At 38.1% G+C, this 129,194-nt stretch overlaps 2 protein-coding genes across 6 annotated transcripts; one reads left to right on the top strand and one right to left on the bottom strand.

Moving 5' to 3' along the window:
- Positions 1-66,077: 66,077 nt before the first annotated feature.
- On the bottom strand, positions 66,078-100,634 carry TYW3 (tRNA-yW synthesizing protein 3 homolog). Of its 2 annotated transcripts, XM_025391741.1 has the most exons (6): positions 100,300-100,634; positions 89,266-89,346; positions 87,211-87,309; positions 76,167-76,238; positions 72,564-72,697; positions 66,081-66,392 (listed from the first exon to the last, which is right to left on the bottom strand). In XM_025391741.1, exons 1-6 carry the CDS (start codon positions 100,471-100,473, stop codon positions 66,176-66,178), a joined length of 777 nt encoding a protein of 258 aa, XP_025247526.1. In that variant the 5' UTR covers positions 100,474-100,634; the 3' UTR covers positions 66,081-66,175. The 2 variants fall into 2 exon arrangements, with proteins under 2 accessions (XP_025247536.1, XP_025247526.1); XM_025391751.1 differs by lacking the exon at positions 87,211-87,309 and having other exon boundaries at positions 66,078-66,392; positions 100,300-100,517.
- On the top strand, positions 100,310-128,467 carry CRYZ (crystallin zeta). 4 transcript variants are annotated; one of them, XM_025391705.1, is made up of 10 exons: positions 100,310-100,738; positions 103,283-103,321; positions 108,776-108,899; positions 110,341-110,493; positions 114,236-114,399; positions 119,334-119,385; positions 123,754-123,903; positions 126,758-126,859; positions 126,976-127,071; positions 127,508-128,467. In XM_025391705.1, the coding sequence occupies exons 3-10, from the start codon at positions 108,789-108,791 to the stop codon at positions 127,667-127,669; spliced, it is 990 nt and encodes a 329-aa protein (XP_025247490.1). In that variant the 5' UTR covers positions 100,310-100,738; positions 103,283-103,321; positions 108,776-108,788; the 3' UTR covers positions 127,670-128,467. The 4 variants fall into 4 exon arrangements, with proteins under 4 accessions (XP_025247490.1, XP_025247482.1, XP_025247500.1 ...); XM_025391697.1 differs by lacking the exon at positions 103,283-103,321; XM_025391715.1 differs by lacking the exons at positions 103,283-103,321; positions 126,758-126,859.
- Positions 128,468-129,194: the final 727 nt, after the last annotated feature.

Raw genomic sequence — 129,194 nt, 5'->3', positions numbered from 1 at the left:
TTTTTAGCATGAAGGGCTGTTGAATTTTGTCAAAAGCCTTTTCTGCATCTATTGAGATAATCATGTGGTTCTTGTCTATGGTTCTGTTTATATGCTGGATTATGTTTATTCATTTGTGAATGTTGAACCAGCCTTGCATCCCAGGGATGAAGCCCACTTGATCATGGTGGATAAGCTTTTTGATGTGTTGCTGAGTCCGGTTTGCCAGTATTTTATTGAGGATTTTTGCATCGATGTTCATCAGGGATATTGGTCTAAAATTCTCTTTTTTTGTTGTATCTCTGCCAGGCTTTGGTATCAGGATGATGTTGGCCTCATAAAATGAGTTAGGGAGGATTCCCTCTTTTTCTATTGATTGGAATAGTTTCAGAAGGAATGGTACCAACTCCTCCTTGTACCTCTGGTAGAATTCAGCTGTGAATCCATCTGGTCCTGGACTTTTTTTGCTTGGTAGGCTATTAATTGTTGCGTCAATTTCAGAGCCTGCTATTGGTCTATTCAGGGATTCAACTTCTTCCTGGTTTAGTCTTGGAAGAGTGTAAGTGTCCAGGAAATTATCCATTTCTTCTAGATTTTCCAGTTTATTTGCGTAGAGGTGTTTATAGTATTCTCTGATGGTAGTTTGTATTTCTGTGGGGTCGGTGGTGATATCCCCTTTATCATTTTTAATTGCGTCGATTTGATTCTTCTCTCTTTTCTTCTTTATTAGTCTTGCTAGTGGTCTGTCAATTTTGTTGATCTTTTCAAAAAACCAGCTCCTGGATTCATTGATTTTTTGGAGGGTTTTTTGTGTCTCTATCTCCTTCAGTTCTGCTCTGATCTTAGTTATTTCTTGCCTTCTGCCAGCTTTCGAATGTGTTTGCTCTTGCTTCTCTAGTTCTTTTAATTGCGATATTAGAGTGTCAATTTTAGATCTTTCCTGCTTTCTCTTGTGGGCATTTAGTGCTATAAATTTCCCTCTACACACTGCTTTAAATGTGTCCCAGAGATTCTGGTATGTTGTATCTTTGTTCTCATTGGTTTCAAAGAACATCTTTATTTCTGCCTTCATTTCGTTATGTACCCAGTAGTCATTTAGGAGCAGGTTGTACACTTTCCATGTAGTTGAGCGGTTTTGATTGAGTTTCTTAGTCCTGAGTTCTAGTTTGATTGCACTGTGGTCTGAGAGACAGTTTGTTATAATTTCTGTTCTTGTACATTTGCTGAGGAGTGCTTTACTTCCAATTACGTGGTCAATTTTGGAGTAAGTACGATGTGGTGCTGAGAAGAATGTATATTCTGTTGATTTGGGGTGGAGAGTCCTATAGATGTCTATTAGGTCTGCTTGCTGCAGAGATGAGTTCAATTCCTGGATATCCTTGTTCACTTTCTGTCTCGTTGATCTGTCTAATGTTGACAGTGGAGTGTTGAAGTCTCCCATTATTATTGTATGGGAGTCTAAGTCTCTTTGTAAGTCTCTAAGGACTTGCTTTATGAATCTGGGTGCTCCTGTATTGGGTGCATATATATTTAGGAGAGTTAGCTCTTCCTGTTGAATTGATCCCTTTACCATTATGTAATGGCCTTCTTTGTCTCTTTTGATCTTTGATGGTTTAAAGTCTGTTTTATCAGAGACTAGTATTGCAACCCCTGCTTTTTTTTGTTCTCCATTTGCTTGGTAAATCTTCCTCCATCCCTTTATTTTGAGCCTATGTATGTCTCTGCGTGTGAGATGGGTCTCCTGAATACAGCAGACTGATGGGTCTTGACTCTTTATCCAGTTTGCCAGTCTGTGTCTTTTCATTGGAGCATTTAGTCCATTTACATTTAAGGTTAAGATTGTTATGTGTGAACTTGATCCTGCCATTATGATATTAACTGGTTATTTTGCTCGTTAGTTGATGCAGTTTCTTCCTAGCCTCGATGGTCTTTACATTTTGGCATGTTTTTGAGATGGCTGGTACCGGTTGTTCCTTTCCATGTTGAGTGCTTCCTTCAGGGTCTCTTGTAAGGCAGGCCTAGTGGTGACAAAATCTCTAAGCATTTGCTTATCTGTAAAGGATTTTATTTCTCCTTCACTTATGAAACTTAGTTTGGCTGGATATGAAATTCTGGGTTTAAAATTCTTTTCTTTAAGAATGTTGAATATTGGCCCCCACTCTCTTCTGGCTTGTAGAGTTTCTGCCGAGAGATCTGCTGTGAGTCTGATGGGCTTCCCTTTGTGGGTAACCCGACCTTTCTCTCTGGCTGCCCTTAAGATTTTTTCCTTCATTTCAACTTTGGTGAATCTGGCAATTATGTGTCTTGGAGTTGCTCTTCTCGAGGAGTATCTTTGTGGCATTCTCTGGATTTCGTGGATTTGAATGTTGGCCTGCCCTACTAGGTTGGGGAAGTTCTCCTGGATGATATCCTGAAGAGTGTTTTCCAACTTGGTTCCATTTTCCCCCTCACTTTCAGGCACCCTAATCAGATGGAGATTTGGTCTTTTTACATAATCCCATACTTCTTGCAGGCTTTGTTCATTTCTTTTTCTTCTTTTTTTCTTTTGGTTTCTCTTCTCGCTTCATTTCATTCATTTGATCCTCAATCGCTGATACTCTTTCTTCCAGTTGATCGAGTCGGTTACTGAAGCTTATGCATTTGTCACGTATTTCTCGTGTCATGGTTTTCATCTCTTTCATTTCGTTTATGACCTTCTCTGCATTAATTAGTCTAGCCATCAATTCTTCCACTTTTTTTTCAAGATTTTTAGTTTCTTTGCGCTGGGTACGTAATTCCTCCTTTAGCTCTGAGAAATTTGATGGACTGAAGCCTTCTTCTCTCATCTCGTCAAAGTCTTTCTCCGTCCAGCTTTGATCCGTTGCTGGCGATGAGCTGCGCTCCTTTGCCAGGGGAGATGCGCTCTTATTTTTTGAATTTCCAGCTTTTCTGCCCTGCTTTTTCCCCATCTTTGTGGTTTTATCTGCCTCTGGTCTTTGATGATGGTGATGTACTGATGGGGTTTTGGTGTAGGTGTCCTTCCTGTTTGATAGTTTTCCTTCTAACAGTCAGGACCCTCAGCTGTAGGTCTGTTGGAGATTACTTGAGGTCCACTCCAGACCCTGTTTGCCTGGGTATCAGCAGCAGAGGCTGCAGAAGATAGAATATTTCTGAACAGCGAGTGTACCTGTCTGATTCTTGCTTTGGAAGCTTCCTCTCAGGGGTGTACTCCACCCTGTGAGGTGTGGGGTGTTCGACTGCCCCTAGTGGGGGATGTCTCCCAGTTAGGCTACTCAGGGGTCAGGGACCCGCTTGAGCAGGGTGTCTGTCCCTTCTCAGATCTCAACCTCCGTGTTGGGAGATCCACTGCTCTCTTCAAAGCTGTCAGACAGAGTCGTTTGCGTCTGCAGAGGTGTCTGCTGCTTTGCTATTGTTTACTGTGCCCTGCCCCCAGAGGTGGAGTCTACAGAGACTGGCAGGTTTCCTTGAGCTGCTGTGAGCTCCACCCAGTTCGAGCTTCCCAGCAGCTTTGTTTACCTACTTAAGCCTCAGCAATGGCGGGCGCCCCTCCCCCAGCCTCGCTGCTGCCTGGCCGGTAGATCACAGACTGCTGTGATAGCAATGAGGGAGGCTCCGTGGGTGTGGGACCCTCCCGGCCAGGTGCGGGATATGATCTCCTGGTGTGCCTGTTTGCTCAAAGCGCAGTATTGGGGTGGGAGTTACCCAATTCTCCAGGTGTTGTGTGTCTCAGTTCCCCTGGCTAGGAAAAGGGATTCCCTTCCCCCTTGCGCTTCCCAGGTGAGGCAATGCCTCGCCCTACTTCAGCTCTCGCTGGTCGGGCTGCAGCAGCTGACCAGTACCGATCGTCCGGCACTCCCCAGTGAGATGAACCCAGTACCTCAGTTGAAAATGCCGAAATCACCGGTCTTCTGTGTCGCTGGCGCTGGGAGTTGGAGACTGGAGCTGCTCCTATTCGGCCATCTTGCTCCGCCCCAAACTCGGCAAGCCTTTTTTTGTTTTGTTTTGTTTTTTGTTTTGTTTTGAGATAGAGTCTCACTCTGTCACCCAGGCTGGAGTGCAGCGGCACAATCTCAGCTCACTGCCACCTCTGCCTCCTGAGTTTAAGCAATTCTCCTGCCTCAGCGTCCCGAGTAGCTGGGACTACAGTTGTGTACCACCATGCCCAGCTAATTTTTATATATATTTTTTAGTAGAGACAGAATTTCACCATGTTGGCCAGGCTGGTCTTGAACTCCCGACCTCAAGTGATCTGCCTGCCTTGGCCTCCCAAAGTGCTGGGATTGCAGGCATGAGCCACTGATCCCGGCCACCTTCTTTTATTGTACCTCACTTTATTGTGCTTTGCAGATAATTGTGTTTTTTACAGATTAAAGGTTTGTGGCATACCTGTGTTGATCAAGTCTGTTGGCACCATTTTTCCACTAGCACGTGCTAACTGTATCTACACCACATTTTGGTAATTCTCACAATATTTCAAACTTTTTCATTATTATTATATCTGTTATGGTGATCTGTGATGAGTGATTTATGGTGTTACTAGTTACTATTGTAACTGTTTGGGGGTACCACACACTGTGTCTATAAAAGGAAGAACTTAACTGATAAATGTGTGCATTCTGACTGCTCCACTGACCAACAATTCCCCTGCCTCTCTCCCTCTCCTTGGGTCTCCCTATTCCCTGAGAAACAACAATATTAAAATTAGGCCAGTTAATAATCCCACAATAGCCTCTAAGTGATCAAGAGAAAGAAAGAGTTGCGAGTTTCCCACTTTAAATCAAAAGCTAATTAGCTTAGTGAAGAAAGCATGTCAAAAGCTGAGAGAGGCCAAATTGTATGGCCTCTTGTGCCAAACAGTTAACCAAGTTGTGAATGTGAAGGAAAAGTTCTTGAAGGAAATTAAAAGTCCTACTCCACCAAACACAAATGATAAGAAAGTGAAACAGCCTTATTGCTGATAGGGAGAACATTTTAGTGGATGGAGATCAAATTAGCCACTACATTCCCCTAAGCCAAAACTGAATCTAGAGCAAGGTCCTAACTCTCTTCAATTTTATAAAGGCTGAGAGAGGTGAGGAAGCTGCCAAAGAAAAGTTTGAAGCAAGCAGAGGCTGCTCATGAGGTTTAAAGAGAAAACATAGAAGTTATAAAAGTGCAAGGTGAAGCAGCAAGTGCTGATGTAGAAGCTGCAGCAAGTTACCTAGAAGATCTAGCTAAGAAAACTGTTGAAGGTGGCTCCACTAAGCAATAGATTTTCATATATGAAACAGCCTTATACTGGAAAAAGATGCCCTCGATGCCTGAATCCAAAGCTTCAAAGGACAGGCCAACTCTCTTGTTAGTGGCTAATTCAACTGGTGACTTTAAGTTGATGCCAATGGTTATTTACCATTCTAAAAATGCTAGGCCCCTTAATAATTTGTGCTAAATCTATTCTGCCTTTGCTCTATACATAGAACAATTAAGTCTGGATGACAGCGCACTTATTTGCAGCATGGTTTGTTGAATATATGCAGCTCACTGCTGAGACCTACTGCTCAGAGAAAAAGATTTCTTTCAAAATATTATTGCTCATTGACACTCAGCTAGTCACCCAAAAGTTGTGATGGAGATGTACAAGGAGATGAATCTTGTTTTCCTACCTGCTAATATAACATCCATTCTGCACCCCATGGATCAAGGAGTAATTTGAAAATCTTCTGGTAAAGGATGACTTTGAGATGTTCAAGACTTCAGTGGAGGAAGTAACTGCAGTTGTGGTAGAAATAGCAAGAGAACTATAATTACAAGTGGAACTTGAAGATGTGGCTGAATTACTGCAGTCTCATGAAACTTGAACTGGTAATGAGTTGCTTCTTATAGATGAGCAAAAAAAGTGGTTTTTTGAGTCATTCATGAAGGTTGGAATCAAACTCTTCCAAACTCCTGTTAATGTTTGTATTTTGACTTCCTTTCGTGAACATGAATGTTCTTAATGGCACCTAGAATGATGAATCTTTCCAGAAGATTTTCAATTTACTTTGCCCAAACCCATGAGAGGAATCACTGTTTATGGCTGCTATGGTTTTATGAAATATAGTTTTTAAGCAACAAGATTTGAAGCTCAAAATTATTCTTTGATCTATGGGCTGCAGAATGGATGTAGTGTATGCAGGCAGTCTGTTCCTGGTGAAGATGCTATAAACATTGCTGAGATGACGACAACAACAACAAAAATTAGAACGTTTACATAAACTTGATGGAAAAAGCAGTGGCAGGGTTTGACTCCAGTTATGAAAGTTCTATTGTGTCTAAAATGCCATCAAACCGTATCTCATGCTACAGAGAAATCTTTCATGAAAAGGTCAACCAATGCAATAAACTTTGATGTTGTGTTATTTTAAGAAATTGGCACAGCCACCCTAACCTTCAGTAGCCATCACCCTGATCAGTTAGCAGCCATCAGCATTAAGACAAGACCCTCTGCCAGCAAAAGGATTGTAATTCACTGATGACTCAGATGATTGTTTGCATTTTTTATCAATAAAGTATTTTCAGATTAAGATAGGTAAATTGTTTTTATATATAATGACGTTGCACACTTAATAGACTACAGTGTAGTGTAAAGATAACTTTTATAAGTAGTATAAAACAGAAAAAGTTGTGTGACTCGCTTTATTGCAATATTTGCTTTACTTTGGTGGACTAGAATGGAACCTGCAATATATCCAAGGTATGCCTGTACATCCTTTCAGTTATCTCTCAGTTTCTGTGGATCAAGAGTCCAGACACAGGTGGAAACTTGGACCTCTGCTCAGCTTTTCAAAAGGTTGAAATCAGGTTGTCAGCCAGCCTGCATTGCTTCCTGAAGGCTCTGGGAAATAATATGCTTCCAAGGTTATTCAGTATGTCGGTGACTACAGTTTTTTGTAGTCATAGGATTTAGGATCCCTTTCTGTTGGTGACTATTGGCTTGGGTCTACACTCTCAGCTCCTAGAAGCTGCCCAGTTTCTTGCCATGTAGCCTCCTTCAACTACCCTCACACTTTGAGTCTCTCTGACTTCCCCTGTCTCTGATCCCTAAGCCCAGATCTAAAGGACTCGTATGATAATCTCCTTAAGACCAGTTGATTTGGGGACATCAATACATCAGCAAAATCCCTTCACAACAGCACCCCAATTAATGTTTGAATAACTAGTAGAAGGTATGTTTACAATAGTTACAGGTAAGCATCATGGGTGCCATTTCAGGATTCTGCCTACCACATAAAATGTTAACTTATTTTTTAAATAGAGAAACTATAAAGAGTAAACTCTCTCAGTATTTTATTGTCTTAAAATTTTTGAATGGCTACACTCTTAAATGGTTGTTAAGCTTGATTGAGGATTCTATATTGACAGTACAGTAATCCCCCCTTATTTGTGGGGGAAGCTTTCCAGTTCCTCCAGTGGATGCTTGAAACTATGGAGAATACCAAATCCTGTATATGCCATGTTTTTTCCTATACGTACATAACTGTGGTAAACTTTCATTTATGAATTAGGCACATTAAGGGATTAACAACAATAACCAATAATAAAATAGAACAATTATAACAATATGCCAGCATCACTACTCTTGTGATTTGGAGCCATAAGTGAAATAAGGGTTACTTGCACACAAGCACTGAGATGCTACAACAGTCAATCTCATAACCAATATGGCTAATAAGTGACTAACAGGTGGATTGTGCATGTAGTATGAATATGCTGAACAAAGGGATGATTCACATCTCGCCTGGGCAAGACAGAGTGGGATGGTGAGACATTTCTTCATGCTGCTCAGAAAGGTGCCCAATTTGAAATTTAACATTTTTTTTTTCTAAAATTTTCCATTTAGTCTGTTTGAACTGCAGTTGACTGCAGGTAACAAAATGTGGAAAGCAAAACCATAGATAAGGGGGGACTACAGTAAACTCTCGGCTTTAAAATATTCCATTGTCTTCTGGCTTCTCTTGTTGTTGTCCATAAACCTGCTGTATGTTGGATTCTCAAACTTCGTAGCAAATCTGTCTTTTTTACCTTGTTTTTGTTCTTTAAGTTTTCTTTATTTTTGATGTTCTGCAATTTCACTAAGGTATATCTAGTGTGGATTTAGTTTTATTTATTCTGCTTGTTGTACATCCTGAATCTAAGAATTTTTGTCTTAATAATTTTGCAAAATTCTCAGCCACTATCTATTTGAAAATTACTCCTTTTCTGTTTTGTTTTTTTTTTTTTTGAAACATCTATTAAACCTATGTTGTACCTTCTCATTAGATCTTTCATGCCTTTTGATTTTGCTTTAAAAATGTCCATTTCTTTATATTGCTAGGTTGGATTCTGAATAATTTTCCAGAGACATTTTCTAGTATATTAATTCTCTGTTCAGCTGCATTTAATGTCTTTTTAATTCATCCATTAACTTCTGAATTTCAATGACATTGTCTATCATTTCTGGATGTTCTCTTTAGTTCTTTTACAAATCTGCCTGGTTTTGTTGTTGTTGTTTTCTTTTTATGTTGTCATTTCTTTATTTATACTTTAATTTACTTAAAATCCTAATTTATCATAATTTGGCAACTAACATAGAAATAAGTGTTTCAGGTAAGAATCATCAAGAGATCCTAAAACTAATGGGTAGAAGTTTGATAGGAAATAAAATATGTACATAGTCTCAAAGTATCTCTCCACATGAAATTTATTAATTACAAAGGAGAAATAGTAAGTTTGTGCTGAAGAAACCTGACACACATTTCTTAACCAAGTGCTCAAAGTTAATCTCCCACAGTAAAAGGGCAAATAGACATCATTTGCCTTCGATATGTTGCACTGAGAAGAACACAATATTATTCTTGCCAAAAATACCTAACTTGAATCTACTCATGAGGAAATTTGAGAAAACCAAATTAGGAGATATAGTACAAAATAACTTGCCTCTATTCTTCAAAAATATCAAAGTCATAAATGACAAAGACTGAAGAAGGATTTTAGATTGAAGGAGACAAAAGAGACATAGCAACTAAAAGCAATGTATGGTCCTGAATAGGGCCTTAAACTAGACAAATATTTTTTTCTTTTACTTTAAAGTATGTTCAATGGACAATTGACAAAATTTAAATAAGTTCTGTAGATTAGATAATAGAGCTATATCAATGTTTATTTCCTGATATTATAATTATATACAGTGATTATATAAGAAAATAGCCTTATTTTATGAAATACATACTGAGGTATTTAATATTAATGTGCATTACATCTATAACTTACTCAAATGGTTCAGAAAAATATCTGTATATATATGATAGAATGCTTATGTTAAACATTGGGAAAATCCAGTTTAAAGGTATATATGACTTCATTATTTTTACAACTTTTCTGTAAGTCTGAAAAATTTTTGAAACATCAAAAATAATGAGTTTTCTAGGTTCTATCATATTATATTATCTAATCAGCGGTTTGTAGCACTCATAATGAATTGTGTACTCTTTGATTTTAACATTTGGAACTGTGAACTGATCTTTAGTGGGGCTTTAACTGTCAGACTCAGTACACCTGAATTGACAGCTTTTTGTGGCGGTTTCTTCTAGGAAATCTAGGGATAATATTGGCCTAAGAACAAATTTGGAGTCTTTTGTTTTGGCTTAGGGTTTCCCACAATACAAAGGTGGTAAAAATTTGAGACCAAAGTGCACATGATTTTCAGTTCTGTGGTTATAAAGTCTTAACGGAGACTTTTGTCCACTTATAGACAAGTTCTTTGTTATCTTCTTGCCAGCGAGCAGATTTTCCTTCTTTCTTTTTTTTTCACCCTGTCATTCACTGATGCTGTAGCTCTTTGACTTGTACTATAGTTCCCACTCCCTCCCACATGTGGGCCTAATATCTCAAATTTGTGTGTGAATGTCAAAAACACTTTCTGAAATTATCAATATGCTGTCTCCTCCCTCCTAACCTCATTCCAGTGATAGTTACCACAGATTGGGTTTATATTCTTACCATTCTATCTTTTAGTTACCATCTCACATCTGACCTTTGGGGATTTTGCTTACTTTCTTAAGAACTCAGATACACATTTATTTATTATATTTTCATCAAGCAGTTCTTGGCATTTCCAGAGTAACTTTTAGGCAATAATTTTCCTTATTTCCAGAACTGAAGCTAACACATAAAAAGATTTTAAAAATGTGTAAGCAGTTAAGATATTTGGAAGATAGAATAAGAAAGGCCAATATATGCCTACAGAACTTCCAGAAGGATATATTAAAAAGAATGGTGAGAGGTACTATTTGAAGAATTTTGTAGAGATTGAATAGCACATGCTAATCTAAGGTATTTATTCTTTTTCATTTAAGGCTTTGTTCACTATCAATTGCTATTTCCCTTTTGAGGACGAAGTGCTATCCATCGATCATAATGTAATATATATTACCTACTGCTATGGTTTGGATGTTTGTCCCCGCCAAGTCTCATACTGAAATTAAATTCCTATATGAACAGACACTTCTCAAAAGGAGACATTTATGCAGCCAACAGACACATGAAAAAGTGCTCATCATCACTGTTCATCAGAGAAATGCAGATCAAAACCACAATGAGATACCATCTCACACCAGTTAGAATGGCAGTCATTAAAAAGTCAGGAGACAACAGGTGCTGGAGAGGATGTGAAGAAATAGGAACACTTTTACACTGTTGGTGGGACTGTAAACTAGTTCAACCATTGTGGAAGACAGTGTGACGATTCCTCAAGGATCTAGAACTAGAAATACCATTTGACCCAGCCATTCCATTACTGGGGATATACCCAAAGGATTATAAATCATGCTGCTACAAAGACACATGCACACGTATGTTTATTGCAGCACTATTCACAATAGCAAAGATTTGGAATCAACCCAAATGTCCATCAGTGACAGACTGGATTAAGAAAATGTGGCACATATACACCATGGAATACTATGCAGCCATAAAAAAGGATGAGTTTGTGTCCTTTGTAGGGACATGGATGCAGCTGGAAACCATCATTCTCAGCAAACTATCACAAGAACAGAAAAACAAACACTGCATGTTCTCACTCATCGGTCAGAATTGAACAATGAGAACTCTTGGACACAGGGTGAGGAACATCATACACCAGGGCCTGTCATGGGGTGAGGCATGGGGGAGGGATAGCATTAGAAGAAATACCTAATGTAAATGATGAGTTAATGGGTGCAGCAAACCAACGTGGCACATGTATACATATGTAACAAACCTGCACGTTGTGCACATGTACCCTAGAACTTAAAGTGTAATAATAAAAACAACAACAAAAAAAGAAATTAAATTCCTGGTGTGGTGGTATTGGGAGGTGGGGCTTAGTGGGAGGTGTTTGGGTCACGGGAGCAGATCCTTTGTGAATAGATTAATGCCCTCCGTCATGTGTAAGTGAGGGCTCACTCTATTAAGTTCCCAAAAGAGCTGATTATTTTAAAAAAGAACCTGGACCTCACCCATCCCTTGCTTTCTGTCTCACCATGTGATCTCTGCACATATCAGCTCCTCTTTGCCTTTTATTGTGAGTGGAAGCAGCTTGAGGCCCCTACCAGATACAAGTATGGGTGCTATGCTTCTTGCATAGTCTGCAAAACCACATGCCAAATAAACTTGTTTTCTTTATAAATTACCCAGCCTTAGATATTTCCTTAGAGCAACACAAAACAGACCAAGACACCTACTGATTCAGAGCACAGGATTTAGAGTTATATAGACTTGATTTTGAGATCTTGAGCCATCATCCACCTTGAAGATATAAAATGTTGAAGCTGAAATAGTTGGGAGAGAGGATTACTATGGAGAAAGTGATTCCACTCCTGTGAGATAAAAGGGGTGCTTTTTCCCCCTTAAGCTAAGAAAGCAAGCTTCACAGGAATTATTTGCAGGACTTGTCGTGTAATCCTGGATCCTTGAAGCAAGGGAAGCTAAAGAAACTAGAGACAGATTGTCCCAAAACAACAGAGCAAGAGAAAGAGGGTTACCTTAGGAATGAAAATCTTATCCATCAACAGCATGCTGAGACAAGGATGCAATAGTTTTTTTCATAGGCTGGATAAGAGCCATGTGAGAGAGAGAGGTGATGGGAACTACTTTAAATTCCACCCCCCACCACCACTTCAAGAAACAGCCTGAATATAAGGTGTGACCCCAGGTAGGGAGTTGACTGCCACATGGTCAGAGGCTGAGGAAAGAATTGAAAGCAGCTAGCAAGCGAGAAGTAAGCATCAAGGGAGTTGTGATTAGAGGAATCCAGTTGGGATATCATTAAGAAACTCATCAAAGCATCTCACAAGAGGAAGAATCAGCTTTGGAACACTGCCATACTCAGGGGCTTCCAGCAGAGATTATATCCATGCCACTCAAGTAACACTCAAGTGTTGCATGCCTCTCTTCCTCACTCTCCATCTCCAAGCCTGACAGAACTCAGATATCTAAGTCCTAAAAACAGGAAGAAGAGGATGAGGAAAAATAGACAGAGAAAAGGGAGAAGTGAAATGTCCTCTTCCCTCATTCTGTATTTCCAGGCTTAAAGCAATATCAAGGTGAGAGGTGGTGGTAGTGGTAAGAATAAGGAGCAGGGATTATTACATTCTTAGCCCTGTAATGAGACTATGGGTACACACAGAAGTGAGTGGAGCACTTCTATTAACTGAGCATAATAAAAAGACTTTGAAACCGGCCAAGATTTCATTGTAGCAGTGAGGAAGAAATAGGTCAAAGAGTACATTTGAAGAGACACGGTGAAAAAGAATCGTATGTGGTTTTGATTTTTCTGCTTGTATTTGTTTCAGTTCAGATCATTCAATGTCCAGGTTTCATCTGCAACTTGTGCAAGGTCATGTGGTGGTTAATTGGCAGAACTGAAATTGAAATTCAGAGACTGTTTACACTATATGATAATGGCTTTCTTTAAAAAGGAGAATATTTGGTACTTATTTGCATAATTAGAAAGCTTAGTTTCATCTCTGGATAATTTTTGGCCCAAAAGATAAACACATGCGAAGTGCTTGATCCACAAAATGTTCTCTCCAAGGACACCCAAGTCTTGGCTGACTTGAGTATGGAGTTTCCCCGGACATGAAGCTAAGATCAAGGCGTCAGGATTTCCCTGGTGAGCCAATATTCACCAAGAGAGCAGATGGTTTTCAAAGTCAAACCTAGAGAGAGAGTTCCCAAAGGACACTGGATCTGAGGATTTTTGGCAGAGAAGAGGTTGTTTCACCAGTAGATTGGAAACAAATCACACCCCCCATCATTCCCAGTCTGATTCCCTTCATACACATGCTTGTAGGGTATATTCTCCACAATGACAACACACAGCAGTGTTCACCACTAAAGGATAATCATATCTTCCTGCTGAACGCAGTGGGCTTTTCAAACAGATTATGAGGAGCCTGCGTTTTGTCGATAAACCTCTAGTAAGACTCAGAAGAAAACCAGAACACAGAGTTGGGATTTGAAACCATAGCCTGGCTAGTGACAGGAACCAGGCCTGCAGCGTCACTGTGGAGGGCAAGGAAGAGGGAGTGGGAACCAGGTGCAGCACAGGAAGGGGATTTCATGCAGCATCTGCTTTCAGTTCTGCATCACTTGGAAACATCACTCTTACTGGAAACCATGCTAACGAATGGCAATCAAAGCACACGTGGTGTACTCCTAAAATACAGGAGTTGCTTCCCAGAGCCACTGGCCCAACTATTTGCATGACATTTGGGTTTTAATGTAGTATGGCTTCATTGTGTTATGAGGGGTATGATACCAGGCGTAAATTGGATGTGTTTCCTACAGGAAATTTGCAATCTGAGCAGTGCTCACTCTAAAGTTCTGAAAACCGGTACTTCGGCTCCCTTCAAACAACCTTTCTGAAGTAGAATAGAAAACAATATTGACAGGAGGCTCTGAAGTTGGATTTATTGTTCCTGTCTACTTTACAATAAAAGTTACCTTTCTGCCTCACTTTTACAAAAAGGACAACTTTGAGGAAATTTCAATTTACTTTAATATTTGAGAAGGAAGAATGTAAAACTGATAGTATTAGCCAGAGTTCTTTATGTTTGAAATTTTAAAATATTCTTTAAGAACACATTATAATTCTTCATTAATGGTAGCCTATATTTCTTCAACATAATTAGGGGTTCAATGGATAACTTAAAAATGGATAAAAATATAAATATAAAATATATTTAATAGTAATTATTAAATATATAATTAAATATAAAATAACATAGATTATCTATGATATAATATTAATTATCTTATGCAATATTAATTATAATATTAACTATATATTATTATATATCAATAATTAATGTAGTGTATGTTATTAATTTTACAATATTAATAACCATTACATATGCTATGTGATAGATATAACGATATAACAATGTATAATTATTATACAATATTATTAATACAATTATGTAAATATAATTATACTAAATTATATTTATTTATTTATTATTATACATTAAGTTCTAGGGTACATGTGCACAACGTGCAGGTTTGTTACATATGTATACATGTGCCATGTTGGTGTGCTGCACCCATTATCTCGTCATTTACATTAGGTATATCTCCTAATGCTATCCCTGCCCCCTCTCTCCTCCCCACAATAGGCCCCGGTGTATGATATTCCCCTTCCTGTGTCCAAGTGATCTCATTGTTCCATTCCCACCTATGAGTGAGAACATGCAGTGTTTGGTTTTCTGTTCTTGTGATAGTTTGCTGAGAATGGTGGTTTCCAGCTGCATCCATGTCCCTACAAAGGACATGAACTCATCCTTTTTTATGGCTGCATAGTATTCCATGGTGTATATGTGCCACATTTTCTTAATCCAGTCTGTCACTGATGGACATTTGGGTTGATTCCAAGTCTTTGCTATTGTGAATAGTGCTGCAATAAACATACGTGTGCATGTGTCTTTATAGCAGCATGATTTATAATCCTTTGGGTATATACCCAGTAATGGAATGGCTGGGTCAAATGGTATTTCTAGTTCTAGATCCTTGAGGAATCGTCACACTGTCTTCCACAATGGTTGAACTAGTTTACAGTCCCACCAATAGTGTAAAAGTGTTCCTATTTCTCCACATCCTCTCCATCACCTGTTGTTTCCTGACTTTTTAATGATTGCCATTCTAACTGGTGTGAGATGGTATCTCATTGTGGTTTTGATTTGCATTTCTCTGATGGCCAGTGATGATGAGCATTTTTTCATGTGTCTGTTGGCTGTATGAATGTCTTTTTTTGAGAAGTGTCTGCTCATATCCTTTGCCCACTTTTTGATGGGGTTGTTTGTTTTTTACTTGTAAATTTGTTTGAGTTCTTTGTAGGTTCTGGATATTAGCCCTTTGTCAGATGAGTAGATTGCAAAAATTTTCTCCCATTCTGTAGATTGCCTGTTCACTCTGATGGTAGTTTCTTTTGCTGTGCAGAAACTCTTTAGTTTAATTAGATCCCATTTGTCAATTTTGGCTTTTGTTGCTGTTGCTTTTGGTGTTTTAGACAGGAAGTCCTTGTCCATGCCTATGTCCTGAATGGTACTACCTAGGTTTTCCTCTAGGATTTTTATGGTATTAGGTCTAACATTTAAGTCTCTAATCCATCTTGAATTAATTTTCGTATAAGGAGTAAGGAAAGGATCCAGTTTCAGCTTTCTACTTATGGCTAGCCAATTTTCCCAGCACCATTTATTAAATAGGGAATCCTTTCCCCATATCTTGTTTTTCTCAGGTTTGTCAAAGATCAGATGGCTGTAGATGTGTGGTATTATTTCTGAGAGCTCTGTTCTGTTCCATTGGTCTATATCTCTGTTTTGGTACCAGTACCATGCTGTTTTGGTTACTGTAGCCTTGTAGTATAGTTTGAAGGCAGGTAGCCTGATGCCTCCAGCTTTGTTCTTTTGGCTTAGGATTGTCTTGGCAATATGGGGTCTTTTTTGGTTCCATATGAACTTTAAAGCAGTTTTTTTCCAATTCTGTGAACAAAGTCATTGGTAGCTTAGTGGGTATGGTATTGAATCTATAAATTACCTTGTGCAGTAGGGCCATTTTGATGATATTGATTCTTCCTATCCATGAGCATGGTATGTGGTATGTTCTTCCATTTGTTTCTGTCCTCTTACTTCACTGAGCAGTCTTTTGTAGTTCTCCTTGAAGAGGTCCTTTACATCCCTTGTAAGTTGGATTCCTAGGTATTTTATTCTCTTTGAAGCTATTGTGAATAAGAGTTCATTCATGATTTGGCTCTCTGTTTGTCTGTTACTGGTGTATAAGAATGCTTGTGATTCTTGCACATTGATATTGTATCCTGAGACTTTGCTGAAGTTGCTTATCAGCTTAAGGAGATTTTGGTCTGAGACGATGGGGTTTTCCAAATATGCAATCATGTCATCTGCAAACAGGGACAATATGACTTCTTCTTTTCCTAACTGAATACCCTTGATTTCTTTCTCTTGCTTGATTGCCCTAGCCAGAACTTCCAACACTATGTTGAATAGGAGTGGTGAGAGAGGGCATCCCTGTCTTGGGCCAGTTTTCAGAGGGAATGCTTCCAGTTTTTGCCCATTCAGTATGATATTGGCTTTGGGTTTGTCACAAACAGCTCTTATTATTTTGAGATACGTTCCATCAATACCGAATTTATTAAGAATTTTTAGCATGAAGGGCTGTTGAATTTTGTCAAAGATCTTTTCTGCATCTATTGAGATAATCATGTGGTTTTTGTCTCTGGTTCTGTTTATATGCTGGATTACATTTATTGATTTGCATATGTTGAACAAACCTTGCATCCCAGGGATGAAGCCCACTTGATCATGGTGGATAAGCTTTTTGATATGCTGCTGGATTCAGTTTGCCAGTATTTTATTGAGGATTTTTGCATTGATGTTCATCAGGGATATTGGTCCAAAATTCTCTTTTTTTGTTTTATCTCTGCCAGGCTTTGGTATCAGGATGATGTTGGCCTCATAAAATGAGTTAGGGAGGATTCCCTCTTTTTCTATTGATTGGAATAGTTTCAGAAGGAATGATACCTTCTTGTACCTCTTGTATCCTCCTTGTACCTCTGGTAGAATTCGGCTGTGAATCTGTCTGGTACTGGACTTTTTTTGGTTGGTAGACTATTAATTATTGCCTCAATTTCAGAGCCTGCTATTGGTCTATTCAGGGATTCAACTTCTTCCTGGTTTAGTCTTGGGAGAGTGCAAGTGTCCAGGAAATTATCCATTTCTTCTAGGTTTTCTAGTTTATTTGCATAGAGGTGTTTATAGTATTCTCTGATGGTAGTTTGTATTTCTGTGGGGTTGGTGGTGATACCCCCTTTATCATTTTTAATTGCGTCGATTTGATTCTTCTCTCTTTTCTTCTTTATTAGTCTTGCTAGTGGTCTATCAATTTTGTTGATCTTTTCAAAAAACCAGCTCCTGGATTCATTGATTTTTTGGAGGGTTTTTTGTGTCTCTTATCTCCTTCAGTTCTGCTCTGATCTTAGTTATTTCTTGCCTTCTGCTAGCTTTTGAATGTGTTTGCTCTTGCTTCTCTAGTTCTTTTAATTGTGATGTTAGAGTGTCAATTTTAGATCTTTCCTGCTTTCTCTTGTGGACATTTAGTGCTATAAATTTCCCTCTACACACTGCTTTAAATGTGTCCCAGAGATCCTAGTATGTTGTATCTTTGTTCTCATTGGTTTCAAAGAACATCTTTATTTCTGCCTTCATTTTGTTATGTACCTAGTATTCATTCAGGAGCAGGTTGTTCAGTTTCCATGTAGTTGAGCGGTTTTGATTGAGTTTCTTGGTCCTGAGTTCTAGTTTGATTGCACTGTGGTCTGAGAGACAGTTTGTTATAATTTCTGTTCTTTTACATTTGCTGAGGAGTGCTTTACTTCCAACTATATGGTCAGTTTTGGAATAAGTTGATGTGGTGCTGAGAAGAATGCATATTCTGTTGATTTGGGGTGGAGAGTTCTGTAGATATCTATTAGGTCCACTTGGTGCAGAGTTGAGTTCAATTCCTGTATATCCTTGTTAACTTTCTGTCTCGTTGATCTGTCTAATGTTGACAGTGGGGTGTTAAAGTCTCCTATTATTATTGCATGGGAGTCTAAGTCTCTTTGTAAGTCTCTAAGGACTTGCTTTATGAATCTGGGTGCTCCTGTATTGGGTGCATATATATGTAGGATAGTTAGCTCTTCCTGATGAATTGATCCCTTTACCATTATGTGATGACCTTGTCTCTTTTGATCTAATTAAATTATCATATAATTTATATGACATATAATTTTTATATTTAATATAATTACACATAATTATTGTATTATGATATTATATATGAAATATATAATTTATAACATAATTCTTACATAGGTATAACAAATATAACTATTATTTAATTATACTATTTTATAATTATATAAAATGTATTATATAACAATATATAACAATTATATATTTGTTATATGTGATTATATTAAATATATTATTATATAACAATATATAATTATAGTTAATATATAATTACTAATTATTCTATATAACAATATATGATTATATTAAATTATCTTTAATATAAAATTAATAAATATGTATATAATTATTAAATAATTTCATAGCATAGAAAGTATTATAGTGTAATTATAAATATTACTGTCTTTCAATAATGACCTAAAATATATAACATTCTTAAATTCTTTTTATTCTTTTATTTTCTGCATACAATATTAAGGAATCACATATAAGAAATATTGATCATATGTTCATTATTTTTTGCATCTGTGGTTCCGACTCCATTATTGTTAAAAGTAAATTATTTTTCAATTTATGTAGTTTTGATGCATTTAAAATGGGAAAGGCATTTTTCAGTTTATGTAGTTTTGATGCATTTAAAATGAGGAGGTAGATTAAGGACAATTTCACTGAAGTGTGTTTCCCCTTAGATCTGAATGTGGTGCAAATGGCACCTAAAAATGATAATTTATGTATATAGGGTCACAAACTAATAAATGTAAAATCTGTTACTTGTCTTCCTTTCTCAGTAATGCTCTGAGGGTGTCTATTAGCAGACTGGCCTCCCCTCAAATCTAAAGAAACAATTAATTGCACGCTGGTCTAAGAACATGATTGATGAAAACATAAATTATTTTACTATATTGGGAGATATAAAAATGCAGTGTTTTATGGTTGAAACAGTATTTTTCATTCATATGTTTATGTAGAATATATTTTATTATACTAGTGTTTATTTTAAAAAATACCACACTATCAAATACTTTAGGAGTAAATAATACCAGTCCCACACAAATGCTTTCAGAAAATAAAAAGTAGGGAACTGATATGAGGTCCTCACTCCCCTTATTCCAAATGCAGGAATAAAAATAAAAGTACAGTAGTTCCCCCCTTATCCGCAGTTTTACTTTCATGGTTTCAGTCACTCATAATCAAACATAGTCAACTGTGGTCTGAAAATAGGTGGGTATAGTACAATAAAATATTTCATATTTTGAGACAGAGGGAGAGTGCAAACATACACATAACTTTTATTTTAATATATTGTTATAATTGTGCTCTTTTATTATTGTTGTTGATAATCTTCCACTGTGCCTAATTTATAACAAACTTTGTAATAGGTATGTATGTGTAGGAAAAAGAACATAGTATATATAGGATTCAGTACCATCTGCAGTTTCACGCATACACTGGATGTATTGGAATATATTCCTTGTAGATAAGAGGGCACTACTGTATAAAACAATATCCCTTACCAATAGAGACTCAAAAATCTATAAGAAAATTAGCAAATTAAATATAGCAATACATGAAAATTTACTATATCATGATCAAGTGGGATATACCTCAATTAGTAAAATTTAACATTTGAAAATTTATCAATGTAATTCACCATAGTAACTGAATTTAAAAAGAACAGACATATTATTATTCTAGTAGATATAAAAAAGCATTTGAAAAAATATAATTGCTGTGACTGATTTAAAAATTGCTCTCATCAAACTAGGAACAGAAAGGAACTTCCACAACTTGATAAAGGACCTACAGGTAATATTATACTGAAGGGTGAAAGACTGAATGCTTTCCTCAAGATTCTATTTAACATAGTACTAGAGTTCTTAGTCAGTACAATAGGCAAGTAAAAGAAAAGAAAGGCATGCAGATTTGAAAGAAGGAAATAAAACTGTCTTTATTAGTGGACACTGTAATTGAATACATTGAAAATCCCAAGAAACCTAAAGGAAAGCTACTAGAAGGTGTGAGATTTACAAGGTCACAGGATTCAAAGTCAGAAATCAGTGGTATTCCCATATATTAATATAAGCAGAAACCAATCAGAAATTAAAATACTGACGCAATTCATGAAAACCTTAAGTAATGAAAAAAAATGCCATGTCTTTTATGAATTTTTAAAATATGCCATGTCTTTTATGAATATGAATTCTACATTATTGTCACTTCTCCCTACATTTATCTATATGTCAGTGCAATCCCAGTCAAAATTCTAGTAGCTTTGTTGTAAAAATTGGCTGTTATAGTTTGGATATTTGACCCCTCCAAATCTCATGTTGAGATTTTATCTTCAGTGTTGGAGATAGGGCTTAATGGGAGGTGTTTGTGTCATGGAGATGGATCCTTTATGAACAGAATAATGCCCTCCCTGGTGGTGGAGAGGGGTAGTGAGTTCTCACTCTATTAGTTTCTACACAAGCTGATTGTTTTAAAAAAAGAGCCTGGCACCTCTCTCCTTTCTCTCTTGCCTCCAGTCTCATCATGTGATCTCTATGTACATATCACCAGCTCCTCTTCTCCTTCTATCATGAGTGGAAGCAGCCTGAAGCCATCACTAGATGCTGATGCTGGTGCTATGCTTTTTGTACAGCCTGCAGAATTATGAGCCAAATAAAACTCTTTTTTGTATAACTTATCCAGTCTCAGACAATCCTTTATAGCAAACAAATGGATTAAAACATTGTCTATCTTATTCCAAAATTCATACAAAACTACAAAGCACCTAGGATAACCAAAGCAATTCTTAAAAATAAGAACAAATTTCTTTCTAATCTCAAGACTTGCTACAGCATTGTTAAAGATAATTTTATGTGATAATAAACATGTTCTATTACTGTGTGTTGACCTATAGTGTATGAGATAAAGTGGGGAATCCAGAATTATTTCTTCATTTTTCATCCAACGAACTAGGTTTTTGGTGGTACTTTTTCCCATGAAGAAGATGGGAAAAAGAACTGGTTGAGGCAGACAGCCTCTTTTTAATATGCTTGCTAGACTTCCAAGTAGAAATTTAAATATTTACGTTTCAGTAGTCAGGAAGATTATGGTAGCTTGGACTGGGATGATGTACTGATGGCAGTAGTGAACTTCTGAGACATAAACTAACTAGAGGTGTTTTTAGATGTTCTCAAACCTTGTGATATATTAGACGGGAGTGCAAGAAATATTCAGGTATCAGAGATCACACTAGTTTCTTCTGCTTGGGCTGGGATGATGTGATGGCAACGGTGAACTTGTGAGACATAAACAAGGCATTTTTAGGTGGTCTCAAACCTTGTGCTATATTAGATGGGAGTGTAAGAAATATTCAGGTGTCAGAGGTTACACCAGTTTCTTCTGGCTTGCAGAGCTGGATGGGTGGTGGCACTTTTGAATGGAAATGGACAAGATTTGGAAGAAGATTATGAATTTCATACTGGATATTTAAAGTTTAAAATGATTGTTAGACAGCCATAATGTGCTGCCAAGCTGACAGTTGTATAGGTGTCTCTGGAGATATAGATTTGGGTATCACTGGAATGTATCAGGTAATTGGACCACGGTCAAGAAAAGTAATCATCTAGGCAGTGAGTATAGAGTTATATGATAAAGAAGCATAAGACTGAGTCTGGAGAGATTCCAGTGCTAAAGAACTGGGTGAAGCATGTTGAGCTTGTAAAAGAGGATGCTGAAAGTCCCAGTAAGATAATTTATGTGGGAGGTATTTTACAATTTGTAGAAGTTCAGGCAAATGATAATTTTGATAATTAAATTAAGCCCATGCTTCTCAAATAGGGATTTGAGTGCCCCCAGATGTAAGCTGATTGAATCAAGGGGCACTTAAAGCCCTGAGATAAATAATGATACATTTTCTTTGAACATGAATTTTACTCAAGAGTAAGTAATTTTAAATATTGTTTTTATATGGAAACAAACAGATATATTATGGATAAATGGAAAAATCAAGTCAACTTAAAGGCTATTATGTAAGACTTCAAGGAAATCATCTGATTATACTCTCAGAAATTCCTCCCACAGCATACTTTTTCCCTTATCTCTTGTTGTCTTCACAGGAATGTTTAGTGGGGACGTTTGAGATGCACTGATCAGAGTCTTTAAGGTAATGAAAAACTCTTTCCTCACTTTCAACTCAACATGGTAGCAAACAAGGTGCTTTTGAAAAGACACTGCTTTCTCATTTATAATTTTTAAAAGTAACTTTATAAAAACATTCAAGGTAGAAAAGTGTGAAAAGAAAAGCAAAACTTCTTACTACTCAGAAATCACCAAAGTTAACATTATACAAATATCATTTCTCACAATTCCCTTTGTAAGTATACAAATGGTAGGATACATATTTAAAACCAATTATTTTAAGATGATGCTATGGACTGAATTGTATCTCCCCAAAATTCATATGTTGAAGTTCAATCCCCAATGTATCTGGACATACAGTCTTCAGCAGGTAATAAGGCTGGTGCCTTAATCAGACAGGATTGTGGCGTTACAAGAAAAGAAAGATCTCACTCTCTTTCTCTCTCTCTCTCTCTCTCTCTCTCTCTCTCTCTCTCTCTTTCTGTGTGTGTGTGTGTGTGTGTCTGTGTGTGTGTGTTATGTGAGGACACAAAGAGATGGTGGCCATCTGGAAACCAGAAAGAAAGAGTCCTGACCTACATAGAACTAAAGAGTCATCCACACTGACTGCTTAATATTGAACTTTCCAGACTCCAGAACTGTCAGAAAATAAATTTCTGTTGTTTAAGCACCTAGCCTGTGGTATTTGGTATGGCAGTGCAAGCTAAGGCAGATGAGATGATACTAAGAAAACTTTTAATTCAAAGTATAAATTTAATTCTATCTTTAAGAGGAAAAAGAGAAAGTAAAATGAGATGAAAAGGAATTACTGAAGGTTCCCAGAGGAGGAATTGTTTGTTTCTTGGAAAACAAAGAGTTAAATTTTTTATGCCAACTTACGCTCTCTTCACAAGGAAATAAAAATTCACATTTTTACTACATCCTTGCCAAAACTGAGCACGCTATTTTCAAAAATAGGATTTTTTTCCAGTGAAATATGTATTGTCTTAATTTATATCACTTTGATTCCTGGAGAGGTAATAATGTTTTTCATTTGAGGAGAATTTATATTTTTTTTCCAAATATTACCTGTCACTACATTTTCTCTGTTTTGTTATTTTGAGGTCTTAGAGATACATAAACTAAATAAATAAAGGAATCAGAGAATTGCTATTGAGCAGCCACAATAATAATAATTATTTAAGATAAGAATCATGTGGATGTGAAAATTGTCCTTTCATGAAGGGAGCTACCTTGCCCAATGCTATCCTCTGCTAGGTGATAGTACCCATCCACAAGCCAGGACAGTTTATATGGGACTGGATTCTGATGGTACCAAATCAAAGGGATAGAATATCAAATTGGAGAAGAGAGAGTTTATCAATATGAGAGTGTTTTCCCAGGACATAGGATTTAATGCCCAAGCAAGGACCCCAGGAGACAACACTAGTATGTTCTAGAATGGCTGTTGAAAGCTTGGAAAAACTGATCACCCACACTAAATGAAATAGAAATGCAGATTTGCTATGGGAGATGGTAGTAGAAGGGATTAAAAGACCCAAGAGGTGAGCACACTAGACTGCCAATCAGCTATGTTCAGCTGGGGAACACTGCCAAAATAATAAAGAATGTGCTGGAGAAGGCAGCATTAGCATCATCAAGATCAATGATGGCTGTTCTCTGTAATCCAGGACTGTTGCAGAACTAGGCTTTCTGGTAGCAAAGGGATAAAAAGATTCTGAAATAATAGAGACAAAGTGACAACATGTAACCACCAGAAGCAAAATAGGCAGAATTATTTTAATGAGTACCAAGTTCAGAGTGGCATCCAAAAGGTCTGACCTACATAGAACCATAGAGTTTGTCCATGGAACTCAGCATTCCTATGGGCAAGATGGATGGGCAGTCAACAAGCATATGCTTAACTTTCTTAACGAAAAGAAAGTGAGCATGGATGATCAGAAAGCTGAGGGCTCCTGCCCTAGTTAAAAAGTCTTGATTCCGATCTGAACCAGGCAATTTTCAGACCTAAACCCAGCGCCTAAAAAGAGAGGCTATGTCTCCATGAGGAAGAATCTTAGAATAGCATGGCAAGTTTTATCATAATGATTCTCCATATCTTTCTTGAAAGGAACATATGGTCTTTCACTTAGGTGACCATACATTGGAGTAAGAATACCCAGACATTTCAAGGACTACTGGAAACACTGTACAAGTTGACATTGAAGGAAGTGTCACAATGGATTCTTCTATTAGAGCAGCGGTCGGTGGGATCCAGGTAGTAAATGGAGTCCCAACCTTGATCTCCCTCAGTGGGTCAGTTGTGTTCACAAATGCAGTGGCCACTTTCCCAGGCCTCAAGTGTATAATTGAAATGTCCATGTTTAGTAATTGGCAGAACCCTCCCATGGGTTCCTTGATCTGTGGGATAAGGACTAGCACAGAGGCAAACACCACACAGAAGACTCTGAAACTGCCCCCTCCATTGGCCAAGATAGAAAATCAAAACTATTATCATATTCTGGGTTGGGTTTCTTTTATTTTTCTTTTTTTTTTTCTCTGGAGCATAGATTTATGTTGCCCTGAATATAAACACCTTGAGTTTCTTGGTGGCATGAAAAAGTATAAAGTAATGTTGGAAGAATTCTTTATAAAGTATTGACATTTTTACAGTATTTAGCCTTCGGCTCCCAGAAGAATAAATGCAACTTTCCATTTATTCAAGGTTCCTTGCATATCTCCCTCAGTGTGGTTTCCTATGTATAAATATTGCATGTTTCTTGAGAAAGTTGTTCCTAAATATTTTAGTTTTAATGGCCATTCTGGATGGGAAAGTTCACTACATTTTCTGATTGTTCCTGCCTCTGACCAGCTCTCCATTACTAGTGTAATTCCTTAATCCAACAGAGGAATCATCATCTCCATGATTCAAAAATAATATTCCTTTGAGAAACACACCTAAGGACAAAGCAACCAATTCAGTTTTGTTTTGTTTTAGGGAGAAGAATATTAATCATTTATTCAACAAATATTTATTGAAGGCTCATTGTGAATACAAATTTGAACCAGATGCTTTGTAGGTAGGTATACAAAAAGGAATATACAGACCCTGTCCTCAAGATGGTTACCAGTTCATAGGAGAAATAAATCTGTATTTCATTAATAATAAGAATGACAACAACAAGAAAGGTAAAGGATTATTGAGGTGGGGAAGGCGGGAGAGGGAAGGAGAGAAGGAGGGAGGAAGAATGATGGCAGTTAGAGGAGGGAAAGTTGTCTTCTGAATAACGGGATTGCAGATAGCCTCAAGATACAGGGCACAATGTCAGCCTTGGATAGGAAGTTCTCTTGCCTCTGTCATAAAGAGAAGAGTTGCAAGGATGGATTCAGAAAAAGAGAGAGAGACGCTCAAAGAATGGAAACTGAAGAAATGCACCTTAGTTACCTTGTTCTCTGTTAAGTAACAGGCAAGGTCGTCTGTAGATAGTGAATACTGGGGTTTAACCCATTTATACCTGAGGTTGCAATTTTTTGAATTTTTGCAATCAGACGTTGGTGATGACCTTGAGCAGTAGGATATAAATCACTCCCACATGCTTAGCATTCCAATAATGGAACACTAGTTAAGGAAAAGAACCACCCGGCACGGTGGCTCACATCTGTAATTCCAGCACTTTGGGAGGCTGAGGCAGGCAGGAGTTCAAGACCAGCCTGGTCAACATAGTGAAATACGTGGGGAGCATTCCTGTAATCCCAGCTACTTGGGAGACTGAGACAGGAGAATTGGTTAGACCCAGGAGGTGAAGGCTGCAGTGAGCCAAGATCACACCACTGCACTCCAGGCTGGCCACAGAGCAAGACTTCATATCAAAAAAAAAAAAAAAAAAAAGAAAGAAAGAAAGAAAGAAAGAAAGAAAGAAAGAAAGAAAGAAAAGAAAAGAATAATAGATTTTAAAAATTGGTAACGTGGGAGACAGTGTAGAGAACAATTAAAGATAAGAAAAAGCAAGGTTTCACTAAGTGTGATCTTACAGATCACCTATATCTGAATCACCTATGGATATTTGGTAAAAATGAGAAGTTTCCAGTTCCACTCTAAACTTACATAATCAGAAAGGAGAGGACAGACAAGTGCATTTTAGTGTCCTCTTTAGGAGATTTTTATGCTCACTTTAAAGAAAAAAAAAAGAATCAAAGGAATTCTGAAGCACACCAAGTGTTCAGATGAGGTTAGGTTACTTAAATTTGTATATGAAACATTCAATTAATTTGACTTTTATATTAAGACCGAGGAATTTTTAAAGACTGTCTTTAACACTAATGATCAATACTAAAAATATGTTTGGTATCGTGATAAAGACCAGTTAATGACTTCTGGGAAGGGGACAAAATCGTGGGGGGATAAGAAGATAAAGAAGTTAAAGATGGAGTGGAAAGAGAAAAAAAGTGGACAAAATGGAAATATTGGAGAAAGAATGAGGAAGGCACATGAAGGAAAATATTAGAAGCAGAAAGGGGAAAAGAGACACAGTTACACAGGGAGAGAAATTAAGGGATTCAATAAAATGTGAAAAGGAGCTAAGTAGATTTTAGGGGTAGTATTAGCATAGCCTGCTTTTTAATTTAGCCTTCAGAATAAATTATCACATTGTTTTCACCTTATTTGCAATTATGATTAGCTAATTTGCTACTCTCTTTCACAGTTAGGAATTTCAGCCAGCAATGTGTTGGCTAACCACAGCCATCCTGGGAAGGAAGTTGTACTTGTTCTTCTACAGCGCTTTTTGCCACAGGATGACAAAATTACACCCAGAGCTCATTCTTCTGGAGACTTCCTATTACGACTAACCCCTAGGGCTCAAAGATGAGGGAAAACTGGAAAATCTGAGATGTAGGCTGCAGACAGTTATGGTTGGTACCTGACCTTTATTCACATACACACCATCATGTCAGTACTTTTCCTTTTGGAAATCACTTGTTACGTAAGTAACCAATCAACTAACTCTCTCTAATCTGGATGCTAGATCCCTAAATACATCATCACGTGTTATTTATATTCCTTTATAGAATAAGTGGAGCTAACTCTTCCTTATTACAAGCCCAGCACTCCTGTGTTAGAAATGTAACATAACAGTGGTTGATGCCCATCACAGAGAAGTTAGTGCCTAGTTGACCAATGGTATGGAGACTTTCCTGGAAATTCCTAAGCAAGGGTTTGAAGTGCAGAAGTGAAGACAATTTGGGGAAATTGTTCTTCCAGGTAGCAAAATTTGTGTAAATTAAACTGTGTATTTACAAAATGGCCTTTGATGAAGTTGAGAGGCATTCACAAAGATTCAAAGAGCCATCGGTTGAAGGAGAAAGATAAATTTATCTCAGCAAGAAGTAGAGCAGAGCTGTGGCCTTTACATACTTCATAACCTCACCACACTCTCACTCTTACCATCTTCATGATCAGCAAGCCACCCCCACTTCCTCTCTTCCCTCCCTCATGGCTTTGGGTGTTCTTTCATGAATTTTCTTCATGTCATTCTTATTGTTAACCTGGTTTAATGAAGATAAAGATATTTCCTGTGGAATATGGTGCCTCTGTAGTTTGTTTGTTTGTTTATTTTTCCCAGAGATGACATACGTAACAGTCCCTGAACAATGTAGTCTGTTGGGAGTCAGTTTTTAGATAGAAGAAATTCTAGACTGTCACTATAACTTCATAGAGGATAGCAGCCTTAGACAGAGCTTGATCAATTTTTTAAATAAGTCTTAATTACATACCGTTACTATTGCTGAGGACAATTTGAAATTGTACCAATATTCCCATATCACATTGTATGCAAAAATAAAGTATAAAAATAACATGAAATCTTTAAAAGTGCATATGCTTTGGACCAGAAATTCTGATTCCAAATAGCTATCTAAAGAAAACTAGGATACCACCAATGACTGCCATGTGTTTACCAATCCTACTTCTCTTTCTTCCTGGGTGCCTTGCCTATATCTCTGTCTCCTTTGCAGTTTGGTAGAATCAGGTGACTCTGAGATCTAGTTAATACAATGAGGGAAAAGTGATTTACATTGCTTCAACAACTGGGCCATAAAGAAACCTTCCATACAACTCTCCAGGCTCTCTCTTTCTCTATCCATGTGACTTTATGCCGAGGAGGAGAAAGTCCTAGAAGATGGCTGAGTCACATAAAGGAAGGTGCTTAAGTCTGGGATTGATACGGTTTGAATGTGTCCTGTCCACATCTCATGCTGAAATGTTGTCTCCAGTGTTGGAGGTGGGACCTGGTGGGAGGTGCTTAAATCATGGGGTCAGATCCCTCATGAATAGCTTAACACCATCCTCTTGGTGATAAATGAGCTCTTGCTTTGAGTTCACATAAGATCTAGTTGTCAAAAAGTATATGACACTTCTCCCCTTCTCTTGTTCCTGCTTTTGCTATGTGACATGAAAGCTCCTGCTTCACCTTCTGAAAAGGTAAAAGCTCACAGAGGCTTCCCTAGAAGCCAAGCAGATGATGACACCATGTTTGTACAACCTGCAGAACCGCGAGTCAATTAAACCTCTTTTCTTTACAAATTACCCAGTCTCAGGAATTTCTTTATAGTAATTCAAGAATTGCCTAATACAGAAAATTGGTACTGAGGAGTGGAGTACTGCTATAAAGATACCTGAAAATGTGGAAGTAACTTTGGAACCAGGTAACAGGCAGAGGCTGGAAGAGTTTGGAGGGCTCAGAAGAAGACAGGACAATGAGGGAAAGTTTGGAATATCTTAGATACTTGTAAATACTTGTGACCAAAATACCGATAGCGATATTGTCAGTAAAGTCCAGGCTGCCAAGGTCTCAGATGGAAATGAGGAACTTATTGAGAACGAGAGCAACGGTCACCCATGTTATGCCTTAGCAAGGAGTTTGGCTGCATTGTGTTCATGCCCTAGGGATCTGTGGAAGTTTTACCTTCAGAGTGATGATTTAGGGCATCTGGCAGAATAAATTTCTAAGCAGCAGAGCATTCAAGAAATTGCCTGGCTGCATCTAACAGCCTATATTCAGATGCAGGAGCAAAGAAATGACTTAAAGTTGGAACTTATATTTAAAAGAGAAGCCGAGAGTGAAAGTTGGAAAAATTTGCAGCCTGGCCATGTGGCAGAGAAAGGAAAAGTTTTTCAATGAGAGAAATTCAAGCAATCTGTGAAACAACCACTTGCTGGAGAGATTTGCTTAACTAAAAAGAGCCAGGTGCAGATACTCAAGACAATAGGAAAAAGGCCTACAAAGCATTTCAGAGATCTGTAAGCAGCCCCTCCCATCACAGGACCTGAGGCCTAGGGGGAAATAATGGTTTCCTGGGCCTGGCCTAGGGCCCTGCTGCCCTGCACAGCTTCAGAACAGCCCTCCGCACACCCAGGCCCACTCTGTCTCCAGCCTCAGCTCAAAGAGGCCCAGATACAGCTCAAGCCACCACTTCAGAAAGTGCAAGCCATAAGTCTTGGTGGCTTTCATGTGGTGTTAAGCCTGCAAGTGCACAGAGTGCAAGAGTGAAAGAGGTGTGGCAGCCTCTGCCTGGATTTCAGAGGATGTATGAAAAAGCTTGAGTGTCCAGGCAGAAGCCTGCTGCAAGAGTGGAGCCCTCACACAGAACCTCTACTAGGGCAGTGCCAAGAGGAAATGTGTGGTTGGAGACCCCACACAGAGTCCCTACTGGTGCACTGCCTAGTAGAGCTCTGAGAAGGGAGCCACAGTCCTCCAGACCCCAGAATGGTAGATCCACTGGTAGCTTTCACCCCACACTTGGAAAAGCCACAGGAACTCAACAACCTGTGAGAGCAGCCCCAAGGGCTGAACACTGCAAAGCCATGGAGATGGAGCTGCCCAAGGCCTTGGGAGCCCACCCCTTACACCATTGTGCCCCCTGGATGTGGGACATGGAGTCAAAGGAGATTATTTTGGAACTTTAAGATTTAGTGATTGCCGTGATATGTTTAGAACTTGCATGGGGCCTGCAGCTTCTTTTTTTTGTCTCACTTCTCTCTTTGGTAACAGAAAAGTTTACCCAATTCCTGTACCCCCATTGTATCTTGGAAGTGAATAACTGTTTTTGGTTTTATAGGCTCATAGGTAGAAGGGACTTTCTTTGTCTCAGATGAGACTTTTGACTTTTGAGTGATGCTGAAATTACTTGAGACTTTTGAGGAGCCATTGGCATGGAATGATTGTATTTTACAATGTGTAAAGAACATGAGATTCTGGGGGCCAAGGGTGGAATGATATGGTGTGGATTTGTGTCCCCTCCACATCTCATGATGAAATGTGGTCTTCAGTGTTAGAGATGGGGCCTGGTAGGAGGTACTCAGATCATGGAGGCAGAGCCCTCATGAATAGCTTGTCACCATCCCCTTGGTGATAAGTGAACTCTCTCTGAGTTCACATGAGATCTGGTTATTTAAAAAAGTGTGTGGCACCTCCCCCTGTCTCTTGTTTCAGCTTTCTCCATGTGACATGAAGCTCCCACTTTGCTGTTGCCATGAGTAAAAACTCCCTGAGGCCTCCCCAGAGACTTCAGGGAGCTTTTGAATAGATGCTGATGCCATCCTTGTACAGCTGCAGAACCATGAGCCAATTAAACCTCTTGTCTTTATAAATTACCCACTTTCAGGCATTTCTTTATAGCTATGTAAGAACAGCCTAATACAGGGACTAACTGTATGCAGCAGACTTCTCCTGCCAATATATGTTGAACTACATAATTGATAATTCAGTTTTACTAAGCCACTGAAAGTTTTCATCTATTTTTTGTAACATTTAGCTTACTTTCACAAATACACATGTTATAACACAATATACATGTTATAACACTTTAGCAGATTGAGAAGGGAGTACATAAAGATTAGAAATTCGAAACAAAATGGTTAATATTGATTAATAGACTGTCCAAGAGAACACAGAGCATTAGAAACAATAGCAGAGTTCAGTTACATTTCTGGGAATTAAATAAATATTCAAAATTTATTTATGCAGAATCTATACTCAAGCATCAAACTATAAATTAAAATTACAAAATAGGTACCATTTATAATACCAATAAAACCTATATGGTACTCAGGAATAAATCTATTAAAATATGTGAAAAACTTACATGGAGAAAAATTAGAAAAGATGACTTGAAAATGTATATATAAAGACATTTATCATAAGGAATCAGTTCATGTGATTATTAAGGTGAGCAAGTCATAAGATCTGCAGGATGAATCAGCTGACTGAATCCGCTGACCTAGGAGAGCCAATGGTTTAGTTCCAGACTAAAGTCTAGAAGGTTTGAGATCCAGGAAGAACCAGTATTTAAGTTAGTGTCTGAAGGCAGGAAAAAAGCCAATGTCCCAGTTCAAAGGCTGTCAGTAAGGAAAGAATTCTGTCTTATTGGAGGGAGGGGTCAGCCTTTTTGTTCCATTCAATCCTTCAGCTGATTGGCTGAGGCCCACCCACGTTAGGGAGGACAATCTCTTTTATTCAGTCTATCTCCTTAAATGTTAATCTCATCCAAAAACACTCTCATAGAAACATCCAGAATAATATTTAGCTAAATATCTAAGCACTCTATGGCCCAGTCAACTTGACATGTAAAATTTGCCATCACAAGCTGCGAGCCGCCATCCTCAGCAAACTAATACAGGAACAGAAAACCAAACACTGCATGTTCTCACTCATAAGTGGGAGTTGAACAATGTGAACGCATGGACACAGGAAGGGGGACAACACACACAAGGGCCTGTGGAGGGTAGGGGCAAGGGAAGGGAGAGCATCAGGACAAATAGCTAATGCATGCAGGGCTTGAAACCTAGGTGATGGGTTGACAGTTTCAGCAAACCACCATGGCACACGTTTACCTATGTAACAAACCTGCACATTCTGCACATGTATCCCAGCACTTAAAATATAAATAAATAAATTTAAATGAATTATTAAAAAATTCACCATCACACCAACTTTATGGAAAGAGTTACTACTATAAAAACAGCCACTTCTGCCAAATTGATTGGAATTTAATACAATTTAATATAATTCTAATCAAAATTATATTTTTCATATAATTTCATGAAATTCATTCATCATTCATCTAAAGTTCAAATAAAAGAATAAAGGTCCAGAAATAACCAGGAAGATTAGAAAAGAAAAACAGTAGGAGAGAGTTCTTCTTACATTTATTTGTATTGGTTTTCTATGGGTGCTATAACAAATTGCTATAAAATTAATGGCTTACAACAATGCAAATATATTATGTTAGCATTCTGTAGATTATAATTTCAATACAATTCTTACTGGGCTAACATCAAGGTGTCAGAAGAGCTATATTCATTTCTACAGTCCCTTGGGGAGATATTTCCTTTCCTTTTCCAGCTTCTAGAAGCAGCCAGCATTCCTGGCTCATGCTTCCTTTCTCCATTTTCAAAGCCAACCACCTTGCATGGTTTTCACCATTCTGCTGTAATTATATCTCCCTCTAACTCTAATCTCAGCTTGGAAAAGGTGTATCCTTTTGTTGACTGCTGAATGAGGTTGGGCCCACCCGAATAATCCAGGATATCCCCATTTCAAGGTCCTTAATTTAATCAAATATGCAAAGTTCCTTCTGCCATGCATGGTTACATATTCACAGAGTCCAGAGATTAGGACGTGGACATCTTTGGGGAGCCAAAGTGTGATATTGGTATAAAACTATAAAAATAGAGACCTAGGAAAATCATATATATTGGAAAGTTTAGTCTATGAAAAAAGAGAGTTGCAAATAATAGGATGAGGGATAAATTATTCAATTCTTAACACAGGGACAAGATTAAAACAGACCCCTATATATTATGCAAAAGTTAATTTTAAAAATAGTGGCTCACACTTGTAATCCTAGCATTTTGGGAGGCCGAGGCAGGAAGATTGCCTGAGCTCAGGAGCTTGAGACCAGCCTGGGCAACACAGTGAAACCCCATCTCTACTAAAATACAAAAGAAATTAGCTGGGTGTGGTGGCGTGTGCCTGTAGTCCCAGCTACTCGGGAGGCTGAGGGAGGAGAATTGCTTGAACCTGGGAGGCTGAGATTGCAGTGAGCCGAGATCGCGCCACTTCACTCCAGCCTGGGTGACAGAGTGAGAATCTGTCTCTACAAAAAAATAATAATAATAGCAATATAAAAATAAAAGTTGTAAATCTTTTAAAAGAAAATATTGGAGAAAACTTTTATGGCATTATGTGAAGAAGCATTTCTTTAACAGAATACAAAACGCAAAAATCACAGAGGAAAATATCAATAAATTTAAGCCCATTAAGATGAAAGCAGTTTCATGAAAAAGACATCGTAAGATGAAAAGACTGACAGAAAGACATTTTGCAACCTATGTCTTAAAAACCAACAAGAATAAGAAGACATAAAGTCAGAAGGCAAATTAGCAAAGGATATGAACAAGCAATTCATAGGACTGTAAATAGTCAATAAAATATAAAAGAACGCTCAATAGTATTAGTAGTCAGAGAAAATTAAAACATCAATGAGATATAACTTCACAACCATTAAACTGACAAAAAGTAAACAGTTGGTTTACATCAAGTGTTAGTGATGATGTGAGGAAACAGCAATTCTTATTTATTGCTGATGGTAGTGTAAATTGTTACCATTTTAGAGAGGAATGTGGCAATGCATGAGAATGAAGATGATAATTCCATAGCTTCTAGCAATTTGATTCCTAGAAAAACTCTCTTACATGCATTCAAGAATATATACACAAAAAAGTTATTTTCAGCCTTGTTTGTAATAGTAAAAAACAAAACAAAAAATCCCGCCATCCTATTAATTGGGATCAATCTAGCAGTTACTGAGAACTATCCCCTTAGCAAGAGAATAGGTTATTCACATAAAAGGATAAAGAAACGTTATTCTGTTGTTAAATCACATACATAAATATGAATAAATTTTAATATGTTAGAAAGTTGCAAGAGGATATACAAAGCATAATACCATGTATGAAAAGTGTGAAATGAAATGATAGTGTATGGAACACATACTAATGTAGTGAAAGTACAAACATGTACAAAAATGATTTTTAAAAAACTGCAGATAAGTTTTCACCTTTGAGCAGAACTGAGGGGAAAAGGATGACGGGGTGAGGCTATAGCTATATGACATTTATGTCTATGAAAGAGGGAGATATCAAGCATATATTTAAAAAACATTAAAGTCTGTTTAATCTTGGTGGTGGAAAACAGAGGTCTCTTATATTACATCCTGTGCTTTGTGGCATGTTTTATATTTCAAATGAAATGTTTTATTCTTTTTTAAATAAAAAAAGAAAAGCAGAGATGGGCAAGAGATGAGAGAAAAGCCAAGCAGTGAAAACACTTTCCTTGAACTGAAAATCATTCAATATTTTTTTCAACAGGCATTGATTACAGATTTGCAATGTGACTTATCTTTGTGTTAAGAAATTGAACAAAGTCCTGTTTTTTTAAAGTTGTGCCAGTAGTAATTATATTAGTGTTATTTAATAGTAGAACACTATGCCTTATGACTTCAGCCAGCTGAAGTCAAACTCAGTAGGGATGCTTTATTTTGTATAATACAGACTAGTCCAAGTCTTTAGTTTCCACCAGATTGTTCCTGTGTATTTGGATGGCTGCTGAATCTTTTAAGGACATACCCCTGTTCATTAACTCAGCTGCTTCCTCTTCAGTGAAAACTAAACCATCTGTTGTAATGAATATAAGGCTTCCTGCTCTCAATTCTGTGTTCTTATTCCCCTACTAAATGCTGGTTGTCACTTTTAATTTAGAAAAACATCACTATACTCTCCAATTCCTTCTTTAGAATTTTCCTGTGAAGATCTCAAAGCTCTTCATCCACGTGAGGGAGGCATTGCAGTTTTTCTAGGGGATTCAGTTGTGGTGTTAGCCCCATTTTATAGACTGAACAAATGGAGATTTCTAAAAGTTTCAAGGCTTTCTAGTTACTGTTTTGAAAGTTAGTGCCAGTCAAGAAGCAAAGTATTAGTTGCTACTTTGAAACCTAAAATGTCAACATCAGGTAGTGCTCTGTGGAAAAATATCAGCAAAATGTTCACAGCATTAAAATCTACCCTGACGGACTCTCTGTCAGCTGTGGCTGACAGGTTCTCAGCACTTTTCCATTTGTAGGATGTGGGTGGTCTCCAGGCTGGTAGAGCTGGTGAGTGAATTGGATGGGACTTGAGGAGGAGAGAGGTACTTGGAAAAGAGAAGGCCTAGAAATGATGAGATGGAGGTAGGGGAGAATTTTATCAATGAAAGTAGACACAGCAGAATACTTGGATCTTACAAGGGAATCATTGAACCAGCTATTCATTAATCAAGGGAACTGAGATTTAGAGTTGTAATAGAAAAGGCAGAAAAATCCTCATTTGTAAATAGGAAATGGGAAATTTCACCATAGTAACCACAAAACAAAGAATTTAAAGTGAGTTAAAGGGTTTTTCTAATATACTTCTTACCCTTTCTTTGTTTTCTTCTCCTCTTCCTTTTTTTTTAAATTTTCTAGAAGTCTCTCTAATATCCATCTGTCAAAGGTGGTCCATGAGATATTGTCAAGAGACAGCTTAGCAGTTTGACCCTTTCAGATCTTGAACTATGAGATGCTCATTGATTGGATTCTGTGCCCCCAAGTAACATGATTCATTCCACTCAATTAAGAAATTTAACTTTTCACTTTCCACTCTGTTAAAAAGAAAATAAACCTCTTAGCAATGTGGGACATACCTGTATCTTGAGCATCGAAACTAGCTCAGTGTTTTCAAGGAAATATAGTCTTTATATCATGTTTAGGTATTAGCCTCACAAAAATCATCTAGGAGTCATTAAAGAAGTGACTGAACTGTGCAAGTACAAATTTCTGATTTGTTAATAAAATGAGCTTTTCATTCTAAATGACCAAATGCCACTTTCCTGTGTGAACAATATATTGATCTGGCTTATATTCTAAATACGGCCACTCAAAAGAAATCCTGCGAGGTTCTGGCTTGCCCTTTGTATTGACAGATTCAGATCTCAACTATATCAAACCTAAATCTTAAGTCTCTTTGTTAGGGACCAGCAATAAATTACTTGAGGTCAAGTTCTGTTTATACAGTGGACTGTTCTAAGAGAATTACCTTCTTGACTTAATAGCTTCCTTTTGGGTGACATTTCTCCCTGAAAGAAGACAAATTGTCTAAGGTCAGTCTGCAGATCAGTTCTGAGTGTAGGAGGAAATTGTAGTGGATCAACAAAATTGCACCAGTTCTACCAACCAGCATAAGGCAGCATGCCGCCAGTCAGAGGCCGACCCTGAGGGACTGCAGCCAGAGCTCCTTGAAAGGGCAGAGTTTTCACTTCTTTCTTTTTGGGCTGCTCTTGACTTTTATTTTCTCAGGTCCCACTAAAAAACAAAAACAAACAAACGAAAACAAAAAACAACAACAACAAAAAAACAAAACAAAAGAACCCCTGCATTAACAATGAATTAAGATCTATTAAACTCTTCGTTCAGTGCTGAGTTGCTTTAAAAGTTTATTTCCCTCCATCTACCAAGGCTAATTTGAAAGTTGAACAAAAAGAGAGGGTGAATTACAGACTCAACTTGAGCTTGAATCTGTTCTGTTTCAGCTATTGGAATGACTAAGTGAACCCCAAATTGCCATTTTAAAAAGGGAAACTTTAGAAATCAGAAGTGGATTTAAAGCAATTAATAAGTTTCAGGATACTAAAAATTGAGTAATTTATTCTTAAAGTTAAATGTATTCTACATGAAGAAATTTAAAAACACAACTTCCTCATTACATATTCACCTACAATGGAATTGGTAGATTTGCCTTTTTACCCCTCCTTTAGAGGAAAAACAGAGAAAGAGAGAAAAAATAGAAATACAAGTCTCTTTTTAATTAAGCATTTTATCCTTTGAAGTTATTCTGATTTTTTTCACATTGATGATGTAATTTATGTAAATAATCATCTATCTATGAAAGGAGTGTGTCTGTCAAAAGCTGAAATAAAAAACATCCGTCATTTTGAAGTGATTAACATTCTCCAGATGTTTAAATCATCAGATTTCAGGAGTTTCTCTTTGTTGTGATAATGATATAGTATCCAGAACAAGAATGTTTACTTTTTTCTATGGGTCAAACGCAGATTTTTCACAATCCTATTAAGGCATGCAGTTCATTGTAATTGTATGTGCAGATGAAAGCATATTCAGTTATTATTATTCCCCTTAATTGTAAACTGCTGCTGGTAATTTTACTGTAAAGCTCAAACAAAAGGAGAATACTTGAAAGGACCACCACTGCCCACTTATGTAATCAATTTATATATGTCAAGTTTGTACTGGGATGGTTATCCCCTTCTGTTACCAGACATGTGACATGCTACCACCCTGCAGCTCGGGGCCATGTATGCATGTCTCTGGCTCCTTTTGCAGGCTGCTTGGAAATACAGTACATGTCGGTGATAATGTTAAATGACAGTTTCAAACTATTTCCCTTAGGTCTGCTTGACCCTTGGGTTCAAGGTAAAACAGGAATGGTTCCGCTTACCTTCAAGACCTGAGCATCCTCACCACTGGCAAATTTAACGTGGAAGCTTGGTGAGGTTCCCTGGAGATCCAATTACCCTTGTTAGGGGACCTATTGAAACATTAATGACATGTAGCCACTTCATTCATAAAGTTGGGCTCAACTCATGCCTAGCATTACCTCCCACACACCCCCAGCTTCAGATCTGAAGTGCTTGTAGGGTTTTATTAAAACCGTTTGACTAGGGCACAAACTGACTACACGCTTATTATATGCTACCCCAACGCAGACAAGCCTGAGAGGGGGGGTCTCGATCCCCATGTGCCAGTGCAGTCTTATAGAACTGCATTAATTAAGAACAAGAGATATCAGAATAGTGTCTCCAGAACTGTTCATTATTCGTGTTTTTGGCATTTTGAGTGTGTGTGTGTCTATTGTGCTCCTGACATATATGTTCAGGAATTTAATGTGGTACTGTTCCATAAATTGCCACAAAATTTTCTCTCTCAAACATAGCAACAGAAGGAGGAAATGTCTTCTTTTAGTGTTCTTATGAGAAATCAAAGCAGTAAAATGGTTAGATGATGATGAGTCAGACATAGAATACCTTCTTTCTTTCTGGACTGAAGCCTTGGTAATAGGCTAATAATTAATAGCTACCATCTGCTATTCCTTGTGCCCTACCTTCAGATCATTCTTCATTTGTATTTGAACACACACATTCCTTTTAATCATTCTGTGGCCATTACAGAACTTTGATAAACCTTCAGTCCCTAAAATGTTTCCAAATCATCCCCATCTGACATGTACCCTTGAATTAGAATTTTATTAAAGAGGAAGTGTGTCTAATAAGTGACAAAGGGCTGGAGCATTGGGCTGGGAATCAGGTAACTGGGGCTCTCTTCGTTGTTATGTCCAAGCATCAAAGCAGGCACCTCAGCCAGTCCATTGGCTCAGTGCATTAGCATTTTGTCCTCATCTTTTCTGAACAAACGTAGTGGCCTCTTCTTTCACATAAGCATGGGTTTCAACCCTCCTGTCTATGTACCCCTCATTTTTCCTCTATCTAGAAGAATGTTGACTCTGGGATTATCATGGGATTGGAACATCATTCTTTCTCTAAATTAGAGAAAAATATTTGCTTCCAGGTTTTTATACATTTCAGTTATGTTTCCACTGGATATTGAAAGGGTCAAAAATGTCTTGAGTAAAAGAAAATAAATGTGCAGCGGAATCTGGGGACATAGCAACTCTATTTTTTATTTATCACCATCATCATCACAGCTACTCTTCACTTACCATTGATAGAGCACATTGTAAATCTTCATATCAAATTAAAATAAGAATATTATTTCAAAAATTTAAAATGGTTCCAGATAGGGTAAATGACTTACCCAAGGTCTTATATTTGTTTATTCATTTATTGAACATCTAGTTTGCTGAGCACTGTACTTTACATTTATCATAGAGCAGGAGTAAAATAACGATCTCCTGTCTTACGAAAGAAGCAGAGCCAACACTAGAAACTTAGGGTCAAACTGCTTCTGCTTCTATTTCCCACTTGTTCCCCTCACATCTGAACCCATTGTTTTTAAGCATAAAGTGATTTTCTGTTGTGATTGGGTTTTATTTGACAATTAACCTCATGAAAAAAATGGTGGCCACACTTCTCCAAGGAGGATAGGCAATGGCTATAGAGGAGAAGAAAGAGCACGCCATTTATTTTCTCAAATTATTAAACCTTCACATTATGATATTTTTTTCCTGAGATCCCAAACTAATGTCTTTACTGATAAACCAAATCATATCATTGACAGAAGAGAATTCTTTTTGATAGGATAAAATTTCCTAGACCAATTTTAGACTCATTGGGAAATTTGTAGTAATCTTCAAAATAGCTAAAAATGTTAATGGTGAACCTTTTGTCTTGAGCAATCTCTCACCCACGAGCTACTATCATAGATCAATGATGTTCAAGAGCATAAATATGTAAAATTGAACAAACAATGGGGAAGGTATCAATAGGACATTCTCAAGACTGACCAGTCCTCCCAGATCTCTAGCAAGTAATTTAGCAGGAGATGGAGACAAGTTTTCTTATTTTTATATTAATGCCATATTAAATAGACTCCTTAATGAAGTCTGTAGATGTTCCCTTCTTTGACTTTTAAGGCTTTTGAATTAATGTACTTAAGTCTTAGGCAATTTTTTTCTGTTTCATTTCCTTGATATAAAAAATGTGATGTACAGTTTAAGTCTAAGTATTTTTTAAAATTTCAGTATGAATGGCTATAGCCTGTTGGCAGAATCAGAATAACGTGTTTTGTTAATTTGTTATGCAAATGAATCTTTAAAAAAATTCTCCCATTTCTCTCTCTTCGCCTGCCTCGTCTCCCTCTCCGTCCTGCTTTCCCCTCCCTACCATTTGCTTTTCTTTATATATTGGTTATAAAGACTCACTGTCTCTACCTTCTTAGTCTATATTGGATCAAATTGTTTCAACAGGTATTGTATCTAGGCCCTAACAAACATGTCTTAGCTCTTCACTTTAAGGCCATTTTTTTTCACCCCCTCACTCACTGCTAGGTTAGTCTTCCTCATATTCAGTTTTCATGTTAGTAAATAACCATTAGCTAATATAAAATCCAAACTCCTTTGGATTTTTTTTTGATCATTTATGTGTCCTTTTTAATCATCTCACCCTCTCATAACTCGTTTCTGGGTTAGCATCTTTAGTAAGTATATTATGTAACACTTTACCATTTACAATGTAGTTACTCAACTGATAGTCCATAAGAGACTCATAAAAATTGTAGATGAAGCTTGGAGATAATAAACTACTTGTTTAACATCTCACAGGTATTGAAAGAGCATGCATAGGCTTGAACTTTGCCTTATTGGACCCAAACCCTAGGTACAGGGATTGGCAAACTATGACTTAAGGGCCAAATATGATCTGCTGCCCATTTTTGTAAATAAAGTTTTGTTGAAATATAGCTAAGATCATCTGCTTTTCCTAATGGCAGAGTTGAGCAGTTGTGACAGTCATTGTATAGAGTGCAAAGCCAAAAATATTTACTATTTGGCCCTTTACAGAAAGATTGCTAACCCTTGGTCTAATGTATCAAAATCTGATCTTTAAATTAACAAAAAAACCCTTAAAATTATAAAACAAATACATGTTTATTGTAAGAACTTTGCAAAATATCAAAAAGTTCCAATATTAATCCTATTTGTCCTTCATTTTCCCTCCCTAAACAATTGGATCTCAGAGCCCATAGGTGGAGCTGAGCCTGGCAGTTGGGTAAGGGTTTAGGAGTTGCAATGGCCCAGAGGAAGGGCACACCTTACCCATTCTCCTTAGTGATTAAGATAAATTAGAAGGGCATATTCATAGGAAGACTGCCCTGCATGGGGAGTTAGAGCCCAAGCAAGGTAAGGAGGGCATTCCTGTGTGTGGACAGCCCAACATGTCTTACAGAGCTCCAATGGGATAAGAAGAGATTGGAGGGAGGGGGTTGCTGTGGGGTGTCAGATCCTGAGTAGAATAGGAGATTGCTACACACACAGGCATTAGTCAAATAAGAAATACTAAGAATCATGGGAACTAGGTTTCTCACTGTCAAGGAAGGGATTTGCAAATATGAAAAGGATGAAAATGGGAAAGAATCCTGTGAGATTTGCTTGGAATTGAAGGCATTGGTATTAATTTATAGATTTCAATAACTATAGGAATATATAAAAATAAATATAGATGTAAATATGGGTATAAATGCAAATGTTTTACAGCTCTGTATACTGACGGCCCAAGAACAGTAACAAGCAAGTAATTAGCATATTTGGCTCTAAAATGTTATCTTTTAAATGCCATTCTGCAGTAAAAGAGATCAAGACTCCTTAGAGAAATGACTTGGTCCAGGACTGGAGCAAGGAAAATATAAGATGAGCTCAGAATACCTTGCTGTGACAGAAAGCAAAGAAGTACTCAACAAATGATGAGGCATGTAAGCTTCCACTGCTCAAACAGAGGACAAACTAAGCATCAAAATAGCATTTTTAATAGATTACAATAAAACAAAATAAGAAACCAGTTAATAAATTTGGAAGTTTATTGAGAAGTCTGATGAGAAAGGATATTAGCATAGTGCCAAAGTATCTGTCTATAAAAACACTTCTTAGTTACAAGTCAGAAGAGTAACTTTACATGGAGAAGCCTAGAGGACACAATTTTAATAAAATGATCAAAGTGAACATGATTTGTAATGCTGAGAAATCAAAATTGTGAACTACCTGATAGGATACAATGAGAATACATCACTGCTTCCTGTGATATTCGTGCCACAGATGCATAACCAGAATCTAATCATGAGGGAATTCCAGACAAACACCAATTGAGGGACAATCTAAAAATCACTTGCTTGTAAACTTCAAAAATACCAAAGTTAGGAAAGTCAAAGAAAGCTTGAGGAACTATAGGAACTATTCCAGAATAAAAGAGACTAAAGGGACATGAGAACTAAATACAATATGTGATCCTGGACTGGTTTTATTTTGCTACGATGTACATTTCAGGGGACATTTAATGGAAATTAAACGGGATTGAAGATAGATAGTCATAATGTATCAATGTTATTTTCATGATTTTGATAGTTTTCATGTGATTGGGTATCCCTATGAATGTCTTCATTTTTAGGAAATACACGCTAAAGTAATCAGAGATATTGGAGGTAATATGTTGGCAACTGACTCTCAAATGGTTTGTGTTATGACCATTTGAGGGTTGCAAATTAAATTTATTTATATTATACTTACAACATTTCTGTTAGTTGAGACTGTTTCAAAATTTAGAAAAATATCTTTCTTTTAAGTTAAGAGAACAAAAGTCACTTGTCAGTTTTCTATCCAAAGATAGGTAACCATTTTTTTAATTAACTTTGGTTTATAGATTTCCAGCTTTTGTTTCTGTGTATGTATTCTAAAATATTATTTATTATTTGTAATTTTAGTAAACTGGATCATACCACTTTTAATATTTCATTTTTTTTACTGAAGATAGTATTCTCTCAATTTATTATTTGTTAAATAATCAAATATTAGTCTTCATTTTTCTACAAGTTCACCAATAATGGCTATTATAAATCATTTTATTTTTAGCAAAGAGTCAAAACAAAATATTTTAATTTTAATTTTTGATTATTAAATAGATTGTATCTTTTAGATATATTATTGGCCATTTGTGCTTCTTCCTGTATAATTACTTTTTCTCTTTTTTGCTAATTTTCTGCAACAATATCCCTTTTTATTGATTTACACATTCTCTTTATATGGAATGACTTTAACTCTTTTTTCTGCACACATATATAGTAGGTATATTCTTTTTCATTTATATTGACATTGTTTCTATTTTCATTATTTTTAGGAAAGAAAAAACTTCTCAATTGTCATTAGTCTTAATTTTTTGTATTGCCAAATGTATTTATTTTCTTTAGAGTGAGGTTTAGAAAAGCATTTACCACCTGAAGATCAGATAAATATTTATCTATTTATGTATACTATTTTTTAAAAGTGATTTAAGTTTTTCCCAGAAGTAGCAAGTGAAGATCCATTGAGTCACAAAAGACAACACTTTGTTTTTGTTTTGTTTTTTTTTGAGACGGAGTCTTGCTCAGACGCCCAAGCTGGAGTGCGTCAGCGCGATCTCGGCTCACTGCAAGCTCCGCCTCCCGGGTTCACGCCATTCTCCTGCCTCAGCCTCCCGAGTAGCTGGGACTACAGGCGCCCGCCACCTGGCCCGGCTAATTTTTTTGTATTTTTAGTAGAGACGGGGTTTCACCGTGTTAGCCAGGATGGTCTCGATCTCCTGACCTCGTGATCCGCCCGTCTTGGCCTCCCAAAGTGCTGGGATTACAGGCGTGAGCCACCGCGCCCGGCCAAAAGACAACACTTTTACAAACCGTATACTCTGCTCAGTTAGGTCTGCTCCTGGACTCTGAGGCTTTCTTCCATCCCAGAATAATCCTTGCTTATAGGCTTGGCTTCTTGGAGCAGGAGGAGCAATTGTCTACCTCCAGAAATAGAGTATGACCCTACAATTTGGGGACCCCAATCTGATGCAATGAAGATTTCCACATGATCATCTTTGTAGTTTTTAATGTTGTTTGTGGTTTCTATCTTGATAAAATAAAAATCTGCTTTTGTGGTATATCAAAACAAATAGAATTATAATAAGTTACATTCTAAAAATAATACAACTGTTTAATAAAATATCTGTAGTATTAAGAGGCAAACATGTCTTGGTGTAACTGACATATATTGTAACACCAGTGATTTGTTTTCTAATAATTTACATCCAAAGGTTTAGGATAGTCCAAGTTTAGCCTCAAACAGCTTAAGGCAAGAATAACTAAGATTAACCCTTTTGAGTATTGTTGGCACCTTGTTTTCTTTCTCAAATTTAGTTTTTAGTTTTATCAAAATTTGTTCGTAGGTTAAAGAGTAGAACACTAACACTAATAGTAGCAAGTGTGGTAGTCTTTAGTGCTTTTTGCCAAAATTTCTGCCTCTCTCTTTACTTCTGAATACGTGGTAGAATTGGATGTTTTTGGTTCCCTTATATTTGTGTGGAGCCAATGTGTTGTAAATAGAAGTGGGGTATGAGGTGTGTCACTTCCAGGCTGGAGCATTTAATTACTAATATGAGGCTCTCCAGTACGTTTTTCTGACTGTGGTGCAGTGGCTGGCAACATTCAAGATGGTAGCTACTTCATCAGCCTGGGTCTATGGGAATACAATGAATAGAGACTGCTCCTGTCAGCAGTGGACATTTAATATGAGCAAGAATAAATATTGATGCCAAACGTCACTGAGATTTTGCGATTTTTGTTACTGCAATATAACGTAATCTACTCTGATACATATAATAATGGTGATACTATAATATATTGTTATTTTATATTATCTATCATAAGTATTTTTATGCTTATTTACTATTATTTTATCATTTTTAAAAACAGCATTATTTTATTAATAGGTTATATTACTTGCTAGTTTATCATTATTATAATAGCAAACACTTAGTTATAATGATGTGTTAGGCACTATTCTAATGTTTTACCTGTGTTAACTAATTTAATCTTCACAATTATTCATAGAAGTGCCATTATTATCTCATTTTATATGTGACAAAACTGAGGACAAGGTGATTACATCACTTTTCAAGTAAGTGTTGGAACTGAATTGTGAGCCCAGGCAGTTGTTCCCAGATTCCAGCATCTTAACCACTAAGGCCATTTTAGAAAGCTTCATTAGTTTTCTATTGTATAACAAATTACTCAAACTTAGTTACTTAAAACAACACTCATTTGTTATCTCACCATTTCTGTGGATCAAGTGTCTGAGCCTGAGTTCTCTGCCTCAGGATCTAAGCAGGCAGCAATAAAGGTATTGGTTTGGAGGCTTGAATGGGGAAGAATTTACTTCCAAGCTCTTTCAGAATGCTGGAAAGATTATATTTCTTGCAACTGTATTACTGACGAATCTGCTTTTTGCTAGCTGTTGGCTAGTGTCTACTCTCAGGACCGAGAGGGCACCTGCAGTTTTTTGCCATGTCACCCTTTCCATGGGCAGCTCATGACATGGAAGTTTGTAATGGAAAAGGTGGAAAACCTTCATGAAGAGATGAGAAATTTAAGCAAAGACGTGGAAACTATAAAATAGAGCTAACCTGGGATAGAGGAGCAAGTCTGAGTACTGTATGCTGCTTGACACTTAGATCAATATTCAGATAATCGCCATGGAGAGTGTGCTATAAATTGAAGGAGGAGAAGATGAAGCGGGAGGAGAAGGGGAAGGATAAATGAAAGGACAAGGGGAGAGGGAAGCGGAGGGGGAGAAGGAATGGAGGAGGTGAAGAAAGAAAGCACTTTTGTATTAAAAGTTCTGTAACACATTAGAGCAAGGGCAGATCTGCAGATGCATCAAATAGAATGTAGTGCAAACAGTCGGAGACATATGTCCCTTTACCATGCTTCTTTGGTGCATTGAGGAATGCAGTGCATTGGAGGTAGCCAGCACCTAGCAGAGCAGTGATAGGGCACGGAGAGAACATCAGGTTCCTGAAAGCAGGCAGTGTTAGTTTCTGACAGGAACAGTGGTGTTTGGTATACACTACAGTATATAACAGAAGCACAAGTGAAGATTAGCAAATGTGTTAGCATCCCAATGGAAACAGTAGTAAGCAAATATCTCAAAACAATTTACTTAGTTTATACATGGTATCTTCCGGAGACTCCCGGAAAATGTACTGGGGACTTTTCAGGGCCCTGGTGTCTTGCATAGTATGTGGGGGCAAAAAAAAAAAAATGACACCTGGGTTATTACGGTTAGTATTCTAACTATAAAATAGGCTGATAAGCCCTGCTTTTACTCCGATTTTGATAAATTAAATCTATTTCCCTTGTTGCAGAACTTTCATGATGAGAGAAAAGTGGCTTTTTTCTTTCCTGTGTATAAAGTTGCTCAGCTGATATAACAGTCACTTAAGAAATCAAAGAATATTCACTCTGTTTTAGAATAAGTCTTGTTGATCCAAACCACAGGTGTTATTCTGCTAATGGTTTCATTTGTTCTTGAAAGAAATCAACAGTCTTTTCCCCTTTCTATTTGGCATTCTTTTCTTTCCAGAGCATAGCTTATTGTTTGGGGGCTATGCCTTTTCCATTTTCATTTATAAAAACTACTAGGCACTGCTTTAGTTACTTTACATTTATTGAGACAATTTCTTATTCTCAACTAACCTAGTTTTATTTCTGGTGAAACTTGACTATCCTTAATAGGCCTTTCTATTTTAATTCCTTGCTTATTAGCACTGCTTTTCAATGTCACTGGGTTGATTACAATCAAGAGCTTTAACTGCACCATCCTTCAGTTTAGGTTTCAGTGTATAGATTTGAACAAATTATGCAACTCTGTCAAAAAAGGATTAACCTGTCCTTAAGATTGAATCATATTCTTAGCAGAGTCTCCATTGAAAGTCACTTTTAAAAAAAGTAATCCAGGTGTCTCATAGTACCAAGTCAAGTATAAAAATAATAGAAATAATGACTTCTTTCTACTGTGTACAATGAAATTTGATGGAAATATTCAGGCCATACAGCACTTGCCATTTTTAACATTATATTTGCAATAACATTTGCAGCTATAAGATAAAATATAATAACGATAATTACTGAATTCTTAGTTATATCCACAGTTCTTGTAAAAAAGAAACACTTTTAAGTTCGCTAAGTCAGATAACAGTCCTTAATGTTTTGTGCAATTGTATGTTGTGTTTATTGGGTATTGTTGGCTAAATTCTTATTGGTAAAAGGGTAGGAGAGAAATGAGAGGCTTCTAGAGCGACCAAATTGTGTTATAGTTATATCTTGCTTGTGATATACAACAGATATCAGATGGAAATCTGGACTTACAAAGTAAATTCGTTCAAAGTTGATAACTTGATTTCTAAAAGGATTCACTGCAAGGGGTTTTAAATTGTAGTCTCTAGAAAATAATGAAATGCTTATCAATTTTATTGCTAAAAGCAAGGTACATGTACCTCTGCTACTTTAGAGCTGAGCCGTGGAGATTACAAAAATGTTTTGGGTTTTCCTTACAGGTAGCTCCCCACATCTGCCCTCTGACCCCCTACCAAGGAACTTCAAAAGCGAATGAATTAATTACCAATAGTTTTGTCCACATTTCTACCACATTTGCCTGGTGAGCTTAATATTCAGCAATGGCTGTAAAGGTGCTGCTGCTGGTAATCAATTTTGTGAGTATTGCTTAGAAGAAAGCATTTTACAGATAACATCCTGCAGTAGGCTTGGGAGGGCAAAGCTCAGGGTCTCTTGCTTGAGAATACACTTTTTTACATCCTGATTTTTCCTGTCATTTACTGTTACTCAGAGGGAGAAGCACAGAGAGTGGGGTTTTGTGGCGTCGGGTTCATTTACATATGCATTGTTCAAAACCACTTGTGACTTGAGCAAGGCTGAATTTTGAGATTCTGTTGACCTAGCAAGGAAAAGATTTAATGATGAACACGAAATTAGAAATGAAGATTTTAAACAACAACAACAACAACAAACTTGTTTTAGTGAAAACTTTCATATTACTTTAAAGGAAATGTAATGCAAAACAACTTCTTTCTTCTCAAACTGACATGAATGTGATTGTTGATTTTGTTTTTAACCTTTTACTTTTCTATCCTACTCTGATTTTCTTTAAACGATTATATTAGGAACTGATGGGATATTGTTCTCCATTAAGAGTTCAAAAGAGATTTGCTCAAAGTTAAAAACTTTTGTGCTTTAGAGACGCTATCAAGAAACTGAGGAGTCAACCCGAAGGCTGTGACAAAATATTTCCAAATCATATGTCTAATAAGGGACTTATGTCTGGAACATATAAAGAATCCTTACAACTCATTAGTAATAATTTTAAAACACAAAAAAATGGGGAGAGGACTCGAAGAGACATTTTTTCAAAGAAACATACAAATGGCTAATAAGCACATGAAAAGATTGTCATCATTAGTCATTAGGGAAATACAAATCAAAATCACTAGATAAAATTTTCACACACTAAAATGGCTATAACAAATAAGACAGACAATAACAAGTGTTGGTAAGGTTGTGGTAAAATAGGAACTTTATACATTGTGGTGGGAATGTATAATAATGCAAACATCTGCAAAACAGGTTAGCAGTTTTTAAAAAGTTAAACATAGTTTTATCTTATGATTCAGCAGTTCTGTTCCTAAGTATCTACACATGAAAACATATGTGTACACACAGATCTATACAGGAATGTCTGTAACAGTAATAAGGAGAATATTCCAAAAGTGGAAACAATTCACATCCAAATGTCTGTCACTGGATTAATAGATAAAATGTGATGCATTTGTACAATGGAATACTATTCATCACTAAAAAGGAAAAAAGGATTGTACATGCTACAGTATGGAGGAAACTCCAAACCTTAAAAATATCTCAATGAAAGGGCCTGACATAAAAGAACACATATCATATTATTCCATTTATATGAAATGTGCAAGAAAGACAAACATATAGAAATAGAAAATAGAATCATGGTTGCACAGGGCTGGGGGTGAGAATGGAGAATGATTGTAAATGGGTGTAAGATTTCTTTTTAGTATGATAGAAATAATCTAGAATTAGGTTGCAATGATAGTTTTGCCTAATTCTAGAACTATACAAAAGTTTGTTAATTCATACATTAAATGAATGAATTTTATGGTTGGCAAATTATAACTCAAGAAAACTGGTGAAAACTTCATTACGAGTTTTGACTCAGATTTTGGGGAATTACTACCTACCAGATGGTATTAATCTTTGTGAACTTCCTTTTATTACACAGGTTTATTATGACCCAGACTCAAGAGTGTTTTTAAGAAAATTCATTTTGTGGAAGTTATTTGGACATTTTAATTTGGGGGAACAGGAGCAGAAGAGGGGTGTAGGGCACAGATTCTTACATGTGTATTGTTATTTGAAGATGATCAGCTCATTCCAACATTGAAAGTCCAGTTTCTTTGGTGATTCTCTAATAAGTTTCAAGGTATAAAATGAGCTGAGTTTAACTCCTAATAAAAATATCCCTTACTGTTGACAAGAATATATCTTTTTAACTTAGAGGAAGTATTAAGTAATTTTTGAACCCAATAATGTAAGTTTCTATTTTAAAGAGTTTTTAAATACCTTCTTTCTATAGGCTTTAAATATGGTGAAAAACTTATAAAATGCCCTCTAAAACAAAGCAAACAAGAAAGCTCTTGTTTCTGTATTATTTTCCAGAGAACAAAGACTATGCTAGTGTTAAAGTTGAGTGTGCCCTCTGATGCCTCAGCCCCAGCTTTGTACCACTATACCTGTTTGTTTGTTTGCTTTTTGGATAGAGAAATGGGAAATATGCTCTAACAAGCTTCAAGTCGCTTTCCAAACTTATTTATTGAGTGTAGAAGTTCAAGTTCCAACATGACTGTTATTTAGAGTGAAAAACTTCTCTCTGAAAATATAAAATAGGCACATTAATAAGCCAAATGTACATTCGTTACCTGCTCCCATCCCCCCCTCCTTTTTTAAAGAGAGATACATTCTGTATGATGGAGGCTAAAAGGTGGCAGCTGTGCCAAAGTAGTGGACCCTAAATCGCTGGGCAAAAAGGAGAGGGGGAGGCTCTGATTGCTCACAGTACAGGAGTGAATATGCGCTCTCAACCACAAATCAAGCAAGCTGAAGAAAAAAAAGGCCCAATCAAGGCAGTAATGGCCTCCACTTCACAATCAGACAAGTGCTTCTTACTTGAAAAATCCTACCATTTATAGCTGATTGCTAACCCGAGCCTCATTTCTAATCTAAAGGGCGAGTAATAATTTGGAAAAGGAATTATAACAACTTCCCAACAATTTAGCAAATTGTTATTATTTCAGGGGAGGGAAGGGTGGAAAGGAGTTGCTTTTGTAATGTGTTTCTCTTGTGGGCTACCATTTTCATGACATCAAATCCCATTGCCACTATGCTAGAATAACAACTAATATATATTGAAAATGTCCTTTTTTTTTTAAAAAAAAAAAAAAGAAGACAGAGAGAAAGATGATATTGTATGCCATGTCACATGTTTCAATGTGGTCAAAATTAAGGGTCTCTAAAGAAGAAAGGAGGAAGAGGAGCTGTGAATTCTTTTGCCTAATTTACCTATAATACTCCCAAATAAGTTTGGGTGATTCTCTCTCAGTAGCACTGTTTGGAAAGGATTTTGACCTTTCAGAGAATTTGACTTCACAAAAGATAATACCTTTAAATGCTTCACTGAGTTTGTTTTTCTTTCATTGTTGATGAATTTGGATCAGATAAGGTTTTTATTACTGAAAATATTGTAATATACAGTCATTATCTGCAACCTTATTTTTTAGCTTCTAACTTAGAATGTGTATGTACATATGTACATATATTTGAAAGATATATATATAGCCAAGCATTTCATTAATATTTTAAAATGAGGCTCCTTTTACATGGATACTATTTTGGAGATTCAGCCTCTTTATTATTGTACAAATGAGAAAACAGAGGCTACAGTAAGGTAGTAATTTCCTAAAGGTCACACAGCTAGTCAGTGACAGAGATTAAAATAGAACTTGGTTGACCATATCTGACTACAATACCTTTTGTATTATAACTTACTTTTTCAAGATCATTCTTTCAAATGGCTTTAAATTATGCATTTTTAGGAATGTGGCACATTAGCCTCATGTAGTAAAGGCATCAGTGATTTTTGGTAATAGAATATGTTTGACATTAACATGCAACTTTAAGCCTGAAGTGTAAGCATTAATATTGTTTCCTTGTGTTTTGCCACTTTCCATTATCTTTATAATAAAACCTATCTGTAATTTAGAACCGTTTTGTCCTCAGATCTGAGAATGTTAAATGCCATCTATTGAAAATATGCCTCGTTCTCTTTTATTTCCAAAATTAAAACAAGCTAATTAAAACTGAATAGATAATTAGCAGAACCAAAACACAGTATTGTTCTTTCATTTCCCTTTTATAGGTAGGTAACCAATAACAGAATTTGGTAAGCAGAATGCAGGCCTCTGCTGCAGTTACAGCTATACTTGGGGCAACTGTCATATCTGGAAAATCAGGCCGTAATTTTGATTCTAAGTTAGAAAAAGGGCAATTCTCTATCATTTGCATCCATGTAAGCTTAATAAACATTTTTATCACTTATTCATTTTTAGCAGAAAAAATAACTTTCTTTGGAATTTTCCATATGTTAGGATATGCTAGATATGGAAAACATATCTAGTTTTTGAATCAAAGGAAATATTTTGATTTTAGATTGAAAAGGTTAAACATAATATACCATGCTTTCTGAAGCACAGCCGATTTTAAGCAGATCTAAAAAAAATAGATTTAAAGAAACAAATAAAACTCTCTTTATTTATGTGTGTAACTCGAATAAGGCGGCTAAATTTTTCAGATATGCAGAAATGATTTATAGCTTGCAATTACCCACTCCATTCAATATAAACAGGATCATAATTCATATTACATAATCTAGAGCTCATGTGAAAATACATAATGCTATTCTGAAAAAAATAGTTTCTTATGTCATCTTGCATGTCTAGCACCATGCCCTTAAAGTGATTTTTTAAAAATAAATAAGTAATTTATATTATTAAGTCCCAGAGAGGAAAAGCAAAGAACTTTTAAGAAACTGCTTGAAATTCTAAAAACTTTTAAGGGTAGAAAATCTGAGCTATAATAGAATGTGTTCATTTTGTTAAGGGAAGAACACAGTTCTATTCTAACAGATGCATGTGCTTATACTTCAGAGCAGTTTGAAAATTAGACAAAAATAAGTAAGACTTCCATTGTAACTCAAGAGGATCAGAATATAAGGGCTTGAAGAAAAGGGCCAAGCAAATCTCTAAAGATGACAAAATAGTAAATAGCAACCGGGGGCAAATGGTGAGATGAAACATGATGCCTTCAGGAGTGGAACCTGAACATTTTAGCAGAATTAACAAAAATGAACTCGAGATAAGAAACCCAAAGCACTTTTTGGTTTTACTTTTGAAAAGTAGACACTGTAACAGAATCTGTTCACACCTCGACTAGGGGAAAAATTAGGAATCCTAGCCCAGCAAAATGTTTCTCCAGGATAATGTTTTCCTAGGAAATGTCATATTCCTACTCTCTTTTATTAAAACTAAATATCGTACACTGTTGCCACAAGCTGAAATGACCCCTAGTGTTAGGAAATAGGTTCCTTACAGTGAATCACAGGCACCAAATATCATCGATAGATACAATAATGTTAGCACACATTTTGTCTGTGCCTCTAATATAATAGGCTGCTTTAGTTAATACAAAGAGACACAATCAAAGCGTATGATCAAGGAAATCACTTTTCTTTTGCCCATTAATAAAAGAATATCTAATCCTCAGAGCCACTCAAGCAATTTGAGATTCTTGTCATCCAGAAAGGACTTTGTTTTCATTATACAATATATATTTATAGCCATGAGTTATAGCAGATGTAACTACGAGAAGGAAAAAGGAAAGATTTTTTAATAAAAATTCTGGTAGCATCGTCAAGGATAATGTGTGGAAGAATTTCAAGACAAGTTTCTTGAGTAATAAAGTTACTTATATATGGGAAATCCTAGCTTTTATGGCTAGATGGAAAAGTACTCAAGCTGTTTTAGCTGTGCAAATCATTAGATACATTATAAGGAGACTCTGAAACTTAAGTATTTAAAAGTACTGTCTCATTAAACCTACATAAATGAAGTCTGTGGTAGCCACTTAAGTTTTATATCTTAAAGAGCAAACTTTGGGGTAGAAATATAATATTAAGGAATACAGTTCTCACAGGGTATCAAAGAAGTACAACATGTACATTGTATAGAGGTCTCTTTACTAAGAAAATTATTGCTGAAAGAGGATTGCATTACAATCCAGTAATTAATAACTAAACTCTACTATGATTCTTTTTGTATTTATATCAAATAACCAAAGCTAGTAAACACCAATCAGTGTGGTTTATAGAAGCAAGGAGAGATTAAAACCAAAATTAACAAAAAACCTTCACTGATTATAATTAATGTGAAATGAAATATTAAAATACAAAATACAGGCATATACTTAAGCTTTTTAGAAATTATCAATCATAAATGAGATAGATACTTATGTTAAGAATAAGAGGTTTTATTTGCACTGCATTATTTAAATATGAAAAATAGAAAGAAATGAAAGTACGAACTAATGATTTATAGATTTATGATACGGGTTAAAAATAAAAATTACTTACCTAACATCCAAGCACAATGTAATTACATTCAGAAAATAAATAATACTACATACATATGCATATAAGAAATATAGAAATCCACTTTCAAATACATGTTTTGAACTCTGCTCTGAGATTAATTCGAAAGCTTTCCTGGAAGAAAAAAAAAATACCAACCTTCTTATGTGCTTATTGCTACCAGAGTAATTATCTAAGAAGAATATGCCATGATGATAAACTTCATTACTCAATAACATTAGTAAACATTAAAATATTTAAAGAATACTGTACTGCATTATGGTTTATTCTATTTAAATCTCACAATTATAGCAGTCTTTTCTAACTTGTATTGCTCTATGGAATGAATTGCTAGGATTTGATAATCTCCTGCTAATGCAAGCTGATATTATAGTCATATGACCTAATTAAACATTAGGATTCATATTTTAAATGTATAATTACCAGAGTGTCATTTTTAAAAATGTAATTACTAGTTTCTACTTTAATAGCAAAAATTGGTGTTCATGTCAACAGACTAAGGAAAGTTTTCTGAAAAAATGTCTTTTTTCTCTGATTGTAAAGAAACAATGAAAAATCTCAGTGTCGAAAACCATTATTAATATTATTTTCATGAAATAAATTCCCTTGTTTTTTATCATTGTGGAAATTTCTGCTTCCAGAATTACATTACATGTCATTTCTTATTGTCACTTAACATTCATTCATCTTTTCTTACAGAAGTATATTTTCATTTTTAGCATTTAAGAAATTCATCTAACAATGCTAACATGATATATAAATGAAGAAACAAATTTCCATTATTTTAAAACAAAATAGACTCAAAGATTTGGGGCTTTGGGGAAGAATTTTTCATTTCTGAATTGCACAAAATCATTCATAATTACCTCTTAGTGATTTCGATATCACAAATCCCTTCTGATTAGCCCTCTTAAAAAAAAGAGACAAATCTGCTTCGGAATTGTTTAGCCCTGTTGGAAGCCCTGTCTTAGAGAACGACAGATTATATAATTAAATTGAATCGTGTATTTTCCATAGAAAGAAGGCATGATACTGGAACTGATGCAAGCTATATGCTCATTTCTATATTTAGACGCTCAACATCAACAGGGCAGCAGCCCACTGACCAACCAACCGAGTTAAGGGATCATATGTAGCTTTACCATTTAAAAAATATGGAAAGGCAGAAAAAGAAAGTGACTATAGAAGTGGCTGATGAAATGTAACCCTTTTAAATAACCATACTTCATCCCTTGAGTGAAAGAATGTCCCCACAAATAATATTTTCCCATTTAGGAGATTGATTTACTAAGAGTGCAATATAGAAGTCTGGGGAAGCAGTTAAGTTTAGCATCCAAAACGGAGATCCAGGCAAGAAAGCAAAAATGCTAAGTTCACGGAGGAACACATGCCAAATACCTCCAAAAGTTTGTAAGTGAAAATACAAATGTGATATTTAAGAAAAATCCTGCTTTGTTTTTCAAATAAAAAGTGCAAACTAGAGATTACAAGGATAAACCAGACGTTACTGGGACTAAATCTAACACACACTAGCAGTAGCAAGGGAACAAATCGCTAAAGGCTTCTCAGAATTTGGTTATTTTTATCTTTGCATGAAGGACAATATTTCTTATCAGACTTTACTTCCAGAGTCTCTTAATTTATTTCTACTTTTCCGCCACCAACCAAAATTGTAATCCTAAGTACTCAGCTGTGCTGTATTTTGAAATCCTCAGCAGTGTTCTCTAAGCTGAAAGTGTATATTCAATTTTACTTACACCATCACAAAGAGAAATCAGTGTCACAAAATCCCTTAAAATTAAGAGATCAAAAATAATCTATCAATAGTTGTACAAAATCTAGAATAAGTTTCCATTAGGAATTAATTACTATCAATCTTAGAATGATTGTTTTAAACTGGAAGCAATGGATTATTTAGAGACTTGGTGGCTAAATGTAGGTAAATATTGTAACTACTATTTGTTATTCAAGTATTGAACATTACAGTTAACATAAAGAATAAACAGGACTGCGTGAGGAATGGAAATATTAAAAGTATAAAAGCAAACAGTTTGACACAAAAATCTATAATCCTAATACATTTAACTGTAATTGTTTAGTTACAGTTGTTTAGAACAATTTCCTTAGAGACTTATACACAAATAAATAAGCCCTGTCTATTGTATATAGGCCTCTAACGAAATTGGATAGAATAGGATAAATAAGATTTATCCCTTGAATTTGTACAAAATGATGTTGATTATGAATTCCTTACATGTATACATGATGTGTGAATAATATATCTAAAGATACGAAGATTTTTTAAATGATTTCACAATTTTAACTAAATGCAGGTTTTAGATGGAAACAGCCTAAAAATTTGAAGTAAATCTTGTTCCCAATATTTCTTTCATTTTACTCTTTAGAAATAACATAATTTTAATGGCATACTTTAATAACAAAGTGAAAACTTCTGGATAGCTTTTGCTGTTAAAATACCATACAACCAAATTATCCTTTGATGTTAGATAATTTAATTTATTAGAAGGATAAGCAGAAATTATGTTTTCCTAATGTTATTCTTTCTTAAAAATAAACCTATCAAAATATTATAGAATTGATTTTATAAAAAAAAAAAAACAAACCAAAGCCTACTCCGTCTTAAATGAAGCGCAAACTGCTGTGTCCACTGCGTGTAGTACTCTGCCACCTGGTGGATAATTGTGAAAAATCAGACAATGTGAGTGTTTGGTTTCTCCTTTTTCCTTCTTATCCGCCGTTTCATAGAACCTATGAATTAAACTTCAATTTGACAATGTGCCTATTGCTGTGGGAGATAGTGGCTGTAGGAGAGATTGGTTAGTCTATGTGACTTATTCATTTGCTTTTGCCTCATTTCAAAGCATCATTAAAAATAACCATGAAGATTAACAGGTTTGAATAATGTATTGACAATTGTTAAGTACAATGAAATTAGCCAATATTTCTTGATCTCTGCAAAGTTATTTTCTCCAAAGAGTTAAGGACAATTTATTTAAGTCTTACCATGTCACAGAAAATAGGTAGGAGTTGGTATGAAAAGCTGAGGAATAAAGGAATTCATTAAATGAATATAATGAGACTTTTCAGTATATTAATGTGAACATTCCTGCTGCTATATGACAGAGAAATGAACTTAGTAGACAGCTTTATATGTCATTTCTGTCAACACATCTCATGGATGATGTAAACTCTAAGATCTAACCTTTGAATAATGATTATTTACTGATTATTATAGACTGATGAATAATTCTATAATTAAAAAAGAGAAAATGCTGTCATGAACACACTTACTGCTTAGGAACTTTGTTTCTAAATGCCAGTTCCCACCAAAATGAATTGGGGTTCTTTGGCTGATTCTATGGCTGGGGGCAATGAATGTACAAGATGAGCCTGGAAAGCCTCCTTGTGCAAGATAATGAAGAAATGCTCAAACACTAAAAGAGATATGTTAAAAAGTAGACAGAGGTCAACTTGAAGGGACTCCCACTGGTCAAATCTGGAATAATATGAACATTGAAATAAATAATGATAGCAATGGATTATAAGCTTTTGAATCAAATAAGAATCCATAAGTTCATATGATAGTTGATGTGGGGAGAGTGTGTGAAAGTGAAGCTATCTTTTAAAGTCGAATGCCAATTAATAAATGTAGAAGGAATAATGGAGGTAACAAATCATTATTTTGCAATCATAGTAATAACTTATTTGCAGAAGAATAATCAACAGATGCTGAAACTAGTGGGTAAAAGTTGGATAAAAATAGGTTATTTACATATTCTCAAGGTAGAGCATCCTTCAAATTTCTTATTAATTACAAAAGGGAAAATTACCGTTAAACCTAGCAGACACCACATTAGCCAAGAGATCAAAGTTAACATAACCAATAATGGGACAAACTGAAATCCTGTACCTACTGAAGTCATGCTTTGACAAGAACACATCACTTATATGATATTCTTGCCCCAAATGCATAGTTTGAATCTAGTTAAAAATGAATATTAAAAATATAAATTGATGGCTATTAAATTTTCCTGTATTCTTCAAGCCTATAAATGTTATCAAACACAAAGGCTTATAACCAATTATGTACTTACTATTAAACAAGATTAAAGAAACATGAAACAAAATGCAATTCAGTTTATCCTACAAAGAATATCTTTGGGACAATTGATGACATTTGAGTAAGTTTTGTAGATTATATAATTATGTTGTATAACTGTTAAATTTCCTGATTTTATAATTGTGCTGAGATTATATGAGACTGTCCTTGTTCTGAGGGAATATACATTGAAATATTTAAGAGTAAAAGTAAAATATCTTTAACTTACTCTCAAAAGTTTATATATGAAATTATTCATATGTACTATATGTCTATATATGAGAGAGAAAGAGAGAATGGTCACTCTGGGTAAAGTATATTCAGGAATTCTTCATGCTATTATAACTTATTTATAGATCTGAAATTATTTCAAAATAAAAAGGCTTTCAAAAGGCTTAGTGTGAAAAAATAAAGACAAGATATATCACGTTTAGTCACAAGGTATATCTTGAAATACTAACATCTGGAAATTTGGATATTTCGTGAGATATAAAGAATAGTATTATGCACATGTTTAGTGACTTCCAAGTATCTTTTTTTTTTTTAACTTCAGTCATTTAACTTTATCAATTTCAAGATTCTTTCAAGAAGAGAATAGTAATAGAATTTGGTTAGGGATTTTGTCATTTGCTTATAAAATGATAAATTAGATAATACTCATGAACTCTCCCATCTACAATGCATTTATAAACCAGAATAGAAAGTACTTGTTAAAAAAACAATGACGTCCAAGACGCTGCAGATATAAAAATGTTGGAAAAACAGCTTTGTCCCTCAGTTAGTCAAAGTTTAATAGGATGGTGGTGATGGATACATACGTATGTATGCAATTAATAGCTATCAAGAGACTCCTTGGTTTGTGTGGTTATGTAAGTATAAACAAAATGCTATGTATATATAGTAATGGGAAAGTGCTATGGAAAAACAGGAATGGAAGAAGTTAATTATGAAATGAGCTTTTAGGAAAGCGTCTCAAAAGAGGTAACATTTGAGCTGAGCCCTGATTGATAAGTAAAATTTAAAGAGCACTAAAGATCCTAGGCAAGTGCCAACACAAAGTCTTTAATAACGTTATTAGAAGGAAAGCTCTGTGAAGGCAGAGACCTTGTCCTGTTGCATGTGACTGACATATAGTAGGTGCTCAATACATATTAGTCATGTAAATGAATAAATAATAAAAATGGCATGTAAACAATCTGGTTATTGAGAAACAGTTCACTTTCTTCTTGCATGGCTTAGATTTGGTAGTGGTGATGACATTCTTTTCAATTATCCTTGGAATAGCTAAACAACGTAGATCATTTCTGTAATATACAAGTGTATGAAATGTTTGTGTAAATACAATTTATTGAAATATCTGGGAAAAGGTATATAGAAAGAAATAATTATTAGAAACTTCAAATAATCTGTCTCTTATTTGAAAATGAACCAAAAAGAACTAGAAATAATAAAATATAATCTTTGAAATGTAAAACTCAATGGACTGGATAGGCAGTAGATTAGACACAGTTGAAGAGGGTGTGAGTTACCTAAACAATAACCCGAATGAATGACACAGAATGACACACATATAGATGAAGAGAAACTGGTGAAGGGGGATTAAAAGATTAGACAATATGGAGAATAGACCCATAAGTAGGTATAATATATGACTAATAGACTAATAGTCCCAGAAGGAGAGAACAGAATTGAAGAGAGATGAAGAGAGGCATAAAATATGGACTTTAGTCAAGAAATATCAACATTGGCTTATCAATTGTAGCAAAAGTCCCATGCTAATGTAAGATGTAGGATAAATAAGATAATAGAGGAAATTGTGTGCAGGCAGATGAAGTGGGTATGTGGGAACTATCTGAACTTTTCCTCTCAATTTTTCTGTAAACCTAAAACTGTTCCAAAAATGTTATTAAAATAAATGAATAAATAAGTAAAATGTGCAATGAGTTACAGTTATAGTTTAAATTCAACCACATTAAAGGCAAAACCAAAAAGGGCTGAGAAATACATGCTTAGCAAGAATAGAATGCATAAAAACCTAGGACATTAAAGGACTAAGTTTAAAAACATTAGCATTTGTGAATATTAAAATCCTATTGTATTAGAGAAGCGTGAATGTTGACAGAAGCACAGTAGAGTATGGAAAGAAGAGGGTTGAAGGTCAAAGCCCATTTTTTGAAGCCAAAAACTGTAACCAAAAAATAGTCACTATTATACACCTTATATGGGAGTGTAATGTTTACTCCCCGCAACTCCAATCAGATTAAAGCCTGCTCAAGGGCCCATCTATAAGAAGAATGATGGTGATCATTTTTCATGGTTCTTCAACACTTAACCCAGGAAATCATATAACTCCTCTCAAAATGGAGAAAGCCCTTGTTTTCAAAACGTGGTGCTCATCACTGCCTTTGTTCACATTTGAAATCGTGGCTCTGAAAAGGACAATGGTTTACTCCATCTAAGGGTAGCCACTGAGACCTTTGCCCTAGCTTCCAAAACATCCATCCTTGCAGGCTTCCAAACATCTACTCGTTGTCCTGGAACCTAAGGATGCCAAATGTGAGCAGGTGTCAAGTCCTGGCACCTCACAGAACCTGCAGCACTCTGCATCTTTCTCAATGTGGGGAGCAGGGGTAAACACCCAGTTGAGTGGGAAGACACCGATTCCCCTTAAAGCACCAAGCCTCACGTATGTGCAACCTGTGCAGCTTGCATAGGGCCCCGTGCTTAGATGTACCTGTACTTGATTTAGTGCTCTGCTGTTGCCATCTTGTAATTCTTAATCTTTTATAAGGGGTCCCACATTTTCATTTTGCACTGTCCTTGGAAAATTATATAGCTGGTCCTGCTCTCATCTCTCATTTATTATATAATATACTAACATAGTCATAGAGTTTAATTCTCCCCAAAGATCTAACCAAAGTTTGCCAATGTTGGTGCCCACAGGGACCAAACAATGTTTAAATGATTGAAGCAGTTGTGACAGGGAACCAGTAGGGGATGCTGGGTCTGGGGTGGATAGGAAACCAAGTCTTATCCAGAAGGAGGAGCTAGTACTTGACTGGCTAAGTGTTGTCCTGCGGGAATGCGAGACTGCTGTAGCCAGATCTCCCAATAAAATCACACACACAAAACAAACTAGAGATGCACTTTTTATTTTTAAATATGAAATCATGATATTTTAAAATGTTGATTCAATTGGAAAAAATATACTCTGTGTGGGCCAAACAAAACATATCTGCTTGGCCATAGCTTGGCCAAGTTATAGTTTATGACTTCTGGCCTAGGACCTCAAAAGCAAAAGCATGCTCCTTAGTTTCCCTCTTTTTTTTTCAATAAGATTGACAACTTCATTTTTCCTCTCTCTTTTAGAACACAAAAGCAGTTAACTTGTAGGTGATATGGAGAATCCAGACCTTAGGAAGAAATGTTTGCCTTTATCCTGGAGGAAGGAAAAAATTACTTTTATTTTGGATGGATCCACTACAATGAAAACCAATATAAAGCCATTCTCAATAGGTAGGTTATCGTGTGTATTAAATTATTACTAAACTGCTGTGTTTCAGTTATTGATATTGTTGATCAGGCATAAATAAAATACATAAATAAAATAGTTGTGTGTTGTTTGACAATAGAAACATGTTCTGAGAAATGGGTTGTAAGGTGATTTAGTCATGCAAATATCACTGCTGGGCTACATGGTAGAGCCTATTGCTTCTAGGGTACGATACCCGTACAGCATGTTAATGTGCTGACTACTGTGGGCAACTGTAACACAATGATAAGTGTTTATGTACTTAAACATATCTAAACATAGAAAAGGTACAATTAAGATATGGTATAACAGGTGAAAAATAGCACACCTGTACAGGGCCCATGCCATGAATGGAGCTTGCAGTACTGGAAGTTGCTCTGGGTGAGTCACTGAGTGGTGAGTGAATGTGAAGGCCTAGGATGTTCTGTATAAACGTATTACTCGATAAATTTTATAAATACTGTACACTTAGGCTATACTACCTTTCATTAAACATTTTTTCTTTCTTCAAGAATAAATTAACCTTAGCTTACAATGAACATTTGGTTTATAAACTTTAATTTCTTAAAACTTTTTGACTCTTTTGTAATAATGCTTGGCTTAAAGCAAACACATTACACAGCTATAGAAAATATTTCTTTATATCCTTATTCTATAAGCTTTTTTCCTATTTTTTTAACGTTGGAAAAACCATTTGTGAAAAACTAAGATATAAACACACACATTAGCCTAAGCCTACACAGGGTCAGAATCCTCAGTATCACTGTCTTTCTCCTCCACATCTTGTCCCACTGGAAGGTCTTCAGGAGCAATAACACACAGGAAGCTGTTATCTTCTATGACAACAATGCCTTCTTCTGGAGTACTTCCTGAAGGACCTGTCAGAAGCTGTTTTACAGTTAACATTTTAAGTAGAAGGAGTATACCCTAAAATAATGATAAAAAGCATAGCATAGTAAATACATAAACCAGTAACATATTTATTATCAAGTATTATGCCCTGTACATAATTGTATGGTCCACAGTTTTATATGACTGTCAGCACAAACATGTGAGTAATGTGTTGTGCTACAGCTTTACAATGACCGCATCACTAGCAATAGGAATTTTTCAGGTCCATTATAATCTTACGGGGCCACCATATGGTATATGGCATATGGTCCATCATTGATTGAAATGTTGTTACATAGCTCATGACTGTATATGAAGGAATGTTAAGGAGTGAATGGGATTCAATGTCTTCTCAGTTTTATGGCCAGCACCTGGTATCTCCTCACTACTAACCAAAGTAATTCTGTTACCTTACATAAACAGATTGGCAAGCAGCCCCTCTCTTCTTGGTCCTCATTCACATGTCAGTTTATGGAATCTTTAAAATACATAGTTCTTTTGGAGATCAGTTTAAATGAGTGAAGAAAAGTCAATGAGCCTCTTAGAGAGATTTTAACACTGTAGAATGTGTTGTCACTTCACCACAGGATAGGCTTGTTCCACTTGCACTCTGTCTTTCCTATGGTTCTTATTTATAACTTTTTTTTTTGTTACTATTCATTTCTCTTTTCATTTACTGTACTGCCAGGCAGATATTTCCATATTCTGTCCACTAGACTAGAAGAAATGCTCCAGGCATTCTGACACTGAGTATCCTTTCCTGACAAAACTCCCTTCCCAGAAGGGCTGCTGTATATGTTGGTAGATAAGGATGTGTACTGCACAACTTCAACGAGCGCCATTGACATTGTCGTCTAGGGGAATGTTCCCTCCCAAGTGGTACAGAGTTCAACTTACACAGCTGAACAAGTTGCCAAGGTTTCCTGGACACTGCCTTAGACCCAATGGTAAGGACTATAGCTTACCTAAGCTCTTGCTTACTCTCCTATAAAGTGTACGCACGAAATCTATGGCACAGGTACACTGCAACATCTGTTCATGTGACCCCCCCTTTTTTTTTTCATTAGAAAATCTTCAATTTCTCCTCAAATGCTGTCTTCAGGAATAAGTCTGTTATCAGTGAGTTCTAAAAGTGCTGGGCTGATTTTATCAGAAAAACTTGGATGAGTTGTTTGAAAAATAAAGATTCCTAGGCTCCAGGATTAAGATTCTGCTTTAGAAGATCTGCAGCAGGGCCTATCCTCTGGGCAACAAAGTGATAGTCTGAAGCTCCACACTTGTCATTACTGGCTTATGAGACAAGGAGTGTGTGCACGTGTAGTGGGGGGTGCAGGAAAGACAATGAGTGTGTGTATGGTTGGTGGGGGGCACGGGATACAGGCTTCCAGGGATTTCCTTCTCTCCTTTAGGCTGGAGAGGATCCAGTAGCCTGAAGCGAGAGCAGCAAAGCATACAGGCTGGAAGATGGGGCACAGCATTGAAATAAGGAATCCGTGGCTATCTGAATGGCTTTGCAAAAGTGTCCTCAACAATGTACCCCAACAATTTGGTATTTGATATTATCAGTACTTTCTTAAAATTAGACTTCTGATTCTGGGAAGATGGAATAGGCATACTTTTCTCTATTCCTTCTATTGACTGCAACTAAATACTCTGAGCATTGTATACAAAACAAACATAAGACTCTGACAGGTAGAGAGAAGAAAGTGGACCAGATAGGGATTTGGGGGATCTGAAGAACAACACAGTGGCAAGTTCCCGTTGTTTGTTTTTCCTCCTTACATATCCTAGACTAGGCACTGCCAAAGCCAGCAAACTGAAAGTGTCAATGGGCTCAGACAAAAAAAAAAAAATTCGCAACCAAGGGCTGCTCTCTCTAGCCAAAGGAAAGGAGAAGTCTAACAAGAGAGAAAAGTTTTAGAAAATAACAGCTCTACTGGAGAGATCCAGCAGTTAGCCAAAGCTTAGGAGGCCAGTCAGGGCAAGAAAGTTGGGAATCACCATCTGATGGGTTAAGTCTACTGGAATTAATGTGATGGCTGGATGAAGAAATGCAAAATGAGGGCCAAAGACAGACATCTGGTAATGCCTACAAAGTTATTACCCTTTGGTTTACAATTAAAACCACTTTTGACTATATACATACACACACACACACACACATATATATGTATGTATGTATATATAATACCTAGTGTCCCTCCCTGGAGATTCCTGGGTTCTTTTTATATTTTTTTCAAGATGCAATAAATGTTGAAAACTACTACAAGTATTGCAGGGAAAAAGAACCAAGGACTTGCCATAAACAGCGAGGTGATTCAGAAGACAGCATTCAGGAAGCCCCTGACAGGGCAGATCACGAATGCAAGAATGGCCAACAGCACCACATGCTGCAGAACAGCAAGGAGATCGAGGACTCAGGGGAAGTCGTTTCTCAAACAATGAAACAAAAGATTGTTTGAAGATGTCCTAAATGTTGTGGGAATACTAAAAGAAATTAGGTCAGTAAATATCAGCATCTTATTTTATAGGCCCCAAAGAGAGCAGTCCAGAACAATGAAAAAAAAAAAAGAAAAAAACCTTACAATAACTTCAGAGCTGCCTGGACACCGCCTCTGATTTTATTTAGAGGACAACAGATGTCCACGAATTCTACCTATTTTGAAAATGAGAATACAAACTGCTACCTGTTAAGACAAGCAAATGGGGGGGCAAATCTAATTCACATAGTTAACTTAGATAAACTATAACAATATTAGGAAATGCCCAAATCACAACTCAACTTTCACTACCTTTTATAATTTGACACTCTAGTATTTTTATAATTTATTACTTCCATGATTAGCAATTTCCCTTTAAATATGTATTTTTATGACTTGGTACATTCTGAAAAAACAGTATGAACTCATTCTCATTTTATCCTAAAACAGTAGATGTGCATAATGATCTATTAGTAAATGCTTTCGCATTTTAAAACTTGATACTGGCAACACTCCTATGGTATATACAAATAAGGCAGGTAATAGAATCACTATTATGGAGAAGAGAAAATAGAAGCCCTAAGAAATTAAATGATTTGCTCAAGGACCTCTAACTTCCATGTAGAAGTCAGAATTCAAACCCAAGGCTTTTGATCCTTAAAATTTTTCATAGCACATTCGTTCTGTTAGGATGCTTGGTCTTAGTAGTCACTTCTCATCAGGCTTAGTGAAAAACTATGCCCATGTGTTTCACAGAGACTGTGTCAGTGGTAGGCTCTGGTTTGTGAAAAATGCTGGGGAAAGAGGGTTCAGATATTTTGTCCTGAACAAAAATGTATCAGTTTCTTTATCCACAAAGTCCAAAGGGAGGAAAAAACTTGTTACTGGACTCCATGGCAACAGAAGCAAACTTTGACCCCTCCTTTAAAGGCTGGAGGTTTCAAAGTTAAAAGCAAATAAAATATTACTAAAATTTTTATTTAAATATCTCTGGTGTTAAGCATTTCTTGAAAAGGTGTACTTAGTTTTCCTGTTTTGCAGAAGTAGACATTAAAACAAATAAAAAGAGAGTTATTAAAAAATCACAATTTTATTTTTGCAATAAATCTCTATTTGACTAAAAAAGGCAGTATTCAATGAGCAAACACACAAAGCTATTTTAAAAAGACGTCTATTTTCATAAGATAGGTTTCTCTAAAATGTAGAGAAATTACATCTTATTTTTCTAAATGGCTGGTACACTCAACAAACTAAAATACTCTTATAAAGAGCAGCTTTATAAAACCTACTAGAAAGGTTATGACCAAGACACGTCAGAACCAAAGCTTAGTAGCCTTCAGGGAAGATGGTAATATTGATTCCTAGATCATCATCATCATTTTCAAGTTCTTTATCATTTTCTTTAGTAATACACTGGGCATGTGCTTTTTCTGGGTTTCTTTGTTTCTTATGAGTATATGACGAGTTATTTTTCTCTTTGATCTTGGGATGTAAGTTAGTCATAGTTTCCCTTTCCAAAGCATGATGTAGGCAGTTATAAAACCTGTAAAGAAATAAGTACTACTGTTATATCTGTGTGTACTGAAACCAAATGATTGAAATACACCAAGAGCTTATAAGTTATGTAAATCTGACTATGTCCCATATTAGCTTTATAAATATAAAATAAATCAAATAAATAATATGTTTTATAGGGAAATAAATGCACTTTAGTTCTTTAAGAACAGCCCTGAAAATTGGATTGGAATCACCTCTTGACAATCTCTGTCCTACCTCATTTTCCATCCCAAATGTAGGGGTCGAAGAAGAGGGTAAAAAAGAATGGAATTATAATTACATAAATGTAATGGCTCATTTTAGGTAATTTGTGTAATGTATGGGGTTACAAATACAGATCACCTCTACATAATTAGAAATAACTGCTTTCAATATTTTTCTTTTCAGTTTATTAATGTAGTCTGAATTAATGTATTTATTAATCCATATACCTATTTTTTCACAATTAGAATATTACATATAAAGTTTTACATTGTTTTTTCAAGTTTAACATTTATTGAGAATGGCAGTATAACATTATGTCACCTAGACTGGCCTTTATTTATATTCAAAATTTTCCTGATACAAACAAAAATGTGGTAAGCATTTTTGAAAGTGATGTGAGTTTTTAGCCACTTCTTTACTACAGACACCTAGAAATATCATTACATGGTTAAAGGGCATAAACATTACAAGACTCTTGATAAATACTGCTTGTTTTCCACAATAGATATTCAAATAAATATGCTTCTAATAGCTGCACTTGAGAGAGATCACTACACCCATACACTCAATATTCCTACCCAAAAATACATTCTACCTGGATGAGTGGAAATGATATCGCATTATTTTAACTTTCATCTCTTTGTAAGTAAAATAGAATGTTTCTCATTTATTAGCTATTTGAATATTTAGTGTAAATTATTCTTTCCCTTTATTCATTTTTCTATTGGAGTTTTAGTGTTAGTTTTGTGATACAATAAACTGTAGGCTCTCTGAAAACCAGGCCTCGTTTCTTTTCTACCCTCATGTTAACACGTAACACAAAACTCTGCTTGACACAGTAGCCTTCAGTCTATGTTGGAAGGCAGCAGGCAGCTGGTGTGTTGCATGCATTTGATACCAACATTCCTTTGGGAAGGAGGATGTCAGCTAATTCCAATTAATTTCCCACAGTCTTGATTTTTCACATTTATAAAGCTGGATATTATTATCCTGTAGTTATCAGGGTTGTCACAGGATTACAGATGATATATGTAAGTACCCAGAGAATTAGTTATCAAAAATGACTACTTTTATAGAATATAGACTTCAAGAGACCAAGGATCCTATCTACCTGTCTTCTGTTATATCTTAGCATGCAGTAGAGTGCTGGCATCCTCAGTAAGACTATATTGAATAAATGAATGAATAACCCCAGATTAAAAATGTAACTATAAATGTATTATCCTAGGTCCCAAATTAGAATGATCTGAAAGTTAAGAAACCCCCTTGCCACTGCAGAGATCTCATCTTACTTTTATGTCCTATTATAATGGGAGACTATGGCAGGAAATTTTTGATATCTACAGAATAGATCTCTATTTGGACCAATTTTCATCTTTGTTTGATTCAATAAACAGGCTAAGTTCTACTTACAAAGCCTATAAAACTCGAAAACTCCAAATATCCACCTATTCCTAAATACATCACCTAACTCTAATACATATACAACATGATGAGTACATATCCTGTGCATTTTCAAGAACTTACACACTCATCACTGTACACGTTGATATCTAGTGCTGTGCTTGGCAAATAACAGATGCCATTCATCACATTAAAAAAAAAAGTAATTAAAAAAGAATGTATGCCTTACTTTAATCAACCGTTAAAGAACCTGAGAATTCAAAGCTAGGTCCTTAGGGTACCAAAACAACCAGTAAAATGGAACAAAGATCCATAAAACTGAATGCCTTTAACAGCACCCAAGTCACCTGTTGAATGCTTTGCTGCTTAGAAATTTCTTCTGCCCAATACCCTAAATCACCTCTCTCAACTTTAAAGTTCCACAAATCTCGAGGGCAGGGGTAAAATGCTGCCAGTCTCTTTGCTAAAACCTAACAAGAGTCACCATTGCTCCAGTTCCCAATAAGTTCCTCATCTCCATCTGAGACTACCTCAGCCTGGATTTCCTTGTCCAAATTATAATCAGCAATTTGGTCAAAGCCATTAGATAAGTCTTTAGAAGTTCCAAATGTTCCCACATTTTCCTGTCTTCTTCTGAGCTCTCCAAACTGTTCCAACCTCTGCCTGGAACTGGTACCCAGTTCCAAAGTTGCTTCCACATTTTTGGGTATCTTTTCAGCAGTGCCCCACTCTACTGGTACCAATTTACTGTATTAATCTGTTTTCACACTGCTGATAAAGACATACCTGAGACTGGGCAATTTATAAAAGAAAGAGATCTAATGAACTTACAGTTCCATGTGGCTGGGGAGGCCTCAAAATCATGGTGGAAGGTGAAAGGCATGTCTCACATGGCAGCAGGCAAGTGAAGAGAGCTTGTGCAGGGCGACTTTCAGTTTTAAAACCATCAGATCTTGTGAAACTTATTCACTATCACAAGAACAGCACAGGAAAGACCTGCCCCCACGATTCAGTTACCTCCTTCCAGCCCCCTCTCACAACACATGGGAATTCAAGATGAGATTTGGGTGGAGACAAAGCCAAAACATAGCACTATCTCTTTCTCCTTTGTTCATGCTGTTCTTTTTTATCTATCATGCTATTTCCCCCTTCCGCAAAGCTCTTCATATAATAACCCTGCCTGCATTTTAGGCCCTGCTCAGTGACTTCTTCCATGAAGCTTTCTTTGATTACACTATACCACTTCTGAGTATATATCCAACAGAACTGAAAGCAGTGACTCAGATACTTGTACAATCACCATCAATCATCATTTATCACCAGTGATGTTCAGAGCAGCATTATTTACAATAGCCAAAAGGCAAAGACACTTTAAATGTCCATGGACAGATCAATGAATAACAAAATGCAGTCTATAAATACAATGGAATATTATTCAGTCTTAAAGAGAACCAAAATTCTGATACACGTTACAACATGGATAAATCCTGCATTAACTAAGTAAAATAGGCCAGATACTAGAGGATGTATATTGTATGATCCCACTTAGATGAATTATCTATAATACTGGAATTCATAGAGAGAGAAAATGGAATAGTGGTTACCAGGGGAATGCAGTATGAGGAATGGGGAGTTAGTGTTTAGTGGGAATAGAGATTTAGTTTGTGATGATGAAAACGTTCTGGAGATGGACAGTGGTGACAGTTGCATAACAATGTGAATGCACTTAATGCCACTGGTAAAATGGTAAATTTCCTATTACGTACATTTTATCACAAAATAGAGTAAAAAAAAAAAAAAAAAATCAACCATTGAAAGTGGATTCAATTACTTTTCTTCCAGATTTGTTTCATCAACAATATTACATGACAATATATTCTGCCCTTTTATTGTGCATTTTATGTAATATTTTCTCATTACACAGTTGGTGAAAAGAACATGGCTAGTTTTATGCTACTCATAGCCAGATGGTGGTTTCATCTGACCCATGTGCTGACTGCTTATTAACAGATTCAAAGATAGCCTTCCTCTTGTAGTTAGTCAATAGCTATCCAAAGTTCTCTAGATCGTTATGTATGGATTGTCTTCCTACATCTGGTGTCAGTTCCTGTCTCTTCCGGCCTCCAAATTAGCTGTTTATAAAGCAGGCTGCTGTTTGAAGGTCTTGTCTTGACAGCTCCAGAAACAGGAACCCAATGGATAAGTCTCTTCCCACTAAGAAGTGGGCTTAGGAATTGTTTCTCATGAACAAGGCCTTCTTTTTATTAAAAATATTTTACCTGTCTAATTTTCACATTTCTACAACATTTCTTATTGCTGAAATGTTTCTCAGGAGTTTCTGAGTTTTTGAAATTCTCTGAATTGTGAAACTTTGGTCCTTTGGCAAACCAATCTTAGTACTTAATTAATGTCTGATTGCATAACTCATCACCTCCAGTATTTTTTTCTCTTGTCAACATCAGAAGAATAACTCTTTCTCTGCATTTGGTTGAACATACAGCTGTTCCCAAAGGAGCTCCTTAATTTGTTCTCACTTTCTAAATTCACATGTAATCTTCTAATCAGTATCTTAAGACATTTTTACCCTTCTTTAATTTTTCCCTGATTTTATATGATAAGCATGGCTCTTAATGGCAGCATGCACATTATAATCTCAAAACATATTTTTGAGTCAATGGATTTAAGCATAATTTGATTTTATAGTTGGTGAATGTGGCTCAATTAACTTCACCAGGTGTATAGTTAGTTGATCTTGGGCTCTATTTATAAGCTTGTTAAAATTCAAGTAAGGAAATGGAGAAAACTGATTTGCTACCTCCTATGTTTTAGCAAACAGTCTCACTGGATTACAATTTAGTAAGTGGTAAACTTATGGAATGGTAACAGTAAATACTTACGTATAGTAGTCTGTAGTCTGGTGGAGTGGGTTGTTGCTTATTTAAAAGTATTACTTTAGTTAGAATACTTGCTCAAAGCATTTTGTGGCCAGGTTTTAGTGGTCAGTTTTTCTCAATCAGGGTGTGGCTGGAAAATTAAGCTCTAGTACCCTAAGACATCCATTGTAAGTAATGAATTAACTTCTCTCCAACGTATCTAAAATAGCACATGTTACATAAAATCCTTGAGAGAATTCAGAACATAGTCACTCAAATAACTTGGTGAATTGTGTGGTTCAAATGAGGAACCCCAGCTGAGAAAGCCTGGAAGGTGATATTTTTATGGTTATAGGTTTATTCTCCATCAATCAAAGACGGAGAAGGGCTATCCTGTCCTGAGAGTCCAAAACATAACAGGGTCAGGGCAGTCATTATAAATACACTACCTAATGAATATAATAATTATTCTTTAAGATAGGTATTTCCCAGAAGTCAGAGATAAGAAAATTGAAGTCCAGAGAGTTGAGCAATTTGGTGGAACCAGACTGAGTAACTCAGAACCAGGATTTGAACCCAGTTCTGCCTCGGTGGCCTACTTCTACTTCACTTCACCCTTTTACACTGCCACCACTAGCACTCCTGGCCTTCAATGCTTCAAAAAAAGTTCTAAGTATTAAAGAATCTTAAGCATGCAAGTTAAGCAATAGGAATCCTTTGCACTTTACAAACATGATTTGATAAAGAATGGCTTAGCAGACAGGCATACTAGAAGCATCCTGAATGAGGCTATTGCGATGGTTGTGAAGGAGAAAAGCAGCAGTATGGATGGAGACAGAATGACTGAAGAGATATTCAGGCAGTGATTGACTGAATGGAGGTAGCCAAAAGGGTGGGGAGAAGAAAAAAAGAAAATTATAAATGACATCAAAATGGCTATTACTCCTTGGATAACTCAAAACTGTGCATCTAGCTGATGGCAGGTCAGTGGCATTACTTTCATATATGAAAGACAGCATAATATTTACTACTTTATATAAAATCTTTATTCTTGTGAAAAAGTTGTAAAAGAAAATAATATAAAAGTTTCCTTTGCCAGGAGGTAACGATGAAGAACAAAAGAAGTATGGAGGTGTGAAATGAAAGCTATACCTTCCTACTTAGAAAGTTATGGCAATTCTAGATCTAATCCACGACAAGAGTTTGGTATTAAACTAGCCTAAGTCAGAGAAGTGAAATATTTATCAGACAAAAAGTCAACCAGGCTGTTCCCCTAAACAGGAAAGTCTAGGTAATCTCTGATAGGTCACATCTAGGGGCAATGTGCACCTCTTCCCTGGCCGCCTTCAAATTGATCAGTTACGGTTCCTGTGGCTGCTGGGCTGTCTTTCTGGAATGATTATGTTTCTCCCCTTTATGCCGGCTTCTGGTGGTCATGTGCCCTACCATTCCCCAGAAAGCCTCTCCCGTATGCTCCATTTAGTGCCCATGGCAGCCTGACCTACTCTCATCTATTACTTTGATCATCTTTTTATTATTAATGATAATAAAAGTATTTTTTAATTATCTACAAATAGATGAACAATTAGCATTATAAACTGAAGATGGTATGTATTAATGTTTTCAAAGATGACCTAGGCATATAAGAATAACATGGAAATACCCAGTTAATATACCTCTCAATTCTTTTCTTGTTTTCCTCCATTTTTTGATTTGCCACATTTAACAGGAAGTCAATATATTCCTCTGTCACCATTAGTTTTCCTTTATGGCTTAATGGAACTTCTAAGCCATGTGTACTCCGGACAGCCTACAAGGAAAAAACAATTTAGATATGAAGACTTAGATACCAGAGACACTGAAAATAACTCAAGAAAAGTCCCAGTCAGGGCTGTGTTTGAACATACTTTAGTTCCATTACAGCAGTTAGGTTAGTGCTTTGATAGAATTTAGCTGAACACAGTTAAAGGAGATTAAATAAAAATTTTTCCATCATCTACAGTCATTTCTAAAGAAAGACATTCTATACATTATCTTTCAGAGAGGCAGATGATATCAAAGAATCAAATAACTTTTAACAATTTCAATCTCACTATAGCTTAGAAAGCCATAATACACAACTTAAAGAAATAAAACCTCAACGGAAATCTCAAGGGAAAATCAAAAGGAACTGGATGCCAAAGAGTCTCAGTGCTCTTGGAGCAGAGCACGGTTACAAGAGTAAACCATGCCTCCTCTATCATACAGAGGAGCTGCTTCTCAGTGCTTTAGGGTTCACAGTCTTAATAGCCCTGTTGATGAAACAGTCAACGTGTTCCAAGTAGAGGCAAACACTGGATAGAGGTTAAGAACAACCATACAAATGCTGTAAAAATTATTATGAGAATAAAAATTCACTCCATAAACTTTTTTTTTCCCCCCCAGAGTTTTGCTCTTGTTGCCCAGGCTGGAGTGCAATGGCACGATCTCAGCTCACGGCAACCTCTGCCTCCCAGGTTCAAGCGATTCTCCTGCCTCAGCCTCCAGAGTAGCTGGGATTACGGGCATGTGCCATGCCTGGTTAATTTTGTACTTTTAGTAGAGACAGGGTTTCTCCATATTGGTCAGGCTGGTCTTGAATTCCCAATCTCAGGTGATCCACTCGTTTGGCCTCCCAAAGTGCTGGGATTACAGGCGTAAGCCACCGTGCCTGGCCACTCCATAAACTTTTATGGAGCATGTGCAATGTTCTAGGCTCCCTATAAGGCATGAAGATACAGGGTGCCTATAACATGACCTCTGACTTTAAGAGTTATGACAAGACGAAACACACAAGCATGCATGTGCATGTACGTACACACACATACACACACAATGGCAAGAAAATGTTGAAGAGAAGCAACTAACTGAGTCTAAGAACTCAGCTTTATGGGAAAGGCAGCAATTGAGTTGGGATTTTAAAGGATGAGTGCAATTTCAACACACAGAAAAATTAAGAAGGGGCTGGGCATGGTGGCTCACGCCTGTAATCCCAGCACTTTGGGAGGCCAAGGAAGGTGGATCACCTGAGGTCAGGAGTTCGAGACCAGCCTGGCCAACATGGTGAGACCCAGTCTCTACTAAAAATACAAAAATTAACCGGGCATGGTGGTAAGGGCCTATAATCCCAGCTACTTGGGAGGTTGAGGCAGGAAAATCACTTGAACCTGGGAGGCGGAGGTTGCAGTGAGTCAAGATCGAGCCATTGCACTACAGCCTGGGCGACAAGAGCGAAACTCTATTTCAAAAAAAAAAAAACAAAAACAGGAGGAGGAGGAGGAGACGAAGGCAGAGGAAGAACTCCAGCCAGAGTCCAGCCACAGGGACAACTTATCTGTGGGCATAGAGATATGAAAGAGCATGATACCCTTGGAAAACAACTAATAGTTCTATGTGGCTGGAGCATAAGTATGTAAGTGGGAGATGAACATAAACAGGTAGATGCAAAATAGTCTGGGTAAGACCTTGAATACCAGGAAAATGTTTGGAGGACCTGAGATTTTTTTTTCTTTTTTTTGAGACGGAGTCTTGCTTTGTCGCCCAGGCTAGAGTGCTGTGGCACGATCTCGGCTCACTGCAACCTCTGCCTCTCAGGTTCAAGCAATTCTCCTGCCTCAGCCTCCCAAGTAGCTGTAATTATAGGCACATGCCACCATGCCCGGATAATTCTGGTATTTTTAGTAGAGACGAGGTTTCACCATGTTGGTCAGGTTGTCTCAAACTCCTGACCTCAGGTGATCCACCCACTTTGGCCTCCCAAAGTACTGGGATTATAGGCATGAGCCACTGCACCAAGCCGAGGCCCTGAGCTTTTTAAAGGGGGATTCTGATAGCGCTGGTTGGACGGACTCAAGGAGAAGGCCCAAAGTAGGAAGACTAGTCAGGAGACAATGTTAAAGACTGAGGTTAGGGATCCTGAGGACTGGGCAGTACCAGAAGACCTAGGGTGGGGTCAAGTATTAGAAACAAGGGGCAGCATGGATAGGACCTATAATGAATTGAATATGGAAACAAAGAAGAAGGTGAAAGAACGGCTGTTTTCACTTGGGTTACTAGATGGAGTAAAGAGTGAGATGGGGACACAAACCAGTACCACGGGCTTTAATTTTCTTTTCTTTTTTGTTTGAGACAGAGTCTCGCTCTGTCCAGCTGGAGCGCAGTGGTGTGATCTCCGTTCACTGCAACTTCCACCTCCTGGGTTCAAGTGACTCTCCTGCTTCAGCCTCCTGAGTAGCTGGGACCACAAGTGCGCACCACCAAGCCCAGCTTATTTTTGTATTTTCAGTAGAGACAGGGTTTCACCATGTTGGCCAGGCTGGTCTCAATCTCTTGACCTCATGATTTGCCTGCCTTGGCCTCCCAAGGTGCTGGCATGAGCCACCACATCCGGCCAGGCTTTGATTTTCTATTTAGCCATGCTTTAAGGGTGTCCTCTTTTGTCATCCACCCCTATTTGGGAAATACGTTATTGTTAAAAATAGGTAGAAAATAGGAGAGTATAGGAAGATAGAAGGAGGGTAATCTCAGATAGTCCAAAAACATGCCATGCCAAACAGTAAATACCAAGAAATCAGAATAGGGCAAAATACCTAAAGGCTAGCTTGCCTAGAGAAAGACTCGAAAAGAAAGCAAGTCTTAAAGATCATCTAGTCAAAAGGTCGGCAAATCTTTTCTCTAAAAGGACAGATAGTAAATATTTTTTGACTTCGAAAGCCATATAGTATTTGTCACACCTACTAAAGTTTGCCATTGTCTCACAAAAGCAACCTTAGACAATAAGTAATCAAATGAGTATAGTGGGATCTGGCCCCATGTGGGCTGAATGTGGCCCTAGGATAGTAGTTTGCTGGACCACTGATACTGCTGAGAAAATTCAAAACCTGAGGGACCAAGGAGCTTGCCCAAATTCACACAGTACAGCTGTGATCCAGCAGGTATCAGTACACGGGACTTTGGACTCTCCCTGTGACTCTTTCCATGATGTCACAGTGCTTCTGGGCTTTGCCTACTTAATGAGGAGGGCAGAGTTAAGAATCAGGTTAAAAGTAAATGGAGAAGAATATTATAAAATAAGACCTCAAATGTAAATCTAAACTCTGGACTTAGCCCTGTAGGAGGGAGTAAGTCACTGAAGGTTTATGAGTAAGAGAATGGCAAGAAGATTTGAGAAAGGAGACATTAAAGGAAGGAGTCTAATTAGGTTATTCAATCTCTGGATCACTTTACACTAAAAAAAATTGCTCTTTGACAAAATATCTTACCAACATAATTTTTCCTCTCTTTCCCACTGTTATGCCAGAGTTCCTGAAACCAGAATCTATTGCCACGGAATGCTGTAAGAAAATAAAACTTGTTAAATTTTGATACTGTGGGTAATCAGATCATCTGTTTAGCTCCACAAACTACAGAAGCATATATGACTCTAAAACCTATTAAGGTTTTTAAAAAATTTTTTTTGGCCAGCCAATACTGACTATGCTTAAAAACGACTTTGATCAAACTCCTAACATCAGGAAAAATATTGAAATATGAACTATAGACATGTCATTGAGAAAGAGTAAAAGTAGAATTCAATCACAAACAGTGACATTTGGCTAGTGATTGCTTCCAGAAAGCAGAATGTAACCAAAAAACAGTCATTCTTCTAATTGTGTTGTGTAAAAATAAACAAAACAAAATCTTTTAAAATAAGTAAAATGTTTCTCGGTTTCCTTTCTATTGCTTAAAAATCTTTGTTGAAATGATAGAAGAAAGCATAGAAAGCACAAAAATTCTGATCTGACTGGGGTGGCTTTGTAAGTTATTTTATCAGTCTCTAAATGTTAGAGAGCCCTGGGGAGCAGACGGGGGTCCTTTCTTTTCTCTAGCTCAGTAGTTCTTAAGCAAGAATAATTTTGAACCCCAGGGGCCATCTGGCAATGTCTGAAGACATTTTTGTTGTTAAGTTGTCACCACTCAAGGGAAGAGGAAGGGGGATCTCTAGCAAATAGTGGGTAGAGGTCAGGGATGCAGCTTAAACATTCTCCATTGTATAGGACAGCCCCCACACAAATAATTATTTGATCTGAAATGCCAGCTGCGCCATGGTTGAGAAATCTTGATCTAAGTACATGCTCTCCTTTTGAGATTCCCTGGTTTAAATACCATATATATACATATATGTTTACATGTATATATGTATATCTATAGATCATCTATATACCTATAGATATATAGCTATATAGATGAATCCCATTTCCAATTCAGATCTCTACCCTGAAACTGATTCTCCCTAATATAAATCTATTTCTCTCACATCCAGTCTTTCTAATTTCAGTAAATGACACCATCATTCATCTAGCTGCTCAAGCTTCAAACCTAGAGAACCCTGATGCTTTCTACCTCTTCATCCCCTATACCCAATTCCCATTGATTCTACCTCTATGATTACCTCAAATTAATCCAGCTCCTGCCACATCCACTGCTCACTCTTTTCAAGTCTCCATCACCTTTCTCCTTAACTTCTGGAGGAGTCTCCCAATTAGTCTCTGCTTTCATTCTTGCCCCCTTCAAACCATCTTTGCAGACTAGCCAGTGACAGAATCCAAGCTCTAAACCATGACTAATGATGTTCTATTTGCTCTAGCCCTGGCTATTTTCTCTAACCTTGAGTGGCTTCCCTTCTGTTCTTTGAATATTCCAAACCCTTTCCTACATCAGCTTCTTTATTTTTGCTGTTCCTCTATCAGTACTACTCTTTTCCTGGCTGGTTTCTTGTCATTCATCCTGTTTCCATTCAACGCTACTGCCTAAAAAGGTCGTCTTCTTCTTGTTTTTCTTTTTTATTTTGAGATGGAGTTTCACTCTTGTCACCCAGGTTGGAGTGCAATGGCGCAATCTTGGCTCACTGCAACCTAGTGATTGCTTTCAGAAAGCAGAATGTAACCAAAAAACAATCATTCTTCTAATTGTGTTGTGTAAAAATAAAGAAAATCTTTTACAATGAGTAAAACATTTCTCAGTATCCCTTCTATTGCTTAAAAAACTTTGTTGAAATGATATAAGAAAGCACAGAAAGCGCAAAAATTCTGATCCGACTGGGGTGGCTTTGTAAGTTATTTTATCAGTCTCTAAATGTCAGAGAGCCCTGGGGAGCAGACGTGGGTCCCTTCTTTCTTGTAGCTCGGTAGTTCTTAACCACCCTCTTTAAAGGCAGCTCTGCCCTGACTGTCTAGTGGAGTGCCCTGCTTATCTCCTTCATAGCATGTCTCACAGTGAGAAATTATGTTTATTTATGTACTTACTGTCTGCCTCTGTCCCCTAGAATACAAATATAAGTTCCTTAGGTAAGGACCCCCCTCAAAAAGGGGCTGTGAAGAAATGAATTTCTCAGTTCCTCTAAGTCCACTTCGGTTTGCTCCCTGAAATGTTAGCCTTCCAATGAGGCTTAGGCCCAGAGAAGAGCACAGCTGGGCTTAATCAGGATTAGCACAGAGAACAGAACATGGATATAGAAACACGAGAGTTAAAGTCTGGAGACACATCAGGGATGTGATGTGGTATAATGAGACTAAAATAAGGTTAGATAAAAGTTCAAGGTTAGAGCAGAGACTGAAGCCATGAGCCACTGAATGATTAAACACCATGTTTTGGAGACTATCTCTAAATGCTCATGTTCCTCAGGCCCTCTTCTCTTTTTCTTCTGTACTTTCTCCACAGGTGATTTTATCTAGGCTCATGGCTTAAAAGAATAATTGTGTATTGGCGTCTTCTCAATGTTTGTCCCCAGTCCACATGAGTTCCAGACTTCTACCCAAACATCTATTTGAAATTTTCACTTAGGCGGTGGTGTTAGGGACTGAATTGTGTCTACAGGGCTTCAAAATTCAAATGTTGATGCCCTAAACTCCAATGTGACTGTATTTGGAGATGGGGCCTTTAAGGTGCTAATTAGGGTTAAATGAAGTCATAAGGATGGAGCCCTGATCCAACAGGACTGGTGTCCTTACAAGAAGTAGAAGAGACAAGTGACGTGCATACACAGAGAAAGGGCCATGAGAGGACACAGGGAGAAGGCAGCTGCTGCAACCCAAGGACAAGGGCCTCAGAAGGAACTACCCCCTGTCAGTACCTTCATCCTGGACTTTCAACCTCCTAACTGTAAGAAAAATAAATTTCTGTTGTTTACGCTGCCCAGTCCATGGTATATTGTTATGGCAACACTAGCAGACAAAAACAGGTGTCTTATAGACATTTCACACTTAACATATGAATCACATTCTTGATTCCCATTCCTTCTGAGAGCTGAAGCCAACTGGACTTCCTGAGTCTACTTGAGAGTTGGAAAACTTTTCTGTCTAGCTAGAGGATTGTAAATGCACCAATCTGCAGAAGATTGTAAATGTACCAATCAGCACTCTGTAAAAAAGCATCAATCAGCACTGTGTCTAGCTAAAGGATTGTAAATCCACCAATCAGCACTCTAAAAATGCACCAATCAGCGCTCTGTGTCTAGCTAAAGGATTGTAAATGCACCAATCTGCACTCTGTAAAATGGACCAATCAGCTCTCTGTAAAATGGACCAATCAGCAGGACATGGGTGGGGCCAAACAAGGGAATAAAAGCTGTCCACCTGAGCCAGCAGCGGCAACCTGCTTGGGTCCCCTTCCAAGTTGTGGAAGCTTTGTTCTTTCATTCTTCACAATAAATCTTGCTGCTGCCCACTCTTTGGGTCTGCACTACCTTTATGAGCTGTAACACTCACTGTGAAGGTCTGCAGCTTCATTTCTGACGTCAGCAAGACCATGAATCCATCAGGAGGAACAAACAACTCTGGATGCGCCACCTTTAAGAGCTATAACACTCACTGCGAAGGTCTGCGGCTTCATTCCTGAAGTCAGCAAAACCACGAACCCACTGGGAGGAACAAACAACTCTGGACGTGCCACTTTTTAGAGATGTAACACTCACTGCGAAGGTCTGTGGCTTCATTCCTGAAGTCAGCAAGACCACGAACCCACCGGGAGGAAAAAACAACTCCAGACGCGCCACCTTTAAGAGCCGTAACACTCACTGCAAAGGTCTGTGGCTTCGTTCCTGACATCAGCGAGACCACAACACCACTGGGAGGAACAAACAACTCTGGACGTGCCACCTTTAAGAGCTGTAACACTCACTGTGAAGCTCTGCGGCTTCATTCCTGAAGTCAGCGAGACCATGAACACACTGGGAGGAAAAAACAATTCTGGACGTGCCCCCTTTAAGAGATGTAACACTCACTGCGAAGGTCTGTGGCTTCACTCCTGAAATCAGTGAGACGGCGAGACCACGAACCCACCAGGAGGAACAAAAACTCCAGACGTGTCACCTTTAAGAGCTGTGACACTCACTGCAAAGGTCTGCAGCTTCACTCCTGAAGTGGGCAAGACCACAAACCCACCGGAAGGAAGAAACTCTGGACACACCCATCTTTAAGAACTGTAACACTCACTGCGAGGGTCCGCAGCTTCATTCTTGAAGTCAGCGAGACCAAGAACCCACCAGAAGGAACCAATTCCAGACACATTTTGGCAACCCAGATGGGACATATTTTGGCGACCCAGATGGGACAATCGCCTATTGCCAAGTGTTGAGTACCACTGGACCCCTTTCACTTGGTATTCTGTTCTATTTTTCCTCAGAATTTGGGGGCTACATACCGGGCACCTGTGGGCCAGTTAAAAGTGACTAGCGCGGCCGCTGGACTAAAGATATGGGTGTCAGGCTTTCTGGGAACGGGCTCTCTTCAGAGTTGGGAGCGTTGGTTTGCCTGGAACCAGTTTCCACTTTTCTTGTACTTCTGGGCTGAGCCAAGGGTCGACAGAGAGGAAAGCCATTCAGCTCTGGGGTCCCAACAATAAGTTGGTTGGCCCTGCAGCCATGAGCAGAACTCTCAAAGTCACGTTGCCCAAGCAAGACTCACCCATCTATCCTATCTATCCTGACCCTTGCCTCCTGGGTCCTAATACCTGTCAGACAAACTTTCTGTTGTCTCTCTTCTCCAAGGCTAGTCCTGCTTCTAAAAACCACTCCCTGTCTCTTGTGCTTTTCTAGTTTCTCCTATAAGAATGATTTCTAGTATAAACTTCAGGACTCTCTTCCTTTCTTTAGGTACCCAGGCTCACCAATCAGAAAGACATAATTTTTGCCTAAAGCCTTGTCAGGTTGGGGGAACTATCTGGAATTTTAGGATCCCTTCTCAGACAAGCAGACTAGCAAAAGCTATTTCTGAAGCTATGATATGGGGAGCTTCAGAAATGATATTCTTCCTATTCAAGTGAGGACAAAAGGCATCACTCTTCCAACCCTGGAGATACCTTCCCTCCCTCAGGGTATAACCCTCCACTTCATTTTTGGGGCATAACATCTTTACAGGACAGGGATAAGGTCCCAGTACTAACAGGAGAATGCTTAGGACTCTAACAGGTTTTTGAGAATGTGTCGGTGAGTGTAACTATTCCAATCAGCAGGGTCCAGGGACGTCACAGGTTCTTGGGCAGGGGGAGAAAGGAACAAACCAAAACCATGGCAGTTTTGTCTTTCTGATGGGAAACACTCAGGCATTAATAGGCTCACCCTTGAAATGCATCCTAAGCCATTGGGACCAATTTGACCCACAAACCCTGAAAAAGAGGCAGCTCATTTTTTTTCTGCACTACAGTTTGGCCCCAATATTCTCTCTCTGATGGGGAAAAATGGCCACCTGAGGGAAGTATAAATTATAATACTATCCTGCAGCTTGATCTTCTCTGTAAGAGGGAAGGTAAGTGGAGTGAAATACCTTATGTCCAAGCTTTCTCTTCATTGAAGGAGAATACACAACTATGCAAAGCTTGCAATTTACATCCCACAAGAGGACACCTCAGTTTACTCCCATATCCTAGCCTCCCTACAGCTCCCCTTCTTATTAATGATAAGCCTCCTTTAATCTCCCCTGCCCAGAAGGAAAAAAGCAAAGAAATCTCCAAAGGACCACAAAACCCCCTGTGCTATCGGTTATGTCCCCTTCCAGCTGTAGGGGGAGGGGAATTTGGCCCAACCTGGGTACATGTCCCCTTCTCTCTCTCTGATTTAAAGAAGATCAAGGCAGATCTGGGGAAGTTTTCAGATGATCCTGATAGGTATATAGATGTCCTACAGAGTCTAGGGCAAGCCTTCAATGTCTCTTGGAGAGATGTCATGCTATTGTTAGATCAAATCCTGGCCTTTAATGAAAATAATGCTAATAGCTGCAGCCTAAGAGTTTGGAGATACCTGGTATCTTCGTCAAGTAAACGACAGAATGACAGCTGAAGAAAGGGACAAACTCCCTACCGGTCAGCACTGTCCCCAGTATGGATCCCCACTGGGACCCCGACTCAAGATCATGGGGACTGGAGTCATAAACATCTGTTGACCTGTGTTCAAGAAGGACTAAGGAGAATTAGGAAAAAGTTCATGAATTATTCAATGATGTCCACTATAACTCAGGGAAAGGAAGAAAATCCTTCTGCCTTCCTCGAGAGGCTATGGGAGGCCTTAAGAAAATATACTCCCCTGTCACCTGACTCACTCGAGGGTCACTTGATCCTTAAAGATAAGTTGATTATCCAATCAGCCGCAGATATCAGAAGAAAGCTCCAAAAGTGAGCCCTGGGCCCTGAACCAAATCTGGAGGCATTATTAAATGTGGCAACGTTGGTGTTCTATAATCAGGTCCAAGAGGAACAGGTCCAAAGGAAAAGCAAGATCAGAGAAACGCCACAGCCTTAGTCATGGCCCTCAGACAAACAAACCTTGGTGGTTCAGAGATGACAGAAAAGGGAGCAGGACAATCACCCAGTGGGACTTGTTACCAGTGTGGTTTGCAAGGACACCTTAAAAAAGATTGTCCAATGAGAAGCCGCCCCCTCGTCCATGTCTGCTATGCCAAGGCAATCACTGGAAGGTGCACTGCCCCAGAGAACAAAGGTTCTCTGTGCCAGAAGCCCACAACCAGATGATCCAACAACAGGACTGAGGGTGCCCAGGGCAAGCACCTGCTCATGTCATCACCCTCACTGAGCCCTGGGTACGTTTAATCATTGAGGGCCAGGAAATTGACATCCTCCTGGACACTGGCACAGCTTTCTCAGGGTTAATCTCCTGTCCTGGAGAGCTGTCCTCAAGGTCCGTTACCATCCAAGGAATCCTCAGACAGCCTGTAACCAGGTATTTCTCCCACCTCCTCAGTTGTAATTGGGAGACTTTGTTACAGATAGTAAGTATGCTTATCTAATCCTACATGCCCATGCTGCAATATGGAAAGAAAGGGAGTTTCTAACCTCTGGGGGAACCCCCATTAAATACCACAAGGAAATCATGGAGTTATTGCACACAGTGTAAAAACCCAAGGAGGTAGCAGTCTTACACTGCCAAACCCATCAGAAAGGTGAAGGAGAAAAGGCAGAAGGAAACTGTCAGGCAGATGCCAAGGTCAAAATTGCTGCCAAGAAGAACCTCCCATTAGAAATACCTACAGAAGGACCCTTGGTATGGAGCAACCCCCTCCAAGAGATTAAGCCCCAGTATTCCCCGACTGAAACAGAATGGGGACTTTCACGGGGGCATAGTTTTCTCCCCTCAGGGTGGTTAACGACAGAAGAAGGAAAGGTACTTATACCCAAAGCTAGCCAGTGGAAAATACTTAAAACCCTCCACCAAACTTTTCATATGCGTACTGAAAACACTCATCAAATGGCCAAATCCCTATTTACAGGGCCGAATCTCCTCCAGACCATCCGACAGGTAGTCAAAGCATGTGAGGTGTGCCAAAGGAATAATCCCTTGGTCCATCCTCAGGCACCTTTGGGGGAACAAAGAATAGGTCACTATCCCGGAGAGGACTGGCAGTTAGACTTCCACCCATATGCCTACGTCAAAGGGGTTTCAATAATTGTTGGTCTGTGTTGATACCTTTACAAATTGGATAGAAGCTTTCCCCTGCAAGACAGAGAAGGCTCAGGAAGTGATTAAAGTCCTAATTTATGAAATAATTCCTAGATTTGGGCTTCCCCAAAGCTTACAGAGCGACAATGGTCCAGCTTCTAAAGCCACGATAACTCAGGGAATTTCCAGGGCACTAGGGATACAATATCACCTTCACTGTGCCTGGAGGCCACAATCCTCAGGCAAGGTCGAGAAGGCAAATGAAACACTCAAGAGGCACTTAAGGAAACTAACACAAGAAACTCCTCTCCCATGGCTTACTCTTTTGCCCATGGCATTGTTGAGAATCCAAAATTGTCCTCACAAAATGGGGCTCAGTCCATATGAAATGCTGTATGGACGACCTTTCCTCACAAATGACCTGCTACTGGATCAGGAAAAGGCCAACTTGGTCAAAGATGTAACTTCTTTGGCAAAGTATCAACGAAACCTTAAAAATCTACCTGAACGATGTCACAGAGAAAAAGGGAACAGAGTTGTTTCAACCAGGAGCTCTAGTGTTGGTTAAATCTCTCCCCTCTACCTCCCGATCTATGGATTCTTTGTGGTAAGGACCATACTCGGTAATCCTCTCTACTCCCACTGCAATTAGGGTGGCAGGAGTGGAATCTTGGGTTCACCACACCCCAGTTAAATTTTGGATACCCCTGAGAAACCTGCAGGACCATCAGCTCAGGAGTCCCAAGATCAGCCAGACCAGCCTCGATACACCTGCAAACCACTAGAGGACTTGCATCTCCTATTTCAGAAGGAAACATCCCAGACTAAAAAGGCTCCTATCACTGATCCTGAGGAAGAAAAACCCCTTCCTCTTTAAAAAAGATAAGTGAAAATCTACATAATATTTAACACCTCTCCTTGTCCCTTTAATGGAATCCTTTTACTATTTCATCATATTATTAAGCAGCATACCAACCATACTCTTTGCCATAGGACTACATACCGTAGCCAAATGAGTTCAACTAACAACTTCTACCAAGGACCCTTGGATCGACCTGCTGGCCCTTTCACTGGCCTAAAGAGTTCCCCTCTGGAGGACACTACAACTGCAGGGCCCCTACTTTGCCCCTATCCAGCAGGAAGTAGCTAGAGCCGTCATCGCCCAATTCCCAGCAGCATTTGGGGTGCCCTGTTTGGAGGGGGGATTGAGAGGTGAAGCCAGCTGGACTTCCTGGGTTGAGTGGGGACTTGGAGAACTTTTCTGTTAGCTCCAGGATTGTAAATGCACCAATCAGCACTCTAAAAACATACCAATCAATGCTCTGTGTCTAGCTAAAGGACTGTAAATGCAGTGATCAGCACTCTAAAAACACATCAGTGCTCTGTGTCTAGCTAAAGGATTGTAAATGCATGAATCAGCACTCTGTAAAAATGCACCAATCAGTGCTCTGTGTCTAGCTAAAGGACTGTAAACGCACCAATCAGCACTCTGTTAAATGGACCAATCAGCACTCTGTAAAATGGACCAATCAGCAGGACATGGGCAGGGCCAAATAAGGGAATAAAAGCTGTCCACCTGAGCCAGCAGCAGCAACCGCTCAGGTCCCCTTCCAAGCTGTGGAAGCTTTGTTCTTTCATTCTTCACAATAAATCTTGCTGCTGCTCACTCTTTGGGTCCACACTACCTTTATGAGCTGTAACACTCACTGCAGAGGTCTGCAGCTTCATTCCTGAAGTCAGCGAGACCACGAACCCACTGGGACAAACAAACAACTCCGGATGCGCCACCTTTAAGAGCTGTAACGCTCTTTGAGAAGGTCTGCAACTTCACTCCTGAAGTCAACAAGACCACGAACCCACCAGGAGGAACAGATAACTCTGGACGCGCCACCTTTAAGAGCTCTAACACTCACTGCGAATGTCTGTGGCTTCACTCCTTCAGTCAGCAAGACCGAGAACCCACTGGAAGGAAGAAACTCTGGACACATCTGAAGGAACAAACTCCAGACACACCATCTTTAAGAACTGTAACATTCACCGCAAGGGTCCATGGCTTCATTCTTGAAGTCAGCGAGACCAAGAACCCACCGGAAGGAACCAATTCTGGACACACTTCAACTTCAGCACACTCCATCTGGATAAAGGCTACTACCATAGAGCCAGGGTCTCCAGCCAGACCTAAATAGTTATCCTTGATTCCTCTTTCTCCTCCTCCCTCTGGCTGTCCTTCCCCAGGCAACCTTACAAGTCTGTTGATTCAAACGCTGAAATATATTTTGAATCTATTCCTTTCTCACCTGCTTTGGCGCTATCACTTTAGGCCAACCCACCACCACTTCCCACTTAAATCACCACAAACTACTCCTAACTCATCTCTTTTCACTTACTGCACTCCTTTCTCTATGCTGGAGCAGAACTGAGTTTTTCAGAACAGAAACCTAGAAAGCCACTCTTTGCTTAAAACTGTCGCTTCAATAACTTTTCCCTGAACTCAGAAAGCAATTCAAACTCTTTAATCTGGTCTACAAAGCTTAACTGACCTGGCCTCAGCCTCCTTCTCGCACGCACTTTCCACTCTCTAGACCCACTGAAACCTTGTATATACCTTTCCATCTTCCTGGAACGTTCATTTCTCAGCTACATGCCTAGCTCTTTCTGTTCCTTGTAAGTCCTAGCTTAAAGAAACGTTTTCAGAGAAGCCTGTCTTCAAGTCAGCAGCTTTTTGCACTGTTCTCTATTACCAGGTTGTTTTTCCTTTGGTAGAACATTTTGCAACTTGCAGTTTTTTTAAATTTAATTTTATTTTATTTGCCTGTTCACTTGTTTGTATTTGCTGTCTCCTAACTTTGGGAGAGGAAGCAAGACAGTCTCTAATCTTGTTTATCGCTGTGCCCCTAGTACTTGACACACTGAGACTCAATACATTATTGTTACTTAAAATACAATTTAGTTTTATATATAAATATACAAAAGGTATAAAAAGGAGAATCAAGACTAAACAGATATTTACCTCATGCTCATTTAAATGGGAAAAATGAAATAGTCTTTAAAATGCTTAATTGCACATGTAGTTCCACAGTATTTTTTCTTAAAGCTTGGCAAACAAACACAAAATATAGAATGCTGAAGTACAATTTATAAATAAAAATGTTAAGAAAGAAAACAGGAGCCATAACCTGGGACTTATATTTTCCTAGTAATGATTAGGTACTCTTTTTTCCTAAAATTAAAAATGAATAGATTGAGCAGACCAATTAATAATAAATATATAACTAGTTGAATAAGGTAATATCTCATTGATGTTTATAGCAGGTTAAAAGCTTAAAATTGCATCTACCCACATATCTATAAATTTAAGTACAATTACAACAAAATTTTACCAGAATCTGTGCATCCTGCAATTGTTGACACTGCACGTGAAGAATAAATGGTTCAAATTTCAAAGTGGCATCACCATTTGCTTTCTTCAGAGCTACAATCTAAATAAATGAAAAGTGGTATCAGACACAAGCCTATGGCTTGTCCTTTGATTACCCTTTACCCCATACATAACTTCAATTTCTCTTAGAAATTTTCAGAATCACTCAGCATATTTTTTTTCTGCAATAACTTTTCCCTCTGCTTTCTTGGTTCTTTTTCACCCAAAATTTGCTTATTTTCTTAAAATTTCTAGTTCTCCCATAAATCTTCTATACCATTCTTTCCATCTATTAGTGTACTTTGAAGAAGTAAACTACTACTTTATTTAATTCTGTAACAGATCTTTCATTAAGGAATGGAGTATAAAAACTGTATTAGGATTGTTTAAATTTTTTGTTAGATTGAGATACAGAGAAATGTAATGTAAGACAAGGGTCCAAACAAAGCCTGACTGCCACCCATGTTCCCAAGAAGCATTCTGTACCAAGCACCAGTGCTTACCAGCAGCACTATTAAGCTCACAAACAGCCGTGCATGCAAAGAGCTCAGTGCACAGCCAGCAAGTTCCTGTTCCCTCTGTAATAGGCACACATACAATTCCCTTGGAACTGCTTAGCTACATGAGAACAAATGGCCCCTGAGCATGTTCCTAGCTTTCTGTATTTCAGACCCTATGGGACAGTGGTCAGGGTCTGGGGGCTACTGCAGCACAAAGTGGGGTACATGCCATCACTCTGCCCTGATCAGCTGTGGAACCCATCTGCTAGCCATGGGGACTGACACATTGAAGGGCTAGATCTTGTGTACTCTCTTTCCTCCTGCTGTAAGCAAATGTTACAACACTTGACCCTAGCATGCATGTTTGTTGTTGTTAGTGACCTTAAGTCATGTACTAGTCTCTTCCCTAGGTAGCACTTGCCTGCCTTTTAACTTTGGCTGCACCGATGTTACAGTGCCTCCGGTGGCATAGTCTGACCACCTAGTGAAACATGTAATATTGTGTCTGAGCTACAATTTATACAAGACAGTTATTATTTCTGTCTGCCCAGTATCCCTGGGCAACATCGTCCCTCCTTCACGCCATTTGATTTCTGGTAGGGCTGTCAATCATTACCCTGTCACACATCACTCTCCCTATCACAGTATCAGAGGTGCCAAGTGCTTGCTTATGTCTGATCAAGGATATTATTATAGTCCACTAGCAAAATTAATTGACCTAAGAAAGAGAGCACCTAATGTAAGCAGGACAACTCTGAGTCCTTCTCTAGGATGAACACATGAATTGCAGGAAAAGGAATTCTTTTTCTACTGGTGTTGCTGGCAGCTACCATTTCTGCAACAAAGATTATCTGCAGCAGAAGAGAATAAAGGCACACTGCAAAGAGAACCACTGCCCAAAGATGGAGATGAAGTGGGTACTCAGAAGATAAGATTTGAACATCTGAATCAGCAATACTTGATTCAAGCTCTATCCGTCCTTTGCAGTTAAATAATCTTTTTTGCTTAAAACAGAATTGGATTTGTAAATTCACTGGGAATAAAAAGTGCCTGGCTGATAAAAACTTATGAATTCATCTAAACTCTTTATCTTAGGGAAATAAATAACCCAGCAGAGATATGAAGATTTTCAAAAAGCAGTGCAGGTAAGTCATGTATAATTTATTTATATCAGTAAAGCTGGTAACACAGAGATAGTGCTAATCCCCTTCTCTTTCTACAGTTTGTTCTAGGTTACAGGGTTATCAAATAGCAGAATTAAAATTCAAAATTTGGATCCAATAGGTGTCCAATATCTATGAACTTTCTGCTATGTCCAAAAGGATGTGTTGAGTAGCAGTAAGTAATGCTTCCATACTTTTATCTCCTACAACCCAAAAAAAGTCATTGTAATGAAAGCTCTCTAGGTTTCATAATCTTCAGCCATTATAATTCTGCATATAAATTACTTTGAATTTTCTATTCTTGTCATATGTATTTAAAGTACCTGAATTTAAAAGTTTATTTTCAAAACTTACCACATCATCTTTTTCACAAGGTTTGTGTGTAACTAGTAGCCAGCCACAGTTTTGTTTCTGAACCTCAAAACCATTTATACCCTAAAATAAAAAGTAACATAATTTGTTAATCATACAATATTTTACAAAAATAATAAGCACAATGTATAGCATGTTGTAGGCTTTCTTAAACTAATAATCCCAAGTTAGGATTTTAAGTATTAATAAAAACAATTCGGTATTTTTTGGGTAATGTTAACCCAGAATAAGAATGAGCCCAAATAACCTGAGGTAGAAAATTATTTGAAAGGTAAAACTACTTGATAAACATCTTCTGAAATACGGTCATGATTTTGCAACAAGAAAAGGGATTAGTACAAGGGATAATACTAGCAGCACCTGAGTTGTACTCTATTTGGCTAGCACAGTATTTAAAAAATGAAAAAAAAAAAAAAGAATTTTAATTCCTTTTGTAGGACAGCACTGTCCTAATTCCACACAAGACCTACTACCCTTAATTGTACCTATGCCATTTACACATTTATAATACTTTCTTAGTTTCTAGAGGCATAAATTCGTGACCTCTGAATTAGACTGCATATGTAGTCCTGAAGGATGGGGCTAAGACTGAAAGGTCAAAATTTCAAGAAGGCAAACATTTTAATATTAACTTAAATTGGACAAATGCTTATTTGCAAAGTTCTATTAGGTACTTTGGGTATACATAGAACGTACCCCTCAAGGACACTGGAAAGAGGATGCAGGAAACCACATGAACAGAAATCACTATACTCAAAGTAATTATAATTCATACGATGGATCCACAAGAGACTCTGCTGTCTGGCCTTGGGACGGGGAATTGCTATGCATGTCCTAAGTAAATATTCTGACTTCATTGTATGACTTCGGTGATGATGACTTATGTATCTGATGTTGTGCTGGCTACTCTAAATCTTAGAGCCAAATATATGGCCCACTTCTAGCCACCTCACAGAATCTAATGGTAGGATTGGAAACTAATGCCATCACTGGCTTCATCTTATCTATATTTTCTTTATTCAGATTTTCCCACTTTTTATTTTTTTGTGTGTGTTGCCTGTTTGTAAGTTGCCCAAAATCCTTACTGAAATAAGGCAGATTTTAAAATAAACTATAATACAAGGTGTAAGATAAGAAATAAAAGTCTAACCAGTTCAGAAGCAGTCATTATTCCCAAGTAGGTAGTATGGGTTTGTGAGTGTGTTCAAGTGGGAGAGTGGAGTTTTTGGAATCATGCCTCAGATATGCAGAGATGGGAAAACATTTCAGGAAAAAAAAAAAAAAAAAAAAAAACACAACACCCCAAAACGTGAGCAAAAGCAAACAAATGCAAGATGAAAAAGAATAGTTCAGTTTCAGCAACTAGCTAGAGATGAAGGAAAGCAATGAAAAAAAAAGGTTGAAAGATATACTAGAGTAAGCATTTGGATATTCCGATGTAGAAAAATGTGTAATAAAATACAACATAGGTGAGAGATAAGCAGACTTGTGATTTGTCAAACATGGTTTGGAGAAGAGCAGTTAAGTGGCTTGTTAGAGAATCATTGCAAAAGTCAAGGTGAGATAGAATTGTGGAAATGGGGCAAGTGAGAGTGTGTGGCAAGAATGCCATTGCTCTGGAGGTAATGGAAGTGATTTAAAAATGAACAGGCCCTGCTAACTTGAGAGATGAGCAAATAAATCATCAGTCAATAATGGACCTAAAGAATGAGCCTAATAACGTGCTGTCTTCCATGCTGTTAACCTAATATTACAAATAAAATCAGTACACAGCCAACTTTTACAGTGCATGGGCCAGGCACAATGCCAAATATTTCAAATAAATTATCCTATTTTCTCCACACAAAATCCCTATAAAGCAGATACTTTTTATTATCCTCAGTTCATAGAACAGGAAGGGCAGAGTTGAGATAACTTTCCTAAGGTCACATTAAGAGAGAAGACCACCCCTCATACCGTCTTATGCCCAATTTCTGCCTCCAAAGAAAGAAGTAAAAACTAAAAGGCAGAAATGAAATCCACGGCAGACAGCCCGGCGCCACACCCTGGGCCTGGTAGTTAAAGATCGACCCCTGACCTAATAGGTTCTGTTATCTATAGATTACAGACATTGTATAGAAATGCACTGTGAAAATCCCTATCTTGTTTTGTTTTGATCTAATTACCAGTGAATGCAGCCCCAGTCACATACCCCTTGCTTGCTCAATCAATCACGACCCTCTCACATGCACCCCCTTAGAGTTGTGAGCCCTTAAAAGGGACAGGAATTGCTCACTCAGGGAGCTCGGTTCTTGAGACAGGAGTCTTGCCGATGCCCCTGGTCGAATAAACCCCTTCCTTAACTTGGTGTCTGAGGAGTGTTGTTTGCGGCTCGTCCTGCTACATTTCTTGGTTCCCTAACCAGGAAGTGAGATGATTGGTGGACAGTTGAGGCAGCTCCTTAGGTGGGTTAAGCCTGCCCTGTGGAACATCCCTGAGTGGGACCCCAAGCAGCCCGAGCGACCCGGATCCTGAGAGCGCTCCCGGGTAGGCATTTGCCCCGGTGGGATGCCTCGCCACAGCAGTGTGTGGCAGGCCCCTGTGGAGGATCAAAGCAGTGGCTGAACACCTGGAAGGAACGGGCACTTGGAGTCTGGACATCTAAAACTTGGTAAGACTAGTCTTTGAAACTTGCCAACTCTGAGTGGAAGCGTGGCCTGATCACCCATGGTGTGCCTTTATCGGCACTTTGGTTTTGGTTTTGACTTGGTTTGAACTGCTTGACAGGATTGGTTTTGGGAACTTGCCTACTCCATTGGAGTGGAAGTGTGGCCTGATCACCCACGGTGTGCCTGTACCAGCACTTTGGTTTTTATTTTTGACTTGACTTGGCTTGCTTGATACTTTGGTTTTGGTTTTGACCTGGCTTGGATTTCTGGATACTCTGATTTTGGTTTTGATTTTGGTTTTGAGCAAACTGCAAAAGTGTGCGTGTGCCCTTTTTACTCGTTCTCTGTTTTGTGGTGTGCGTGTGGTGTGAGCGTGGTGTGAGCCTGGTGTTTTGTCTTGAAGAAGCGTAGGTCAGGCACAAATAAGTCCACCCTACTAGGAACCATGTTGAAAATTTTGAAAAAAACATTTAAAGGAGACTATGGAGTACTATGACACCAGGAAAACTTAAAACCTTGTGTAAGATAGACTGGCCAGCATTAGAGGTAGGTTGGCCATTAGAAGGAAGCCTGGGCTGGGCACAGTGGCTCACGCCTGTAATCTCAGCACTTTGGGAGGTCAAGGTGGGTGGATCACGAGGTCAGGAGATCGAGACTATCCTGGCTAACACGGTGAAACCCCGTCTCTATTAAAAATTCAAAAAAATTAGCCATGTGCAATGGCGGGCACCTGTGGTCCCAGCTACTCGGGAGGTTGAGGCAGAAGAATGGCATGAACCCAGGAGGTGGAGCTTGCAGCGAGCTGAGATCGCACCACTGCACTCCAGCCTGGGCAACAGAGAGACACTCTGTCTCAAAAAGAAAAAAGAAAAAAAAAAAAAAAAAGAAGGAAGCCTGGACAGGTCCCTTGTTTCAAAGATATGGCACAAGGTAACCTGTAAGCCAAGGAACCCAGACCAATTACTATACTTAGACACTAGGTTACAGCTGGTTTTAGACCCCCTGCCCCAAACACACAGTGGTTTAGGGAACAGCAGCATAAGCAGCATAAGCAGCTGGCAGAGGCAAGGAAAGATCAGCAGAGAGAAAGAAAGGAAAAAGGTAGAGAGGAAAAGAGGCAAAGAGAGAGAGGAAGAGCCAGACAAAGAGGGAGTCGAGGAGAGAGAGAAAGAATGAGAATGGCAGAGAGAGAATGGCAGAGACAGAGAAGAGATGGAGGCAAAAGGAAAGTCAAAGAGAGAGAACAAAGTCAAAGAGAGAAAGAACGAGAGATATACAAGTAGTTAAAAAAAAAAAAAGAAGTGTACCTTATTCCTTTGAAAATCAAGGTAAATTTAAAACCTATAATTAATAATTGAAGGTATTCTCTGTAACCCTATAACCCTCCAATACACTTTGTTGTCAGTGTAAACAAGGGCATATCCCGAAAGCAGTGAGGCTTTCCTATCAAAAGTCCTTAACCCAGTAACCCATGGATGGCCCAAATGCATTCAATCTGTAGTGGCAACTGTTTTGCTAACAAAAGAAAAAGAAACCAAGGGCGGCAGGGGGAGGGGATTTATATAAAAAGAATGTTATATAGTAAATTCTTGTCCTGAAATAAATTAACTGGTTGTTTAAAGAAAGAAATGTTTGTAATAAGTCAGAAAGTTAAGGCATGTCAAAAAATTGCCTGTAATGGTCATGAAAGAAAAAAAGGTTATTAAAAAAAGTTATAAAAAAGAATTTATGCAAAAAATGTTGTATAATTTAAATGTAACTAAGCCTTCTGAATGTAAAACTATGGGGGAATAAAACAGTTTATGTACAAGGTGTATAAGAAAAATAAAATATACCTTTGGTAAAAGGATTATAAGATGGCATAAGAATGTACATTTTTACCTACATTAAAAAATTTTAAAAAAATTATTGTTTTGAAGGTTTAAGCAAGTTTTAAAACATTAATTGTAAAGAAAATTCTGTATGTAAACATATTAGTTAAAGTTAAAGAAGTATCATCCAGTTTTTCTGTGAACTGGACATTAAAGTAAAAGCATAACACATTTTTCTTAAAGCACCAACCTGCTCTTTAGCAAATATTATAAAAGGTTAAAAAGAGTCTACAAAATCTTACCTTATGGTCAAACATTAAAAATTAGATAAATATGTCTACAAGGTTTTATTACAATTATGTTTAACATTAACAACCCACTAATATAAAGATAAAATTTAGCTTATCTCGCATAAAAATCATATGAGAAGCACTGTTAAATGTAAAATGGTATTTGGCTTTCTTTGGTTTAAAAACTAATAAAAATAGGTGTTAAAGGAAATTTCTCAGTAAAAAGGCATTAAGGACTATGAAGTCCACTGCCAAGGTCCCCACATTTGAAACAAAAGGTCAATTTCTTAAACATTATATACTTAGTTTATCTTCCACTTTCCTTTGTCTCAAAAAACAAAACAAAACAAAACAAAAAAACACTAAAAGTCTTTTAGCACATGTACCACCCCTAGAATTTCTGGCAAACCAGCACCAGCCTGAAGATCACGTTCTCATCTAAAGGTGGAAAGAAGAAAAACTTGAACCAGCCTGGGAAGGACCCTACCTTGTGCTGTTAACCACCAAGACTGCTGTTCATATAGCAAAAAAATAGACTCATCACACCCAAGTCAAGAAAGCACCACCCCCTCCAGAGTCGTCGGCCATAGTCCCAGGGGAAAACCCTACCACATTAAAGCTAAGAAAAATTTAACTCTTTTCATCTATTCTATTACTCTTTATTCTTTCCTTGTTCTACTGCTGACCATCTAGTTATTAACATAACCAAGTCAATTTCACCTCAAACTATTGCATTTAATGCTTGCCTTGTTATACCCTGTGGGGACTTGCCAAGTCAAAGACAGCTTTCTACTTCAGAAAAGTACTTCTGTCCTCCTGACTCTCCTCAGACTGGGCATTAGTAAACTAGGACCATTTAATCCAGGGAGATTTCGATAAAGACCCCAGTGCCAACCAGGAGTCTTGTCCCCGATGTAGTCTCCATAGTTGGTCCAATGTTCGGTGGACCACTAAAGAGCAAGGATGGACTGCCCCAACTGGATTTTGTAATTTCCTAAAACCATATATTCATTTTACTAGAGGATCACAGAAGTTAAAGACTTAAAACAAACTGTAGCAATTAAGACTGGGTACCAAGATGCAAACGCCTGGTTAAAATGGATCAAATATTCCATTTGCACATTAAACAAAAGCAATTGTTACGCTTGTGCACATGGCAGGCCAGAGGCCAAGACTGTCCCCTTTCCACTAAGGTGGTCCTCCAGTCAACCAGGTGTGGACTGCATGGTAGCTCTTTTCCAGGATTCTACAGCCTGGAGTAATAAGTCATGCCAAGCTCTCTCTGCTATATCCCAAAGTCCAGCACCCCACAGGTCAGCCCCCGAAGGCCATCCAGCCTCCATCTCCCAAGTTCATTTTGTGTCTCTCATGATAGGGAGGAAACTTAGCATTCCTTGGAGACCTGAAAGGATGCAGTGAGCTTAAGAATTTTCAAGAGCTTATCAATCAGTCAGCCCTTGTTCATCCCTGAGTGGATGTGTGGTAGTATCATGGTGGACCTTTACTGGGCACTCTGCCGAGTAACTGGAGTGGCACTTGTACTTTAGTCCAATTGGCTCTCCCTTTCACCCTAGCATTTCATCAACCAGAAGGAAAAAAAATAATAAGACATCAAAAAGCGAGAGAAGCTCCTTATGGGTCTTTGAACTCTCATGTCTATTTAGACGCAATTGGAGTCCCACGAGGAATACCAGACCAATTTAAAGCTTGAAATCAAATAGCTGTAGGATTTAAGTCAATATTTTGGTAGGTGACAGTTAATAAAAATGTAGATTAGATAAACTACATCTATTACAACCAACAGCAATGAGGTTTTCATGAGTTAAAAGAAAAACTCATGTCGGCCCCGGTCCTGAGGCTACCTGACCTGACAAAACTCTTTACACTCTATGTGTCAGAAAGAGAAAAAATGGCAGTTGGAGTTTTAACTCAGACTGTGGGGCCTTGGCCAAGGCCAGTGGCCTATCACTCAAAACAACTAGACAGGGTTTCCAAAGTCTGGCCCCCAGGTCTAAGGGCCCTAGCAGCAATGGCCCTTTTAGCACAAGAAGCAGATAAACTAACTCTTACACAAAACCTGAATATAAAGGCCCCCCCTGCTGTGGTAACTTTAATAAATACCAAAGGACATCACTGGTTAACAAATGCTAGATTAACCAAGTACCAAATCTTGCTATGTGAAAATCCCCAAATAACCATTGAAGTTTGCAAAACCCTAAACCCCACCACCTTGCTCCCGGTATCAGAGAGCCCAGTTGAACACAACTGTGTAGAGGTGTTGGACTCAGTTTATTCTAGCAGGACTAACCTTCGAGACCATCCTTAAACATTAGTAGACTGTAAGCAGTACATGGATGGGAGCAGCTTCACCAACCCCTTGCAAAGTGACTCCGAAAAAGACGACAAGCCCTGCTCCAGTCACACCCGGAAGCTGACTGGTCCACGCACAGCCAAAGCATGAGGAAACTCATCGCGGGACTCATTTTCCTTAAAATTTGGACTTGTACAGTAAGGACTTCAACTGACCTTCCTCAGACTGAGGGCTGTTCCCAGTGTATACATCAAGTCACTGAGATAGTATAAAAGGTTGCTACGGTCCTATTATTTTACGGTTATTGTAAGTCTCCTGGAACTCTAAAAAGAACTTGTTTGTATGTTATTCTATACAAGGTATGTAGCCCAGGAAATGACCAATCTGATGTGTGTTATTACTCATCTGAGCCTCCCATAACCACAGTTTTTGCAATAAAATTAAGAACTGAAGACTGGTAGGGGCTCATAAATGATATGACTAAAGTGTTAGCCAAAACAGAAGAAAAAGTGGTGCCCAAACAAGTCACCTTAAAATTTGATGCCTGTGCTGTCATTAACAGTAAGTTAGGAAGGGGATGTGGCTCTTTTAGTTGGGAAAAAGGCTATATGACTGAAAATAAGTATATTTCACATGAATTAGGACTGTGTGGAAATGAATGTGGATCCTGGTCTTCTGTCATTTGGGCCACTTGGATAAAAAATAAAAAGGATCCAGTCCACCTTCAGAAAGAAAAAAATGGCCCTTCCTGTACTAAGGGACAATGTAACCCCTTAGAGCTAGCAATAATGAATCCCCTTGATCCTCACTGGAAAAAAGGGGAGTGTGTGACCTTAGGAATCCACGGGGTCAGACTGGATCCTCGAGTAAATATCTTGGTTTGAGGAGAAGTTTACAAATGCTCTCCTGAACCAGTGTTTCAAACTTTCTATGATGAACTAAATGTACTAGTACCAGAAATTCCAGGAAAAACAAGAAATTTGTTTTTGCAATTAGCCAAGCATGTAGCCCAGTCTCTCAATGTCACCTCATGTTATGTATGTGGAGGAATTGAATGGGAGATCAATGGCCATGGGAAGCCCGAGAATTACTACCTACAGACCCAGTTCCTGATGAATTCCCGGCTCAAAAGAATCACCCTGATAATTTCTGGGTCCTAAAAGCCTCAATTATTGGACAATACTGCATAGCTAGAGAAGGAAAAGAATTCACTCACCTCGTAGGACAACTTAGTTGTCTGGGACAGAAACTGTATAATGGTACCACAAAAACAGTCACTTGGTGGAGTTCAAATCAAACAGAGAAGAATCCATTTAGCAAATTCCCAAAGTTGCAAACCATGTGGCCCCACCCGGAGTCCCACCAGGACTGGACAGCCCCCATTGGATTATACTGGATATGTGGGCATAGAGCTTATACCAAATTACGTGACCACTGGGCAGATAGTTGTGTTATTTGCACTATTAAACCATCTTTCTTCCTCCTGCCCATAAAAATAGGCCAACTCCTGGGTTTCCCTGTCTATGCTTCCCACGAAAAGACAAGCATAGCTATAGGAAATTGGAAAGATGATGAATGGCCCCCTGAGAGAATTATACAATATTATGGGCCTGCTACTTGGGCACTAGACGGCTCATGGGGATACCAGACTTCCATTTACATGATCAACCGAATAAAGTTACAAGCTGTCTTAGAAATAATCACTAATAAAACTGGCAGAGCCTTGACTATTCTGGCCTGGCAAGAAACTCAGATGAGAAATGCTATCTATCAAAATAGATTGGCTCTCAACTATTTGCTAGCAGCTGAAGGAGGGGTGTGTGGAAAATTTAACCTTACTAATTGCTGTCTACACATGGATGATCAAGGGCAAGTAGTTGAAGACATAGAGATATGACAAAACTGGCACATGTGCTGGTGGAAGTGTAGCATGGATTTGATCCTGGGGCCATGTTTGGAAAATGGTTCCTAGCGCTAGGAGGATTTAAAACTCTTATAATAGGAGTTATAATAATAATAGGAACCTGCCTACTGCCCCCTTGTTTGCTACCTGTACTTCCTCAAATGATAAAAAGCTTCATCGCTACCTTAGTTCACCAAAATACTTAAGCACAAGTGTACTATATGAATCACTATCTGTCTTGCAAGAAGACATGGGTAGTGAAAATTAAAGTGAGAACTCCCACTAATAAAATGAGTGAGAGTCTCAAAATAGGGGAATAAGGGAGGAGACCACCCCTCATATCGTCTTATGCCCAATTTCTGCCTCCAAAGAAAGAAGTAAAAATTAAAAGACAGAAATGAAATCCACAGGCAGACAGACTGGCACCACACCCTGGGCCTGGCAGTTAAAGATCGACCCCTGATCTAATCAGTTATGTTATCTATAGATTACAGACATTGTATAGAAATGCACTATGAAAATCCCTACCTTGTTTTGTTCCAATCTAATCACCAGTGTATGCAGCCCCCAGTCATGTACCCCCTGCTTGCTCAATCAATCATGACCCTCTCACATGCACCCCCTTAGAGTCGTGAGCCCTTAAAAGGGACAGGAATTGCTCACTTGGGGAGCTTGGTTCTTGAGACAGGAGTCTTGCCGATGCCCCTGGCCGAATAAACCCCTTCCTTCTTTAACTCAGTGTCTGAGGAGTTTTGTCTGTGGCTTGTCCTGCTACAACACAGCCAGTGGTTTTTACTCTAAGCAATATCACTCCCAAGCAGCTTTATCCTCAGGGGATATGTCCCCAGACCCCCTAATGGATGCCTGAAATCTCAGAAGACTGAATTTCTTTTTCCTTCTTCACAATTTCACTGACACAGATTCATTCTTTCCATAGATCTTAGCAACCTCAGCATATGTTGTTTTTTCTTTCCTTAAGAACTTTCACCTTTTCACTTCAAAGAAGCACTTTATGACTTACTGTTGTCAGATCCAAATAGCCAGCATCATTACTCTCATACTTCGGGGTCATTATTAAGTAAAATAAGAGTTACTTGAACACAAGCACTGTGATACCACCACAGTGGATCTGATAACCCAGAGGGCTATCAAGTAGCTAAAGGGCACCAAGAGTATATAGTGGAATATTCTGGACAAAGGGATGATTCACCTCCCATTCCGGAAGGAGCTGGTTGGCTCAACATTTTATCACACTACTCAGAACAGCATGCAACTTAAAACTTACTAATTGTTTATTTCTGGAATTTTCATTTAATATTTTCAGACTGCTGTTGACTGGGGTAACGAACCTGCAAATAAGGAGGTATGGCTTGTACAGCTGCTTCTTGATTTACGATGGGGTTACATCCCAATAAATGCATCATAAGTAAAAAATGTAAGTCAAAATGCATTTACTACCTCTGTAAGCCCATCACAAAGTTAAAAATCATTAAGTCTAACCATCCTAAATTATATACAATCCTACTTATCTGCCTAAAACTACCAGAATGGTAATAACAGTTGTAATAATGGAGGGGCTCACTAGGAGGCAGTGAACTCCTTAACCCTGGTGATGTTCAAGCATGTAGTAACAATGTCAGAGCTGTTGATGAGCGGATTCCAGCATTCACTACGTTGGCAGGCTACAAAGTCTTTAAATTCCCTTAGTATTCATATAATAAAATCAATTTTCTAACCTTTGCCACACAAGATAGTTCCCAGGTCAACAGTTTCAACATCATTTGGGCACTTGTTAGAAACGCACAGGATGAGTCCCTACCCTACACCTGAAGAATCATAATCTGTATTTTAAAAGATCCTCAGCTGATTAATTGCCACATTAAACTTTTAGAAGCACTAATCTAATCCCCTAAATTACACATATAAAGAAACAGACCACCCTGCGGAGGAACAAACACAGACATGCTGGATCCGGTCGTCACTGGGTGGGCACAGGGCTCCTAAAGTTTCGCACTAGAAGGCAGGCGATGGACGGGAGCAAAAGGGCCCTCACCCCGTCAAGGAGTAGGATGCGGCCAGCGCAGGAGCTAGTGGTGAAAAACTGATCTCGCGTGTTCAGAAACTGCACAAGCTCTACCACATCCTCGTCCACACTGCCCTTCCGGCTGAGGTCCGCTTTGCTCAAACACTGCGCCTTCCATTTCCTGAACTCCGCGCTGCGATCCATGTGTGAGGGACTCAGGGTCCGCGCTCTGCTCCTTCACGGTTGCCTAGTCTCTCCCTGGGGGCGGCCATATTGAAGCGAGCGGTGGCCGAAAAGGTCCAAACTTTCTCTGCGTTCTTAATTTGGGACATTCTAGTGCCTTCGCCTGGGATTGGGGAGAGGCGCACAGCGTGGGCGGAGCCTGCAAAAGTTGGAGAACGTGTAGCAGGCCTCATCCTGTGGAATCTGAAGAGGCCCACGCAGATTTTAATTCCCACTCTAGATTCTGGTAAGTGGTTTTAAAAACTCTCCTTAGTTGTTCAGACAGCCAATCTCCCCACTGCTCGTCCAAGTGCAACAGAGGTTGATTTTGGCTGCACTCCTTTCCTGCCCTCTGTCCTCTCAGAGAATTAGTGCGTAAAGAGCTCCAGACCAAAGCCATTCCCCTCCAGGGGCTGCAAGTTCCCATCCATAAATCACGTAGGGAGTTTTGCGCTCTGGTCCTGCGTTTAGTCTCTGAGTTTAGGCTACCACACCATGAGGCGTTCGTTGGAACTACCCCTGCCCAGCCTCCGCCCCCCGCACTCCCCGACCCCCAGTCCCACGCTGCATCCCCCATGCCAGTCACCCGCTTGATTTTCCCTGCAGCCAGTGCCTGGGTTTGGGGATTCCTGCAGCAACGCGCAGCGGTCTGTCCGAGGCCCCTTCCCACAGCCTAGCTGTAGGGGATTTCTCCTAGGTAGGGCCCCTTCCCACAGCCCAGCTGTAGGGGATTTCTTCTCCTAAGTAGGGCGCCTTCCCACAGCCCAGCTGTAGGGGATTTGATTTCTTCTAGGTAGGGCCCCTTCCCACAGCCTAGCTGTGGGAAATTTTTTTCTCCTTGATTCCCACAATTACAGGTTTCCCGGAGCTTGCCGCCTGGTCTTCCTTGAGCTTTGTCATCAGGATTGCAGTCTTACTTTGAGAGAAATGTATGTTTTTATTGACCCTGTGACGCCCCCCACTTAGAATAATCTTCAAAAGAAAATTACGAAACACCCTGTTAACACGTCGTTGGATGTTCATACTGAGTTTCTAGAGGAGACTCAGTGACCAGGGAAGGTGTGTCAATGATTAAACCTAAAGGCTAAAGTTTGGAATGCTTGTCCGTAGCTAATGGAAATTGCTGTGTGAGTCCCACTGAAGCCACTGTGATTACGTGTCTGGTTAGCGCAGCGAGTTCAGCAGCAAATCTCTCCGAGCTCTACTCCCCCAACATTAGGGAACAGACTGCCCTGTTCCATACCATCAGGGAACCTGGAGGAGTCCGGAATTATCTATTAAACTCCTCCCTTCTTCATACTCCGTCCTGTCACAAGTGAACAGAAGTGGCCTGATAAGATCACACAGCCAGGAAGAGACTTTCTCTGACCACTTGTAATTCTTGACTTTTTTACCTTCTGGATTAATAATAAACCATATGCTTACATGACTCATTTTTTATTAGCAACAGAACATTTTGTAATGATTGATTTTTTTTCTAAGTTTTCAGTTTTTTAAATTCTTGCCAGAATTCTTATTTAATTTTACTTTTGCTCTTGTCTCATCATGTTCCTTTGTCCTGGCTTTGTGAATTGATCTGTTCTTCCTATGTTAAAATATACTGCTAATATTTTCCCAATTCCTTTAATTTTCATTTAAATCAAATGGATACAAGCATGGCCAGGAAAAAGATCACTGTTGGAGGAGGAATTTTAGATTTCCTATTTCCTAGATTTGTAAGGCATATTGGCAACCTTTCAGAGGTAAAATAAAACCAAAAATTAAACCAAGGGACTCCAATTTTTAAAAGTTTATATTTGATAAACAGGAAGGCCTGTTTGAAGTATAGTTCAATTAAAAACCACAAGCAATGGAAAGGTCTGTCCTGTCCACAAGGATCCGATGCTAGGGAGTAATTTTTTTTACACATTTTAAAAAAATAGAATCATGTCCTTTGTATTTCTGCTGCATTCCCTGACTTAGTGGGTATTTGAGAAATTTCAAACTCTAAGCAGATGCCTTAGTCATAAAACATGTGATTCTCCCCGCAGGTTAGTTTGATTTCACATTTTCTAGCTCAATCTTTCTCACTATCACTATTGTAAAGTTTCTTTCTTTCTTTCTTTTTTTTTTTTTGAGGCGGAGTCTCGCTCAGTCGCCCAGGCTGGAGTGCAGTGGCGCGATCTCGGCTCACTGCAAGCTCCGCCTCCCGGGTTCACGCCATTGTCCTGCCTCAGCCTCCCAAGTAGCTGGGACTACCGGCCCCCGCCGCCACGCCCGGCTAATTTTTTGCGTTTTTAGTAGAGACGGGGTTTCACCTTGTTAGCCAGGATGGTCTCGATCTCCTGACCTCGTGATCCGCCCGCCTCGGCCTCCCAAAGTGCTGGGATTACAGGCATGAGCCACCGCGCCCGGCTGTAAAGTTTATTTCTATGAAGTAAAGGGTCTTATATGCCAGCATCTCAAAGGGTGAGATGAAAAGGATTGTAAACTTAAAAAAAAAAAAAAAATCAGCTAACACCATTTAATTATAGGACTTGGGTTCTAGCTTTGCTTCTGTGTGACCCTGGCCAAGTCTCTTAACCTCTTGTGATGTTTTCTCATCCATAAAATGGATGGCGATTTTATTTTTACTTCTACATAAAATAATAGTTTAAATAACTTCGCTACTTGTTGTGAAAATAGTTATGTCAATGAAAGTGAGAGACTTATGCCTTTTAGAAGAAATCCAGTATTACAGGAGTTTAAGTATTATCCTATTTGCTATCAGTATGCCACGTTATTTTATTATTTGTATAATCTCTATTGACAGGCTTCATCATTATGAAGCATATGATGATCCCGTGGATAGGTGAGTTCAAAGGCAATGAGTGCAGGTTGGAGCCTGATCAATCAGAATGCTAAAGGCTCAGTGGGAAATAAGATCAGCTGAAGCAAAGTAGGAGCTAGTGTGGTCAGGCCATGCCCCATCACTTTCAAGCCCAATAGTGTAATGTGGTAGTTTAGTACTGGGCAAAGCAGATGAGTCCTCTTTCTTTATTCCTTTCTCTCACTTAGCCAATGCCAAAATGTGTGTGTTTGGGGGGGGGGGGGGGGGCGGGGGGGAGGGGGAGATACAGCTCCTATTTCAGAGTAATTTTACTTTTATTATTACAACAGTTTTTTTAATGGTAATTGTAAGATGTGAGTGAAAGACATAGGTAGGAAGTAGGTAGATATGGAAAATGGAAAAAGAGCAAGCATCTCATAGGGTATGTGTGTAGGTGTGTGAGAGAGAGAGCACCCAGCTTACAGAAGCTAGGGGCAGGGTGGGGCATATTCTCCTTGCTCTTTGTGTTCTCTGAGTTTAACACACTGCTTCATGCACAGTTAAGGTTCAGAAAAATACACATTGGGTAACAACCAATGTTTGGTATTAATGTTTTGTTTAAGTCATCTTCACCGAATTCTTTGAGAATAAGAGCTTGTTTTGACAACCAGAGTCCTGTAAATATCGTTATATTAAATTAAAGATAATTACAGAACTATAGAGTATATATTTTTTCATAACATTTTAGTGACTTCTCTAGTCTGCTTTTTTTTTTTTTTTTTTTTTTTTTTTTGAGACTGGGTCTCACACTGTCATCCAGGCTGGAGTCGGTGCAGTGGCACGATCACAGCTCACTGCTTCACTGCAGCCTTGACCTCCTGGGCTCAAGCGATCCTCCCAGCTCAGCCTCCTGAGTAGCTGGGACCACCCGTGCTTGTCACCACACTTAGCTAATTTTTTTTTTTTTTTTTTTTTTTTTTTGTAGAGATGCCATTTTGCCATGTTGCCCAGGCTGGACTGGGTCTCCTGGGCTCAGGCAATCCTTAGGATTCAGAAACTGAAAAGAGTAGAGGGGAAAACAATAATGATGTCTACTATATACAAGAGCATGTGTTTGCTAAGTTCTGTGCTTGGTGCTTGCCATGTCTCTTGCATATAACTCTGAGTGGGAGCCCAGATTTCAGATGAGGAAATAGCATCAAGAGGTTGACTGCCTTGCCCAAGGCCATGTGGCTGCTACATGATAGAGCTGGGACTCACACCTTGAGCTGCGTATTCCAAAACCTGCTCTTCCCATAACACCATGTTGAAAAAACAAAACAAAAACAACCTCTGCATTCTTATATCCACCATCTCATCTGGGCAACCTGTTTCTTTTTTGTTTTCTTGACACTTTCACTTTCTTGTCTAAAGAATTCTTAGCTAGAGTGAAGACCTGAATGGAAGTAGAGTGGTGAGATTGCTGAGTAGGAGTGGGCTGTTTTTTCCCAGCCCTGCCCTCTGGCAGATCATCTCCCCGTCAGACACTGCCAAGCTGTTTTAAAGTGCAATCTTTATGCCGTCTGCCTGCTTCTGCCTCTTTTTTTCCCCCCGAGGACCACCCTTCAGGATATGTCATTGCTAAACAACCTTTGGAAATGTCACTTTCTCCTTTGTGCTAGACACTGTGTTAAATCATTTTAAGGGTTTTAAAGGGACACAAACTTTTGATTAATTATATCAGGAACTTTCCATCAATAACACTACCAAAATACTTCTGATTCCACCCGCTGCCCCAGCCACTGTATGTGGAAATGTGGAATGACATTTTATAGCCAGTATGGGCTCTGTTCTGAGTAGTCCTGTATGGAGTTCTGATACAGTAAAAGTCTGAAGTCTTTCGTATCAGGTCCTGGTTTCTGCAACTCTTCTTAATGTTTAAACTTCTTGTGGTTAAAGCAGATGTTTTAGGTGATGGCTGAATCTAACACTATTTGGTTGATTTCAAGAAATTATGATAACCCACAGATATAATTATGGGGATATAGTCAAAACCTTTCATTACATCTTTACAGGTACAGAAAATTTTCTAAGATTATATAATTTTCTGTACAAATGTTCTTTGTCTTTTTATAGGTTATTTGAACTCTGAGTTTCCATTTCATTTGATATTAACAGTGATATGACAGAAAGGTTAGCTGTGCCCTTGTAATTTATAAAAGATTGCATATGGTGCACTGTTTTTAGTGTTTGACGTTTTTCCCCTTTGTTAAAATGAATGAACTACAGAAAGCCAAGTGTTTCGACATTGATAAATCTCAAAAACTTAATGCTGAAAGGAGAAAGCAAATTGTAGAATTCTTTTTCAAATCAGAATTTGCTTTTTCCTTTCAGCATTAAGTTTTTGAGATTTTTGTGTTCCCTAAACTGTATGAATTTTGAAAACATGCAAAACAATAGCACATTGTTTAATATTACATACACATGTAGAAGTGATATTAAATGTTTGAGAATGATGAGTACTGAATTCATGGTTATAGTCACCTCTTGAAAGGGTGGGCCAGAAGCAGGTTTGGCTTCAATTATATCTATAAGAGTTTAGGTTTTTTAAATGTTAAGATTTGTTAAAGCTGGGTAATATGGTTTGGCTGTGTCCCCACACAAATCTCATCTTCAACTGTAGCTCCCATAATTTCCACATGTCATGGGAGGGACCTGAGGGAGGAATTCAATCATGGGGCAGGTCCTTTGCATGCTGTTCCCATGATAGTGAATACGTCTCATGAGATCTGATGGGTTTTTTTTGTTTTTTGTTTTTTGTATATATATATATTTTTTGACAGTCTTGCTCTGTTGCCGAGGCCGCAGTGTAGTGGCTGGAGTGTAGTGGCACGATCTCAGCTCACTGCAAGCTCCGCCTCCCAGGTTCATGCCATTCTCCTGCCTCAGTCTCCCAAGTAGCTGGGACTACAGGTGCCCACCACCACACCTGGCTAATTTTGTTTGTTTTGTATTTTTTAGTAGAGACAGGGTTTCACTGTGTTAGCCAGGATGATCTCGGAGATCTGATGATTTTATAAAGGGGAGTTCTTCTGCACATGCTGTCTTGTCTGCCGCCATGTAAGTTGTGCCTTTGCTTTTCCTTTGCCCTCTGCCATGATTTTGAGGTCTCCCCAGCCACGTGAAACTGCGAGTCCGTTAAACCTCTTTCCTTTGTAAACTGTACCCAGTCTCAGTTGTTTTTTCATAGCGGTATGAAAATGAACTAATAATAGTAAATAGGTACTATTAGAGTTCGGTAGTGCTGTAAAGATACCTGAAAATGTGGAAGCGACTTTGGAACCGGGTAACAGGCAGAGGTTGAAACAGTTTGAAGGGCTCAAAAGACAGGAAGATGTGGGAAAAAAGTTTGGAACTTCCTAGAGACTTGTTGAATGGCTTTGACCAAAATGCTGATAGTGATTTGGACAATAAAGTCCAGGCCAAGGTGGTCTTGGATGGAAATGAGGAACCTGTTGGTAACTGGAGTAAAGGTGACTTTTGTTGTGTTTTAGCAAAGAGACTGGTGGCATTTTGCACCTGTCCTAGACATCTGTGGAGCATTGAACCTGAAAGAGATGATTTAGGGTATCTGGCAGAAGAAATTTCTAAGCAGTAAAGCATTCAAGAGGTGACTTGCGCATTGTTAAAAGCATTCAGTTTTATGTATTCACAAAGATATGATTTGGAATTGGAACTTACGTTTAAAAGGAAAGCAGAGCATAAAATTTCAGAAAATTTGCAGCCTGAAGATGCAATAGAAAAAAATCCATTTTCTGAGGGAAATTCAAGCCAGCTGCAGAAACTTGCCTAAGTAAGGAGGAGCCAAATGTTAATCATCAAGATAATGGAATGGGGAAAATGTCTCCAGGGCATGTCAGAGACCTTTGCAGCAGTCTCTCTCATCACAGGCCCAGATGCCTAGGAGTTAAAAAATGGTTTCTTGGACTGGGCCCAGGGCGCCCATGCGGTGTGCAGCCTAGGGACTTGGTGCCCTGCATCCCAGCCATGGCCTAAAGGTGCCAACATACAGATCAGGCCATTGCTTCAGAGGTGCAAGCCCGAGGCCTCTCAGGCGTTCATGTGGTGTTGGGCCTGCCAGTGCACAGAATTCAAGAATTGAAGTTTGGGAACTTCCACCTAGATTTCAGAGGTGTGGAAATTCTTGAATGTCCAGCCAGAGGTATGCTGTAGGGATGGAGCCCTCATGGAGAACCTCTGCTAGGGCAGTGTGGAAGGGAAATGTGAACCGGGAGCCCCCACACAGTGTCCCTTCTGGGGCACCACCTAGTGGAGCTGTGAGAAGAGGGCCACTGTCCTCCATACCCCGGAATGGTAGACCCACTGATAGCTCACACTGTATGCCTAGAAAGGCTGCAGACACTCGATGCCAGCCCATGAAAGCAGCCAGCAGGGAGGCTTTACCCTACAAAGCCACAGGGGCAGAGCTGACCAAGACCATGGGAACCCACTTTTTTCAGAGTGATCTGGATGTGAGATGTGGAGTCAAAAGAGTTCATTTTGGAGCTTTAAGATTTGACTGCCCTTTTGGATTTCAGACTTGCATGGGACCTGTAGCCCCTTTCTTTTGGCCAATTTCTCCCATTTGGAACAGCTGTATTTACCCATTTCCTGTACCCCCATTGTATCTAGGAAGTAACTAACTTGCTTTTGATTTTACAGGCTGATAGGCAGAAGGAACTTGCCTTGTCTCTGATGAGACTTTGGACTGTGAACTTTTGAGTTTATGCCGAAATTAGTTAAGATTTTGGGAGACTATTGGGAAGGCAGGACGTGGGGGGAGGTAATTGAGTCATGGGGAAGGGAGTTCCCTTGCTGTTCTAGTGATAGTGAATAAGTCTCACTAGATCTGATGGTTTTATAAAAGGGAATTCCCCTGCACAAGCCCTCTTGTCTGCCACCGTGTAAGACATGCCATTGCTTCCCCTTTGCCTTCCACCATGATTGTGACACCTCCCTAGCCATGTGGAACTGTGAGTCCATTAAACCTGTTTCCTTTATAAATTATCTAGTCGCCAGTATTTCTTCATAGCAGTATGGAAATGAACCAATACACTGGCTGTCACGTAAATGTTTGAAATGTTTCATAATTTAACAAAAGGAGGGCGGTTTACCTAATGTTAATAAAACTAAACTCATAAAATTTCTAAAATCGCAACCCAAGCAAGAAAACCTAAATATAGTATCATGCTATGTCTATCCAGATGTTTTTGTTTGCATATTTGATTCCTTTGTTGAAGGCACTGAATCCCTACAGTAAGTATCATGAAGTATTTTGCTTTGTAGCTGAGGGATTTGTAAGATGAAAGGTCCTTAAACATGAAATGAGATCAGTGGTAAGCTCATGATTTAAATTGTTATTTGAAAAAATTGTTTGATCTGCTTCCTCCAGGGGGGAAAAAACATGATGATATCTTAGATACAATGTGACAATACATTAATTTTTTTCTTTCTTAGTATCTAGATCACCATGGCGACCGGACAGAAGTTGATGAGAGCTGTTAGAGTTTTTGAATTTGGTGGACCAGAAGTCCTGAAATTGCAGTCAGATATTGCAGTACCAATTCCAAAAGACCATCAGGTAGAAATAAAATTACTTTATTGAGGCCATAATTATACTGAGTGTGAGTCTCTTGCAAATAGTGTTCAAAAGAAGCAGAGTCACAATTATTTTTAAAGACATTGAATTAGGATGCAATTTACACTACATATACATATGGACATTGATAAAGTTAACATAAACCTGATAATTAGTGAAGTAGATATATGGAAAAGAATAACCTTTGGTTATAAGAAAATTTTTGATGTAGGGAGTGATCTATGTAATGCAATAATTGGATTTTTCTGAATGGACACATAAGGAGTTTTGAATAAGGTATTCTATTACAAACATTCATGATTTTTATTTTTTGCATGCTGGGAAAACAATTTTCTTTTGCATTCATGCTTTTTCATGTGTGATTCATGAGAATTTAAGTGTATAGTTTAATCATCTCCAATGACTTTAATAATATACTTTTGATTTTAAATTATGTATTTTTATTACTGCACCCTCCATGCCTCCCAAGTCTAATTTTCTTAGCAAGCCTATGAGAGTTTTTGCAGTTTGGCTGTAACCTATCTTTACAAATTTTTTTCTCATCACTCCCTCTCCATATAGAGATATAGTGCTGTAACAACATGAGATTTTGTCCGGTTTCCTTAAGACTCCCTTTCATTCCTCTGTCTTTGCACATGCTATTTTTTTTTTACCCAAACTATCCTTTTTCTCTCATTCCTAATTTCTACTTATATTTTAAACCCTAACTCAAATACCACTTCCTTTATAAAGCCTTCCCTTACTTTTATACCAGAGGTAATCATTCTGTGTTAATTAAGGTAAAATTAGCTCCTACAATTGCTGTAACCTAAAAATTACAATGGTCCAGCCAGGGATAATTATTTCTTATACACTAAATTTAAAAGTTCTCAAATGTGGGTGGGTAGCTGTTCTCCAACAGTGACTTAGGGACTCAGCTTCTTCTTTCATGTGGCTCTGCCACCCAACCCCTGTCTTCTAGCGTCTCCATGGAAGAGGAAAAGCACAGTGTGGCTTGGCTAGGAAGTTTTAATCGGTCAGGCCTGCAAGTGTCTGCTGTCACTTTTGCTAACATTCCATTGGCTAGAACTCAGTCACTTGGCTAATCATAACCATGAGGGAGGTGAAGAAGCACCACTCTTTCTGTGTACCCAGGAAAAGGAAAAAATGGGTTTGACGAACATGCAGAGGTCTCTACCACATATCCCCTTAAATATTTCTTTCACTATTTTCCCCAAAATGTTTTTAATACAGTACATAGCCATTCTGTCATACTTATTTATGTTAGCTTGTAAAACTGGAATGTGAGGTTGTTGAAGGCAAGCACTTACTTGTTTTGCTTTTTTCTCCCATTTTGATAGCTCCCATAATCAGCACAGTCCTAGCATAAAGTTAAATGAACGCCTATATTCTTTCTGTGAACTAAAATACATTGTCATTGCAGGTTCTAATCAAGGTCCATGCATGTGGTGTCAACCCTGTGGAGACATACATTCGCTCTGGTACTTATAGTAAAAAACCACTCTTACCCTATACTCCTGGCTCAGATGTGGCTGGGGTGATAGAAGCTGTTGGAGATAATGCATCTGCTTTCAAGGTATTGCATTTTTAATTATTTCTATTTGGCTTAATTTATTTCCTTAAAATATTTGAACATAGCTTTCAACTGCATCTTATTTAAGGCTTTAAAAGGCCCTGTTACACAATTTCTGCCACTTGGGGGACTCCTCTAGTCAAAAAAGAAATTAGATTTTATCCAGAGGCCTTATTTGTTTACTACATTGTTGTGAATAAGTGCTGGATAATTTCTGTATCTTCATGTCCCAACAGAATGAACTGTGATTTTTTTGATTTAATGGAAATATGTAAGGAAAGAAAGCACACGAGGAAGTTAGACTATTTCCCAACTCTTGATGATACACAAGCTAAAATAATTTTTAATTCCTTTGATAAATTTTGCTTCATAAGATAAGGTTAATTCTTTTGAAAAATAAGTAAAACATGAAAAAATACAAGGTCACTATACAATTTTGGAGCTCTGACTCAGTCACTGAAAATGTTATGATCAGGATATATATATATGTGTGTGTGTGTGTGTATATATATATATATGCCAAAAGGCATATTCATAGTAGACTCACGTCCTATCATCTTTCTTCATAATTCCTTGACCTACTCAACTTTGGCAGCACCTTACCAAAATTAAGTTGAGACAGAGAAGATTACTGTTCCCCTGTACAGGAAGACTCATACAACTTTCCACTCCTCAGCCTGTGGCAACCTGGCTTCTGCCCCCATCGCTCCACTGAAAGGACTCTTGCTAATGTCACTAATGGCCTCTGTTTTGCTGGAGTTAATGGGCCCTTTTATGTCATTATCTTTCTTGACTTCTCTGTGACATTTGACACTCTCAGCCACTTAACTTTTTCTTTAAAAAACTTTTTCTGCAGCTTCTGTGACATCATTTTCTTCTGTTCTCCTCTCCCCTTCCTTTCTGGGCCTCTGTTTTCAGGCCTCTCTTTTTCTCTGGATATTCCTCAAATCTTGGCGTTGCCTAGGGCTCTCAGTCTCTATTTAGACCTCTGCTTTCTGTATTCTTTACCTTTTTCGCAATCTCATACACTCTCTTTGTTGCCGTTATCACATGTTACATCTTTAGCATAGAATTTTCTGCTGAACTCTGGATCTGTGCTATCCAAAACGGTAGCCACTAGCCACATGTGGCAATTTAAAATTCAACTTAAATTCATATTGAAAATTCAGTTCCTGAGTCACTCTAGCAACATTTCAAATGCTTAATAGCCTCCTGTGTCCAGTGGCTGCCCTGCTGGACAGTACAGATGTGAACATTTCCATCACTGCAGAGAGTTCTGTTGGAGACACTGGACTCACATGGTCAACCTCCAGAAATCTCGTACAAAACGTGTCTAAAACTAGCTTATCTTTTCTCACTGCAGATAGTGCCTCTCTTGTGTGACTGTCCTGGTGACTCCTGGGATTTGAGGATTACTCCTCGCTTTCCCTTACTAGAACTGTTTTCTCTCTCCTTTCCATTTCCACTGCCAGTAGTGTAGTTCAGGCTATCTTACCTACTTAACTACACCCCTGACCTGGATTTCTATAATGGCTACATAACTTTCTCTTTTCCCTGGAATTCGTCCTTAATCTAGAATGAATCATTTTATAAAATTTAATTATGATTGTTATACACCTCTGTTTTCATTCTTGCATCCATGTCTTGTAGACTTCAGGAAGACTCTTAAAATTCCTTATTGTTATGAAATAAGACTGTTTCATGCTCTCTCCCATCTATTTTTCCAGTCTTACCTCCTACTCCTCTTCACAGTGTAGTTTATTCTTCAGTAATGAACTGTTTGTCCTTCCCTGCACATCCCATGCTCTCTCATCTCTGTGTTTTTGTTCATATTGGTTCTTCTAATGGACAAAATTTAATTGAAACTTAAAAACATGGATTCAAAGGATTTTACACTTTAGCTTCAGTTTCTTTTCATTTTATCTCCTGAAACGGTTACATACCACACGTTAGTCTGCTTACTCATTGGTAATAAATGCTGCTAATTTCTTGGCATTTATTCCTGTCCCTATCATTTTGCCAACTTTGTTTCCTTCACCCGTAATGACTCTTCCCCATTCTAGTTTTCAAAATCTTGTCCTGTTCTTCAAGATTTACCTCAATTATTAGCTTCTCAATGAAGCTATTCCTAATTTCCTCTACTTAGAAGTAATTTCTTTCTTTTTCTTTTACCTATCCTCAGTGGCTAATCATGTTTGCCTTGCTTTTTATAATTATTTCTATCCTTTGCTTTTCTCTCCCCCTAGAGTCTAGGATGCTTGACATTAGGGACAGTGGTATTGATGTCCCTCACATAACTTGAAATAATGCTTTCTATATAGTATATTCGCAGTAAATGTTTGAATTATATTGAAATCAATTCAACATGTTTTTTAGCTGTAAAAACAGGATTAATCTTCATCATATTTGACATTTCTAGGCAACCATATTAAGTGGTGGTACTTGTCCTTGATTCTTGGATGGCTTTTGAATCTTTCTTGTCTTTATCCTATCAGATAGCATTTCTACATTTTCAGATTTCTGTTAAAGTATACTGAGCAATCATTGCCTTAATAATTTGCCTCTTCTAAGGAATATTTACTTTTTTTTAAGAAGGAGGAGTTAAGGCAGGTGGTTACAGTGGGCAGTCCAATTTTCCCTAACGTGCGAATTAAATACTGGACCAATAATGCCTGGCTGGGGCATTACTTCTCCCTGAGTCCTGCATCTGCTTTTTAATAGTGAGGTCCAACAGACATTTGTCGAGACTTTACTGTGTTTCTGGTGCCGTGTCAAGAAGAAGGCTGTCCTGGGTCATCATGCTGTCAGGGTCCTAGTATGGTTTTCTGCCTTTGGGTGTTTGCATGAGACATAGTGGCAATGCAGGGGTGAGGAAACTCATGGATGGGATTTAGAGGAGGTGTTTGGTGTGTGGAAGAAACTTCAGATTTTGTTTGTTTCTTCTCCCTAGCATTTTGGGCAAAAATAACAGTTTATGTTGACTGCTATTTGCTAGCTGCTTGATCTGAGGAAATTATTGAACTTCTTTGTTCCTCAATTTCCTCATCTGTGTAGTGGGGGGATTGCTCTACAATAAGAGATAATAAACATGCCCACCTCACTGGCCGTTGTGAAGATGAAATTAGATAACACTCCAGAGACACTTAATGCAGTGCCTGACATAGCAAGCTCTTCATGGACTGAGCCATCAGCATCATCATGATGCCATTCAAGGAAGTTTATCCTTCCTTATGTTTTTTTCTGTTTTCCTTAGATTTTCTTCCCATTGGTTCCCATTATTAAATATTTTTAAATGTTCAGTATTTTAAAATGATTTATGGCTGGGCACGGTAGCTCACACCTGTAATCCCAGCACTTTGTGAGGCCAAGGTGGGCGGATCACGAGGTCAGGAGTTCAAGACCAGCCTGACCAAGATGGTAAAACCCCGTCTCTACTAAAAATACAAAAATTAGCTGGGCGTGGTGGTGCGTGCCTGTAATCCCAGCTACTTGGGAGGCTGAGGCAGGAGAATTGCTTGAACCTGCGAGGCAAAGGTTGCGATGAGCTGAGATCATGCCATTGTACTCCAGCCTGGGTGACAGAGCAAGACTCCAACTCAACAAAACAAAAATTATTTATATGAGACCCTAGATATAGAGAACAATAGATAAGTACTCACTTATTTTTTATTATAAAGAATTATACCTATTTTGATGTAATATTTTTAGAATACAAATGCATGTATTCATTTGTCTCTTCCCCTAGAAAGGTGACAGAGTTTTCACTAGCAGCACGATCTCTGGAGGCTATGCAGAGTACGCTCTTGCAGCAGACCACACTGTTTACAAACTACCTGAAAAACTGGACTTTAAACAAGGAGCTGCCATCGGTATCCCATATTTTACTGCCTGTCGAGCTCTGATCCACAGGTAATAACACACTTTGTCAATTTTATGGCCAATGCCAAATGAGGGCAGTGTTAACTGCCTCCCTTCTAGTTGTCTGTCCATCCATCTGTTCATTATTTTTGGTTACCATTTACTTACCATTAAACATTTATATAATGGAAACTGTGAATTTGGGAAATTGTACTAATCACTGGGGATACAAAAAAGAGCGAACGCTGTGTTCAAGATGCTCATAGTCTAGTAAGGGAAATGACATTAGAATGATCATATTTATATATAATGTGGAAAGTACAGTGGTAGAAATGTACATAGGGATATATAGGCTCAGAAGGCATGTGCCTGTGGTGATGAGGTAGGGCTTCCTGGCAAGGTGTAAGACTTATTATTTTCACGGTGGCTAACGCCTGTAATCCCAGAACTTTGGGAGGCTGAGACGGGCGGATCACCAGGTCAGGAGATCAAGACCATCTTGGCTAACATGATGAAACCCCATCTCTACTAAAAATACAAAAAATTAGCCGGTCGTGGTGGCAGGTGCCTGTAGTCCCAGGTACTCAGGAGGCTGAGGCAGGAGAAGGGCGTGAACCCAGGAGGCGGAGCTTGCAGTGAGCTGAGATCGCGCCGCTGCATGCCAGCCTGGACGACAGAGCGAGACTCCGTCTCAAAAAAAAAAGAAAAAAAAGACTTATTATTTTAACTTACTGTTTTAAAGCCATGGTTCAAGAATCTTGTTATCCATTAGAATCATCCAGGCAGCAATTTAATAGTACACTATAGGGCCCTACCCCAGACCCTCTGGTCAGTTTCCATAGCTGGTGCCTGAGAATCTATATTTTAATCCCGTCTACTAAGTATTTAAAAAGCATCAGAGGGAATTCACCTGAGGAATGGTAACTAGAAGGAGAGAGGACATTCTAGACATTGGGGATAGTATGGGGAAAAACAGTGTGGTGTGTGGGAACAGCTATAGCAACTTGATTTTGTTAGAGAGGAAATTTCAAGAGAAAGTAGTGAAGAATAAAGTTGGAACAGAGTAATCTTTCAATAAATGTTAGCTGTCATCAAATAGATAGAATTCAGATTGTAAAAGACAGATTATAGAGCTCATCTATTGCACTGTAAAGGACTGGAAGTAATGAAATGCTTTATTCAGGAGACTACCATTGTGATATTTGTGTTTGATTGAGATCACTCATCTGCTGTGTGTAGGATGAATTTGAGGATAGGAATGGAGAGAGAGATAGGAGTATCTTATAGGAGTCTCCACTAGACAAAATCCTTATGGGTCAGAGCAAGGGTTCTGGTAGAAGAAGTAAGTAGAGAGGAAAGAATAACTATTTAGTGGGGGTAAAATCAGGGGTATTTGGTGATTATTTGCAGGTAGAGAATGAGGAAGAGCTTAAGAGTAGTCTAGCTTTCTAGCTTGGTTCATGTTTAACTGTGACAAAGAAAAGGAGAAAGTTTCAGAGGGAAGCTGTATTCAGGTTTGGATTTGAAATTATGAGAGACACATCCTAATGGAGAGGTTCAGTAGCCTATTGGATAAAAAAGTCAGAAGCTTGAAGACTGGAGAGAAAAATTTGGGGATAGCAGCATGTAGGTAAGAATTGACAAGATGAAAAGTTGTTGAAATCCCTCAGGGAGTGAGAACAGTGGAGTGAGAATAAAACCCTCGTGAACATCACCATTTAAGAATGTAGTCAGAGAAAAAGGATAGACTCGTAAGAGACTGAAAGGATTCCATGGCCGGCAGAATCTAGAGGTCATGGTATCCCTTAAGCATCCAGTGAATGCATGGGCTTTGAAGACAGAAAGGCCTGGGTTAATGTCTTCACATAGTGCTAGTTGTATGACCTTGGTTAAGTTACTTAAACATCTCAGGTGCAGTTTACTGGTTTGAGAAACATAGATAATAACAGCACCTACCTGCTAGGGTGTGGTAAGAATTATTTGGAGGTAATGTGTATAAAGTTCTTAGTACAGGGCTCACACAGGGTAAGTTCACAATCACTGCTGGCAGCTTTAGGAGTGGCAATTGATAGTGCTACTAAGGAGGGAGGCCAGCTGTCAAATGCAACACAGAGGTCTGTTCAGAAGCAAATAACAGTTGGGCCCAGCAATTAAGAGGTCATTGGTGACATTAGTCAGTTCTTTTTCAATAGAATGGTGGGAAGAGCTTGATTGAGTGGATTGAGGAAGGAAGAGGAAATCAATTCCTTGAGTGACGACTATTCTTTTAAAAATCGGGGAGACAAGGAAGAGAGAGTAGAAGGTTACCTGAGGAGAGTATGTGGGAAAAAGGGATTTTTTTTTTTTAAGGATAGGCAAGACTTGAACATATTTACAGATCGAACAAAATCTGCATAACATAAGATGGAAAGGACTTAGGACATAGGTAGAGAGACTGGCTTCCAGTATGGAAAGGACAGCTTATCCGTAAAACCTAGAAGGGGTAAAGATGATATAATTATGGAAATATTTATGGGTAGGGAGGTGGAGTGTTGAAGGTACTTGTATGTCATTGCCTCACTTTTCACAATTAAGTAGGAGGCAAAAAGTGATATTTTAACAATCAGAGCTGAAGTGGCACCAAAATGCATGGTCATGTGATTTTTTTTTTTCTTTTCTATAATACTTAGTCATTTGGATAAAGTATCAAGGAAGCTAGATTTGAACATTAATCCAGGGCTGGAATATTGGTGGCAAAATAGAATGGTGCAAAGGAAATGAGAGCACAGGGGACTGCGGGGAGAGGAGGTTGGGCAATCTACTATGGAATCCAAGCTGAGGAGGGATGGAAGGAAGGCCAGGAGCAGCAAGCGGGCAGAAATGGAGCTGTTGAGAGTCAGTAATCTCTGCATAGTTGAAGAAAGATTTTGAGAGAATATGGGTTTTCAGAATTAGGATAGATTAGTGTCATAATCCTGGTTATTGGCATCTGATACTTCTCAGGGGGAATGATTGCTGATAGTTATAGCCCTGGGAGACAGTGGCTATAAGTGGAGGAAAATTCAGGAACTGTAGTGCTTGATTTTCTGGGGAATGCTGAATCTCCTTGATTGGAGCTGGATTTGGGGTGGAAGAGAAAGGCTATGTGCCAGGTCTTAGTCTTCAGTGACTAGAAGATGGTAGGGAACAGCAGCATGGAAGGCCAGGCTGAGTGCTGTGAGTGCCAGGGAAGATGACTGTATTAGTCGGGGTCCTCCAGAGAAGCAAATAACAGGATATGTGTCTCTGTCTGCCTGTCTATCAGTCAGTCATCTATCTATTTGATCTATCTAATCTATCATTTATCCCTGTATAAATTCCTTAAGAGTCAGTCACTGTGTACACACACAGACACACAGACACACACACACATACGTGCACACGCACACAGATTGATTCATTTTAAAGAGTTGGCCCATGAAATTGTGGAGGACTGGTGAGTCTAAAATCTGTTGCAGTAGGCCAGCAGGCTGGAGACACAAGGAAGAGGTGCAGTTTAAATCCCTAGAAAGTTTGCTGGCTGAATTTACTCTTGCTCATCAGAGGTCAGTCTCTGAGAACAAAAGCCTTCAGCTGATAGGATGAGGCCCACCCACATTCTAGAGTGTCGTCTGCTTTACTCAAAATCCAGCTATTTCAGTGTTAATCTCGTTTAAAAAAAACAAAACAAAACAAAACAAAAAAAACACTGTTACAGAAACATCCAGAGTAATGTTGGAACAAATATTGGTTTCCTTGGCCCAGTCAAGTTGACACATAAAATTAACTGTCACAGCGACTCTGCACAAGGATTCAGGAAAGGATTTGCCTGCTTTTTCTCCCCTCACCCCAGGCCTAGAGATTTTTATGAGAATGTGTCTTTAGTGTTTGAGGGACATCTTACAAGAATTTTTGAAAAATTTCGTTGGAAGTATTTCATATCCCATAGTTTAACACTAGTGATCCTATCCCCTTATGTTTTACTTTAACATATTGTCCTCAGTCTCTTTAGCTCCAAGCAAGAGTGTGGGAGAAAGCTTCTCTTATTGCTCATTGTTGCCACTTCTCAGTTGTTGGTGCACAGCTGGGAGCAGGACTCTGGTTACTGTGTTCTCTTTCCCAGATGGAGCATAATGTTCCATAATGTCTCTACAGTGTGGCCACCCCACATTGTTCAAGGAAGTAAGAGATCCTTCCTAAGAGTCAGATCTGGATCCCACAGCATCTGCTGGCTTGTGACATTGGCACTGTCCATCTGGAATAGTGAGGCATCCCCTCATGCCTTGCTGCATGTCCCTTCTTTTCAGTATATACTAGAAAAGTAGTCATGTGAACCAGAAGTAAAAAGAAAATGCCATTTCACCAGAGAATCTGGACATTTTAGGGGATGACATGGGAATCTTTGTGATAGGATTTATTGCATTTCCTACTCTCTGACCTTTGCTGACTCAGCTTTGCTCTCTGAAGTGAGAGTAGAAGGCTGATGCAACCTGATGTTCCGAGACATGGAGAAGAAAAAAATACTTTCTTTCCTCGGGCAAAAAAAAAATAGCTACTATGTTTACTTGGACATTACTCTAGACCACAGAATAAAGACTGAGCTATAATAAACCTGCTTTGAGGCCCTTTCTGTGGGGATATATGGGAATGAGAGATTCCAGATCCTCCAGGCTCAGCAGTTTCACTTCATGACCTACAAGGACTGTAGCTACTCAGAAGTAGCGCCGCATAGTGATCCCAGTGTCCAGTAGCATAGTGCCTGGAACATAAAAGACTCCCAATAAATACTTGTTAAAGGAATAAATGAATTGAAGGCTTTGTTTATTCTGTGAAGCTTAGGGAATATTTGGGGCTGTATATCAGGTTGCATTTGCTCTTTGTGTTAGTGTTAGCCAGACTAAGGGTAGAAATTCCTTATGATGATGAAAACACCTGAGATTAATTAGCTTCAAAATATAAGATGATGTAACTTATACTTTCTTTTGCAGTGCCCGTGTGAAAGCTGGAGAAAGTGTTCTGGTTCATGGGGCGAGTGGAGGAGTAAGTATTTTTTTAGTATATTTTGAAACAAGCTTGAGTTTATTTCATTATAGTTCCTTTGGTCATTTTTAAAAGTCAGATTCATAAATATAGTCAAAGATGCTTTTTTTTTATGTAGTAAAACTTTTTTGATTTTGGTCTTCTGAAGGTGATATTTAGTCATTAGTTTAGCATTTCTTGGTTAATAAACCCAACAGAGCACCCCTTCAAAAATATGTTAGATTTCCCACCTGTAGTGGGTGTGGACTAAGATAAACTGGCCTTGTTTTTGCCTTCAAGTAGCATATAAAAATATTTATTTAGAATTTTAAACAGCTCTTTAAGGTCGATATTAATTCCATATTCCCTTAGATAAGGACACTAAGGCTCATTAAAGCTTACCTATGTTGCCCCAGACAGCACGGTAAAGCTACACTGTGAATTCTTAGTCCTTTCTATCTCCCTTCCGCTGCTTGCCTGCTGTGCTTTGACGACGTTCATGGAGTGCAGTATACAGGCCTGTCCTTAACACCACAACCCATGGCTGAAAATGCTAATGTGGGGGAATGGGGGAGGAGAACTCTGAACTTAAAATAAGCCCTTCAGTGAAATCCTCCAACACAGGGCTGTGAGAAACCTCTTCAAGAAACTAGCTGCCAATCTGCCTCTCAGGAGCTTAGAGCGAAAAGTTAGACCTCTCCAGTTAGAATTTAACAAGAAATCCACATGAACTCTATCAATGGATGCTTTGGAAATTTTGGAGATAAGATTTTGCATTTTAAAAATAAAAGGCCTGGGACTAGATACTTACTTTGAGGAAGCTGTTAACCCTTACAGAGCACTGTGTATTCTGGAGAGTGGATTGAAAGAAGTAACATATTAAATGGCTCGTTGTCCCCTGAATAATGATTGGTATCTTGAAAATGTGAATTTACCTTTAAAAGTAAAAGAACAGGTAGTTTCAGTCCTTTTTGTCTCTGTTTCTTAGGTAGATGAATCACGAGGTTTCACACCTAGCTTCCTACACTTCCAATAGATCAATTCTAAAGGATTTCACAGATCAGACAATTTATTAAAAAACACCAGGATTGTCTTTATGGGGCTTGAGAAAATATGACAGATACACCTTGTCCAAAACTCCCATTGTTTAACTTCACTGAAGAGTCTATTTTTGGGTTAAATTAAATTTAACCCTAAATAACGAAAGGATCTGTCAAACACATAAATTTATTTAAATTACCCTGGCTTTCAGAGAGCTAACATCGGGCTTTGTGCAGAAGGGAAAGATTTCAGTAGAAAGGGGAGAGAAGAGTTTAAAGAAAATCTCTTTATATTCCCTTTACCCTCTTGTAAAAAGCCCAGTTGCTTCACCATGATTTTTTTTTTTTTTTTTTTTTTTTCTTTTTTTTAAGGTAAAATCCACACTGTTCGCTGAGCTGGCTGAGTTTGTTAAATCCTTGGCTGGCAGGGATAGGCTGGTGACCTGGTGTGTGAAGCGCTTCTGATCCTCCCTGTCCTATCAGAGGGAAACAGTACTGGGTTTTGCCTTGCTTCTGTTTGTACTTTCTGTCCTCATTTAATTCAAATTCCTTGGGGATTATGTTGTGTGTTTAAAATGGTGTGGAATTTATGAACACAGCTATTATCCAGATATGTTGGTGAGGAGTGCCCTATTTTAGTGTTAGCAAAATAAGTAGAAGAAAAATAGTTGACACATAATGGTGCATAATCTGTTGAAGGAGTATTGCTGGTATAATTGTTGACAAGAATAGAATAAACAGTGCCTTTTTAAAAGAGCTATTGAGTACCCTTTTAAAGCAGTTAGAACATCAGGAGATGTAGTTACATTAGCTTTTTAAAGTATGGTTTTATTAGAGGTCTTCTATTTAAATTTGAAAATTAAAGTAGAAAATCAGTTGGGCCCACCCGATAGTGGATTGCGTTTTATCTAATTGGATGTTTCTCTCCTCCGTCAGACAGTGAGTTCTATGTATTTGTTTGTTTCAGTTAAGCAAATTCCTGCCATAACCTGGCTGAGTCCAGCCTCGTTATTCCCCTGTGCCATATAATCTTTAAGGTCCATTTCAGGCCTGGAAATCTGTTACAACTTTAATCTGTTTCTATCATTAGTTTTCATCTTAATTCTTTTCTTGCCCAACCCGGTCCTCCCTATAAATGACTGATTATGAGTAGCGGGTGATTTTGCATCCTTTCTCCTTCCGCTCTGGGACATTTGGCAATGTCTGAAGACATATTTGGTTGTCACAACTTGGGGAAGGGTTTCTGGCATCTAGGGGGTAGATACTCTTCAATACATGGGATAGTCTCCCACAGCAAATAATTATCTGGCCCAAAATGTCAATAGTGCCAAGTTTGGGAAACTCTGTTCTAAATGTATGTGACACTTATTTGTATAATCATTTGTCATCTAATCAGACATATTTCCTAGTATTGTTATTTAAATAATTGCTCTTTTGTCTGTCTTCTTAAACTACTTTGATTTCTCTTTTGTGCTAAGCTAAGCACATTGATCTGGTATTCTAGTGATTTCTTACAATCCCAGCACTTTGGGAGGCTGGGATTTTGCCAGGTTGCCCAGGCTGGTCTCGAATTCCTGACCCCAGATGATCCACCCACCTCAGCCTCCCAAAGTGCTGGGATTACAGGCATGAGCCACCATGTTCCACTTAATCCTTTGGCTTTAAATACCGTCTGTAAGATAATGGATCTTTAATATATATCTCCAACTGAACTCTTTTGAGTCCATACTCATATTCACCTGATTGCTGAACATCTTCACCTTTAAGTAGATGAGCACTGTACAGCTCAACATGTTCCAAGTGGTTCTTTTATTTTTATTTTTTAGAGACAGAGTCTTGTTCCGTTGCCCAGGCTGCAGTACAGTGCAGTGCAGGATCACTGCAACCTCAAACTCCTCAAAGTCCTGGGCCCAAGTAGTCCTCCCACCTTAGCCTCCCACATAGCTGGGATTACAGGCATGCACCACTACACTTGGCAAAGTGAAATCTGGAGATTTTCACAAACTTAGTGCTCTCCAGTCTCCTTCTCAGTTACTCTACCCAGTTAATCTGGCCAAAGACATAGGAGACATCCTGTATTTTTCTCTTTTCCTCATCTCCCGCATTCAATCTGTGAGGAAGTCGCATTAGCTTACTTCTAAACTATATCTGAATTTGTTTATTTTTTCCAGTGCCACCACCTTTGTTCAAGCCAGCTTCATCTCTTATCTAGACTGCTCTAACAGCTACAAACTGATCTTCCTCCTCCCATTTTTCTCGCCACCTTCGTTGTGCCTCGCATATAATTGGAGCAACCTTTTTAAAGCCTGAGTCAACCAGATCATTTCCTGGCTTAAGCTCTCCAGTGGTTCTGCATAGTTTTTAATATACTCAGAAGCCTCTACCTTCACCCCTCAGATCCTATGTGACTCGGCATTTCTGGCCTCATCTTCGACCCTTTCGCACATGCCCCTCCCTGAACCACACTGCCCCTCTTTCTGTTCTTTGATCCCAACTGCATTCCCACCTCCCCAGGTTAGCCGTGGCCATTCACTCTGCCCACGGCATCCTCCACATGGCCGATCGGATGTTCTTGTGGCTTGTTCCTCACTTTTTGCAGGTCTCATTTTTTCAGTGACCCTTCTTGATGACCTAAATAGCCCCTATTCCTATCCCTCTAACCCAACAGCCAGTCTTATTTTTTCTTAGCGCTTTTATTTCCTGAATTTATTTTATTCATTCAATTTGTTCATATGACGATTATCTTCCTCCACCCTTAGAATGTAAATTTCTTTCTTACGTTAAGTACCATGTCTAGCACATCGTAAACACTATAAACATTCACGGAATGGATGAATTAGTTAATTTGCCCGTATACCTGTCTCTTCTACTTAAATGTTAGAAGCCTTACATTTGTTATTTAGAATTTCGTATGCACAAAAAAGTCAGAGAGCATGTTCTGATCATCTTTAAACCCTGCAAACATATTGATGCAGTGGTTAAAAACTCAAGTTCTGCAGTGAGACTGGTCTAGCTCCTCCTGTTTCCATCTCTACATGTGACTTGGCCAAATTACTTATAATTTGAAGCTTTAACTTTCTTATCTGTAAAATAGGGTCAATAATAGTATCTACTTTATAGGGTCACTGTGAGAATAAAATAAAGCAATATGTAGAAATTATTTAGTATGGTTCCTGGAATATTTTAAATGCTTAATTAAAGTTAGCTATTTTTCTTATTTCTTCATTTACACTCTTAAGTTCCTTAAAGTTAGGGTGGGTCCCATAGGAATCTTAAGTTCCTTGTATGTATTTAAGTGTTTGCAGGAATGCAGAGAATATGTAACTCTTGGGTTGTATTTGTTTTTCAGGTTGGATTAGCAGCATGCCAGATTGCTAGAGCTTATGGCTTAAAGGTTTTGGGCACTGCTGGTACTGAGGAAGGACAAAAGATTGTTTTGCAAAATGGAGCCCATGAAGTGTTCAATCACAGAGAAGTGAATTATATTGATAAAATTAAGGTAAAATTTTCCACCATTTTACAAATGTCAAACTTTGTTCCTTGGAGACTTACGTGGTTTTTTAATACGTTTTTAACCAACTACTCCTTTAAAGCTGTTTGCTTCCGTTTTTCAGTGCCTAGATGAATTTTTATGCGTGTTTTAAAACTTTAATTTATTTAAAAAACAGAGATGTCTAAGTTTTAAACCTTTACTATGATTTTTGTATTGTTTATGTGTATTAAGTAGAATATAGCTTCTCTAGAATCTTATAGCTATAAAAATTGATTTTTTTAATGCAAATAACTTTTTAAGTAAAGCTGCAGCTTTGTATTTGCAGCTGTGAGGTATTCTTAATACAATTTCAACTGACGTGAATTCTCCATGGAAGGTGAGATATCCATAGATTACAAACCGGATCTGTGTGGCCCAGGGAATGAAGTTCATTTGTTAGCTGGATGTTTTGGAGGAATAATCACTACTGCATCCAAAATGGTGAGGTGGCATTTAGTTAGTTGCTGCATTTAACAGAATTCAAGCAGATTCTGAAGTTCTTCACTTGTACTATAGTAGCAGTTTGCTAAACACTTATTGCTTTGCTAATCCTCAACCACTTCCTCATGTTAGGGAGATTAGAATTTCCCAAATATTGAGTACTGTGTAAACTAGATCATTACAAATGAAGGAAAAAATAGGAGTGAGAATTTATTACTTTTTTAGCAATCATCTTACCAAAAAGCCCAGCAAAAGCACTCCTTTGTTATACGTCTGGGAAACCTAAGATCTAGCACTCACTGCTGATGCCATTATCTAAGAATATTCACAAAGATGAAAAATTGCCTGTTATTTTAAGAGTATGGTTTTTGTTTAGCAATAATCTAATTTTAAGATCATGAGGTCTTGGGAGCTTCAACTGACTCTTTCTGCTTAAGTCTCTCCCATTCTCAAAAACATTCTCTTAACCTTTATCTCACCCCCTTCTCTCACCTCCTCTTTCCCACAAAACTTCTTGAAAAAGTAGTATTTATTGGTTTTACTTCCTTACCATCCATCACTTCTCACTGCAGTTTTGCTTATAGCCCAAGTATTTATACTGCTTCTCAGAAGTCACTGAGAAGCTCCTAATTAACAGTCTGCTGGTCTTCTTTCAGTCCTCATCTTGTTTGATTTTTCAGGAGCATATGACCCTGACCACATTTCTTTGAAACTGGTTCTCTTCTTTCTTTCCTGACTTTTCACTTTCAGTCTCCCCCTCTTCATGTTATTTAATATTCATATTCCTTAGGTTGTTTTTGCTTGGTCTCACATCTTCCCTGGTGCTAGACTTTCATCCTGATGAGTCTCATATACTCTTGTGGCTCCCTTAATACCCATATGCTGTTGATTTCCAAAACTGTCTTTGGCGTGAGTTGACTTCCTTCATGCCATCAACCCGCTAGACATTGCTACTCATCTGGTCCCCCAAGAGATAAATCTTCATTTTATTTGTTTTTCCTGTCTTTTAATTATCATTTTCCCTCCCACCCAGCAAGTTGGTCACCTCATTTTATCAGTTTCTTCTCTGACATGCCTTTCAAATGTATTTCCTTATCTCTATTCCACTCACCACCATAACTTAGTTTAGGCCTCAGTTTCTCCAGCCTAGACTGTTATTCATAACTGAGCTAATAAAAAAACTACAGAAACAACTAAAATGGAAGCTTTATGAGGACAGGAGTTTTGTCCCTCTGTTCCCTAGTGTACTTGCACATGCAATAATAAACACCTGTAGAAAACAACAACAAAAACACAATTCAAATCCTTTAACATGGCATTCACTGTATTTTCACTATCTGTCCCAACTTACAGTCTCCTCTCTCCTACCTCTTCCTCTTCCTGCCACTCCCCCTTACCTGATTATGTACTTCAGCTCCGCTTGTATTTCAGTCCTGTGGTCTCAGTCCCCTCCATCTTTGCTTTTCTGTTTCTTTGGTCCAGACTGACTCAGCCTCAGATCTAACTTCCCCTTACTCATCTTCCTTTCTTTTGGCTTAGGAAACTCCTATTCATCCCTCAGGGCCAAGTTCATCGTCTCTGTGGAACTTTCTCTGACCGTGGCAGGCAATCAAACCTTAACCTTTTTTCTCTGTATTGTATGATTTATTTCTGCTAATGTGTTACTTAGCCCATTGCATTATAGCTATGACTGTAGTATTTCCTGTCTTTCTCACTAGTTTTGTTTTGAGCTCCCTTTGTTTGTCTTTGCATTCCTAGTACCTGGTGTAATCCCTGGCACAAGGATTCATTTGTGAGTGTGTGTTAATATAAAATGAATATTATGTAGATGTGTGTAGCTTTTTCTAAGAGCCAGCATCCATCATCCAAGAGCCCAAAAGAATTAGTGCGTTAAACAGATTATAAACCATTTAGAACAAAACCAGATGCACTAAAACAACAAAAATCATGAAAAACCAAACAGCTAATGATATTTTCTTTTGCTTTTTGTTTATTAATAAAAATGGGAGCCCCCTGGGGCTTTGGGACTTTTGATTTGTTGTTTCTTTATGAAATTTTATTTTAAAGATAGAAAATTTTCAGCTAAGGAAAAGTATTTTATACTCAAGTTGAGTCTAGCACCTGAAAATTCCAGGCAAATTTTATTTCATTACAACAATGTATTTAGTACAAATCTTTAGCATTTTAGATGTTCTGGCTGGTACCTTGGAATTACATCATAATTATATAATTAGATTATTTAAAATTTTGCATTATTAGTTTCAAAGATGTAGCATTTATATATCATTTGAAACATATTTTTATAATATCTTTATAGATAGTAGCTATTTTACAGTTTTTCACTTGCTATCTTACTCTACATTTCTCTTTTATTATATAGAAATATGTTGGTGAGAAAGGAATTGATGTAATTATTGAAATGTTAGCTAATGTAAATCTTAGTAAAGACTTGAGTCTTCTGTCACATGGAGGACGAGTGATAGTAAGTATTCCTTTTCTTATTTATTTATTTTTTTTTTTACCATTTTAATGTTTTGCCACAATTTAACACTATTTTGCAGTAATCTTTAACTGTAGACTTGCCGTTTTTCATATTAGGTTGTTGGCAACAGAGGTACTATTGAAATAAACCCACGGGACACCATGGCAAAGGAGTCGAGTATAATTGGAGTTACTCTCTTTTCCTCAACCAAGGTAGGAAAAGAAGTACTTCTGATTTTGATAACTTAAACATTGGTACAGTTTGCCTATTCAGGCAAACAGAAAGTTTGAGTAGATGTTAAACTTAGTTATATGACTAGAGGGAGTTGGTAAGGATTTGTCACCAGAAGGACAGCTAGGGTGACAATATAATCTATATCCAAGTAAGCATACCTTTTGAGATAGAAATGTGATACTAGTAATTATTTCAGGACAATAGGTATTTTGTACACTAACACTGTCTCGGGCAGATAGGATTTATGGTTATCATGTAGAGAACTACTTTTTCTATTGTTATGGGCAAGTTGACAAAAGTCACACATTTGTAAGAGACTATGGTATAACACTTAGGTTCTGAAGTTTTTTTAATGCTTCTGAAAATTAAATCATGGTTCACTACAAAAAGAAATTTATTTTTCCTTTTTCTTAGGAGGAATTTCAGCAATATGCAGCAGCCCTTCAAGCTGGAATGGAAATTGGCTGGTTGAAACCTGTAATAGGTTCTCAATATCCATTGGAGAAGGTGGCCGAGGCTCATAAAGATATCATTCATGGCAGTGGGGCTACTGGAAAAATGATTCTTCTCTTATGATTAATTCTTTCATGGATTTCCTGTGTAATCAGAGGTACTGTCTTTCCCCCAGTTGTACTTACCCTATCTTTTCTTTAATTAATATTCGATTCCATGAGTTTCTTACGTGAAAAAATAAGATTTTCTTTAAAGAACAGAGGCAGAAGAGTAAAATTCATTGTATTGCTAGCAATATTTTTTTATGCCATCTGTCTCAAATCAAGGAGTGATCATAGTAGGAAATAGCATGTTAGTCATCGTTTGGCATGAGGGTGCATTCCAGTAATTCTTAATTGATACTTGATTAATTCCATACCTTGGATTAAAACATGCTAGTTCGAAATAAGACTGCTCAGTTTCCAAGGGTTTTCAAGCCTACTTACCTTTGTAAAGGTTCTCTAGTCTCTGATTAGCTATGGCTGTATTGGACTTTGAACATTTTCTGGACTCAAAACCTCTACTCTAAACTAACCTCATTTGGATGTGTAAGTCTTTTGTAAAGGCAAAAATAAATAATGTCCAGGATAATTTATTAGTTTTCTCAGTATTTTCCCAAATATTAGAATATTTACTTCATTATTGGTTGGCTGCCAATGACCCCATATGTTCTGTGAGAATACGAGCTTTATCTTTGATATACTGCATAGTCTCCAAATAGGTAATACTTCTCAATTGATTAGATTTTCAGAGTAAATTTAGAGTTATCTGTTTGTCTGGTGAGGGTCATATATTTTGCTGAAATAATTAAGCTCACAAATTTGATAAACGAAGAATTATCTTCATTTGTCTCAATAATGTGTAATAAAATCTATAGAAAATCAAAACCTGCTTTTCCAGTTTTTATAGTATTTGCCTCTCATCACTTCTGCATAGCTCCTGACAGTTACTTCTTAACAGTGTTCTATGCTGGAAGCCTTTATCTAAACTAAATACAGGGATGACCTCTTAGCAATCTTGCCATCAATATTGTATTCAAGGAAATAAAAGTTTGATTATTTGTTATTTTTGTTTTTCATCAAATGAGCACATCCTTTTGTCGTGTCACATTACGTGTTTGATTGTTTTGACCTGATTTGTTCTGTTGAATGACAATTTCTGGCTTGAACATGGAATCCTGTTTCAGTAATAAACAGAAAATACTGCTAATTTCTATAGTTGAAGGATATCATTGGCTTCTGGCTATATGTGCCATGACTGAAATGTTTTTGCTATTAGCATTTTCCAAGTTTATCCACTGTTTCTCTTATAGGTTAAATGCCCTGTAAAATTAGTTAAAAAAAAAAGAAAAATGTTAAGGCAATGCCATCAATATAGGCTAGCATTTTATGTGCATCCTAAAATGGAGGATTCCTTTCCATGCAACAAGGTAAAAGAATAATTATTCTGTAAAAGTCAGTTTAATCTGTTTGTACATTTGCCTCATCTATAGAAAGAGCTAAAGCATACAGATGACTTAATACTTCAAAATACATCGATACAGTTTAGTTAATTTTGAAGGCAAAACTAGCCAAACTGTATGCATTAACTACCATTTTTATGAATATGT

The sequence above is a fragment of the Theropithecus gelada genome, chromosome 1, assembly GCF_003255815.1.
Source record: "Theropithecus gelada isolate Dixy chromosome 1, Tgel_1.0, whole genome shotgun sequence".
Classification (NCBI taxonomy): Eukaryota; Metazoa; Chordata; class Mammalia; order Primates; family Cercopithecidae; genus Theropithecus; species Theropithecus gelada.
Note: the sequence above shows the minus strand (reverse complement) of the source record. Positions and strands in the feature narration are given on the sequence as shown.

Bases quoted from the DNA above. Each gene is read 5' to 3' on its own strand.
- TYW3 (XM_025391741.1), bottom strand. From the start codon at position 100,473: ATGGATCGCAGCGCGGAGTTCAGGAAATGGAAGGCGCAGTGTTTGAGC. The intron at 87,310-89,265 runs GTAAGTTTTGAA...TCATTTATTTAG, and splicing joins CTTGTGAAAAAGATGATGTG to ATTGTAGCTCTGAAGAAAGC. The intron at 72,698-76,166 runs GTAAGATATTTT...TTTTCCTTGTAG, and splicing joins AGAGAGGAAAAATTATGTTG to GCTGTCCGGAGTACACATGG.
- CRYZ (XM_025391697.1), top strand. From the start codon at position 108,789: ATGGCGACCGGACAGAAGTTGATGAGAGCTGTTAGAGTTTTTGAATTT. The intron at 108,900-110,340 runs GTAGAAATAAAA...TTGTCATTGCAG, and splicing joins CAATTCCAAAAGACCATCAG to GTTCTAATCAAGGTCCATGC. The intron at 126,860-126,975 runs GTAAGTATTCCT...TTTTCATATTAG, and splicing joins CACATGGAGGACGAGTGATA to GTTGTTGGCAACAGAGGTAC.